The 144,179-nt window shown below is 37.5% G+C and overlaps 4 protein-coding genes and 1 long non-coding RNA gene across 9 annotated transcripts; 4 read left to right on the top strand and 1 right to left on the bottom strand.

Moving 5' to 3' along the window:
• Nucleotides 1-12,482: 12,482 nt before the first annotated feature.
• Nucleotides 12,483-25,055, top strand: LOC105036836 (uncharacterized). 2 transcript variants are annotated; one of them, XM_010912567.4, is made up of 3 exons: nt 12,483-12,671; nt 13,566-13,855; nt 24,392-25,055. In XM_010912567.4, the coding sequence occupies exons 1-3, from the start codon at nt 12,543-12,545 to the stop codon at nt 24,924-24,926; spliced, it is 954 nt and encodes a 317-aa protein (XP_010910869.1). In that variant the 5' UTR covers nt 12,483-12,542; the 3' UTR covers nt 24,927-25,055. The 2 variants fall into 2 exon arrangements, with proteins under 2 accessions (XP_010910869.1, XP_073104359.1); XM_073248258.1 differs by having other exon boundaries at nt 12,526-12,671; nt 13,555-13,855.
• Nucleotides 25,056-47,909: 22,854 nt separating this feature from the next.
• On the top strand, nt 47,910-50,834 carry LOC105036846 (patellin-3). Of its 2 annotated transcripts, none has more exons than XM_010912576.4 (4): nt 47,910-49,200; nt 49,770-49,894; nt 49,995-50,136; nt 50,248-50,834. In XM_010912576.4, the coding sequence occupies exons 1-4, from the start codon at nt 48,001-48,003 to the stop codon at nt 50,509-50,511; spliced, it is 1,731 nt and encodes a 576-aa protein (XP_010910878.1). In that variant the 5' UTR covers nt 47,910-48,000; the 3' UTR covers nt 50,512-50,834. The 2 variants fall into 2 exon arrangements, with proteins under 2 accessions (XP_010910878.1, XP_010910883.1); XM_010912581.4 differs by having other exon boundaries at nt 47,911-49,200; nt 50,251-50,834.
• A 22,590-nt stretch (nt 50,835-73,424) lies between these two features.
• Nucleotides 73,425-78,757, bottom strand: LOC105036865 (uncharacterized). 3 transcript variants are annotated; one of them, XR_012136543.1, is made up of 4 exons: nt 77,986-78,757; nt 75,785-76,028; nt 74,619-74,840; nt 73,425-74,279 (listed from the first exon to the last, which is right to left on the bottom strand). It is a non-coding gene; the product is annotated as an uncharacterized lncRNA (long non-coding RNA). The 3 variants fall into 3 exon arrangements; XR_003799736.2 differs by lacking the exon at nt 73,425-74,279 and having other exon boundaries at nt 74,497-74,840; nt 75,713-76,028; XR_002163959.3 differs by lacking the exon at nt 73,425-74,279 and having other exon boundaries at nt 74,497-74,840; nt 77,986-78,752.
• Nucleotides 78,758-96,551: 17,794 nt separating this feature from the next.
• Nucleotides 96,552-106,377, top strand: LOC105036876 (putative 1-phosphatidylinositol-3-phosphate 5-kinase FAB1D). Its single transcript, XM_010912601.4, is given in 17 exon segments — nt 96,552-96,729; nt 98,178-98,513; nt 98,606-98,639; nt 99,061-99,819; nt 99,921-100,065; nt 100,157-100,501; nt 101,594-102,541; nt 102,637-102,971; nt 103,070-103,196; nt 103,320-103,487; nt 103,684-103,981; nt 103,984-104,343; nt 104,346-104,366; nt 104,369-105,249; nt 105,340-105,371; nt 105,373-105,598; nt 105,693-106,377. Coding segments are annotated over 16 exon segments (5,304 nt in total). The 5' UTR covers nt 96,552-96,729; nt 98,178-98,239; the 3' UTR covers nt 106,044-106,377.
• Nucleotides 106,378-129,735: 23,358 nt separating this feature from the next.
• LOC105037906 (putative pentatricopeptide repeat-containing protein At3g47840) lies at nt 129,736-132,395 on the top strand. The gene has a single exon (XM_010913540.4). It carries the CDS (start codon nt 129,819-129,821, stop codon nt 132,381-132,383), a length of 2,565 nt encoding a protein of 854 aa, XP_010911842.3. The 5' UTR covers nt 129,736-129,818; the 3' UTR covers nt 132,384-132,395.
• The last annotated feature ends 11,784 nt before the right edge of the window (nt 132,396-144,179 follow it).

Genomic DNA, 144,179 nt, shown 5'->3' with positions numbered 1-144,179 from the left:
GCACTAGCATGGAAGAGGGAGGCAACGGAGGGTGTAGTGGTGAGATTTAGGCTTTAGGACTTTTTGGGGAAGGAGAAGAGAAAAAAGATGAAGCAGGCCGAGGGATCACGTGTGGAAGGGTCTTGATCACATGTCGAGGTTTTAAGTTTTAACCAACACATGTATCATAGAATAGATGAAAAATTAAAAATTTAAATGGGTCGCTCAAATTTTACCATGAGCGTACAGTCCAAATATTTTAAATAAAAATTATAAATAGATTAAACAAGTTGAACAAATTGAGAAATTTAAAATCAAACCCGATCTGTTTAACAAATGGGTTAAACAGGTCGATTCGTTTACGACCTGAACTCATTTAAACCAAACCTAAACCTATTTAAGATAGATCGAATGTGGGTTGGATTGACAGATCGGGTCATATTTTGCCACCCTTAACCTCACCCTCGGCACCACGGTTGTTCTACGCCCACCCTCAACTCTGCATGCCCCCAACCCTCACCCTCGACGTCCCTCGCGGCCAGTGGCTCCTCCATGCCACACCCCCCAACCCCAGTCCCTTCGCAGCTTCTTCATGTCGCCACCATCGCCCCCCAACCTCCGACACCCATGGCTCTTCAGCGTTCATCTCCTTGTGATGGTCCACGGAGGAAGAGAAGGTTTTTTGAAAAAAAATAATTTAATTATGATGTGAAATAATCATTGTTGTTTTGGATCTCCCCATCTAAGGTCGGCCATTGAGGTGGGGATGGCCGAGACAAAGACTGCTACTGGAGCTCCATCCAAGTACTTGCAAGAAGTTCTCATCGGGGTGTTCTCCGATAAAGATCCTTCGATGTTCAAGTTAGGAGATGGAGAACGATGAGAGGAGAGAGTAGGGAATTGAGAGATTACTTTGAAGGTTCCAGAGTCTCTTTATTTATAAGGGAGGAGTTGGAGTTATATCCATCTCGAAGTCCTGATAATTTTCTGGATGCGTCGCGTAGATTGATTCGGATGAGATACTTTCTTTTAACCGGAGACTCGATTGTGAAGAAATTCTATTCTACCTGGACCTTCTCAATTTAGAAGAGGGAGAGACAGATCTGTTGGTGGAGAATATAGCTCAGCCACGAACAAGCTATGATAGATCATCTAAATCCGAGGTCATGGAGATCGGAGTGTATGTTGATCTCAGATGATCTGAAATAGATCGGCCGAGGACCGGCCGAGACGATCTGAAATAGATCGTCTGAGATCGAGGAGCCGAAAACCACTACTAATGAGGGTACGTCTGGCAATCTTCATCTCTATCATATATCCGTATTTGAGAGGCGTCCATCTCCCATAGCTCGGCCATTGTCAAAGATGTTGCAATCGAGGCCGAGATACAGATCTATAATAATTCTAATATTTGAAATATTTATCGTATCAGTTGTGAATATTTTATCAAACTAAAATTTAAATAATTTATGTTTAATCTATCAGTCAAAAATAAATAAAAAAATTAAAACATACTTTGAAGTATCATATCAAAATCTTTCCAAAAATGATACCATCAGTGGGGAGATATCTGTCACTCTGCCCCATCCTTTCTTTATCAACGATTGTTGACCGGTAACTAATAATTGTTGTATGGAGCCCTCGGTTGAGAATGACGTGTGAACCAACTCATAGGCTGGAAAGAATCGGAATTAATTCAAACACATTTCCAGAGCCTGAGGCACCTAATTGGCAGTAAATTTCTGGTAAAACAGACTCACTTTGGGGTTAAAAAAGGAAAAAAAGAAGGAATTCAACTCAACGATCATGCTTCATTGCAGCAAGTGTGCCTGAATGAATGACCAAGGTTGACAGCAAAGATGTTCTCTGTATTAGCTCAAGGAACAGACCCTACGTGCAATCTAGTTTAACTAAAAGACATTTTGTGAAGTTTGGAAAGCTTAAGAAATTGAAAGAAACGTGTTAAACAAAGTCACAGTGCAGATTATATATTTGAAGAATGATAAGATTGTGGGGGCAACACTATTTTAGCATGACCCAATGGGTCCAAAAAAAAGAACAAAAAAAAAAAACATGGAGCTCTTGCTATGCACTGTACTATACAGTGTACAGTGTGCACCATCCATTGCATGATGGATGGTTACGAAGAAGAATGATTATGTGATGTACGCCGCACACGATCGCATCATATCGTATGGTGCATTACGGATACCATAAAAAATTCACATTTCAAAAAAAGTTAAAAATAATAAATATTTTAAAATAAAATAAAAATATTTATTATTGTCTCTGAAGATCGATCTGGCTCAAGCTGCTGAGCTGGAGCCAGTAAAGTAGAGACATGGGTGGCAATTCAGGAAGTTGGGAAGCAAGCTGGGAATCTCAATGGAACTGTTGATGGCTAGATCTTCATCTTCTCTTTGGGATCCGACGTGTATTACCCATCACTTTGTTGTTATTCAAGTTTGAATGGAAATATTTTATATAAACAAAGGCATAAAAATCAAGCCCATGGTTTTTCTCTTGTGCTTGCTCGGGGGCTGCAGAAATTCTGCAACCTCAAAGACCTTTGGCTACAAACCCTGTCAATTCCCTAAACAGAGAAGACTGGGCCCCTTGTTATGGTTATCTTTGTGAGGCAATTCATGTTTTGAATGTGTACATAATAAATGCACAAAAGTAAACAAGAATAGAAGAGAACTTTTTTATGACTTGGTAATTAGCCTGAGATAAAAGGGAGAGGAGCTTAATTTGCTATCAGCTTGCGTTTCGAACTAGCATCATTACTGCTTAACCATATCTTGTAAACTCCTTCAGATATGACATCTCTGACAATGCAAACAAGATTTAAAGAAATAATCAATCGCTTCTAGTGCAGCTCTTATCTCGCGTCACCTAAGAAGTTTCTAAACCAACTACCCTGGACACAACAACACCAAGGCTCGAAGTTAGAAACTCCTCCATTTTGGAGGGCTGAAAATGCTTCACCATATCCTTGACATGTGAGGATCCTTACATGCTAGTGTTTAGTCTCACATTAATTATGCACTAAGTAGATATTGAATATTTATGCATGATTAAGGAACCTAAATAACACATTTTGGCTAACATAGTTGAGAAAAATCTTAGTTTGTATTTGTTACAAAGTGAGCTACACTAATTTGTGTTTTGTAGGTCACCTACAACTTACATAGGTACGAGTGATGCATGGTGATGCAAACTAAATTTCTGCTCATAATATCAAGTTTCATTTCCTACTAAAATAATAGAATTTTTAAAAATTATGCACTAATTCAGATGATCGTAAACAGAGCCTCTTACCTGAGAATTTATGATTACATATTTCGGTGCACCTAACTGCTTTTGCTAGCAGTTAATGTTACTAGCATGACTTCATCGCATATTTGATGAAATAATCAATTAATAAAATTTCCAAACTTTATTTTGAAATGAAGAAATATGACTTCAAGTCCTCAATTCAAAGTAATTAGTGCGCCTATTTTTTTTTTGGCAATTTTTTTATTAGAAGCCGGACACTCTTTTTTAAATTTCTCTTTGGACATATACATTTAGAGGATGCTAATTGTATTCAAGTGCATATCTTGTGACACATACAAAATTTCAAGCAAACTATTGGTTGTTCATCAAGGCCATAAAACATGGATGAGCTATCAAATAGTGGTTTAGAGTGCTTCAAGTTTGTTTTTATGTCGCCATTCAGATCGAAGCATGCAGAACCCTCAAATCTTATGAGGCTTTAGTCAACAGTCATAGTGACTTGCTACTCTAACAAGTAACAACACTTGTTTGTCTTACCATGTCAATTAGTCGAGATTAAGAAAGAACAAGCCGTGAGACCTCCTATGTTCCAAAACACCGTACTTGTATCAGTTTCATCCAATATGAGGATCTGAACATGCTTGGCCTGCCAAGAAATATGCCAATAGACTTAATTCATACCCATCCAAAGCTTGGATAATGACTCGTTTTTCTTAATAATATGGTACTTATTTGTATCAGTATCCAACTTAAACCTTTTTCAGTCCAGAACGCTTGTTGTTTAACTTTGTTGAGATCAGTAACAGTTTTACAATTGAGATTACAAATTTACGATACCACACTTGCACAGTCGTTGACCATGGTGATGGTACGTTTATATCACTCTTCTTTTCATATAATTCGCTTGCAGTGTGCTACCCAATGTAATATCTTTTTGGTCAAGTCAAATACTTAGATGCATATATCAATGTTATAATCTAATGGACAACCCTCTATTTACAATTCTAATCATAATTCCTACTGATCAACACTCTTGTGCCCAGTCCATCCAATTGGTGCATGTTTAATACACCCAAAATTCAACCTTAAGATTCTGCATGCAGTCCTATTTAAATACTCAATCTGTTTTATGATTTTGAGACTAAGAAACATTAAAGGGAGGAGGAGCTAGAAAAGCATGCCGACTTCAATAAATATCCGAAGGTCTGCATGCATAGAGTCTGCAAAGAAGGGGAAATATGCATGGGCACGTGGTTATTTTTTTGCGAGGGGAACGTCATCATCGGGATCAAAAGTAAACGTTGGGGTGCTTTTAAATACGTAATGCCATATCCAATTAATTGGTGGCACGTGGACATTCCGTAGTCTGCTTCACGTGTGACGACTACGGCACTTGTTCGTGCTCCTGGGCATTTTAATTAAGAGATGGGATGTACAAAAATAAATGATGATGTGCGAAAAAACGTGAGCTGCACAGGAATAAATGATGATGGGTTATATGCATTGACTGGTTCTCTGGACTCGGCCAACTCGGCGATGGCCCAGAAATTTTTTTCTTCTGCGGTTGGGATGGGTAATCTTTTCCAACCTTATGAGGTGTCTCGATCATGGTTTTTATTTTGCAGAAGCAAAATTTATGATTTTGATAAAGAATAAACTAGATTGCACTGCACGCGAATAAATCTTCATTTAAAACTGGTTAAATTTAGATTATATGATGGAAGTCTCACGTTGATGACCTAAATTATCAAATATGATTTACTAAAAGCGCATGAAGATCCTGATCTATGTGTCAAACAATCAAAAAATAAATAATTTAAATAACATTAATTATATAATCAGGGATCTCTAAACAGTCTAAAAATAGTAGAGAATATCCAATTAATGATTCTGATAGAGGATATGAAATCCTTATTATTAGATCTTCAAACGCAGTTTTATACATATATATATATATATATATATATATATATATATATAGTCGTTTTACAATCAAATTGGGGGACCACCATCTTGACTTTGCTGAAGCCTGATACCATTCTCCAAAAGGAAGGCCACCCTGCAACCTCCTTTTCATCGTTAAATTTGGACCAAGAAGTAGTCATGATGTTATGCAACCGCGCTGCATAAAAATTTCCATGTAAGTTCCCACTTCGTCTGCCGTCCAAAATAATCCGCATTTCTTGTGTCGTAAGTCCTCATGATAAATCAATACAAAGTCCTACGATTGGAACGTCTGTAGAAATATTTTGGCACGAAAGTTTCTCTCCCTTTCATGAACGCTACTACTCGAGCACCATATGATAAAGCACTCAACTTGCAAGTGATGTCTTTTTGGACGATTGGCATGAAAATTTCCAAGCAATTTTGTGGTGCATTTGAAAGCATCCATCATTGCTTGATACCTTTTCTGTGGATGTCTTCAAGCCCACTACAAATTGCCCAAGGGATTCTTCCTTGTAGCTTTCTTGAATGGGGGACAGGCAATACCATCAATGTCTCAGTGGAATTTTTGAAGAGCTGAACAAATTATTGTTGCAGTCATAGCTACAAAGAAGCCAATCGCACGGCTGAGGCTTAGATTTTGAATGATGACATCTCTATTTATCCTATAATGATAGGGCCTGGTCTGGTTACCAGTAGAAGTGACAAATAGATCAGATCAGATAAGATATGAATTGGATCAGGTGGATGATAGACCAAAAATCTATCAATCTAAATTTATTATGTTTATTAAATAGATCAAAAATATATATCCAAATCTGGCTATTTTATTGAATAGGTAATATAACTTGATCAATGACGGATTGAAATGAGTTAAACAGATTAGACCGTTAAGCATTGCCATCCTAGTTATCAGCGTACCCTCAGCCAACATGATCTTTTAATTTAATTAAAAAATCAACATATTTGATGTCATGCATAAACAAATAAAATGGAAGATAAGATGGCTTAATAGTAGCAATTACAAAAATAAAAATAAAGCAGAAAAACAAAGAACCACCCTTAGAAAATATGATCAGCATCCCCAGAACATCATGCTTTGAGGTGTGCAAAATCAAGGCTGCAAGTGTATCATTCGAGCTTTAGCATTGGTGAACAATTCTAGAAATGGTTCGATTGGATTCTAACCAGGGGTACTATTTGTTGGGACTCTGTTTTCTTGGTAAATATGTGATTGGGTTGTGCTGAAGTGGAGTAGTGAAGGATCTATGAATCCAAATTCAAACTCATTTAGGGGTTCAAATCTATATTGCAGCACAATCCTGTCCAACCACAAATCATTCCAGATCTAAATCAGAATCAAGATTTACAATCTCAAAGCCGGACTCCATGCTCGTACTATATCAGTAGCATATTGGTATATTCGATACTAGATCGATTGGCATACCAACCCTTGGTATACCCGCATACTGAGTCCCGGTTCAGTCTTAGTACAATATGTGGTGATATGCACCACTATAGTTAAATCTTCAATATAATTACAGGTTGGAGCTAGGTATGTGAAGATCCATATCTTTTCCAACACCTACTGTGTTTGGATTGGGTATAGATTATATACAAGTCCAGATATCAAGTGGCTATCCCACGATCATAATTCCAATCCATTTCATAGCTACTAGAAATTCATTGACTTAGCTTAAAAGTATGATCGATCAATTTAAAAGAGACGGAGAGAGGCCTGTGCGAACCTGAGATCCAAATGAGCCCGGTTAAGTTGAAGCCCGACGGCCGAGGCTAACATGCAAGTGGCTCAGGGGGAGGCTTCTAGCATGGTTGAAGAAAAAATATCCATTGCAATAGTGATATCACATCAAATCTATAACAAATTAATAAAAATCTATATATTTTATCGATTGTCATATATTTTATCGATTTTCGTAGATAATACCTCATACTATTTCTCTGTATTTGATCCATTTCCGACTATTGATTGATTTGTTATAATAATGATGTGGTATCACCGTTCCAACGTAAATTTACTCATGGTTGAGTGGGTGAAGAGGAGAACCGATGGTGGCCTTCCCGATGCTGGGAGGAGGTAGCTGAAGGAGGAGATTTGAAACAGAGTCCAGGACACCATGCTCTCACCATGGAAGGAGGAACTTGGAATCACGACCGGCCCTGGGGCGGGTCAAAGCGGGCGACTGCCCCAGGCCCCTTTTTTTTTTTCGTCTGGGTAAACTAAACGTCTCTTCCTCTCCCGAGTTCCAGCACCCCAACGGCTTTTTTGGATAAACCAAACATCTTCTCCCTCTCACAACCTGTAGCTCCTCTCCCCCACCTCCTCCTCCGTCTCCGATCTTTTCATCCTATTCTGCTATCCATCGGTGATTCTTCCTTATTTTGGACGTCAAAAATCAGATCAAAATCCGTCAAAAAGTCAAGTAAATCTCTTCAATCCTCCTCTTTCAATCTGCTATGAATTTTAAACTTGATTTTTTGTCGATTTATTGTCAGAAAAATTCTTGAAATCCTAGTTCAACAAGTTCTCCTGTTTTTTCATTTTTTTTATCTTTCCGGCACCGTTAGGCTGCCGCCGGTCACCGGAGCTTGTGGTTGTCGTCGTCCGATCGTCGAAGGCTTTAGTTGTGGGCGGTGTTGGCCGGGGAGAAGGATCTCCCTTGTGGGTTGTGGCCTTGCCTCAGGAACAGGGATGAGTTCTCTGTTTCGTTAAAAAAAAAAAAATAGAGAGAAAGAGTCCTTGTTTTACCGTGGAAAAAGAAGGGGAAAAAAAAACTATTCGACCACTGTTGGCTGAATTGGATTTTTTGATGCTTTATATATAAATTTTTTTATTTCTCTTTTTAGATCCTTGAATATGTTGTACTCTCAGCTTCTCTTGTTCTCAGCTCATTGAGTCTTCCAGATGAACTTTTTCTCTGACCATTCTCTATACATATATAACAAATTTAAAATTAAAAAAAAAATCACTGGAGCCTGTGGTTGTCGTCATACGATCGTCGGAGACCGCTCCTTTAGTTGTGGACGGTGTTGGTCGGAGAGGAGGATCTCCCTTACGACCTTACCTCAGGAATGAGGGATGAGTCCTCTATTCCGTTAAAAAAAAAAAAAAAAGAAAGGATCCCTTATTTTACCATGGAAGAAAAAGAAAAAAAAAAGAGAAAAGAAAAAATGATCCACAGTTCACACAATAAAAAAAAAAGAAAAAAAATGATCCACACTGTTCTATTAAAAAAAAGAGAGGATGAGTCCTCTGTTTTACTATGGAAGAAGAAGAAGAAAAAAAAAGATGGTCCACAGTCCACACAATAAAAAAAAAATGGTTCACATAATATAATTACATGAATTTGTTAATTATAATCCAATTGGTTTAGGTATATGAAATTTGGTCCGTCTATGTGAGAGTCTCAATCAATAGGTCAGTATTCTTGCATATGATGGAATATATTTAATTTTGTACATCTAGGACTTGCTTTTTTAAATAAATATAATTATGGTCTTTATATCCATCTTATTTTTTTAGATAGCTTGTGGTTTCACTTCATTTTCTTATTATTTTTACTATATCTTATTCTTAAATTAATTGATTAATTGTCATGTTTTATTTTTCAAGTTTAAATTTTTATTACAATTACAGTAGCTTTTGCTCAAATTTTGTTCCATCAACAAAGCCTTCAAGCAAGTTCTATTATTCTATCAAAAAACTTTAAATCAGGTTCTATTGTTCTAAACTTTAAATTTGTTGATTACTAATTTTAGCTAATATTTATTATTTTATTTATCAAAATGATACCTAGAAAATATCCTTCGGGTCATGAAAAACTTAAGAAAAAAAGAAAACAAGAACAATTAACTCAATCATTAAAAGAAGGTCTTGATAAATTTATTATAAATAAAAAAAGTGATATAGTTGAGAATTCAAATAATATTGCTAGTGAATTTATCAATAAAAATACAAATATTACTTATGAATTAAATAATGATAATAATATTATTAATAATGATAATACTAATAGCACAGATGATCTCATTAGTGGTGATAAAAATTTAATGAATGAAAAATCAAGTGAATCAAATACTTTTGACATTTATGATCCTAGGATATGGGATAGTCTTGATATAAATTCTAAAGATTTATTAATTAAAAATGGTCCTAAAAGAGATATTAATATAAAGTTCCCTCTTGATCAATATAATAGACATTTTTCTTTAATACATTATGATCGAACTTTACCAAATGGAGAGCAACATGATCGAAAATGGTTAGTATATTCAAAAGAGTTAGACAAATTATTTTGTTTTTGTTGTAAGCTATTTAAATCAAATGTTAATAGTAGTAGAAGTCAATTAGCAAGTGATGGCTTTAGAGATTGGAAACACCTTAGTGAAAGACTTAAAGCTCATGAAACTAGTAATGATCACATTCATAATATGACCACTTGGATTGATTTACAGAATAGATTTAAAAAAAATCAAACAATCGATAAACATATTCAAGAGCAAATTAATAAAGAGAAAGAACATTGAAAAAAAGTACTATTAAGAATAGTAGCTACTGTTAAATTTCTTGCTCAAAGTTCTCTGGCTTTTCGTGAAACGAATGAAAAAATTTATCAAAATAATAATGGTAATTTTTTATGATTAATTGAAATGATTGTTGTTTTTGATCCAATTATGCAAGAACATCTTAGACGTATTCAAAATAATGAAATTCAATATCATTATCTTAGTCATAAAATTCAAGATGAGTTAGTAATTGCATTAGCATCTAATATAAAAAATTTAATAATTAAAAGAATTAAAGAAGCAAAATATTATTCCATTATACTTGATTGTACTCCAGATGCAAGTCATCAAGAACAAATGTCTTTGATCATACGATGTGTGAATATTTCAAAAAGACCAATAACAATAGAAGAATACTTTTTAGAATTTTTAAAAGTAGATAATACATCAGGTTTAGGCCTTTTTAATGAATTACAATCTATTATAGAAACTCTTGATTTAAACATTGATGATATAAGAGGACAAGGATACGACAATGGATCTAATATGAAAGAAAAAAATCAGGGAGTACAAAAAAGATTATTAGAAATAAATTCTAGAGCATTTTATACACCATGTGCTTGTCATAGTCTTAACTTAACACTTTGTGATATGGCTTCATCTTGTAGTAAAGCTAAAACTTTTTTTGGTATAATACAACGTATATATAATGCATTTGGTAGTTCTACAAAGAGATGAAAAATTTTACTTGATAATGTACCTAATTTAACATTAAAGCCATTGTCACAAACACGTTGGGAAAGTCGCATTGAGAGCGTCAAAGCAATAAGATTTCAAACTCCACAAATAAGAGAAGCTTTATATCAATTAGCTGAAATTTGTGAGGATTCAAAAACAAAGAGTGAAACTGAATTTTTAGCAACACATGAGCTTGAAAATTTTGAATTTTTATTAGGAATGATTATTTGGTATGATATACTATTTACTGTTAATTTAGTTAGCAAAAATTTACAATCTAAGGATATGCGTATAGATGTTGCCATTGATCAATTAAAAGAATTAGTTTCATTTTTTGAAAGATATAGAGAGACTGGCTTTACTTCTGTCATGATTTCAGCTAAGGAAATTACAAATGAGATGGGAATTGATCCTATATTTCGTATAAAACATCAAGTAAAAAGAAAAAAATAATTTGATGAAAATATTAATGTAGATATTGAACAATGATCAGAAGAATCATTTAGAGTTAATTATTTTTTATATTTAGTAGATCAAGCTATCTTTTCATTGAAACATAGGTTTGAACAATTTCAATTATATGAAAATAATTTTGGATTTTTGTTTGATTTTAAAACATTAATTTCATTGGATGAAGAAAGTTTGAAAAAATTTTGTCTTAATCTTCAAAATATTTTAACAAATGGTAATCATTATGATCTTGATGGGATTGATTTATTTTCAGAATTAAAAGTTCTAAAAGCAATTATGCCAAAAGAAAACAATACTGCTATAGATATACTTAATTATATTAATGAAATGAATTGTTATCCAAATACATCAATTGCATATAGAATATTATTGACCATACCTGTCACTGTTGCCTCTGCTGAAAAAAGTTTTTCAAAATTAAAATTATTAAAATCATATTTATGATCAACAATGTTACAAGAAAGATTAAATGGTTTAGCTATGCTATCTATTGAAGAAGAATTATTGTCAAATATTGATTACAAAGAAATTATAAAAAATTTTGCATTACAAAATGTACGTAGATTAATTTTTTAATAATAATTAATATTTAAAATATATTAATTTTTAATAATTTTTTTTTTATTTGGTCCAAGGCCTAAAAAATATCAGGACCGGCCCTGCTTGGAATATGGGAAGGAATGGCACAACGGGATTTAGGGAAGGTTTTGTTTCAACTTTGGAAGGAAACCAATAATATTGATATGAGCCATCCACTAAAAAAGTTGATTAAAATACGTAAATAAGATGTGGATGTAATAAAATATTTTCTATGAACATAACGCGTTTCTGTTTTCGATCTTTAAACTTGGGCTTGCTTGGAACCAGGCTCGTGTCAACCGGCCCATACGAACATTTTTTTTTTTTTTTTAAAAGAAAAAAATCTTGAGTCTATAGTTTCATGGATTTAAACACTTGATCGTTGTTTTTGCAATATAAAATCAATTTTTTTTAAAAAAAAATGATACATGTTCAGGAAACTCTCAACAAATTTGCCCATTATATATAATATTCATTAAAAATATATCGAGCATATTAAATTTATGCACCGTTGGTCTCCTCCACAAATCTAAGAGCAAAACTGTCAAAAAAATAGAAACTCCTAAATATTTATTGATCTGCAAAGAAATAAATTCACTTTTTCTTGGAAACTATTGGCAAGAATTATTCACTGGTGCTGCCTATGTTAAGATTCAGAATGGTCCTCGCGTGATAATTTTGAAGTGCTACGCTCAGAAAAAATAATTTTGAACTACAGCTAGAGAGCCTGTCTCCAGCTGTCCATATCGATGGATCCCACCATTCCGATGGTTAATCCAGAGCCAGCTCTTTAAGATCACCAACTGTCGTACTAGACCTCCAAATTTCAAAAACTAAAGGCGGAGGGAATCCGACTCGGGAACATCAAAAATCTAAATGGGAGGCCTAGATTTGTCGATGCGATCATCGTGGATTCGTCGTTTTCCATCCTTGCCCCCAATCCCCTCCTCATCCCAAAAGATCCCCGAGACCTCCTCCTCTCTCTCTCTCTCTCTCTCTGTGCTGACACGCCTCCGCTTCCACCAATGGCCGCCGCGTCCGCCATCCCCCTCCCGTTCTCTCCTCGGACTGCTCTCCGACAGCGCCTCGACGCTCCCGCCGTCGCCTCTCCGGATCGCCCGGTCCACCCCCTCTCTAAATACCCCTCCCCCTCCGTAAGCAAAGCCTACACGATTCCTTTCATAAAAGTCGCTTCTTTGCTGTGTGTTCTATGTTATTTTGGTTTCTGAATCCTTTGTTTCTTAACAAGTTCTGATTTTTCCGTCACTTTTTTTGTCGTATGATATGTCCATATGCTTAGTTTTTCTCCTCCATTCTTTTGTGAACTGCTTTTGCTATCGCTCCTGGTTACAGAGTTTAGATTTTTCGCCTTATTGTAAGCGTAATTTTGTTTATTTACTTCGGTTCTAGTTCATGGTTCTTTTGTTGAGCTCGTCTTGTTGACAACACTGCCGTGTGCTATGCCCCGAAGACTCTTTTCAATGGAATTATAAACATATATTTGGCCTTTGTTGTAGTTATTCTGTAGTTTGCCTGCAGGGCTTTTATGAGTTCTCTTTGTTGGCAAATGATGGCCTTTTGCAGCCGTTGTTTCTTATGGATGGTACATCATTATGCACTAATATATACGGTTGGTTATAATTGTTAATTAGGGGGGAGAAAATGTAGGACACATAAACAAGAAGGAACTCTTTATGTTTAATTTATTTGCTTTATGCTTGTGGTAACAATCTTGTATGAAATGGAAGAATACGAAATATTTTTTGGTTAGGCGTCTTATCATTGCCAACCGAGAACCATAAGCAAGCTTGACTTATGAATTTTGATTCTAAAGGTGAAAACTTTATTTCTATTACTTTTGCTATCAGACTACTAACTTTGCTCTACAAGGATAGGTTAGGGTAATTTTGTGAACATGGGATGATGGGAGCACAATGGCTTTTCTATGACTGTGGGACTTTCCTCTGATGTGTATATAAATGATCTATTAGATAAATTATTATAAAAATTATGCATCTTCTGACTGTAACATTTCAGTTCCTGTCCAGAGGAAATGCCGCTTGTATGGCCACAGAATAGTGTATCCTAGGCGAAATGTTGTTGGCAGGGAAATGATCAGCCAAGTAAAGTTAAAGGATGATGTTGATGATGAAACATGTGAACTAGTTAATGGTGTTGAGCTTATTATAGGGGAGGACGAGGACAGCGTTCATGCATATTTGTTGAAGGCAGTCAAGAACAACAATGGAACTGGTGTGCTGCTTTTGTCTGATGTCATGGGTTTTGAAGACCCATTGACACGAGACTTTGCCTATCGAGTTGCCTGCATTGGTTACAAGTATGTTTTAATGGCTAGCTGATTCGTTTATTCTATTTGTCTTAATCTTTCTTTTCTTTCACATTCTTGTCTCAGCATTTTACAACTGCCATGACAATATACATACTGCATTAATTTCAAATGGCTGCATCAAATATCTTGTTCTTCAATAGTAAATCTGCACAGTGATTCAATCCTGAAAACTCTTTTTTTTTTTCCCTTTTCTTTATACATCACCTTTCTGGAAAGTTATGATTGTTGTTATTGTAATATGGGAAGGATGGAATGATGGTAAAAATATCCAAATCAAAGGTAGTGTAGACAGCACTAACAAACTGCAAAAGACCAACCTAACATAAAAGGCCAAACCTGGTGATGGTCTCTGGTGTGCTCTGGAATCAGAATCTGTCATCTTCAACCCTTTTTTAACCATTCCTAAATATCAATCAAGAATAGCAGAGCAATTCATTCATTTTATGTAGAGGACTTCTATAGAAACCTTTAATTTTTTCTCTTTCAAGTTAAAATACCAGGCTGCATTGCTTATCATTATAGTCTTATGCTCCCTTTCGTTCTGCTATGAAGCAAGATGTTAGCTTTAGTGCTGAATTGCGCTGTGATGATGTGCTTGTTTCTGTGTTTGTGCTTTCGTAGTACTGAGAAGGGAAGGACAAGAGAAAGTAGAGAAAAGGTTTTTTGCTATGAATTGCTTGCTTTCATTGATTTACTGATTGTGCATATAAATAGCCAATACAAGAGAATTCTAGACAGTGCATTCAATCTAGCTTCTCAACTAATACAGTGGCTTTTTGACTTCTAGCCTCACGGTAATTAATAGCTAATAATCTGGAATTTTCTAGCTAACAATAAATGCACAAGTGAGCTGTAAATAATTGTGTGCATTAACTGAGAAGAGGACCATCTTTCAACACTCCTCCTTGGGACTCTTCTCAATCATTCCAAACATTTTCCTTAGCTGCTCAAATCTGCCTTTGGGTAGTGCCTTGGTGAAAATGTCAGCCTTTGATTATCTCCCTTGCAATAAACAAGCTTGACTTCACCTTCACTTTCGGCTTCTCTGATAAAATGGAATTGGACTTTAATGTGCTTAGTCTTCCTATGAAAAACTGGATTTTTGGCTATGGCAATTGCTGATTTGTTGTCACTAAATATAGTGGTGGCTTCTCCTTGAGGTTTACCTAGGTCAGCCATGATCTTCCTTAGCTAAATTGCTTGATTAACTGTTGAACATGCTGCAATATACTCTGCTTCTGCACTGGATTGAGCAATGGTTTCTTGCTTTTGTGATAGCCATGAAAATGCTCCATTTCCAAGTGTAAATGTATGTCCAGAAGTGCTCTTCATGTCATCTAGGAAACCTGCCCAATCATTGTTTGTGTACCCCACCAATTGTGAGTTTTTAGTGGACTGAAACCAAATTCCGTGCTTTGTTGTTCCCTTGACATATCTTAGGAGTCTCTTAGCTGCTGCAAAATGTTGTTGACTAGGATTTGCATGAACCTCGAGAGGAAACTAGCTGCAAACATCAGGTCTGGTCTGGTTGCTGTAAGGTACAATAAGCTCCCAATCAAGCTTCTGTACTCTTTCTCATCAGCCTTCTTGCTGCTATCATCCTTGCATAGCTTCTCATTTGCTTGAAGAGGAGTAGATGTAGGATTTCAATGCTCCATCTTGAACTTTTTCAGTAATCCTTCTGCATACTTTTTCTGGCAAATGAAAATTCCATCAGGTCCTTGTTGCACTTCCATCCCAAGGAAGTAATTCATGAGTCCAAGATCTGTCATTTCAAAGTTCTGCATCATATTCTTCTTGAAAGTTGAGATGAGAGTAGGATTGTTCCCTGCGATGATCAAATCATCCACATATAGCAATAGAATCAGAACATCTCCATTCTCATGCCTCTTCACATAAAGTGTATGCTCACTTAGACTTTTTTCAAAGCCTTCTTGAGTAGAGTAATCATCAATCCTGCTATACCAGGCCCTTGAAGCCTGTTTGAGGCCATACAAGGCCTTTTAGAGTTTGAGAACTTTGTGCTCCTGCCCTTCCACCACAAAGCTAGGTGGTTGCTTAATATAAATCTCCTCCTGGAGAACACCATTAAAGAATGCAGGCTTCACATCCATTTGATAAACTTTCCATTCCTTAGAAGTTGCTAAGGCAAGAATGGCACGAATTGTATTATGTCTTGAAACTGGAGCAAATGTTTCATTGGAATCAACTCCAAACAATTGTGTATCCCTTGGCAACAAGTCTAGCCTCATGCTTTAGGATGGAACCATCTGGATTGAACTTTGTCTTGAAAATCCATTTCACCTCAATGGCTTTCCTTTGGGCTGGTTTATCAACAAGTTTCCAAGACTGGTTTTTCTCAATCATTTTGATTTCTTTCTTCATTGCAGCTCTTCATTCTGGAAATTGTGCAGCAACTTCATAGCTTGTAGGTTCAACTATCGCCAAATGACATGACTCACATAATTTCGGATCAAGCTGAACCTGTGGAAGACTTCCATATAAATCTGAAATGTTTCTTTCCTCCTTGGACTTGTAGCATTCTGTGAATCTAGAGATGATCCACTTTGTAGTTGAGAGGAAGATGGTGATCTTAGGTCTTGTGAGGGAGTGTAAGGTGTACCAGCCTGATTGTCATCATCTTCTAGAAGTGAGACTTGCTGTGTGCTGCCTTGTTGCTGCTGAAAATTAGGAACAACTACTTCCTTTCTCTCTTCTTTTTGGTTCTCTCAATTTCATGTTGCATCTTCATCAAATTTCACATCTCTGCTAACTTCAACCTTCTCAGTCACAAGGTTATATATTCTGTAACCTTGAGACTGAGAACTATAGCCAACAAAGATGCCTTTCTCTGCCTTTGCATCCAGCTTGCTTCTCTTCTCCTTGGGGACATGCATATAGCATATACACCCAAAAATTTTTAGATGTCTAACTGAAGCTTTGTAACTTAACCAGGCTTCAATAGGAGTTTTGTCCCAAACAGCCTTGGTCAACAGCAGTGTATACAGCTTCTGCCCAGAACTTCCTTGGGAGCCCTTTCTCTTCTAGCATGCATTTTGCCATTTCCACTATGGTTCTGTTCTTTCTCTCTGAAACACCATTCTATTCAGGTTTGTATCCAATAGTAAGCTGGTGATTGATCCCTTTATCTTCACAAAATTTGTCAAACTGTGATGAGGTGTACTCTTTTCCTTTATCACTCCTGATGGCTTTCGATGAACAACCGCATTGCTTCTCCACAAGGTTCTTTCACTTACTGAAGATGGTGAAAATCTATGATCTTTCTTTCATAAAGTACATCCAGGTCATCCTTGTGAGATCATCAATAAATCGAATGAAATACTTACTACCATCAAGTGAAGGAGTCTTCATAGGATCACATACATTAGTTTGTACTAGCTGTAATTTTTCAGAAGCTCTCTAGTCCCCATCCTTGAAAATGGAAGCCTATGCATCTTGCTTAGTTGACAAGCTCCACAAAGGTCCTTACTTCCATGCAAGGCTGGTAGGTCTTTTACTAGCTGCTTCTTGAACAATAATTGGAGGGCTTCTTCATTGCTATGCCCCATCTTTTGTGCCATAATCAGTAGGTCTCCTCACTTTGAGCTCTATGAGCATTGTAAGTTGAATATGACCACTGCACTGGAAAGCTTTTGTCTTTCATTTGAACACTAGCAATCTCCTTCTTTGATGGATCAAAAATTCTGCATATTCTATCCTCAAAGTAGACTGTGTAGCCATTCTGCATCATTTGTGGGACACTCAACAGATTTTAATTTAATTATGGTACATATGGAACATCCCTTATGTACTTAGTGCCCTTTTTAGTTTCTATGGCAATGGTTCCCTTGTCTCTTGACTGGACAACCGCACCATTGCCCATTTTAACTGGAATTTTTACAGAACTGTCTGGATTAGTGAGGCAGTGAGAGTTTTTGGTCATGTGATTAGTGCAGCCACTATCAATCAACCACACATCATCTTTAAAAGTGTGTGCAGCCTGACAAGCATAAAATAGGTGGTCTTCATTCTCATGACATTCTGAAACTTGAGCTCGGGCTTGCTGATTTTGTTTGTGCCTACAATCTCTCTCAACATGCCCAAACTTCTTGCAATAATTACACTGAGGCTTCCCCTTGAACAAGCAGTCTTTCTCTAGGTAATTAGTCCTTTTGCATATCCCCCATGGAGGATATTTTCCCTTTTTCTCACCCTCCTTGGAAGTAGGACTAGGTTTCTCTGATTCTTTGAAGGAACCAGATTTATAGCCACATTTACCACCTTGTTTCTTTCCATTTTTGTTACATTTGTTTTTGTGGCTGGTCTGGAATGCTCCTTCAAAGGAACCTTCAGACCTTCTCTTAATTCTCTCTTCATGAATTTTCAAGGAACCAATTAATTCAACAACAGTCAACTTAGACAAATCTTTGGTGTTTTCAATCACATCAACAGCAGTATCAAATTTTTCTGTCAGACTATTCAAGATGTTAGATACAATTCTTTCTTTTGGAGTTATTTCACCATAAATTTTCATTTGATTCACAATTTCTGGACTAAAATCTTTGATGCTTTCACCAGATTTCATTTTCAGATTTTGAAACTCCCTTCTCAAGGTTTGGAGTTTGATGGCACATACCTTGGTGCTTCCTTGAAATTCAGTGCAGAGGATATCCTATGCCTCCTTTGCTATTGCTGCAGTCACGATCCTTGGGAAGATGGCACCAGTGACAGATGTTTGTAAGAGTTGCAAGGCACACTAATCCTTAATAGTCTTCTTCTTCTCCTCCTGTGATGTGCTCCCAGTTTCAGCCTTGCTGTCTGGTGTGGCTGGAGTGCTGGTTGTGGCTTCAAAGTTATTCTTCTTGACTCCTTTCTCTACAACATCCCACAAATCTCGGGACATGAGGATAGTCCTCATCTTTATACTCCAAAAATCATAATTTTCCCCATTGAAAATGGGAATGGTTTGCTGGTTGGAGACATGGGTAGACATGATGATGAGTTTTCTGGAGGATATAAAGCTGATTGTTATGGCAGAAGTTTATGCTTCTAGAACTTGTGCAGGATATGTGCAAATTGTGCTGATATTGAGCCTCTTAGATATACTGAAGCTCTGATACCATTTGTTAGCTTTAGTGCTAAATTGTGCTGTGATGATGTGCTTGTTTCTGTGTGTGTGCTTTCGTAGTGCTAAGAAGGGACGGAAAGGAGAAAAGATTTTTTGCTGTGAATTGCTTGCTTTCATTGATTTACTGATTGTGCATGTAAATAGCCAATACAAGAGAATTCTAGACGGTGCATTCAATCTAGCTTCTCAACTAACACAGTGACTTTTTGACTTCTAGCCTCACAGTAATTAACAGCTAATAATCTGAAATTTTCTAGCTAACAATAGATGCACAAGTGAGCTGTAAATAATTGTGTGCATTAACTGAGGAGAGGACCATCTTTTAACACAAAAAAAACAAGTCTCCTCTTCTTTGTCTTTTTTGTACAAAGTTTACATGATGGGCCAAACTCTACTCTGTTTTTGGAGCTTGTTATATGTCCTCTATTTACATGGACTGCCAGCCAGGACCTAGAATTTTCATGGCTTCCAAATTTGATCATAAAGAAATCATATCTTTCTTCAATACATCATTGTTACCACTTGCTTCTTCATTATATAACCCTAAGGGACCTAAACTTAATCTATTCAGAACTTGTTTAATTAACCTATTCATCATTGTGAATCCATAATTAAGACTAAAAAATAGTAATCGATATTATTTATCACTATTCTCACTTCAGTCCAATTACTTGGTCTAAGAGACCTTGATTTGTGCAGCTCATCTAACATATCCAAGCAAAAAGTACTCTTAAGTCTCATGTTATATCCCCTGGAAAGCCAGGTGAGTATTCATATCTCACAATAAATTTCGGACAAAATACATCTTAAAAGCTTATATACATCCTTCTAAAAATTTAAAAACTAGAGTAACAGATAAACAACTAAAACCAACTCCCTCCTTAAGCCTCAAAAAAGTTGAACATGTTATAAAGTGGCTTTCGAATGCATGAATCACCGTTTTTCCATTCCATCAGCTCAATCCTCCAGTCATGCTGCATCATTTCATCTTATCATATCTCTTAAAAATCTCTCTACACAGACCTCCCTCTTATTTCATCTTTAAAAACTCTAAAGTTGCATTCCCAACAAGATCAATTCAGATCACTCTATCCCCTTGAATTGTAAGCCCTTCTCCCTTTGCTTTGCATAGCCCTTTTTTATTTTAACCTTGTTGCACAAGAACCAGCAAAGTATTTCATTGAAATTAAAGATGATAAATCAGGAGTCTGTTTTCATTAAATGCAATGTGATCTGAGCAAGTGGAGGAATGTACTACTTGGCATTTTTTTAATGGTTCTTTCTATTTTTCTCAATTAACTCTTCAATTACTTTCTTTCCTAACTTCTCACCAGAATGTGTCTCGCATGGCAGCATTCAATTATTGTGTCCTTATGCTTCATTATCCTATGAAGGGGCTCTAAGTTAACAATTATGACTCATCATCCATAAACACTAGCATACAAAACTTGGCTGAAGAGCTAAAAACTTAATTTTAAATGAGAATAGCTAGCAAGTGTTCCAAAGTCTCATCTGCAATGAATTTCTAAGATTTAACTCTCTCTCTCTCTCTCTCTCTCTGTGATGGGGATTTTGGGCAACGATTTAATTTTTTAGTTTATGCTGGGAATGGACTTCACAATTCCGAATAGATTCGATTTCCAAAATGAGCAAAATGCTATTCCAGCAGACTGATCCTCTATCTGGAAGTTACATGACACTGCTTTACTTATTTTTGATGACTTAGTCCAACCTCAGTACTTTATAAAATACATTGTCAATCATACATCCTGTAAGTTCAACCCCATCCCAAACCTATTTTCCTATAGATGTCAATTGAACTGCTTTTTCATAAGAACTTTTGATTCTGACTTCAACTCGAGACACCAGGATGAAATGAGATTTCCATTAGCATAACATGAGGGATTTAAAAATATGAGTATCATCAACATATTAAAAATGATCTCTTGGTTTATATCATACAACATCCAAGCTATAGTCAGAACTTGATATTTTCCATAAGGTTATAAACTGATCTCTTATAATTTAAAAGTCATCATGCAAAATGTCAAAGGAACCACCCCTTCTAGAGGAAATGAGGAAAGACTGCAAGATGCCAAACAGCCATGAATGAAGCCTTAGCAAGCAAAAGAGAATTGGATAAGCTAAACTTCTACAACTTTCGTGGAGGCAAAGGAATGCTGACTGGTAAATACACAATGTAATTTATGTGAGATGTAGATGCTAACTTGATTTGTATATTGTAGTCATGTGTTTCGTGCTGTTGTACTGAGGAAGACCACATTGACTTATTTTATGTATATTTTTTGAGTTATTGCGTGATGCATTCTATTGTTTTACTTGACCCTTACACTCATTTCTTGGTTTCTCACACATAGAACCTTACCATTTGCTTTATTTCATATCACCCATCATTATTCATAATTACAAACTTGACACAAATAACCCTCAATCTATTCCCTGGTGATGCACTACAAGACATAGCTGGCAGGTCCTGTGATCAGTTGGACTGTACCAAACCTTGTAGGAGCTAATGGATTCACAGCTAGAGATCCAAAAATTCAATAATTGATTTATCAAGGTTTTTGGTCAAAATTCTGTTGAAGTTTCCATTGGAGATAATATTAGTTTTTTGCTTAATTTTCGGATTTTGTAGTCGAGTATTTCTAGTACATGTCCTTTTTTTTTTTTTTGGGTCCAGTTTTTTATTTTAGTTGCATTTGTAAGTCTCATCAGTTTAAGGTGGCTTGGGTTTTAGTTTGCACTAGGTTGTTTTGGTTGACAAAATAAAAATTTTAGCGGAGTTTTCTTCCACTTCTCCTCTTGTTGTTCCTTTAGCTTCCTCTCTTAGTAGCACATGGGTGAAGCTTGCATCACCTGGTAACCCCTTTTATTTTTGGTGGTGGGGTGGAGCTATTGTAATCATATGACTAGTTTAACTTTTAGTAGACCAGCTGCTTAGTGGACACTACCATGTTCTCAATGCATGGGAACTTGTAGTACACTCACTTGACCTCTCTTTAGTAATCATGGACCAGAATCTTCAGTGATCCCCGTTCGTCACTGTCACCTCTTGTCCTCAAATCTCACTAGCACCACCACTATGAAGATGGGTTTTGCCCTCAAAAGCACCTCCAATTAGTATCTTGGGAGCTCATCAAGTGGGATGATGCCACAAGAAGTGGTAGAGGTGGTTGGGTAGGTTAGAGAGGATAAGGGGTTAGTTGGAGAAGAGGTCTTGTTGAGGATGGTAGTAACTTTAAGTTGTGGCATGGGTAGTGGTAAAGGGCTTAGAGGCTGATAACCTATTTGAGAAAGGTGGTAGCATTACCATTGCATGGACATGTACACAAGAATTGGATTTGAACACATATCCATGTGTGTCCGACTCAGCAAGAGAGAGAGGAGATATAGAGATACATAGAATAAATCATAAATTTAACTAAATGGCACATATCTATATTTTTATATGTTGTTTAAACATTAAGAATATAACGAAAATAGTATTTTGCAAATTTATTTCAATAGCTGCATCCTTGGCCAGTCAGTAAAGAGAATGAATATTCACTTTTGATGTGAAAATGGAGGGTCATTGTTGGAAGATTCTAACTCCACCATTATTTAAAAGTGAGAACCATAGAACTTCATAAGTATCCAAGTATCAGATATAAATCTGATCTAGATATGTATTGAACATGAATTTTTCGGAGCTGGACGCAAGTGTCCATATAACATAGGTTGGCATAAGCATCAAGACCTAGCGACCAATGTGGTTGTCGAAAGAGGTGTGGATGTTACTGTCCAAGGGGTGGATAGTGCAGCCGCCATGATTAAGAGGGAGCCAAAGGAGAGATTCATGGCCTAGGCTAAGGACTAGGAGGTTGTAAGAGACATGGTAAGAGAGAGGATGCTTGTGATGGCATAGAGGTCAAGGTTGGCCATGTGGCCAAGGGCAAAGGAGGAGGTGTGAAAGAGGAGGGCATCAAAGATAGGAGTAAGGAAGGGAGGAGACATCATGGTGGTGGTGGTGGAGGAGAAGGTGGACAGGTTTGGTTGTATGATTATGGTGGTGGTAATAGGGAAGGTGGGAAGGAAGGAGAAAAGGGAGATAAAGGTGAGGAAAGAAGGAAGACGAGACAATGATAATCGGAAGGCAATGATAGAGTTGAAGGTGAAGACGAAACTAGTGATGAGAGTGCAAGGAGTTAGCACTGAGGGAGGCATTGTAGAAGGTTGTGGGAGAGGATGACATCATAGAGTAAAGGCAAGGCTAGTGTAGATCTAGTCTATGGTAGCAAGAGTTCGATGGGTTACCCAAGAGAAAGGAAGAAAAGAAAAAGGAGGAAGAAATGGTTGGGATACAAAGGAGTGAACTTAGTTACTTAAGTAAAACTAAGGTTAAAATTGTCTTTTACTATCTTGAGTTATTTAATTATGGAGTTAAGTTCTACTGAGGCTGCTAAAAAAGGGGCCTACTAAGAATTGATTAAGGATTACTTGTTTGGGGTTGCAAATATGAATAATAGTGGGTGCTATACATAATTAGAGCGAAAAAAAATAAAGTGTCATAAGCAAAGGGCCGCCTATTTTTCAGTTAAGTAGGACATACTAGTTTCCTCTTGCAGTAGTATTGATCATCATGTTGTGATTCACATATAACCAAACGTTGTCCATCTGTTAACCTATATTCTTGGCATTATACTTTCCATTTTTATGTCATTTAATTTTGATTTTTAATGGGATATTCAATTATCTTGACAATGTGATCGGGCAGATTAATACACTGAAACTGATCTTCCCTTTGTTTACCATAATAATCTTGTCAAGCCTCTAAACCCTCCCCCCCCCCCAACAATATTTGCAAACATTTGATTTGAAAAATTTTGCACTAGCTTTCAGGTTCTAACAGCAATCTTTTGGTTGTGACATGCCATGAGTTTGAAGGAAAGTGGTGTCCCTTATCCATGTATTATATGCATAACATGCACACCTGCATTGAATGGTCATATTAGCATGAGAATTATGGTTTATCACCAATTTATATCATGTTCCATAACTCCATTACCCCTCTTTAAAGAATTATTGCAATTTGCAACATTTGATTTTCTCCGTCTGTTTTTTAAGTTTTATGATCAAGATCTGCAGGCTTTGCCTCCCTGATCTTATCTTTAAATAGATTTTTTTTTTTCAGTAAATTTTATAGTCTGGCCTTTTATAGATGTAACAACAAAGTACGTGCATTGTCATTACCATATATAGCATAAACCGTTGCAGTGTTTTGGCACATCTCATCATGAGTTTTGACAGGCCTAACTAGTTTTTTTTATGAGTTTATGTCTGTATATTTTCTGGAAAAAAAGAAAAAAGAGATTAATATCTGTATATGATACTTCCAGTGTTCTCATCCCTGACTTGTTTCGTGGCAATCCATGGAAGAAAGACCAGCCCATAACAGATTTTCAGCATTGGTTATCTAGACAATCACCAAAAAGGGTGGCAAAAGACATTTCCTTGTCTGCGAAGTGGATGACAGATGAATTTGTGGCAGCTGGGATATCAAAGAAGCTGGGCATCATTGGTTTCTGTTTTGGTGGTGGACATTTGGTTGAGACACTGGCTCGTGATGAGCAGGCATATTTTGGTACTGGTGTCTGCTTCTATGGTACAAATATCAACCCATCCTTAAGTAGCAGCATTAAAGTTCCAGTCTTGTTTATTTGTGGGGATAATGACCCACTTTGCCCCATAAGTAGCCAACAGGAAATGGAGAAGAACACGAGAGGCTCAAAGTTAAAAATTTATTCTGGCAGAGGGCATGGTTTCGCCCATCGACCAAACTCCGAAGAAGAAGATGAAGATGCAGAGGCTGCATTTGCTATCATGCGCAATTGGTTGCACGACAACTTGCTTGTAAGAAAGGATCATTCATAAGGGACAACCATGTTTTTATATTTTATGTGTAGTTTTCTAGGTCTCTAAGCTGTCAAAGCACACAGTTGTCTTGTTCAATGACGAGCTAGAATGTTGAGTTGGAAAGTGACTGGTGCACTTTCTCTTGGAGATTCCTGCTTATTTTTCCTGTAGTTAGTCTGTGTTTTGTGCATGCATATTAGCAGAAATTAATCGGACATCAAATCCTGTTTAGTTGGCCATCTTAATACATGCATGCTAACATAAGTCCAATTTTGTTGTTCCTTTTTGGCAAATTCCAGATTCTTTTTGTGACATCTTATTTACTCTGCCTCCTTGGTGAATCAGAAAAACATGAAATGCATATGCTTGTTCATTAGGTTCATTGACCAGTCCATGTAACTTAGATTTTTCAAGTTCCTATATATGAGGTGGTTTGTACCTGTTCTTGGTCTATTGTTTTGAAGGCAGTTTGGAGCTGGCAATTGATTAGACTTTTAATGATGTTTAGTCTCTCTATATAAAGGGATATTTACAACTGTTAACATTCTTAAGGATTCTTTCTCTGTTATGTTCTGAAGAGAGATTAGTTGTCAGTTTCCAGGCTTGAATGTCCTTTATTATACTTGCATGGAAAGATTTTTCTTGGCAAGCTATATGCTTGGATATTGAGACCATTAATTTTCTACCCAAAAAACATTACTTCAACTGGCTTAGAACATCATATGCATGGGATGTGGTAACCATCAATCTCCTTGGACCTTGCAAGGTTTCTGATATCATTAGTTATTTTTGTTAACAGATGGTATTTTCAGTAAAATGTGGATGTAGAAAACAGAGGAGAAAATTATTTTAGGTCTTACCATATGTAAATCAAACGAAGATCCTGTGGATTTCGTAGATGTCTACTTTTTCCTGGAATGTTTTAAAATGTTATTTTAAAGGAAACCTGTCTATGTTTCAAAAAAAAAGAGGGGGGCTTTAAACTATCTAAATGTCAGTCAAAATCATAAGTGTAATCAGATCTTGGTCATCCTTTTTCTTAAAAATTATGAAATGTTAGTTGCTAGGATACAGTAATGATGGCATCATGTTGAGCATAATTCGTCTAAAACATGACGGCCACATGAATTGTTAAAAATTAACGTCTTAAGATGATCAATTTATGGAGCGTGCAGATTATGCATAGGTGAACCATCAGCTTCGGTCTTTTTAGGGAAAGAGATAATAGCTTATTTATATACAAGACAAAAAAGATTCTAAAACTTATTTGTTTAGTTGTACTTATGGATATCAGAATAAAAATTATTGACTCCATGTAAATATAACTGCAGTCATAATCTTATTCAAAAGGTTGGATAAGTGTTTATCCATCATTCCAGTCTTAAACAACACGACTCCATGATATTTCCACGGCTGTGAAAATTGTCTTACATGTTTGTAAGAATTTTAGGTCATGTCTCTCTCCTTCTCTCCACAAACTATTTGAAGAGGTATGGCAGATCTTGTTCAATAAATTTTACATAAGTTCCAAGCCACAAGTATATTTCTCTTCAACTGAAAGTCCAATGATTCCCTATATGAATTTGATCTATCTCTTCCTAAATACAATTAATTCACTTGCATGAAAATAGAATTAGACACAAGCATGTGATTTCTTTAATACAAACATCAAAAAATTTGATACTGAACTTTCTTTTTATTTCACCATGGTGTGTGACTACAACTTTTCATAAAGTCTGCTACTTGATTGGCTTCTCTCAAGTCTCAATACTCTCTTCCAGATTTTCATAACATGGCTGTTAAAGGGGAAAGGAGATTCTTTTATTCCATGCTTGACCCTAGAATTTTTGCATTGATTATAACTAGCCGACATAATCTCAGAGAGGATCTACATATAGACTAACCTAATATTTCAACTACATTAATGAACAAAGACGAGGAAACACAAAACCTTGCAGGCAAACAAATGACTGGCACTGGTGAGGACTCTTTTCTGGAAAAAAAAAAAATATATCAGGAAATTCTTTCAGTGCCATTGGCCAACCTGCCAGCTTTGCAGCTACTCACCAACTTTTAACAAATAAAACACAAGCACACTTTTTTCTCTAGAATAGGAATCATCTACTGCCTTAAAGTCTAACAGGTAGTAGATAGAATGGAGACAATGGACAGATGGATTGATGCATACTATGAGTTAGGGGAGGGACTTAGACCTGGGCCTACAAAAAAATGGGATTGCAGTACAAAAGGTTTTCGTGGGGTTCACATCTCTTGTCGTGGAGCTGATGCCTTGTATCATTGGGTGCTTATTAAACCTCTAATGTACCTATAGGTTGGTCTATGAAATTAGTTTGTTTTATGAGGTAGTTTATACTTTGGAGTATACAAAAATAAAAGGGGAAGATTATGGGATTAATATGTTGAGTTGTGTATAAAGCCAACTTGGGACAGCTGGAGATTGCTTCCAAATGTTAGCTTCCATCACCAACACTATCATTCTCCAAGTCTATTTCTTTTAAGCCCAACACTTAATCATTGCTCTCCCTCTTTACAGCTATATTCATGGAAACATCATAGATAAGATAATGTCACACATACCTACCCTGAGATGAACTATGCCAGCAATTAAATAGCTAGCTGGTGTATCCTACTTACCTAAGCGAATAATTTGGGATATTTTTTTAGGAAAAACAAGGCCATCATAACAAAATATTTAAGCCTTTTTTCCTTTTTATCTGAGTGAAATCTTTGACCCATTATATAGGAACTCCAAGGGCCTTGCTGATAATTTTGATATTCATTTATATTTTATAGAGCCATTTCCTGATATTAAATAATTGTTGGATGAAGAGAAATGCTTATAGAGCCACATATTTGTTCCATGGAGCATGACATGTGCAGAGGCCCATCTGCCACCTACAAGGTGTGGAAGGGTGTTGTCATTGTTGGGGGATGGAATCCTCACAGATTAAATATTAGTTAGTAATTTCTCAAATTTTGATTGTTATGAAATCTATCTATTTCTAAGCAAATTGGTCAAGGCCAAAAAAACTGATAATTTAGGATATATATTGGTATTTTTAAGAGGAAATGAAATATAATTCATCACCAAATGCAAGCTTCATTGATTTAGTATAAGCCATCTAAAGTCTCCAAGCTTAGAACATGCCGCAATTGATCATGGTTAGCACTACTAGTATAAAAGAAAAATCACTAATATCTTTATTTTATGTGGTTAAGAAATCTTATCATAATGATTTCATTGATGCATGAAATTTTCATCTATATCAAGTTTAGTTACATCCTGTCTAAAATCCTCATGGCAGAGATGCGTACAAAATCAGAACAAACGCAAGCAAATAGATATAGAAAACACCACTCAGAAGGGAAATTCAGAAGTGGCATATGGGAACCATATGAGCATCATATAATGCTCATATGATCATTATTAAGATTAAAAACTTTTTTTTTGGTACAAACATCTATTTTTATTCAAAGAAAACAATAAGACTTCCTTTTATATGATGAAGACATGGTTGAACGATATTGCCACAAAAGTGCGCACTATACAACCATCTAATCATTGTCCTTGCTGGTTACTTCAAAATTATTAATTTTTTCATTGAACAATATTATGAAGAATTATACTTATTGCCTCTTAGAGAAGACAAGAAATTGTCATTTTCGATTATCTAAATTAAAATAAAATTAAAATAAATTCTGATGGGCTGGCCCATGAACAGGAAGTGTAGACCCATTAAGATGCTTGGAATATTTGTTGGGTCCCAGGTTTGGTGGAATCACGGACAGTGGAACCCACTCCTTCAATTATTCTTATCATTTTTCTCCCCTAGGTTTCATAGGATGCCACGAGCTAACGGAATCCCCGATTCCGTTATCTCGGCGTCATCGACGCCTGCCAGCGAGCCGACTTGTTCGCTTCGCTGTCGCGCTCCCTTTGTCGGCTTCCGGAGACCGGTGATCGCGTGGCGCGACCGGGAAGGCCGGTATCCCGTTCCCCACCACGTGGCAGCTTTAAGTGAAGCGGTAACAAGATCCAGTTGGGTGGCAGGCGCCGTTTGGGAGGACAAAAGGACATTCGTTTTCTTGTTTTGGACTTTCTGATACGATCTTAGGGCGTATGTAACGGATCCATGGGCTTGTCTTTTAGTGTAAGAATGGTATTTTTTTTCTTTTCTTTTTTTTTTTTTTGGTAAGCGTGATGCTATTTGGGGAACGGCCTTTTGGGTGTGGTTTGGATTGCATCGCATAATTTTTCAAGCACTCCAAATTCTATCTCCCATCCATCTATATAAATTTTATAACGGTTATTATACAATTTACTGACATATATCATTTTAAAAAAATCATCCTTTCACATGGATAACCCGTTTCAGACTCTTTTTGTATGCATTTTGCAACAGTACATGCGAGAGCAAAAAATTAAATTCACTATCTTCAGATCAGAGCCCATATCAGTATCATTCTATTAAAATAACTATATATAATTTGATATAGTAAAAAATAATATATAAAATATCGATATGATATAAGATGATGAATATATATGAGATTGGTACAATATGATACCATCCATATCAGATGATACGGACAATACGGTAAACCATGGTGGAGAGCACTTTCTTTCTTGGATGTACTAAGACTAATATGATGAAATTTGCTTGCAAGCTTTTGGACATCTAAATATCCTTAAATAAGTGGTTCCTCATCAAGCATTGAAGACTAATCTTGATATCCATCCACACTGAAAAACTAATTTATTCAACTATCAAAAATTTGGGGTGGGGGGGGAAGGGGACACCATTTGAACTGTGAATCTTAAAACTATCATAAGCAAATATGCAGGATAAAGAGTCGTAGCGTGTGGCCAATCAAGATGATTTCTATGAATTTTAAGTGGGCTTCAGCTAGGCGAACGGAATAATCCAACTTCTTAAGCAGTATGATCATGATGAAGGTAGGATTCAAGCTTTCTCTCTAGTGTAATTATCAAGTAATTTATGAGGAGGCTTTGGTACTTTCAAATTTCATATAAACTGACTTGCCTATATATACTTATGCTATAACTGTCTTGCTTTTGATGTGAACTTCAAAGTGATTATCGGGCGATTTCATTCTGGGATGAAGTTTTTTATTTTAGCTTTGTTGTGAAGTATTCTGTGCCATTTGCAATTGATATTCAATAGTTCGATAATTTTATTTATTATATTATAAAAAATTAATATATTAATGATGGCTATTAGTGACAACAAAGATGTGGTCGCTAATAATTCTATTTATCGATAACTTATTATGATAAAAATCAAATCTATCGTAATAAGTGTAAAGACTTATTAGCAATGGTAATTTTTGTTATTAGCGACGAAAAACCGTCGCTATTAATTTAATTATTATTAGTGACGGTGTTAGCGATGCAATTTAGCCATTGCTAATAATTTATCCTAAAATTTTCTCCTGAATTTGCAACGGGCTCAGTTCTATTGGCCACTGCCTCCCCTTTCTTCTTCCGCCTCTGGTCTCTCTTCTCCCCCATCGCACTGTCAGAGCCCCCGACCTCCTCCCTCCAGCCCCCATGCTGCCATCCCCACCTCGGATCCGGCATCCCCGTGCTAGATCGACTGTTTCTGAGACCCCATCCTTGAGCCTCCTTCTTCCCTGGCGTTGCCGGCAGCATCCCAGAGCCAACATCCTGCTGCCCCAGCTTCCCCCCTTCTTCCCGGCTTCTCTTCTTCTTTTCCCACCATCGTGCCCCGTCGAATTGGCCTTCCCCTTGTCAAATCGACCATGCCCTGCCTTCTCCTTCTTCTCTCGCCTCCCCCCTTCTTCTCCAGTAGCACCGTCGAAGCACCGCATCGCCAGACCCACGTCCCAGTCGGATTGAGCAGTCTTCTCCCTGCTTGGTGAGTATTAGCGATGGCAACGGAGCCATCACCACACACCATTTTCTCCTCTTTAGATTTTTAATATTTACATTTAGATTTATCAGATTTATTTAAATTAATAATATTTGAACTTAATTTGTGCATGAAAAGCACATTCTCAATCACCGACAAGATTTGGACATGCCCCACTACCGTACAAAATCTAGCATCCAATGGTGCTCTCGGAAGGTGGAACCATTTCGGAGAGCTCTCCGATGAGAGTAGCTCCACTGCTTCGACGGCATAGATTCGAGGCCAGGCCACTGTCAGACTAACTCTGGCTTGCTCATCTACTCTGACGGCGGTCGGAGCAGCTTGACGAGTTCTCTGATGACCAATATGCTTTCAACGAGGAATATTTGCCCCTCACAAATGATATGGGCTGGTTTGATTCAATTCAAACTGGGCTCGAGCCTTATATTCTAAAAGCTTCTAGGCTCTAGGTCCAACCCAAAGCCTGAAAAAATTTTTCGGACCGAGCTCAAGGAGGGGTGTGGCCCGATCCAGCTCAATCTATTTTCAGTCCTATTTGCAATGCTGCTCGGTATTTTGGAACCTCCAGGATGAAATTTGTCTGGATGCCATGCTGGTGTGCTAGCGCAGCCTAGTTGTCTGGCATGCCCCAAATCCGCATACACAGGACACATGTCTCGACCATCTCCATTTGCAATGCTGCTCTGTACTTTGGAACCCATTAATTTAAAAATTTTAAAAATATTGTATTGCATATAACATAGATCTATCTTTTGATTAATGTATATATTCTACGGCATCTATATAGTTATATATTTTTATACAGATGGGAGAATTATGTACATTAATCAATTCATTGTCCAGTATAGATAGTTTAAAAATATAATTAATTTTATAGATCATTACAGTAATCAAATGATATGATGAGGATTCGAGAAAAATTTTAGATATTATTTTTCTTTAGTTCTCCTCACACATCTTATGCTATATAGGGGAGAACTAAGGAGAGATGCTGTCGAAATTTTTTTTAGCCCCTATTACATGTTATTTGATTACTGTACTGACCTATAGAATTAATGCAATTTCTGAATGGGATAGAATTTTCTATACCTATTAGTTGATGGTAGGATGTAATTATTACATAAGACATTTGAAGTGATAAAATAATCATTTAGCTGTTGTCTTGCATTTGTATATGCAGAATCCTTAGATAGTGCGTTATGGACTATAGTTGGATGGATCATAGAGTAATCGACAAGATAATTTCTACTGAATACAAAGAGGGTGTAGAGTACTTTTGTGATTATACTTTTGGGAATGTGACACTCTTACATCAAAGGTGGCTCGTTGCCCTTATAAAAGATGTAGTAATAGAGAAATACTTGATAGGGATACAATGACTGTCCATTTATATAAGAGTAGATTTATGTCCTACTACAAGCATTGGTACCTATATGGAGAGATATGGAAGACAGTTGCAAGGGTTAGAAATGAGCAGGACAGGGACATAGATAGAATGATAGATATGGTTATGGATGCTGTTGGTCTTGAATTTTTGAAATATGGAGGACGATCCAGAAGTTGTCAACGATGATTTCTATCATATACTAAGAGATGCTGATGAACCACTGTGGTCGGAATGTAAAATACATACTGTATTATCAACTGTGTTAAAGTTATTAAACTTGAAGGCCGAGTTTAATATGACGGTCAACTGTTATGATAGAATGATAGCAATCATAAAAAAAATACTATCGAAGGATAAGAAACTTATTGAAAATTTCTATGCTTCAAAGAAAATGATAAAAGGGTTGGACATGAGATACGAGACGGTAGATGTATGCCGTAATGACTACATATTTTTCTATAACGAGGACTAACTGAAGAGCTCATGTGATGTATGCCGTGAAAGCTGATTTAAGTCAAGACAAAAGGATAGGAATCAAAAGGACATACTATACAAGGTTCTTCGATATCTTCCCTTCACTCTTAGGCTTCATAGGCTCTACTTGTCCAAGAATACTGCCGGACAGATGAGATGACATAAAGAAGAGATTTGCAAGTACTCTAATATGATGACTCATCCATCGGACAGTGAGGCATAGAAAAAATTTGATGCTTGTTATCTTTTATTTACTTAGAAATCATGCAATATCAGACTGGATCTATCTACCGATGGATTTACACCATTCAGTTATACAATGGCACCTTATTCATATTGGCCAGTCTTTATTACTCCATAATATACCTAAGAAGCTAAGCCATTAGGTTATAGGTCATCAAAATACGTAACATATTATAATAGCTATAATGTAAATGGCTTTAAATTTTACACCCAGTAATAAAGATATCATAAGAGTACAATAAACAGTGGTGTGTGTATAAAGGGCAATTGGTAAGAAGAAGCAGAGAGTGATTATTACAGAATCCTCAAAGAAGTGATCAAGTTGATCTATGGCACAGGTTTATTGAAATCAAATATGAATCAAAAGCATATGTTAACGATCCCTTTGTGCTAGCTCAACAAGCTATTCAAGTGTATTATACTCTTTTTTCATTAAGAGATAGAGGAGAAAAAGATTGGTGGGCTGTATGTAAAATTAAATCTTGAGCCATTCATTACGAGCTTAAAGAAGAAGAAGAGCCCCATTTATTAAAATACTTTCAGAAGGATGAAATATTAGGTATTCATCAGCCTTTAATACATACAAAGTTAGATGCTCTAGGAATTCTTTACATGATGGACAACATGAGGTAGATCATATTGAGTTTATTTTAAAGGGCAATCCTATCCAAGAAGGTGGAGAAGAGGAAGAAGAGAAAGAAGTGAAAGATAAGGAGGAAGAGGAAGAATCAAAAAAAAAATATGATGGGTACCAAATATCTGAAGAGGCTGATGAGTAGTCAACCCCAGGAGAAGACTGGCATGCAGTAAGAGTCGACCTCAGGGCTGGGGGTGTCGACTCCTGAATAATCAAAGTCGTCCCTAGGACAAATGGAGCAATTTTTGTCTTTGTGGTGTGCTTGTTTTATTTATTTTTTCATACTTGTATTGTATTATTTCAATTATTATATTATTTGCCATGATTGTATAATTAATTCGTAAATCTATTTATTTTTATTTTCAAAGATTATAGGATGACTACTTCTAGAGGATAGAGCCATGCTAACCGAGGAGAGAGCTCTAGAGGATGGAGCTCTAGAGGAGATAGCTCTCGTGTGGCCAGTTTATATGGTTCTGCGGCACCCATACCATAAGGTAAACTCTAACACTTTATAAATTCTCCATTAAGTTATTTTATCCTTTATTATCTAATATAATATTTTTTATGATCTTTTGCTACTCTCAGGTTCGGACGATATAGGGTCACCATTGATCCCATAGTCATATAGAGTAGCGGCCAGCTCTCAGCCTCAGTGTCGTGGTAGAGAACCCGCCTGGCTCGCGGCACCTCCGACTCGATCAGAGGGTAAAGAGCTCATGCACATTCAGAGCCGCTCGTAAATACTAGATCTTCGAGAAATACATTCAAAAAATTTTATCCATTTTAGAATCAATATTTATTGTTCAAAATTAATTTTACAGGACATTTAGGGAGCCTGGGGTGTCTCATGTTGTTATCGAGATCATTCGATGATTGGTGTTAGGGCTGGTGAACAAGTTCTTCAATTGATCGTTGGGGGCTTATGATGCTGCATGGGAGATGTTTGTGGTAAGTCAAAGATATTTAATTTTTAAATTCATGGTACGTTAGCATATTTATATTTTATTTATTAATATATGTCATTTTTTATTTGCAGTCATACTACTGATTCGAGACTCCTAAGGATGAGGAGGCCGACCGTCGGACCTTCGAAGAGGTTGCCATATGTAGGCTCCGGGATGGATTGTACCACCTCAGGCAGGCCACTATTGAGTTCTCTAGTTCTGAGTCACCATCGGACTGAAATTCTTTCATAGATCATTCAATGCAGACGGATGTATGAGAGGCCCCTTATGACCAGTGGAGTAGTAAGGAATACTTCGGTAGATAGCAAAGGATCTTATAGAATCAGACCATCTAGCAAGATCCGATCAAGCACATCGACGGCTCCATTGGCACATATGTTATAGCAGATAGATTAGTAAAAATTTTAAACGTATATTAATCTCATATTTAGTTGATCATATGTTTGCTTTTATTAACTTGATTTCATTATTTATTGTAGACACGACAGATAGGTCATGTACCATGGCAGCTGCAGCTGTGGGAGGCCACACATCAATCTAAAAAGACTGGCGATTACTTACATTCTAGGTTTAGACAGATCACGATAAAATAAAAAATTATGTATTAAATTTTTATACATATTGATATGTATAATAGCACTAATAAATTTTTAAACTGTGTAGACAACTTACGCGGAATACATCGTAGCACGATACGGTGAGGGCCTATCCTTTCAGCCTCTCCTTGATCTTAAGGGATGGCTCAGGGCTACCAGAGGGGTTAGTAGCAGTCAGATCATAGGGTTCGGACATAGCTTCGACCTTCGACAGCTCGTTGGTCTTCGACGTCCTTCTCTCAGGCTTCGACAACCCAGACGTGAGGTGATGCACATGTCGTGGAGGTCATGCAGAGATTTTTTTGCCAGCGATCTCAGAGCTTCCGAGATGCCGTCCGTGATATGGTTGTTGGCATTCTCTGAGATCCATATCTACACGATCAGTTGAGCTCATTGTTACAGCCATCACAGTAGGTAAGTCAAGCAGTATTAATAAATTTTTTTACTTGTTCTAAATTTTTATATTTAGAAACTTCACATAGTTTGGCTTGAGTCAGAGGAAGGGAATCTAGGGGTCAAAAGTCAATCTACCTATCTGATGGATGGGATGGAGGTGTAAATACGTTCGTATCATCAAATAGGATATATAAAAATAATTTATTTGAGAATCAGAGAAGTATATCGAAATATATCCCTCCATGCTGATTTAGACTTGAGGCGGGAGGAAGAGGTATTCAGGGGGTCAAAATTCAATCTAACTATCTCATAGATGAATCAGAGACGACTAAGCTTCATATTATCAAATAAAATATATAAGAACAATCTATTCGAGAATTAGAGAAGTATATCGAAATATATCCCTCTATGCCGGTTTGAGCTTTAAGTGGGAGGGAGGGAATATCCAGAGGGTCAAAATTCAACTTAACTATCCGATGAAGTACTAGTTGGAGATGTCTATAGCTCTGCATCATCAAATGAAATATGTAGAAATAATCCGTTCGAGAATCAGAATAGTATATCAAAATATATCTCTCCATAAATATTTATGCTTGAGGCGCATCAATTACAATAGTTTTACAGTTTCAATTAATTTAGTTCTAAAGTTATTAATAATATTTTATTTTTCTTCATTACAGGATACTAGGACATCTGATTCTCATCCACCTACTACTGTAAAGAACGTACAGGAGTAGGAGTAGGAGCAGGAGGAGGAGGACGATCTTTGTTGATTTTTTTTTTTAAAGTTTGGATGTAATGTATTTGATATTTAAGCAGTGTTATTTGTATAATTTAATTTTAATATAATATATAATATTAATTTTTTTATTTATGATGGTGATAGTTATTTATTAGTTAGTGTAATATCCATAAATATATGTTGCTTGTTAATTTAAATATAATAGATTTTAGTAAATATAATTACTTGTTAATTAAATTATAATAGATTTTAATCAATATAATTGCTAAAAATATCTTTTTAAAAAATATATATAATTATTAGCAATGGCTTATTAGAGATAGAATGCCATCACTATTATTATTTTTTTAAATTTTTAATTTTAAATTTAAAAAATATTATAAGCAATGGGAAGCCGTTGCTAATTGCCGTCGCTACTATCCTTATTAGCGATGGTAGTGGTGTCATCACTAATATACAATTTTAATGTCGAGCTTTTTTTCGATCGCTTTTTAGCGACGGCGATGCATCGCTAATAGCATTAGCGATGGCATTCCCATTATTAGCGACTGCATTTTACCGTCGCTAATAATCAATTTTCTTGTAGTGTTAAAATAAGATTGTGAGGAGGATATATATTTAGTCCTACATCGATTATTCATTAAAAAAAATCTTGGGTATTCATACAGATCTAAAGAATTAAAATAATACCTTCTAGTTAGTCTTTTTTGATGAAATTCTAGATTATGAGAAATAGTATCAAAGCCGATCTAATCCATAATCTATGTGGACTAGGAGATACTGCAACATAAGTTCATTAGGGCTAGCCACGGGCTGATCATGGTGTTTGTGAATGGAAGCATAAATTTGAATCTTTTTGCTAGCAAGGACGTCAGAGATTAAATAGAGAGAGTATGTGAGGATCCGCATAAATATGTATTTAGTCCCATATCGATTATTTGTTGAGAAGATCTTGAATATTTTTAGAGGATCAAGAAATTCAAATAATATTTTCTGACTAGTCTTTTTAGATGAGATCATGGATTATGACCAAAATCATATAGTTGTTTCTTTCTTGGGATCAGAACAAGATCAACTAGCATAAGTAATAAATTTCATTGCGATAATGCCTCGAGAATCAATGGCTTCCTCGAGTCTTACTTGATGCGAATAAAAATCAAGTTCCAAAAGAAGAACGTTTAAATGAATTTTCACAAAAAGTTACTTAATTATTGACTTTTCAGAAAAATGTTGGACCGTTTTTTCTTGGAAAACAATACAGATTAAGAGATGTACCAATAATTTTGCCCCCAAGCTCTAAATACAAGATAGAAATTGCATATTTATTGAACACCCAATACCATCCTGATGCACATTTGTTTAGACTACCGCCTGGCTAACACTTAGCCTAGGTTATCCAATTCACTTATTTAGACTATTATCCAGGGATCTCTAACATGTGTCATTTTGCACAAAAGAAAAGGACAATTAGGTGGTTTATTGCAGAATTGATAATTAAGCAGATGTTTCATGCGAAATTCACTGTTTTAATAATGTCTTTTCATTTTTAAAATTATTTTCCACCACACCCCCTTAGTCTCCCTTGACAAAGGGTCGTGGTTGCTACCTCAAATGAATAAAATCCAAATTTGAATTGGAATATTGTAGGGGCACAGATTAGATCCCATTCTTCCGATATGAGGAGGTGAGGGTGCTCAAGCTCTCCTTGACAAAAAGGGTTGCAATTGCCAGGAGGTTCGGCCACTTACATTTTTACCTATGTCTGCTAATGAACTAAGTTGTTTGCTTGAACTCAATAATTGGCTTCTTTGAGCTTGGTTTGGACAGGAAAGAAGCCATACCTAGACTTCTTTAAAGCTTCACTTATGAATGGGCCAGAATGAACACCTAGGACTTGCAAAAGCTATTAGAGCTTAGTTTTACTTGGTTTTGAGTTCAGTAAGAACAAAAAACTTGACTCAAACTTGATTGTCCCTTCATATAACAAGCAGAGCGAGAGCAACCTACCACTCAGCTCTACTTGGCTTTCTTCCAATCCTACTCCCCCGGTCTTGAAGCACACTTTTAGAAGAACAGGAGTGTTAGATCAATTACACAAACGAGATTTCCATGTGCACATCCTTGCCACGAGTCTCAATAATTGATTTGACCATAGTAATTGAGAAGTACAAATCAATAAGATGCTTTATCCCTTGAGAACAGGTTGTATCTTTTGCGTGAAAGACTTATTCACTTTCTTTCTATCAATGCCAACAATTGGACCGCACAATAACTACTTCAAAATATACAGACGAAGAAAGAAAGAGGGTGAAGCGCTTTGAGATCTATATAATACATGATTCAATAATTTATATCATGAGAGAAGATGAATCACTCATTTATACAAAAAATACAACTTGAGCCTTTATCCCTCGGCATCATCCCCTCCCCTAATTGCTTCGCCGTGGCCTCCATCTTTGGCCCCATAAATAAATTGCACCCCTAGCCCACAGTATCATGAATCAATGCTCTCATTCTTCATCTTCTTCTGCTGCTCTAGTAATTTTGTTAGCAACATTCTCAGTCATGTTAGCTCAGCTGCTGATGTGATTATCAGGAATTTGGCATTCCGATTTCAATGTCATTACCAAATAAACTTATGCCATTATGCCTCTTCACATGTCAAAATTTAGAGCATGAAATATCCTAAAATTAAGCTCCCCTTAGGCACATTTTGAATATCTATGGGATCTGTTGCGGCCAATCTCTGGTGAGATGGTCGGCAGTGAGTCAAGTTGTTGTGCTTGAGTGGTGAGCGGCAGGAGACTTGCAAAATAAATTCTCTTATCGGAAGTTGTCTGGCGAGGAACCTTCTGATGCTTAAGTTAGCCAGAAAATGATACAATCGAAAGTCAAAAGTGAGAGTCCAAAAATTTATCTTTAAAAAGCTTAGCTTATCTGGTCCTCCATAACTGACCACTTATATAAAGCAAGCAAAGCCGTTACTGTATAACTCCCACCTCTGAGCATTCGAATATGAGAGTTATGATATTTGATGGGCGGTTACCTCATTAACTGTCATTAAGACCGAGTAATGAGCCGCTCGTGGGCAATTATTATGCTCCACATTCGCTTGTAGTTACTGCTCGTGCTGAATAACCATTGTTTGATTCCCAGATATACGAGATTTAGATAGTCGGTATAGCACCGAGTAGGTCATCGGTTAAATACCAATCATATATCGAATTGTTAGTCGGTTAGTCGTCGATTGTGTTGAGCTAAGTCGGTTAAATACCGACTTGATCAAGTTCCGTCAATCTAAGTCGGCTCAACTCATAGTATAGCACTTAGTCAGTTGAATTCATAACCAAGTCAATACGGAGATGAGAGAGTGAGATAGTCATCATGCACTTAATTGGTGAGAGGTGAGGAGAAGAGATAGTCGGCTAGATGATGAAGATCTACCTCAAGAGTGTCCAACCTCTTCATTCTCTTCTTCTTAATATGAAATTATGTCATAAAAGGTGGTCCAATTGAAAGTAGAAAACTCTGTGAGCTCATAGCAGCCAATGCCTTAAGCTCGCCGTAAACGCTACAACTCCTCTCTCCTCTACTTTTTGTTGAGATTCTATAGAATTATCAAAAAAAAAAAAAAAACCGATATGCAACAATATATTTGGGAATTAAAATTAATACAGTGACAAATGGAGCTCTTCCGAAGATGAGCTCTTCCGATAGTGGTGCCAACTAAATGAGATAAGACTATACCTATTAACTACTTACCATCAACAAATATTCACAAGGTATCTAAAACTTCCATAGGTTGTAGTGTATATCAAAGATGGAGGGGTAAAAGAAAGCATCCAACATGTTATTCTTCTAAAAAATATAGCACGTTAATCATCATCAATTTTCATGATGAAGCCCGTAATGGAGACACTATATATATACCTAGATTTTGTGGACTATTTGCATATGTGGGTCCGACAGCACCTAAGTGAACATGGAGGATTTTTGCCACATTAACGTTGGTCCACTGCGAAACATTATACTTGCCATATTTTGCAACCGAGCAATGTTGATAAGTCTATCAAAAGTAAATGCCTTAAAAGCTGCGATCATCTCCATATATGGCCAAGACCGAGATGGAGGAAGATCCCAGGCTTATGTTGGTCAAGATGCAAAATAGAAAAATTTGACAAGAAACCAGATTTTCCAAGATCTCAACCACTATATGATAGATTCGACAACGGTAGATTGAAAAGTTACCATATCAGTGACTACCTCGTCACCAGGTTTCAATAATATTATTATTTTATTATAACTAAAGCCCACCGAAATTATTGTTTACGATTGTCACTATTTCAATAATCATTATACGCCCTACAATGTATGATTTCAAATTTCTTGGTATCAAATAATGATTGTTGTAAGGGTCGTTAGTGGGACATTCTAACATATAATAATATAATAATGCTGATGTTATTTTCAAACTATTTCTCCTGTATTTTTTTCAAGTGGTACAAATTCTTTTTGAAAAATTCTAATAATAATTGAAATTTTAAAAAAATATTTTGTTTAGAGAAACAATATGAATGTAAGAAAAAGAAAGGATCATTGTTTGTGCTATGGTAGACTATTTAGGAGTAAAAAACCTGTTATAATCTTTCTTGGCTTTCTTGTATTACATATTGGTAGAAAATTGAGGTCTCAATAGAAATTTTAAAAATATAATATATGAAAAAGAAAAATTAGAAACATCAGAGGGTGCAAACTAATTGAAATGATAAGAAATTTAAAAAATCTAATATATTCAAAAGAAAAATAAGAAACATCAGAGAGCACAAACTAATTGAAATGATAAAAATTATAGGTATAGGCTAATGATAATTTGAATTTGAATTCTATCCTCATTCTATTACTGTCTGAACTTTATCACTATCTTATTTATAAAAATATATTTTTTAAAAAAATAATGAATGAAGATAGATAAATTATTTCTTAGACAAGCATCATCTGTATCAGACATGAGCTGCAAGAAAAAAAAATTTTATAAAAAAAAATTTATCGTTATTATTGATCGGCAAATTCGAAATGAGGTGAAGTAATTGGAGGCCCATCTGTTCTTCCTCGATATCTAAACTTTCTTTTATAATTTTATTATGGTGTCTATTTTTTAATTTATTTTTTATTTTTTTAGATTATATTTATGTCACGCATCCGATCCGAGATTGTGAATCGAGGGTCATGGCAACCGCCGCATACTCATAGGAAACTCTTCCCATAAGTATGCAAGACATCTTATCACGATATCAATACTTCACAGCGGAACAATTAGTCAATAATTTAAATCAAAAATATAATAATCTAAATTTCAACTTTAATATCTCAATACAGTCAACAAAGTTTCATAGGCCTTACATCAAATTTAATAAGACCTTCAACCTAAAATAAAAATATGAAGATTCTGCTTCTAATCACTCTTCCATTCATATCTTGTATCATCTTAATTTCTTAACATCTATAAAAATAGTAAAATAGGAGGTAATGAGCTAGACAGCCCAATAAGCAATGATTACTTTCAACAGATTTTATCAGGTATTTAAATAAATAATTATTTATAAAAAATAAGTATATAGAGTTCATCAATTCGAAATCAATTTCGATTATGCAACATAGTTCATGCCAAATTCATTTCTTTTTCGAAAATTCGAGTTTCTTTCGAGATTTCAATTTCTTTCATTCTTAAGTTCTTTTCATCAACCATGAACTATGACCATTTTTTTTCTGTGGCAGGGTCATAACATCGCGTATATTTTTGCGGTGAGCTACGAATTATCTGACCGCAAAATCCTTCGAAACCGCTGGTCTCTCTGACGATTTATCGCTGGCCTCTCTGGCGACATAAATCCTTAGGATAAATCTATTGCCAACGTATATGCCCCCATTAGCGGAGTCTTTTACATAGTCAGGTTGTCAATTCATATTGTTCTTATATCAGAATTCTTCATAAATTATATTTTATATTTTAATTTTGATAAGAAAATATATAATCATGTAGTATCGAAATCAATCAATATAATGCATCATGAAATTAATATGTTCAATCATGCTTCATCATAACATTTCAAATAAGATATTTTAATAACAAAATATCATTCATCTAATTCATGCATCGTTTCACAAATTATATCAGAAAAATATATTATAATTTATTGATAAATCTAGAAAAAATGAAACATTACTTACCTCGAATGCATTCCAATAAATCCACATAATTCTATAATTTTTTTTTCAAAATTCTTCAGTTCATAAATCATATCACAATATCCGATTATCAGGTGTCAATGATACCTATATGAGATCAAATTTAATAATAAGAAAGAATGCGAATACCATATTTTAACGATTTAGATTGGGTCTGATCATCTAATTTCATCTAATCGAAATCTAATTAGACATAAACGATCCAAAAGTTGACTATCAGATCAAATCGGATTCGAAGTGATAGGACCGAGGTTTCTTCATTGATTTCATAAAATCAAGTAGAGAGAGAAAATCAGAGGAGAGAGAATTCATGAGGTACAATTCGAATTGATCAGGTGACACAATCCAACATTACGATTGGTCCAATATCTCGATTGATGAAATCAACATGATCTAATTAAGTATGGCTAGATCGAGATCATGGATGATCAAATCTAATGATTCATAGTCTAATTAAGGTGCTGGCATACTACCTGACAACCATGGATCAGGATGCTTTCACTAGAATCATTCAAACTCATCAAAATAAATTTTTTTTCTTGATAAATTTTTAAAAAATAAACTTCTAGAAAGATACAATTCTAGAGAGAGAAATTCACGAAGATGAATATGTACTAATCGGATGATACGGTTCAACAAATTCGATTGATCAGATCAAGATAAATTAATCAAATTATGCTGAAATTATCACATAGATAATTCAATAGAATCATGGGTGATAAAATCTAAAGATATTTGATCTGATCAAGATGAGTGTCAGTACACTGTCCGACAATCATGGATCAGGATTCTTCATCAGATCAGAAATATTAAAAAAAAATTTTATTTATAAATCGATCAAGAGATAGAAATAATTTTAGAGAGAAAAATTCTAGCAAAAAAAAATTTAGAGAGAAATTCATCTTGGACTCTTCAGACGATATGATTCAATAAATCCGATCGATCAGATCAAATCATACTGAAATTATCACGTGGATAATTCAATAAAATCATAGAAAATAAAATCTATAAATATCTGATCTGATTAAAGTGGGTGCCGGTGTACTGTCCGACGATCACAGGTCAAAAATCCATCACTAGGATTATTTAAATTCATTATCATTCTTTTCAAAATTCTAAAAATCTTAGGAGAAAGAAATAACCTAGAGAGAAAAAATAGAGAGAGAAAGAGAAAGTAGAGAGAGAAAGAGAAAGTAGAGAGAAGAAAAGTGGGAGAGAGAGAAAGCAGAGAGAGAAAGTCTCTCTCCTTCTTCTTCTTTTTTTTTTTTTTCTTTTTCTTTTTTTTTTTTCTTTCTTCTTCTTCCCGTGGCTTGCCTTGGGCCGAAACAGGGGATCTCACAATCCCCTGTTGGCTGGCCGACCGACGACGCAGCCGACATAGGGGCAGCAATCAGCATGAGGAGGGTGATCTGACGGCAAGAGGAAGGCCAAGTCGGTGGCCAGCGGCGACAACCGGTACCCACATATTCAAAAGGGACCGAATCTCTTTCTCAAAAAAATCCGGTGACTCTGGTTGCCGGCGAGCATGCACACTGGCACGGAAAGGAAAGGGGAGAAGAGAGGAAGGAAGAGGAGGTTTACCTTCGATGCCAGCGAAACTTTTCTGACGAGAAATCTCGATAGGTACAGGGACGGTCTTCCACAGTGGCTTTCCAGTGATTGCTGCCGACGGACTTCAGATTCTCTGATGAGAGGAAGAGAGGAGGGATCTCCTCCTTAAATAGAGTCGGAGGGGGCCTCTTTCTGACTTAGATTGGGAGACGGTGAGAGGATAGAAGAAGCCTTCTTTTTTTTTTTTTTTTTTTTTTGTTTGTTTCTATATTGGGCTGGGTTGAAGGCCCAATGAAATGAATGGATCATGATAATTTATATTAAAAGTGTAATGGTCTGTATGTGTTAATAATAAAAAAATAAATAAATCATATACGTCAATGGCAGAGAGAAACGGCCTTCGTGCGCACGCCTCGTCCATCAGCACCCGTCGAAACAAACGGTGAGCGTGCTCACCGCTCACCGCACCGCCGTCATTCCGCGCACTCCAAGTAAGCGCCAAACAGTGGGCGGAAAATAGCATGACCAAGTTTTGTCGAGCACGAAACCACGCCCGCATCCGCACCGTTCCAGTGAAGCCAGGTATCATTTCTTTATAAGGAAATATGAGCAAAATGCCCCTAAGATTTTCGATTTGATTTGATTGTGTTCACATCGATTTGATTTGATCGAGAATCTTCCTCCTCTTCTTCTTATCCATTCTCGAGATGTCGTCAAGACTCACCTCTCGACTTATTAGTTTGAGATCACTCAGAGTTTTTAATTGATTTCAATTAAACAAATTTTTGATTAGTCAGAGGTAATAATTTTTTTTTTAACTATTGCGGATCACTTATTTCTATTTGGAAAGTCTCTATCATATAATTTTAAATTTTAAAATCAAAAAATAACATAAAATTTTTTTTTAAAATTTTTTACGTGTATACTCTCCTAAACATTTAAATTTATATGAATATCTTTCAAAATTAATATTTATATATATTTTTTATAAAATATTTATTTTACATGTATATCCTTTTTTTTTCTTATTTTTTGCATATGTATCCATACATTTAACGTCATTAAAAAATTAATGATTTAAAATTTAAATGACTAAAATATCTTTATGGTAGATGTGCAAAAAAAAAATTTATAAGGATATATACATAAATATAATTTTATGAGAATATTCATACAAATTTGAATGTTTAGAAAGATATATACGTAAAAAAATTTAATTTAATTTTTATCTATTTCATTTAGATAAATTTAGATCCTCTTACTCGTAATGTAGTAACATATTACATAATATAACAATACAATGACGATATTATATAATATTTTATGTATTACAATACTATATTATATTTTATTTTTATATAAGATGGGATGATTATGTCCATCCTATAACAACATGATATACTTTATATACTTCACAAAGATATTTTTGATAAAAAATTTTAAAATAAAATAGAATAAAATTATAAATTTTTATTGTTATATAATGTCCAAATCCACAACTATATCCACTCTATGCAAATATACAAGCTATTCATCTAATATCAGATTTAGATACTTTTTTTAAAAGCATATTATTATACATTAGAAGAAGTATAGATGGTTATGATCTGTTTATTTTTTAGATAAAATAATTTTAATCTATCATTTGATGAAAAGATTATTTTACCTATGTAAATTAATAAATTAAGTAAATTTATTATTTTAGTTGTATATGTTAATTTTTCTCTATTAGAATAAGAAAAAAATTAACAAACCAAGAGAGGTATATTCATGTTAAGAGTTTTTTGCGTGTATATCCTTCTAAATATTCAAATTTATATGAATACCCTGATAAAATTACTATTTACATATATATCTTTATATTTTTTTTGCATATTTATTCATAAGGGTATTTTAGTTATTGTAATATTAAATCGTTAATTTTTAACGGTATTAGATGATATGGGTACATATGTAAAAAAAAATATTTTATGAGGATATACATGCAGATATCAATTTTAAAAGGATATTTATGCAAATTTGAATATTTGAGAGGGTATACATATAATTTTTTTTTTTTGATTTTTTTGAAAATTCGACAAAATTGTAGATAGGGGAGAGATTGCTTTCTCCTATCCATTCAATAGAGATATAGATTTATGCTATGTGGCGTATTACAAATTTAAACTTATAAAAATATATAAAATAATTATAGTAAAAAAAATAGAGAAAGAAATGAATGATGAGGATAAGGCAATTTTACACTAATTATTATAGAATTAATAATAAGATTAATAATAAGGTAACTTTTGATGGATTTAAAGTTTAACATGATTATTTGTTTAACTTATGCTAGTTATCATTTTGTTAACCCTTATTGTCAAGGAGCTTTTACATGGAAGAGTATTTTGGCCTTATTATTAGCTAAAAAGAGAAGTGGTATGATGGATTCTTTAAATGATACATAATTATGATCTTGGGGTCACCACACTGGTAGTTGGTAGAGAATGAACAATAGCATGTTTTGTTGTTGATCGGGTAACTTATAATGGCACTGCAGTCCGGTCATTATTAGACTTTTACCTGGAGCAACAGGTCATCATTTTGTACAAGTACTTGAAAATTATTAGGTATTAGAACCATTTATTATCTGAATGCTAATCAAGGAGAGGAGGGGAAATGGTTTCTTGAATCACAATGTATTTCCTGCTATTTTCTTATAGCAGCACCTAACTTGGATGATAAAGAGTAACTATGAATTAGAAAATGCTTAACAATATTATTGTTTAAGAAAAAAATAACTAAGAAATTAGTTAGAGAGGAGGTTGAGCTCTTTAAATTTGATTGATTAGCCTCTTAATAAATATGCAGGACATAAAAGATACATAACTATGAGTTATATTGCGAATGTAGATAAATAATAAAAAATAAATATTAAAAAAATATTTATGGATCAGAATGGATAAACAAACTATCTTAGTGCCAAATGTCTACAAATTGTAAATTCGTATAGAATAACGCAGATAACTTTATTATAATCAATTTAATATTTTTTTAAAATAATTTATATTTTTTTAATATATATTTTGATATATATATTTTTATAATATTTTTATAAATATTATAATTATATATATATATATATTTATTTATAAATTATTTTATTTTTTCATATCTTTGGTGTTAATTAATCTATAAAAAAAATCTATTCAAAAATTGAAACAACTAGTATGTGGATAATGATAGACATACAAAACATTTGCGAAGTGCACACATAATTTTAAATATTTATAAAAATATATATAATTTTAAATTATATATTAATTAAATTAAAAAAATATATATAATGTTTCCTTCTGGCATGGGCCGAGGTCAGAAGGATATCCCTGTATTAACAGGAATTGAAATTACAATGAATGAAAATTAAAATAAAATAATAATATTTTTTATTAGAATAAAAATAAAATAAAATTTAAATATTAAAAAAATAAAAATTAAATTTTAAAAGATCAAGATATTTTCGTTGCTCATGTATGGATATAATTTCTCTCGATAAAATTGATGGAATGGGAGTCTGTCGTCGTTCCAAAATCTGTCCCGACCAAACATTACTTTAGCGGTTATTTAATTAAGCATCTAATAATAAGAACTAAACAGTTTCTACCAAAAAAATAAACAGTTTCTACCAAAAAAAAGAAACAGATGTTTTACCTAAAAATAAAAATATAGCGGGTCCCCACAAGTGCAGGACAGTGCTGGCTCGGACTCTGACAGACTGGAGTTCTCCTTGCCCACCTTTCTCTCTCTACATTTCTCTCTCTATATAACCCTCTCTCTATCTCTATCTCTATCTCTTCCTTCGCCCCACTAACCCCCAAAACCGTAGTCTATACTCCCTCTCTCTCCACCCCTAATTATTACCCAGTCGACGTCGACCATGGCCGAAGAGACGTCAACCAAGGTACCCGAACCGGCCCCCGCAACGGAGGCCGTCGCCGTCGAAACGGTGGCGGTGGCGGTCGCGACCGAAGCACCCCCGCCACCTGCTCCCGTGGCGGAGGACCCTAAGAAGCCGCCGGCGGAGGAAGCGCCTCCAGCCCCCGGGGCGGAGGAGAAGAAGCCCGAGGGCGAGAAGGCCGCCGTCCCCGAGTCCGGCTCCTTCAAGGAGGAGAGCAACGTCGTCGGCGACCTTCAGGACCCCGAGAAGAAGGCCCTCGATGAGATTAAGCAGCTCGTCCAGGCCGCCCTCGCCAACAACGAATTCACCCCTCCCCCGCCGCCGCCGCCACCTCCGGCCGCCCCCGCCCCGGCGGAGGAGCCCAAGGCCGAGGAGCCCGCCGCCCCACCAGCGAAGTCGGAGCCGGAGGAGCCCCCGAAGCCAGCGGAGCCGGAGGAGCCTCCGAAGCCAGCGGTGGCTGAGGAGCCCGCGGCATCGGCCAAGGTCGAGACACCACCTCCGCCGCCGCCGGCGGAGGAAAAGGCGGTGGTGGTGGAGGAGGACGGGGCCAAGACGGTGGAGGCCATCGAGGAGACCGTCGTCCCCGTTGTCCCCCCGGCCACGGAGGAGGTGACTCCGGCCGCCGAGCCAGAAAAGGAGGCCCCCGCTGAAGCGGCGGCGGCGGCTCCGGAGGAGGAGGTTTTCATCTGGGGCGTCCCCCTCGTCGGCGACGAGAAGAGCGACACCATCCTGCTGAAGTTCCTCCGCGCGCGGGACTTCAAGGCGAAGGACGCCATGACCATGATCAAGAACGCCGTGATCTGGAGGAAGCAGTTCGGCATCGATGCCCTCCTCGAGGAGGACCTGGGCCTCCCGGAGTTGGAGAAGGTGGTCTTCATGCACGGCTACGACAAGGAGGGCCACCCCGTGTGCTATAACGTCTATGGGGAGTTCCAAAACAAGGAGCTTTATGACAAGGCCTTCGGCGACGAGGAGAAGCGGCAGAGGTTCCTCAAGTGGAGGATCCAGTACCTGGAGAAGGGGATCAGGAGCCAATTGGACTTCACTCCGGGAGGGATTTCCTCCATGGTCCAGGTGACCGATCTGAGGAACTCGCCGAAGCTGGGGAAGCACCGCCAGGCCACGAAGCAGGCCCTCACCATGCTCCAAGACAACTATCCTGAATTCATTGCCAAGAAGGTATTTTTTTTTTTATAAAGATCTCATCTTTTCTCTGTTAATTCCTTGAGTTTAATTTATGGATTCAGACTTTAGGCTGAATTGATGTTTGTTTCGAAAAAGTTTGCGTCTTGATTGTTTGCTCTGTTTTATGTAGAGATAGATTGAGTTGGATTTTTATCTAAACCAACAAAGCATGATATTTGTTTTGATAAAGCTGGATTCATTCTTTTGCCCTTTCCCAATTCGTTTGCTTTAGGATTGGGTGAAATAATATTGAGTCTATGATAGAAGGAAAGTGTTACAGATTAATTGTCTCTAGTTCCCTTGTTTTTTTTTTTTCCTTTTCTGATAGCTGAATTTGATGTTGTTGAATCAAGTTAATTTATCTAAAAGAATTTGAATTTATTTGTTTTGGTATCTTTGGATTAATGAATTTGATAGATTCTTATTTCTTTCTGGAAAGTTTATTCATCCAAGTTAGCGGTCTTCATTATTCTTACTTTTTAACCTTTGCTTTCGGAGTGGATGAAACTGAGTTGTGTTAATACAAAAGGGAAAGTAGTAATAACATGGGTGCAACTTGCTAGGTGTTCATCAATGTTCCATGGTGGTACTTGGCTTTCAATAGGATGATCAGTCCCTTCTTCACACAGAGGACCAAGAGCAAGTTTGTCTTCGCAGGACCATCTAAATCAGCAGAGACCCTCTTCAAGTTTGTAAAGATTTCTACAGTTTCTTCTACTACATTATGTTCTTTTTTCGAATTATGTGATAAAATTTGTCATGATGTTTTTGTTCTTTCTTTGCTACAGATACATTGCACCTGAGCAGGTCCCAGTTCAATATGGAGGTCTAAGCAAGGACAACGACCCTGATTTCACCACCTCTGATGCTGTTGCTGAAGTCACTATCAAGCCTTCATTCAAGCAAACAGTTGAAATTCCAGTTACTGAGGTCCGACACCTTCATTCTTCCCTCAAGACTTACAATATCAATCTCACCTAATTTGGTAGCCTTACAATTTCACAACTTAATGCATTTGTTTGGATTTGAATGCTAACTTAGCAGCCATGCCTTGTGGTCTGGGAGCTCCGAGTCTTAGGATGGGAGGTGAGCTATGGAGCTGAGTTTGTCCCAAATGCAGAGGATGGGTATACAGTGATTGTCCAGAAGACAAGGAAGTTGGCTGCCACTGAAGAGCCTGTGGTGAAGGCCTCCTTCAAGGTCAGTGAGCCCGGCAAGGTGGTTCTTATTGTCGACAACCCTACTTCCAAGAAGAAGAAGCTCCTTTACAGATCGAAGGCCAAGAGCTCTACTGGATCTATATGAGGAGCTGCCTGCTTGCCTGATGAACTCAATGGAACATAATAAGAGAAAGAATTAGGGGGTATTGCTTTTACTTCAGAGGGTTAAAAGGTGTTCTTTCTTATCTGTTATTTTTATTGGTTTGTTTATTCTGGTTAAATTATATTTGTTTAATTAAGTGAGTTGGTGTTGTTGGTTTGTGATATAGCTTAAGAGACATGGTTTTTTGAGGGAGAAAGGTGTGAAGAGGAGTCATGCTGCCTATTTATATCACACTGTAAATTCTGTTGTACATTGGCCTCTGTTGAATACTTGAATCTCTGTCATATGGGTTGCATTGTTGGTAACTTTTCTTCATAGAAAGCATCTCCTTCTCTATTTCTTCCTTACTTTTTTGTATTTACTTTTTCCTTTTTCTGTACCCTTTGCTTCTTTCGGTTTGTTGGTTTTAGTGAAAAGATTTAATAGTTCATCACTCTGCAGATTCTATCGTACATTGGCCTGTGTCAGACTATTTGTCATAGGGAGCATCTCCCTCTTTGTTTCTTTCTAATTTTCTATGCCTTTGCTTGTCTTTCCTTTTTGTGTTCCCTTAATAGCCTATGCTGGTTGTGGTGGAGAAGAAATTTATTACTTACTGGTTTCCTTCAATCATATGGTCTGCCATCTTATGGTAAGCAAATTGTTCCCATCATTCTCTCCAGTCTCTGTTTCATTTCCATGTCATGGACTGGTAGAAACATAGCTGAAGTGATGTAGGCTTTCTGACTCTCGTTGTCTGATAAATCTAGGCTTTCTTTCTTTGTTACAATAAATAATGTCTGCCAAAGATAAGAAGCAATGCAATTGAGGGGGACAAAGAAAGACAAGGGTATATCTGCCAGGGTGATGACTGCCATGAAGGGGTCGATGGATCCTATGTTAGTGGTGCAGAGGGTATGCATGTGAGTAATGATGGACTTGAACAAAGCATGGGAATCCTCTTTATTCTGATGAGAGCATCAGTCTTTTTTTTTTTTTTGCTGAATAAACAAATATTTTTTCTTTATTATGTTTCAACTCCAAATATCTTTTGCAGCATGACTCCAACAAAGGGTTTGTCAGGGAGAAATTATATCCTACTCCGCATGCATCAATATTGCTGTGTATTATGTCAATCATCTTGTCTTCTTTTTGTGATGAAGCTTAAAGGAAGAAGACCAGATGATTGGCATGATGCACGGCCCACGGTGCATGTGGTGTACAATAAAATTTTGTTTCTCTTTGTCAGCCATGTGCTTTCTTTGAATGACCTTAAAGAATGTATTTAATTTACACGGCTCAATCCTTCTTTTGCCCGCAAAGCAATTGTCTCTCTATCTGATGTCGAGCTTTTTCTCATTGTCAATCACGTTACTGACTCTATCCCCCCTCCTTCTTCCTCATTGGTGGCTACACTATCAGATTTTGCTTGAAAAAAAAAAAAAAAAAAAAAAAAAAAAAACGAATCAAGCATGTTTTATGTTGTCATAAATTTTAAAAAAATAAAAATAAAATTTTTATTTTTATTTTTTTTTTAAAAAAAAGTGAGAATGATGCCAAATGCAGCTGTAGCTTCAGAGTTTATATTCGAGCCAAATCCAGCATGTATCAATTAGGATCTAATTGTCTGTCGATCCACCAAACCTGCTTGCAAGCTGCAATCCAATTCTCATAGAGCAGATTGATTTCAGTGACAAGTAAACCTACATTTGAACAAATGGATTACGGATAGGCTATTCATTTATGCCTACGTAAGCTATCCTGGTATCAAATATAAATGCACAGCTAGCTCTGGGGCCAATGCATTTACTCTTAACCTTGTGGTCTCTGAACAGCACAAGGCATGTTTTCTCCTTGTCTTCAGGTCAGACCTAGAGGAGCAGACCAATCTTGTCTTTATTGGATACAAGCATAAGGCTGAAGGCAGCTGATTGGAATTTTTCCTCATTCATTTCTTTGGTGATAAGGCATTAGTCTTTTTCACATCCAGCAGCTCATCTTCCACCTATGTTCTCCTTTATGTATCCAGCTGAAAAGAACAAATACCTTTAGAAAAAATCATCCAAACTTCCGTAACAAGCTTGCAATCAAAAATATTTCAGATAATTTATCAAGTGGCAATCTGTAATAAATATATTTTCCTTGTAACATAAGATGGTCTAGCATCGATCGTAGTTAATTTCTTGGTCCAAATCGAGGTAATCTGAGAAATCATTATAATGCAAAAGAACCACTTATTTAACTGAAAAAAATCTAATTCCAAGCTTCGAACAAAGTTTAGTTTATAATTATGGATAAGATTGATATTAATCTTGGAATTGGACAGCCTTTCACGGAAGATATAAGACTCATTTAGTTTATTCATGAGTCATAATTTCTTAGTGAGGTTACTTTTCTCTAGAAAAGGATTATTCTAAACTTTGTGCTCTATTAGCTCAAATGTTCACGTCAGTAGCAGTAGCTTGGAGTAGTATTTTAGTCTTTTGGGTGAGCCTGCTCCTTTGATACGCAATTGGCAGCAGTATGCGTTAGAAGAGTGAAACGCGCCCACCTTGTCTTTTGAAGGGGCCCTTCCTCTGGACACAAGAGAGTACATATCCTTTCATCCATTTGTGTCCAAAGCCAAGCCTTTCAACTCTCTTAAAATTAAAATATCTTGCAGTGTTAAAGATATTAAAGAAAGAAGACTCTTGGTCACCTGGCAATTGGATGCTTATTTACTAAAAAGACAATTATGGTGGGATTATATTTGCCCCCATTGGCATGGTTTTTGGTCACAAGTTTAATTCCTTTGTCTTCTATCCAATCAAATCCACACTTACCAACCTTGAAGTTTCAAATGGTAACCATGGTTCACTCTTGATTCCTCACAAGAAGTTGCTACTCCAAAACAGTGAGTTGTCTACTCTAATTCTCCATGTAATATTGAATAGGGAATGAAAAAAAAGGGATTAAAAATGGTTCATGTGAATGCCCTCTTAGTTTAACATTTTGTGATAACTCCTGTTAATTGCCAAGGCAACCAACTAGCTGGCTGAATAATGAGTTCAAATATTTAAGGATGATGGGGGAAAAGATACAAGGGCTGCATATTTTCAGGTCATAGCATTGTGTTTGTGGAAGAGAAGAATCTATAAGAACAGCAGAGTTGAGAATAAAACTAACAAGGTTCAAGTTTAGTTGGCCATCTGAAGTAGCTTGATCTTACAAGCTAATCCAGTTATTACTGATTGCTTTATTTCAGGCGTGGAGTTGAGCTATCTAGTTAATGGATCTACATATAAGATACTAGATAAAAGCAACATGTAGGGCTTTGACATGGATTTGATTTATGATTCTGATTAAACCTTTTTTTTTTCAGAAAATTTTTGGTGGGCTTCAATTTTCAAAGATCAGCCAATTAAGATTCATTCTAGGTCAAGTCTATAGCTATCCATGATTTTATTTAAAACATCTAAATTAGCATAAGTGTTTACTCATCACATGGTTCTTAATGTCCTTCTCAAGGGATTAACCTTAAGATACATGGAGGTCTCACACTAAATCCCCTAGCATGTCTTTCATTCCCATCTATTTTGTGAAAGGTGAATTGTTATAGTTTATTATTAAAAGAATTCATTACAGGACTAGTCTGCATCCCATACCATGATTTTTTTCTCCCTAATGTTCTTACCATGATTGTTAGGCTGGCAATAGCTCAATATATTTTTTATAACAAGATTGAAATCTTCTTCTTGGAATGAAGCAAAGAGGAAAAGTAGGCATCCATACACGAGAGAGAGAGAGAGAGAGAGAGAGAGATCAAATAAAGATTTATTGAAATATTAATACAGTAACACCTATGTACATTGTCCTTGAGCTGATCACGGCAATGGCAATATAAAACTTGCCAAACCTGTGTATCAAGAAATATGTGCTTCTGATTGGCTTTTTACAGCATTCTTTTTCTTTTAAAGCAACACAAAATATAGCCTAGTAGTTGCATCCACTTCCATTTGTAAAAAGACTCTGGTTTCAAGCCTTCGGTATTTCCCAAGTTTCAGACTCTGACAACTCTAATTGGTGACCCTCACCCTGTTGTTCTGAAGGAGGAAAAAAAAAAATCTCATGGCTAGAGTCTTCTCTTTGTGGTCATGGATCATCCAATTGACCAACACCTCTTGATTGAGTTAGATTCCATGAGTAATAGTTATCTTTACTGTTTAAATTATATTCCAAGTGTTTAACTCCATTCATTATTTTTTTCCATCACCATCGATCATACCGAAGACCAATATATAACTCTATCACCTTGCTTGCGAGCAAAGGCAATGTGATGCATATTGCCTCTGATATGTGAGTAGATCACAAATTAAAATTATACATATATACATACACACACACATATATTATGTATGTATGTATGTATGTATATGTATACGCACGTGTGTGCACGTGCGCATGTAGATACATACATACATACATATATCATGGTGGATAAATGGAAAAATTTGGGCCATAGGCATGTGATGAGTCCAAAAAGGCATTAGAGAAGCAAGATTTTTGCACAAATTATGCAAGGCTCATCCCTCTAAATTTGGTTCCAAGTCAAAAAGGCATGTGCCACTCTTCATCTCTACTTTCCAAAACCCTACCTGCCCAATTCCCATCATCTCTTCACTTGGCCTCAGAAAGTCTCAGCATCCTGACCATCCCCTGTAGGAATGAGCAAACGACAACCTATCTCTCCACAAGCCAAAGTACAAACTTGGAAATATATATATATATATATATATATATATATATATATAGGTATCAAATAAGGTGGTGCCCATGACCCGGGACTAGTCTCATTGGTGGCAAGTTGATGTCATTATAAACCCAACAATCCAGAAACATAGAAAAATAAAAGTATAAGAAGAAGAACAGTATACATGGATGACAAATAGAATCAAGAAGAATAGTTGTTTGAAAGGAGAATCAATAAGAAATAGCACACGTGGATTTATATATGTAAAGAAGGCAGGCAGAGAAATGGGTGAGAGATGTTGGAAACCCTGTCACGGAATGGAAAAATTATTTAAATCTTTAATAACAGGTGGGTGTAATCTGTAAGCTAACTCCTTTTCTCTTCTTTTGTCTTCCTCCTTGATGTCACACATATATGCCAAACAAGGTTGAAGGTAGCTTTCAAGCATAGCAAAACCGAAGCACGTCGCCGGTTTTTTTCTTGACTTCAGGTGGAGATGCCCTGGTTTCAAGCCTAAAGGTTCCAAGGGTTGGAGATGCCCTTCCTGTATTACTTTTGTTTGGTGTCATTTACCTAATCTTAGATTCCAAACTCTTTTTCTGCATGATGTGACTGTTTAGACTATGTCATCTTACAGCTTTGGGTTCTCACTTCTTGGAGGTTTTTTTTTATTTTTTTGGGTTGGTGGGGGGAGGGGGCAAGGGAGGATAAGATAGGTAAAAATTTGTTGAGTTCGTCACCATGAACATTGGTCTTTTTTCAGGAAATGACTGCTAGATTTTGATGCTTGTGAAGCATTTTGCTATTCCAAAGGATGTGATATAATTGTTTTACCTTAATAGAATAGAAAAGAATCGTTGTGCATGTAGAGGAACATCAAAAGGAACACAAGTCCTGAGGAATTAAAGAAGCATCCCAAGAAGCATTAGCAAACAACTAGCTGTAGTTTGTATGTCTATCTATTGGTGCAATAATTTTCCTCATTGGAATAGAAGTAATGGCATCATTACAATTGTTGATAGATGTGATCCTATGTAGGAAGTCGAATTGGCCTCGAATTCACATCCTTAAACTGTGGTACTAGGTATAATTACTCGGTTCAAGCTTCTAGCCAAGCATGTCCTCCAATTAAATTTTGTAAATTTTAAGAGGCCGAAGTGTTACCCTTCCCACTTTAGGTTACAATTAATAGACTTCAAAACTTATCTTCTTACAATCTCAATGCTAACATTTTACGAGACGGCTTGCAGCTTGAAAATGGTGCATTCCCTATTGGGACTAGTTGCTGCAGCACCATGATCCAAGACCCTAGAATCAAAAGCACAAAAAGTACTTAGATTGTTAACTTCAATTTAAAAAGCCAAATTGTGACACATATCATCCTATTAGAAATGAAGATGTAATGTGCCGTATAAGCTAAGCTATTATCGCCATCGCCATCACCATTGTTGTTTTCCAAGAGTAGGTCCATTATTTGCTTGTTAAGTTTCGATAGCCCTTATCTGCCTTCCTAATCTCATTCATTAAATAGACTTATATGTCATTGTATAACAAATTAAAGTCAGTAGACCATGTGAATTGACCAACCTGATTTGCTTCTAGGCAGAGCTCAGCTGCATTATCTCCGACAATAATACCCTTCTACCGATGTCGTGGCCGTTTCCAATTGGCCGGTGAAGGCATGATTGTGAACTTAGGGCCTAACACATCAGCACGGTAGTTTAGTCCTCGTCACATATCCAAGCAGGCTGTTTCCAATCTGACCCAACGCTGTTGTCATTATGAGGCTTAAAATTTGACTTTGTTGGGTCTTAATCTAAGTCTGAGTGAACTAAGGACATTTAGGAAACCCAATTACCTCATTCCTTAGCACAGTCAAACTGGCCTGTTTTGATTCCATCACTGCCAATGAGATCCTTCTCTGAAGCCCAGCCTACTCTCAAGCCCATAACAATCGCTACTCCCAATGGGAACATGCCACTGGGCCAGGCCTAATCCAAGACCAGTCAACACCTTACTACGGCTGCAATTTGGGGCAGGTTAAACCAAATATGATTCCACCTGATCTGTTCTTTGGAACAGATTGGGCTCGTATATTTCTCAGCTAGATGGGATTTGGGGCTGTAATTTTGCAAGCATTAGACCTGCAAATGGGTCAGGTCAAGTAGGTCAACATGATCCTATACACCTTTCCACTGCCCTCTAGCTTAACGCCAAACCATCCAGCTTCAGGTCGACTCGTCATAGAGTCCCACCACATAGATTTGGACGGGAAGCATCAGACTATTTATTAACCAGCCGAAATTTAATCAGAAACAAGATGGAAACAACCAAACAACTTACAAAAGCAACATATCTTCCTCAGATCAGAACATCTGGGGTTCCTTAAGAAATTTTCTAAATAAGGCTAGACACGAACACGAACATCAATACCTAGGTCAGGCTCAATAAATCTTGTTGGGTCAGGACATCCTGGTGATTCGAAAGGAGAAGAAGAATTGAAAGTTGGAAAGAAAATGAATCTCTTCCCTAAAACTATCTTTGGCAATACTGGAAGGAGTATTTAAAGAAAATAGCTTCAAATACACCAGCTACAATTTTACTGCCAATAATTAATTTGGTCCAGAGGTGAGGAATAACCAGTTACATCTAAAGATGCAGTCAATACAGCTAAAACCACACCTATAACCTAAATTAATTCTATTCTACCTAGGTCTATGAATTTCTCTATCAATTCCATTACCTTCTCCTTATCCATGAGGTTCCAACATTTGATCTTTATTGACTTAAGAAGAGTTGCGAAGCCAACCATCCTCTTTCTTGCCATCTTTGGGAAAAAAAGAGGTTCCGAAAATCATCTCAAGTTTCCTTAGCATAGATCTCTGGTGTATTGAGTCTCTTTGCAATATACTTACATCCACATAAACAACCTCAATCAAAGGTTCTTTCTATGCATTTGATCCCTCCAATACACAGTCTTCTATTTTGTTATCTGGCTGATGGGAATCATCAAGTAGGTTGGCAAGATCAATTCAAGAAAGACAGCCTGCTAATGCAAATTCTCCCTGATTGACTCGATCAACAAGTAGTTATCGGATTTTGGAGTCGACAAGATCGAAGTAGTAGGTTTCCAGCCTAGCAGTTTATGGAAAAGATGGGAAAGTTTGAGGAGAGGAATAAGGAGAAGAGAGGGGACCTTAGGGCCCAGTCTGAGCTAGTTTGTGGCCCTTGGGTTGGGTTTAGGTCTAGGAACTCATCCATTTGAAGAATCAGGCCCAGTCTGAAACATATATTTTCCTACTCCAATCCAACCTCAACCACATTCAACCCAGACAAATCCCATGATTTTGAAATCAATACTTCCTTCGTCACTGACTTCTTTGCCATGTTTGGGCTCGTAGGATGAGTATTTTGGTTATTTATTTACAAGTTGAATGCTGAATTAAGGTTCAACGACTATTTATTTATACAAAAATGCACCGATTCACTTTTTTGGATTTTCTCCTCCTATTAGCCATATTGTTTCTCTTCCTTTGAAAATATTGTATGTTTCCTTTTATCTTGGTAATAAACCCAAAAACTAGCCTCGACCCAACCCACACCAAATTTACTGATTAGGTATTAAGCCATCGTGCTTAACTTGGTACAGCTCAAGTGACTCGATGAGTCGAAAAAATTTTCATGAACCTAACCCTATAGTAAATAAGTTCGAGTCATCAGCCAGGGTAAAAGAAAAAAAAAAATCAGGTCAAGTTCAAGTCATGCTTGTCTTGATGGCGAATCAACTTTGCTTGCAAATCTAGCAAACACCAACCCTAATTAATGTTTTAGCTCGACTTGGTCAAAGATTGGAATACTTCACTCAACCAAACTCTTTACAAAATTCGCCCTGGGTTATATTCATCTGAGAAATTATGGAATTGAATGGGTCTATTTGGGCTATGTTGGTCGTATTCTAAAGTTCAAGTGGGATGGGTTAGACTGAGTTCAGAAATGGGATTGGGTATTGGTTACCTCTTGGAGGTTCTTGGATGCCCTTATCCTACAAGACCAACTAATTATGTTGGTCATGAGTGGCCACTGTCAAGTCCATTGTCCAAGAACTCCTAAAGTCACCCATTCTATCCCTGTGCATTTCAATAGAGGATGCTTTACCTAATTAATTAAAAAAATATATTTACAAAAATAATTTAATTTTTAATTTATTTATTAAAATAATACAAACAAATAAAATGTCATTCAAGATGACATTTTTTGATGTCCACATTACCACCCTATTCCACCTATTTTCCACGTGGATGAAAAAAAAATAAAATCACCAAATCAAATGGCGTTTTAAAAAACTCATTTTATTTGATGATTTTAATTTTTTTCAAAAAAAAAAATAAAAAAAATAAAAATTATAATTTTAAATTTATAAAAAAATAAAAATTATAATTTTGATTAAAATAAAAATTATCATTTCAAATTAGTATCCCCATTTCAAATTATCTTTTTAAAAAAATATCTGAAAAAAATTGGTGTAAAAAAATACCATAAAAAAGAATTAAAAAAAATAAAAATTATAATTCTAAATTTTAAGAAAATAAAAATTCTAATTTTAATTCAAATAAAAATCATCATTTCAAATTACAATCTCTTTTTTAAATTAATTTTTTTTAAAAAATATCATAAAAGAAGAAAAAAAATAAGAAAAAATAAAAATTATAATTTTGAATGAATTTTAAAAAAATAAAAATTTTAATTTTAATTCAAATAAAAAATATTATTTTAAATTATTTTCTCCATTTAAAATTAATTTTTTAAAAAAATATCTCAAAAAAATCTTAAAAAATTAAAAAATAAAAAAATATCATAAAAAAAGAAAAATGATAAAAAATAAAAATTATAATTTTAAATTTAAAAAATAAAAATTTTAATTTTAATTAAAATAAAAAACATCATTTCAAATTACTTTCTCCATTTCAAATTAATTTTTTTAAAAAAATATATCAAAAAAATAAAAAATTAAAAAGTGCCTTAAAAAAGTAAAAAATTGAAAAAAAATAAAAATTATAATTTTAAATTTAAAAAAATAAAATTTTTAATTTTAATTAAAATAAAAAATATCATTTCAAATTACTTTCCCCATTTCAAATTAATTTTTTAAAAAATATTCCAAACAAAGAAGAAAAAAATAAAAATTATAATTTTAAATTTTGAAAAATAAAAAATCAAATTTTAATTCTTTTAAAAAAATATTCCAAAAAATCTTAAAAAATTAAAAAAATAAAAAATACCATAAAAAAGAAAAATGAAAAGAAATGAGAAAAAAATAAAAATTTAATTTTGAATTTAAAAAAATAAAAATTTTAATTTTAATTCAATAAAAATATCATTTTAAATTACTTTCTTCATTTCAAATTAATTAATTTTTTTCTCCATACTGCACCGTACGTAGCTGTTCGTGCCCGTACTAGATTGAGATGTACCAGTGCGGTCTGATTCATCTCATATATCGATTTAACTTTGATGGTTCCCCACTGACTTATCTGATTTAACTTATTTTTAGATATTTTAAAAAATATAATTAAATAATTTGATATATTATTATTATTTACGTTATAATTTTTTCTCTCCTAATGTTTTGAGACACATTAGAGCATGTGTATCCATATCCACAAAGTATAATATCCGATCATTTGAAATTAAATAATATAAAATAAAATTAATAATTAATAATATTAAATAGAATAAAAATGTCAAGTATATAAAAAATAGTAAATAAAAGTTTCAAAAATACTAAGTACAAATCTAAAAAAGACTAAGTCTATAAGGATGTCGTGGTGCCCGTGGTCGCTTGGACCTTCTCAAGAAGGTCCTCAATGGCTGCTCTTGCTCCTGCTGTGATGGCTCCTCCTCTATATCAGTGGAGGAGGTCTGCTGGTCATGCTGCTCAGGAATAATTGATACTGTCGAATCATCTACAGATTGAGCGACCCGCTCAACTCTCTCATCTGGATATACGGATGGGCCTGAAAAGAAAGTATCATACTCATGTGGCCAACTGGTACCCGATGATATCATCTGGGGATGTAGGAAGAAGAAGGCACTGCCATCTGTGGATAAAAGGCGGTGGCATCTGTGCAGCATCTAGTGATGACATCTGGGAATATGCGGTGATGGCATATATGGAATATATGGTGACGGCGTATATCTCAAATCTGATGTATTGACTGCTCCATACCCAGACGCACAGCTATATGGATCAACACCAATCGCCACCAATGTTTCGAAACTTGTTCTCTCTATCTCACGCAGTATCCGAAATCCATTCGTCTCATCAGTCGTAGATAAAGCACGACGAGCGTCCAACACAAGATCCGACATTGAATCAGTCTACAAAATAAAAATAAAACAGTCAATATACTATAAAATATAAAATAAAAATATAACACATAACATAAACAATTTTCATAGTCTTACCAAAGACGCACAGCAGAACTCTCGCTCTCGTATCCGAAAACTGCATACCGAGACTATTCAATGACTCGCACTGTAATGCTAAAAAATCAAGCCATGTAGTCCTTGATATATGAACGGCCTCTCAAATAGGATCACCATGAACAATATGATCTTGACGTGCATCTCAAATATCGATGTACTCTGTATGTCTGATACGCCAGTCAATACTGCTCTCCCTCGTCGATCAATATGATGAAGTTCTTGGTTGGTATCAAACTGCTCTGGGATGCCCTGAATCTAACCAAACTACTGTAGGACATGAATGGAAAGATGCCACTCTACCAAACAAAAAAATAAGTGACATCCTAGCAGTCCATATGTTATGTCCAACTGTACACATTTACGGCAATCTAGCCAATATTTCATCTGTATATGGCTCCCACAAAAACTGATAGTTAAAATAAAAAAAATTAGTAAGCTAAAATTTTAATAGATTATGAATACTATAAAATATATTTATAAAAAAATCAAATTTATCCGTTTATATGTATCAACTAATTATAATTTTTATTTTTTTATTTTTTTCTCATTTTTCCTTCTTTTATGATTTTTTAAAAAAATTAATTTAAAAAGGATTGTAACTTGAAATGATGATTTTTATTCGAATTAAAATTAAAATTTTTATTTTTTTTAAATTTAAAATTATAATTTTTATTTTTTTAATTTTTTATGATATTTTTTATTTTTTTATACCAATTTTTTTAGATATTTTTTGAAAAGATAATTTGAAATGATGATTTTTATTTTAATCAAAATTATAATTTTTATTCTTTTATAACTTTAAAATTATAATTATAATTTTTTTTCTATTTTTTTCTTTTTTTTGGGAAAAAATAAAATGACCAAATTGAATGGTGTTTTAAAAAATGCCATTTGATTTGGCGACTTTATTTTTTTTCGTCGTCTACGTAAAAAATAGAGAAAAAAAGTGGGTGAGTGGCCATCATAAAATGCCATTCAAAATGTATTTTATCCTGTTTATCAATTTGATAAATAAATTAAAAATTAGATTATTTTTATAAATATTTTTTTTTAAAATTAATTAGGTAAAGCACTCTTTCAATAGAACTTTCCGGCACCCGAATTTGCATGCATCACATCATGTAGGACAACTAACAACCATCAAAGCTGTGATCTGTAACATTAATGCTTGCCCTTGTTATAAGCTAACATGGCCATTAATGTTGTGAGGCCACATCTTCGAGCATCTACATCCTTTCTTTCCATTAGCCGGTCTTTTTTGAATGCATCTTTCTACTAATCTATTGTTGCAGCCAACTTCCTTCGCTGTCACTAAAAATAAACACCTGCAAGATAGCATTCATACAGATCGAATTTATATCCGATGGAGATCCTCCGATGCCTAAGTCAGAGAGAGAAGTTGGTGAATAAGAATTGAATGTAAGAAGAATAGCAAAGTTTTGGCCAAAGTTGGCTTACCAGTCCTGTTTCCCTTATCCCCTTTTATAGATAAGATTCTCGTAACCGTCGGATGTGGTCCCATATTTTATGGCGCTAAATCATCATGCCATAATCGCTTAGTGAATCATTAATTCTCACTGATTGCACCGTGATATGCAGTCGATAACCGCTCGTGACGGTTATGGTATGTCTGAGTTGACTAGCCGGTCATATATTGGTAGAATCTTAAGCGACCGTCGGCTATTAGTTCTGTTATGCCGACGGTCAAGTCGCCTGTTGTGGTCAGTAGTCGGTAGTTGAATATTAGTCGATCGACCGAACTTAATCGACCACCGACAATAGATCAGCGCATTAGTTCGATCGATCAATGAAGAATCGAAACTGTCTGTTCGGCTGATGCATAGTCGGAGTCATGGAGACCAAAGTCGGGGTCGGTCGGTCGGCTATTGTCGAGTTGAAATCGAGAGTCGATTGGCTTGAGTCAGAGTTTAGTCGGTTGTTGTAAAGTTGGAGTCATCCGTTGTAGAGTCGGAGTCGGGGGTTGGTTGATTTGAGTTGGAGTTCGATTGACTTACCCTAATAATTGCCCCCCACTCCCAAGTCCAAGGTGAGCCGATGTGTATATTGTCACGTGGTTTGTCACGTTGGATGAAGAGAATTATTTCTTATCATATCGAGCTTCGATTCTGCAGCTACTTACTCTGGGATACGGACGATCGCTGCTTTGTCGTTTTGGCAAGCACAGAGTCGTCTCTAAACTGCTATATTGATATGACGATTCAGTATCAGTCGTCAATGTCAGACGTCATTTCGAAAAATTGATTCGGCATCGGATGATATGATTCTAACAAGTAGATTTTTGCCATGTGTCCGAATGTTGTTGGGTCATGATCGTTCATGCAGATGAGGGTGACGTGGCTTAATCTGGTGCAGATGCGTCGAGCCGTCGGATCGATGGTTGGTTCAGATGTTGCCATGTGTCTGCTTCTGACATGATCTCGATTTGGTTGCTTCAATCCTGATTGTTGAGCGATCTTATATATATAGGGCCACTCTCAACCAAACTTCTACTTTTCATTTTATCTTTTCTGGTGCTGAGACTGTGCGAGAAGATCACCCTAGTGTCTAAGGACTGTTCTTTCATCTTTTTCAAGTGTTGCTGTCTTTTCTTGAGTTCTTCCTCTAGTCTTTGTTTCCTTGATGGCTAGGACTTTTTCTTCTCAGGATGGTCGGTCGGAGAGTCCGTTGGACGAATTCCAATCAGGTCTGAAGGTGGAGGCTTCTTCACTTTCAGAGTCGAATATTGAGCGGCGATATTCATCAGCATACTGCCAAGAAAAGGGGAGCATCCGAAACTGAACTTTTTCAACAGAAGAAGAATTGGGCAGCTGCTTCATTTGCACCAAGGGAATCCGACTTATCATCGGCATTAGTTCCTAAGCCAAGGATGCTAATGACAGTGGATGAAAATCTGAAGCCCCTCTGTTCTCGTATGAGTGGATTGAGCTATTGCCAGGTGAGACCCTCTTTGTTCCTATACGAGTGGGTCAAGCTGTTGATGTGGTTGGCCAAATAACGAGGTGGAAAGCCGTATCTAGATCTTAACTTGAGTAGTATCGTCCCTTCAAGGTTGGTAGACAGGGTCACTGAAGAAGAAGCCGCATCGACTCAAGATGGAATATCAACAGTGCTTGATCGGTGTATTTTGCTTTTCTTATTTTTTGTAATCAAATCTGTAAACCGATTTCGGTCCAACTTTGTAATTTCTTTTTGACAATGAATAGAAGAATTTTTTTTCAAGTCCAAATGTTTGTCTTGCTTGTGTGCAATGTTGAATTTGCCATGTAAAGCAGCTACCGAACATTGATCGATGGTTCGAGTGTTTGGTAGGACTTGTAGAATCATCCGTTAATTGTAGCGTTGACGTACTTGATTGGAGTTAGGATAACGATGGTAAGTTGAATATCTCATACCCGACGCTTGGTCGGTTTGTATGTCTGATTATCTGATAATCGATGGCAAGCCGAATATTCTTCGACTGGCCGTAGCCAAGTTGTATAGTTCCAATCGATCTTGGTCATATTGATATAGCATTCTACTTAGTTAAGACTAAGTCGGCATAATCGACTTTTACAGTGAAAAGTTGAAATATGTTTGGCACCGAGGCATAGTCGATAGTTTGGCTTTTTCAATGAAAGCTGAAATATAGTCGGTAGTCAATATCTTGGCTTTTACAGTGTCAGCCAAAATATAGTCGATGTCGAGATAAAGTCGGTCTTCTGGCTTTTACAGAGAAAGCCAAATATATTCTGTACTAAGATGAAGTCGATCCTCTGACTTTTACCGACTCTTTTTTTTGAAAGTTGCCCTCCAGATTTGATCATCGAGAGATCATATTGATCACCCCTGCAGTCGGTGATTATTTTAGCTTCTCTAGTTTGCGGCTGAGGTCGTCAATCAGCAGGTGGTTAAGTCGGTGGATCTCTCCGAAACTTCTCAAGGTAGCTCGTCGAATCAGGACCTCTATCTTGTCCCTGAGTTGAATGCACTGTTCGGTATTGTGACCGTGACCATGATAATGATGGAACCGATAGTACTTCTTTCGATCGTGGCTCCTTGGTGGCACTTTCATCGGTGGGGGTGTCGTAGGTATTTTGCTCCTTCGATCTTCATGAGGATCTACCACGGAGAGCAGAGAGAGGAGTGTAGGAGTCATACCTATCGTAGTTCGGCTTCGACTCCATCGTCGAGGCAAAGCTCGTTCATCGATAGGTGGCCAACTTGATTCGACCGGAGCTCCTTCCTTCTTCTATTTCTTCTTCTTCTGACCTTTGCCTTCCGTTTGGCATCGGTCAGAAGCTCTTTCATCTGCGCGCATATATTTGTATGCATGCTCCAGAAGTTCGGTATAAGTCCGGGAGAGAGTCTTGTCCAAAGAATACATGAATCGAGATCCTCTCAGACCTTTTTTTATGATCGAGATAGTCATGTTTTCATTGAGGTCTTTGACCTCAAGCGTGGCACATTAAAATGAGCCACGAAATCCTGAAGTATTTCAATCTCTCTTTGCTTAATCGAGAAGAGACTATCAGAAGTTCATGGCGGCCTTCAGCTGGTGCTGAAGTGAGCCACGAAAGAATGTTCTAGCTGTCTGAAAGAATATATGCTTTCTGACTGAAGCCCGAAGTATCAGGCTCGAGCAGCTTTTCGAAGAGTTATCGGGAAGCCGATGCATGAGAGGACGTCGGTGGCTCTCTGAATCGTCATGAGAGCCTTGTAGCTCTCCAGGTGATCGATCAGATCGGTGAATCTGTTGTATGGATCCACCCGAGGCATCTTGAACCGAGATGGGATTGGTTGGTTCAAGACGTGCTGAAAAAGTGGCTGGATGGTGTGGAAGTCGTAGTCGTTGGAGGACTTCTGACCTTTCACTTGAAGCTGAGCGAGTTGGCGATTGATCTCTTAAAATTTATGTTCATAATCATCGAATCACCGTTGGAAAACTCTGGGGGTAGAACCACCCGATGAGTTTGAAGGAGACAGAGTGCATTCGCGGTCGTTTCCCCTCCTAATACTATTGAGCTGGGAAGGAGAGAAGAAATGCCGGGAACGATGAGTAGCACGTCGAAAGTGCCGAGAATGTCGTTATTTATCTCGATGAGGAAGCCGAGACAGTCGCTCCGGAGAAGGAGATGGTGATTGCCATGGATGATGGCGGCTGTGCCTGGACGGCACCGATTGTGCCACCGGTTGCTCCGTGGGTGGCTGTTGCTATTGGAGGCTTTTGACTGCCTCCATAAGGACATTCATCTGCTGCACAAGTACAGCGATCTGGACATCCGTGGTGATCACAGGACGTGAGGAACTAGGCTCTGCTACTGGAGAAAGGGGAGAAACCTCTTGCCGATGGAAAGAGTGTCTCACCGATCCGATTGCAGTAGAAGCTGGGCTCTGATTTTCGCCATAGTGAATACATCTCTTCCCCTACTTGGCTCGCCAATCTGTTGCGGCCAACTCCCGTCATCTCTTGTCGGAAATGAATACCTGCAAGACAGTGTCACATAGACTGGATTTGTGTCCGACGAGACCCTCCAATGCTTAAGTCATAGAGAGAAGTTTGTGAACAGGAGTTGAATGTAAGAAGAGTAGTAAAGTTTTGGCCCAAAGTTGGCTTACCAGTCCTGTTTCTCTTATCCCTTTTATAGATGAGGTTCTCGTAACCATCGGATATGGTCCCGTGTTTTATGGCGCTAAATCATCGGGCCATAATCACGTAGTGAACCATTAATTCCTATTGATTGCACCGTGATATGCGGTCGGTAACCATTCGTGACGGTTATAGTATGTCTGAGTTGACTAGCCGGCCATATGTCGATAGAATCTGGGAGCGACCGTTGGCTATTAGTTCTGTTATGCCGACGGTCAAATCGTCTGTCATTGATCGGTAGTCGAATATTAGTCAATCAATCGAACTTAATCGGCGAGTCGACAATAGGTCGACGCAATTAGTTCGATCGGTCAATGAAGAATCGGAACTGTCTATTAGGCCGATGCATAGTCGGAGTTATGGAAACCAAAGTCGAGGTCGATCGATTGGCTATTGTCGAGTCAAAATCAGGAGTCGATTGGCTTGAGTCGGAATTTAGTCGGTTGTTGTAAAGTCGGAGTCGTCCGTCATAGGAGTCGGAGATCGGTTGATTTGAATCGGAGTTCGATTGACTTACCTCAACACCTATCATTATTTTGCCTTGCTGCATCCTCCACTGCTATCATGTTGTAATCTAGGGTTCAGGTTGTATCTTTTATGCAAAAGATTGGCTCACCTTTTTTCACGATATCAATCATTAGATTGCGCATAGCCACTTTGAGATCCATGCCGATGGATAGAGGAAAGAGGTGAAGTGATTTAAGATTTGTGCAATAACCGATCCAACAGTGGACTCTGCAAAAAAAGATCACTTATTCTTTCATGTGAAAGATACGGCCTCCTTAAAACATACGAGTCTGATTCTTACATTGTTGGTGTCTACTGCTTTCTGGTTTTAATAAACCATCCAGTGGCTCCTTTTCTAAACTCAAAACTTTGGTTCAGGATTGCTAGATTCGCAGATCAGAATCTAGATAAGAACTGCTTTATAGCTTTTTTTTATGATTTACTTTTTCAAAAGCTAGGATGGAAAAGAATCTAGATAAAAGCAAAGTAAGGGATCAAACTCAAGTTAGTGGACATCGGTATCCAATGTCCAATCACTACACCACCTCAATCAATTAGATCCTCATCTATACATTACCTTTTGGTTCATGATTCAGAGTTAAATTATGATTCAGCATCAATTTGATCAAGATGTATCTGATTAAATAAAGTAGTTCTCAGAGATTGTCCACATCCCATGTGACTTGATTGTCACTTGCTCCTACTTATGGTCGAAGACTCCATCTTGAGCCCTCCAATTTTAAGCATCAGTTGTGAGTTGGATCTATTATGGTAATACATAGAACAAAAGGATTTGGATTGAGACATATTCATTGGTGCTAATCAATCATATCTATGCAAAAGTCTTCTATGTCCAGTAGCCAAGCCTTCTCTTCTCTCCAACCATGAACTTGATGGTGGAGTATCCTAAGGTTTTTGAAGTCTTGAGAAGAAGGAAATGTACATCCAAAATATATAAACTCTTTTATACAAGTCTCACCTATGGACTCCAATTGTTTTATAATTGTATGCTAGGCTTAAATCAGGCTTGGAGACCACCATCTTTTCCAACAAGTCTAGTTTAGTTAGCCATACTTCATAACTCAGCTCTACAATCTTTGTTCTATACAGCGTGAGCTATTGCTAAACCACATAAATTCTAATATTGACAATAAATTTTGTCGAAGTAACTTGAAATAGAAGTTTAAATCTTTCTAGTTTGAGATTGAATCAGAGGAGTTCAATATTTGATCACTAGCTATTCTTACAGTACGAGACAATTGATGATCCAATAGAGCAAAGATAACATAAATATATACTTGCACTTGCCGTTGAAGCACTGATCATCCTATAATACACTAACAACTAGATAGAGATTTTGTGAGATTCACTATCAAATCTAAACTAACTAGGATTCTATTTTTAGTTAGTCATTAGTTTTAATGCCTTTAGGATTCTATTTCTAGTATTATTCTATTTAATTATTTTTTTCTAAAGTTTGTTAGAGTTTGCATTCTAGTGGATTTGATTGTTAAGTTAAGATAGGAGTCAAACTTCCACCCATATGATCTCTATATAAAGGGACCATAGGGATCTCCTATGAGATGTGGAAGAGGGTGGAAAAATCATATAGAAGATTGCAGTAGGAAGAGAGAGGATTAGAGGTATCCTCTTTAGTAAGCAGAGAAGGAGCTTTCTCGTATGGCTCGATTTTTTTAATAAAATTTTTTTCTCTTCTAAATTCATTTTTTCCAACATTCTTCTCCTCCTTTTGTTTTAGTGTTTCTTTCGAATCTTAGGCCTACACATGTGATTTACTTTGGATAGCATGTTATTCTATATAGTATCAAAGCTAAGATTTTGATATTGGTAGCCTGTGTGTTTGCCGTTCTATATGGTATTAGATCTAAAAACTTCGAGAGTGGTTGAGCAGTTTGTGGTTTTAATTAGATTTATTCAAAGCATGATTTTTTTTTGGAGCAACAATTTGATTGTTGGTGGTTCCGTGTTCATAGCTTAGTGTGACTAAGAGCTTTTAGCAATTCATTTTACAGTAGTAAAGCATATGGACTCTTATTTGATGATTCAAGAGATGAATCATCACAGCATATGCTAATACCTTCTATATCAATAGATTCATGTATATGATATCTGATCTCACCAATATCATAGATGGCTGCTTTTACTATTATTACTTATCTTTGTAAGCTAAACAATATCTATTATCCACATTGAAAGACTTTTGTCAGGTTTTATTTGAAAGGCCAAGATTTTTGAGATATTTTGGATAAGTCAGAAATAATACCAACAGACGAGATTACGAGAAGAAAGTAAAATCTGAAATCTAGAAGATAATGTGGATTATTCAAAATTCAGTTGATAAAAAAAATATATTCATATTTAGGATGTAAAGGAATCGAAGGAAGTATGAGATGTTCTTATGTTTGTTTGCTCAAATTCTAGCAATGTGAGAAATCATAAACAAAAATTATCTGAAGAGTGGATTTTGGTTTTAGATTTTTTAAAAATTTAAAAGAATAACAAAATTGGTTTAAAAATAAAATCTGAAGTAGGGAAGCTTGATTAGTTTGAGGTCATATCAATTTCTGAAAACTCAGAGCATGACAAAGTTGATCAACTTGAAGATAAATTAAGTGCAGAAGAAAATCTAGAGCAAGGTGAGCTTGATCAAGTGGATATTGTATCAAATTCAAAAAAAATAGTGATTGAAGGACCAACTAATTCTTAAATTGCTTAAAAAAAGTCAGAGGATGTTACAATTGCTCCGATTATGAAGATCCATATTAAGAAATCAAAGCATGTGGAAGAGACTTGTGTTGAAGCTATCCAAGATCTAGATGTTTCATGTAAAGATTTAGTTAGCCATCAAGATGAAAAGCTGGCTAATTTTGAAAAAGTTTTAGAGTTCAAGCAATAAGAAGCTATGCTTGGTAGAGATGATTTTTGTTTCCTTAGTATTCAATAAGATTTTTGGTACATTAGTAATTTGAAGCTACTCCAAATTTGAGCAATTGGAAAACTCTATACATGAGGAGTTGATTCTATGTTCAGAAGAAAGTAATTATATTCAGATACTTGATGCTTCTCAAGTGAAGGTATATGGATATTACCAATATTTTATGCTAATTTTATGGATGTGCAGTAATTGTTGGTGCTTCTCTGGCAAGCAATAAATATAAGTAGCAACTTATGTTTGTTGGGATAATCCAAGTACTCCAAGGAATCATGGCATCATGATCGTAGAGTCAAAGTCAAGAGAACGCAAGATAATGTCGATTTCGATATATACATCGAAGAGGACGAGCCAGTGAAAAAATTATTGTTTGAATCAATAAAAAGTTCGTTATTTGATTATTGGTTCAATAAATTATTGTATGGCACTGTCACTGCAGCGACAATGGCAATGACTATGATGACATTATATGATATCAATAATTCGGCATGGTCAATATAAACTTTGCAATGAAAAGAAATGTTAAGATTCATTGGTAAGTTCAAATTTAACTAAGATTTCATTTTTAGTTGGTCATCAATTTTAATATTTTAATATTTTATTTGTAGTATTATTCTATTTAATTATTTTTTTTAAAAATTATTAGAATTTGTATTCCAGTGAATTTTGGTTTAAGTTACCATAGGAGTCAAACTCCTATCCATATGATCTCTATTTAAAGTGATCATTAGTGCCTCTTTTAGAGTGTAGAAGATGGTGGAGAAAACATATGGGAGAGTTTGATGGGAAGAAAGAGAGTTAGAGGTGTCATCATTGATAAAGTGAAATTTTTTTATGTGGCTTGATTTTTTTAAAAAAAATTCTCCTTTCAAATTTATTTTTTTTAATATTTATTTTTTTTATATTTATTTTAATTTTGAGCCAGTATGTTTTTACTTGAATAACATGTCATTCTACAAACTAACTTGGTCCAATCAATTTCAATTTAAAGCAGATTCGGATTATATATTGAATGTGATTGTATAAATCGTTGAGTTATTGTGCTGCATGATTATTAGTAATAGTAATTCTTTTAATTTTTGTATAATTATGTTATGTATTTAGCTTGATATGTATAATGTCATTAACGTTCACTTGTGGTAAACTAAGATCCATTGATGGAAATCTAGATGGAGGTAAGGAAGAGTCCACCGTCATCATGAGGGGAGTGAGGGAGGGGAAAGGCAAACTCCCAGTTGCCTTCCTTTGACTAATGAGAATTCGTTTGGTGATCATCTCCACCGTCCGCGCCATGCTTACTGGGTCTGATGGTGACCCTGATGCCCGGAATTCATGCCGAGTCCGGCTCTATTATTGGCGTTGAGAGCCGCCAGCATCCCCAGATTAGCCTCGGAGATTCCCCGCCCAAGATGCTGCGGCGCCGCGCCCCGGCGGCACGGCCTCCTTGGAACTCGATCCCGGCTGCGACGTTGATCCTGGACACGAAGAAGAGCGTCGGCGGCGGCGGGTATCCCCGTCCGGTACTGCCTTTGGCCTGCTGCTGCCGGGAACGTCTACAATGCAAGGACGTTTCCTCAAATAGGCATCGGCAATGCGTGAAACCAAAATAGGGGCTACTACGAAGGCGAGGAATATCGGCTAACCGCTGAGTAACCCACGGTCACCCGCAGCTCACCCCCTGCCAACCTTCGTGAAATTGGACGCAAACAACCTTTGAAGCATCCCCGCAGGGCGTCGGTATTTTTTTTTTAAAGGTATAAATACCGGAAAAAGTACCTTCACTGGAACCAAAGAACACTCATTTAAGAGGTGGTTTAGGGTTTAACGCACTATCGTGCCAATTGTTGCTGGGATGCTTCAAGTCCCCTTCACCCCCAAAAGATGCCTGGGGCTCTCGCGCCATGCTAAGAAACCTCCAGTTTATATGTTGTAGGCGATGTGGGACTAAAAACCAAGACCGACTTCAAATGAGTGCACCATGTCCACCGGGAAGAACGGTGTGGGCAGGAGCAGGGTTCCCTGGTCCAGCTTGTTGCCGTTATGATCATCATCAAAGCTAAGGTGCGATAGTAAGTTTGAAAGAGGGCTCTTCTTGCTCCTGTCCTCTACTTTCCTTAGTCTCCCACTCTTCATGTTCTCTCTTTTTTTCTCACACTGAAAAATGGGTTGTGAAGGGTTGATGGTTGCTGGTGGCTTGGAGACTTGCATAAGAAATGTGCGTGCTCGCATTAAAAGAGTAGGATTAGGATATATTGGCCATACAAGCTTTTGATAAGTTCACAGCTTCACCTGATGAATTCGAACACCAACTAGGCAGGAAGGTTATCCGGGCCGGGCCACACACAAAACAACACCCAGCCCAAAAAAGTTACTATTTCCTAGCGGACTCGCATTACCCAGCAAATTAGACTCTGGTACTTTGAGTTCACTTCCTAGTGGGCAACGTTTAGTTGAGTACACGATTATAGTATTATTAATAACTCAAACAGGATGAACTGTCCCTGCTCAAATGAGATGTATAGGTCATGTCCTTTTTGAGAAGATACCCACATATCAAACTAGGATTGAATTGAAGGCCATTCAATGAAGACCTGAGATAAGCTGCTAGTTCAATAGATTTAGATTTGCTCTCTTAAGCTGCAGCCTCGATCGACTGCGAGGAAATGTGACAACTGGGAATTATACAGCATATGAAATGAGTTTTATGTGAATCCCAAGCTCAGAATATGCACTGATAACCTCGGTTTTGTTGGACCAATAGAAATCAAAAGAAAACGAGGCTGCAAAAAATGCTGCATTAACTAGCCTGTTAACCAGTTAATGTGTTACAGTGCTGCCAAAACAAATTTTTTTTAAAAAAAAAAAGGGCCCAGCTAAAGGCAGGAAGCCTGATTTCTTCTCCAGTTGATGAAGCAGCTGCATTCGTCAAACAGCACAAGCAATATATTCTTCTACAAGATTCTTCTCTCATATTTTTTTTTTCTTGGCAATCTTGTTGGACACATCCATGATATGTTGGCATGATAAGCCCGAATAGCTCCATTTATCCAGACTTATCTTGCATCCAAAGAGGGCCTTAGTAAATGTTGAGATCGAGTTTTATAGACTAGTTTTGTCACTTGTATCACATGATAGTTTTTAAAATGTCATATAGATGTTTAACAATATACTAAAGCCATCTACTGCTTTTATAACAAATGCGATGAAGCAGGAGGAAGAAAAACATTCTAATCAGAAGTATGTGATGAGCTGCATGTTAGCCCCATGGAACTTTTTTTGAAAAACCACATAGCATTAGCAAGTTAAAAGATAAAAATCAAAAAAAGGCATGCCTGTTATCTAGTTTCCAGCCTTCACTCAACCTAGTACGAAAGCTTGATAACACTGCTGAGTCATTACAAGTATTTCTTTCTGATAGCCAATCTTCCCCAAGCTGAACATTAGCATCCCTATACAGTAGTCAAGTCATTGACATTAACAACAATGGATGCTTTTGTTAACATATGTGAAAGCATAAGTATATGTGTGTAGATTGACTCGCTGGAATAACATAATTAAGTAAATAAAAAATCAAAGAACTTCTAATTATATTGAGTAAATAAAAAGTCAAGCTGAAAATTAACATCCCTATCCATTAGCCAAGTCATTGATATTAACAACAATGGATGCTTATATGCACATATGTGAAATCATAAATAATGTGTAAATTGAATCATTGGAAATAACACAAACTAAGTCAATAAAAAGTCAAAGAACTTCTTTTGTTGTCTGGAAAATTGAGGATATACCTCCTTAAGCTAAGAACCTCATAATTTTTCTGCAGATAATCAGCATATTTTGTGAGAACATCCTGGGCATAATCTTTACCCATTGTTACTATTGCAGCTGCATCGAGTCAATTCTTAAAAGGACCATGCTTTCTAAAGAGTTTCAGGGCTGTCTTGTGACCAAAGCTGAGGCCAAGTGCTGAATTCCAGGAACACCATCAGCTTCATCTCCCATAAAATACCCTAAATATAGAAAGCTTTAGTCAGAAGCAAGTTGCATCCAAAATGATATGTTACATAAATTTACATTTTATCATGTAGCATGTGGTAATATATTATTCCAGAATTGCTCACATAGCTCAAAAGAATTTTCGTCCCACCATATTAGAGTAATGCCATTATAATAGCACCAGGATGCATTTTACAAGAAGAGATAGGTTGATCAGAGTCTGTTGCCATGTGCATAAATACATTACTAAGTTAAAAGCCTAAATGTATCATAATTCATTCTGACAAATTACTATTCCACGACTAGTACTGTAAAAACTAAAAATATTTAAGTATTGATATTCATGAAAATTGAACCCCTTTTAACTGTATAGCTAAGATCAAATGCTGAAAATGAAAAAGCTGCTCATCAGTGACTGGCATGTTAAAATCTGGTAAAAGCCTATGTACCACATGATAAATAAAGTAGTCACCTGTAGATGGATATATTAAACATTTTGCTTATCTACAATTGCAGCCATCATAACCCTACATCATTCTACTTTATCAGGAAAAGTTTAATGACAATTGATTTCTGTATTTATTCATAATTATGAGGATAATGTAATTCATCACCAAGAATGATGCTCCTTGACTGGAAGGTTAACCAAAGAACTAGTAAGTCAAAAACATTATATTATCATGTGCAACCATAACTTATATTCAAATGCCTTGTTTGTTAAGCTTGATAAGAAGAGTTCGATGTATTTTATTATTTTCACACGTAGAAAGTCTCCATGAGCTGAATAGCAGGTGATAGGAGATGTAAGCTTCACAGCATTTAGTTATCAATAATCATTACAAAAACAATGGAAACATTTTATGTTCTTTAAGATGGAGAACATTACATCTTAAAGTGATACCATCAATAACCTGGAGCATTTGGAGAAGAATGGCATAACAGGACGCAACACGAATACCTTATACTCATGAAGGCCCAAATCAGAGCTCGGGTCATACTTATACCGGGCAAGGTAATGCCTTAATGTGTAAAAGACCAACAACCAAACTCAAGCATGGCATGACCATTTGCACATCTTCACATATCAGGTGGTTGAAATCTTTTTCTGGATAGCCAAGGACAACTCGAAACCCTTTTTGCAAAACCTGGTCTGGAAGCATTGCTACAACATTATCTGCCTCATGGCCATTTACTTTAATAACCTGCATCACTTAATATTTTAATCATTGCCTGGAAGGGAAAGAATAGTTGCACATATCAATAACTAAAAATCTAATACTTTTTTATGGTGCATGACTTCACAATTATTAGATTATCAGGTAGAGAACTTGTACTTTGCTATTCCTCAAAAAACTTTTTATTTGTATATATATCACAAAAAAGCATCGTGCTGAATGAACAACTAAGTACATTTGCATGATCCCAATGATGGCACCAAACAATTTGTAGTTGCATTTTTCCTACTCTCTAGGAGAAGCAATAACAATTCCATTACTGAAAGAATTTAACATAACATTTTAAAAAAGAGGTTCACACATATCATGAATTTCTGATATGGCAAAGCTTTTTGCTAAGGTAAATTGGTACTTACACCAAGTGTTGCACTGATACGTTGGATCAATATTAGAACAGCAAGCATTATGGATTTTTTTGATAGAATACAGATTGTCTTTCAAGCTCCAAGCATGAGAGAAGAGAATTATGTTTCCATTCATGACATAAAGCTTGTGTACCTCTTCATTTTGCAATTATATTATTATTAACCAATAAATGTACTTACCTTGTTTTGCTTCATAGAGAGTAAAGATAATATCAATTATGCCTATCAATGGCTGAAACAAGAAGCCCTTATCCCACTCATGTGGTGTTGGTATTCATGATTGATTCACGTGATAGCTACACCCATTGCCACTACCAATGCTCAATTCTTACTCACAGAAATTCATTCATGCCATCTTAGATCGTGTTGCACAGATTCTTGCCCTTTTGACACATCAGTTACTCTCCTTACAGAAGCCTCCTTGTGTCTTATTGGCAAGTCATCATACCATCCAATTCAGTTAGTTGCACCTTTATTATCAATGGTATAACGCCTGAGCTTAGTCAACTTTAATGATGTTCTTCCTAGTTTTACCAAATATCTACTTTGTCATTCTCATGTGTCATGCTTGACATGTTTCACATTTTCGATCCTTAAAACATTGCAGATATTCCTGCTGTCTAGGACATATTATCCATGTCTCAAAGTCAGCCTGCGATCACAAAAACCCTAAAAACACCTTGGCTCTTCTTCCATCTAGCCATAATTTTCCATTAAATATGTTTTTGATAAGCCCTTCATTGTTTTATGTAATATAATACTTACGTCTGAGCATCTCCTAGTCATCAAGTTTGACTGTACCTTCATGTTTGGTTATGCTTACATTAAATTTTTCATGTGCTTAAATTTATTTCCTAAAAACTCATTTAACATAAGGTTGTCAGTGCTTTGGGAACACGTAGTGGAAGCCAAACATGATTAAATTTAAAACCATCTTGTCTCACCACATATATGTCTAGTGCTTGTTTAAATACCTATTAAAATCAAACTAAACACACCCTTTATGCATATTTTGCCTTTCTTCAACCCCCAACTCATTAGTCTCATGGCATTCGAACACATGCATCTCTGATTTAACTAAAACAATTTGGAGACTCACTCCATTCTTTCAGAATCTTTCTTACAGTCGTTTGAGCAAGGGAATAGGTTCCTTGCTCAATTATCTCTATGAAAGATAAACTGGTTATAAAAGATCATTGTACTTATTACAAGATTTAATTTCATGACAAGTAGTGTAAGTTTTACACCAATCGACTTCTTTATTTTAAAAGAACAGAAAATGGGGATCCAAGCATTTAGTTAATCGCAAGATGTTATTTACATATGTTGGGTCATGTTGGGTAACTTGCTCCCCTAGTGCAATTATACTACTACTTAACATTCAATGAGAATGATCAAGTTACTCATCGAAACCACAAAATATGCAATCATCAGCATAGCACCTATTAACAATTTTTCTTCTTTTTTTTTTTTTCACCAGCATTGTATTGAATGAGTTTTATAATGAGAAAACAAAAGTTGGATTACGCAATAGAAAATGATTTTTCCCCCTTACTCACCGGCATGTTGCACTTTCGAAGAACATCCATCACTTGCGGCTCAGCAGAACTCAGACCACCATCAAAACCATTCCGACAACGGTGCGAGGTGCCAAAAATTACCTGAAAGCACTCCTCCTGTGAGCTTTCTTGAAGGCAGCAGCTTCCTTCTGCACTCACTCCCTTCTTCCCCATGTCTAACACCAATAAAGTAGCAATCTTTATGGAAAATTAGGTTCTCGAGCTATCATTCTGGGCGTTCCGATGAATAATTTAGATAAGATTGGCGAGCTTAGGTCAATGACGGGATCGCGGAGGCTGACTTGTGGAAGAAAAGTGCGAGCCAGCGAACGAAGGAGCGCAGGCTGGGCTCGGCTTCCTCGCAGCAGACGGGGTTCACGTCCAAGCAGAAGACCATGGGCTTGCCCTTGACGTGTTTGCGGAAATTTCCCAACAGTGCCGCGACCCCTTCGGCGTGCACGAGGGGCGGCACATGCGTTCGCTACGACCGCCATTGGAGAGAGTACGTCCCCGTTTTGCTCCAATTCCCGGCTCCTCGCAGCCGTCGGCATAAGACTACGCTGTTGATCGTTTCTTCGGGTGGTTGGTGCCATTGGATGCCATGGGCTCGGTCAAGCCAATGGTTGGACCCAGTCAATTGGCGGCGAGGGCACCAAGGTTGGCTTTTGATCCATAATAGAGGTTCGTTCAGCTACGCATTGGAGGTCGGTTTGTCTATTGTGATAATTCGACTCTTTGGACCACACCAGAAATCACTGTGATTGCCCCCCGAAGGGGCCGTGATGTCTCAGGGAAAGCGTGGATGGTGTAAAATGGCATTATGAGAAATTCTTTATGCACCGCCTCTTCCCATTGGTCTACTTAGTCATGCTTTTCAATACATACGGTATGATCTTCTATTTTCAAAAAATCATAATATATTTCAAAATATCATAACAGGCCACGAAATATCATAATAAAAAAAAAATATTTTTATTATTCAAAATTTTAAATCAAAAAATAAATCTACAATCATTTATTAGACGTATTTAATGAATATATATAAAAGCGTGGTTACATGAATATATATATATATATATATATATATATATATATATATATTATTGAAAATAGTATTATGTTTAGAAAAGAATTGCTGATTATGCTATAAAAGAAGGTTGTTTGCATTATAATAAGCAGAGATCCGGGGCTTTTTTTGATTGGCCACATAATTTGCTAACATATAGTAAATTTATTAATTTTTTTGTAAAATCTATAGTTGATAATCTAGACTTTTGTTAACAATTTGTATGCACGTACTTACATCATCCTGTTTTTGCATAGATGCCTCTCCTATTAGATTTTTACCTAAAGATATCAATAAATAACTATCTTGAGTATTATTTGACATTATTGCTCTTCTATGGCAATACTGTTGAAACAATTAAACTTGATTTATATTAAAAATATTATATTTTTATATATTTTCATTATATTAATATAAAAGATAATAAAATATTTTATATTAAAGCATTATTCATTAACATAATCACCCAAAATTCTAACAAAAGATGTATTTAATTTTCAAAGGGTAAATATGTAAAAAGGCATACAAGAGTACAATATAATAAAAAAATCCTTTTAATAGAATAGGTCCAAACTCAAAGGTATAGGTTATACATGACATCTTCCCTGACCAGTCATAATATATATATATATATAATATATATATATATAAAAAAAAAAAAATATATATATATATATATATATATATATAATAATCATTCTTAATCTAAGTTGAATCTTTTCTTGGTCTACAGAAAAAATTTTATATCACCGGCATATTTTTCTCCGAAAGTTGCATTTAAATTTAGCCAAAAGGTCAAGAAAGGTATTTTTTCTAGAAAGCTAATGCTCAAAAATACGATATATGAGAAAGTGATTTTTATATATTTGGTTAGTTGAAAATATGGTATGAAAAATATATTTTATGGAATGACTTATGTTTAGTTGAGCATCTAATTTTTTAAAAAAATTATATAAAATATTTATTAAGTCTTTGAAAAAGAACTACAAAGAAAAGTATTGTATATATAATTTTAGAATTATATATTTGGAGCATCTGGAGGTTTTGAAGATCCAACATAAGAAGGACTAGAAAATATTTTTAATAATTTTTTTAAATATTTTAATCTAAAAATTTAAAAATATTATTAAATATTTAAAAAAATAGCTATTAAAATACTTATTAGCTTGAATTTTTTAAAGTTCTAACGGTTTTATACGACTTCTGTATATTGTAGTAGTTTTAATAGTTATTAATATATTTTTATTGATATACCATAACTTTTTATATTATACAAATTTTAATAATATTTTAATAATTTAAAATCAACTACTAAAAATAGCTGTTAAGAAGATCATAATAACTTAAAGATATTTTTAAAAGAATATATTACAATTTCTGACCTGTGGAAAAGTGATCTTTCCATATCTCACATGGATTTTTCATTCATATGAAATATGGGCAATTATTATTTTCATAGAAAAATTACTTTTCCATCTCTCTTATTTAAAATCTCCAACCAAGTATAATTTTTTTAAAATCTTTTCATGGATCACACATTTCTCGCTCTCCATGCAAACCAAACAAATTCCTAATTTCTCTTCATTCTATAGATCAGCTCATCCAGCCAAAACGGATATTGCTTGTGCGGCTTGATTACCGTGACACCGTGGCCCTTTGCCGTAAGCTAAGGCTAGATTTACTAAAAGGTAAGGGAGGGGGGGCGGAGAGAGAGAAGGATCCATTGTATATTGCAATGATTCACTTAGATGGTCAAGCTTTGCCCGCGTCATTGGTCAAGAGACTAAATATTCAACAAAAATTCACACCCTTCTCTATGGGAACCGTTTTTTTTTTTTTTTTTGCATCCACTGGAATAGTGATTTCCCCCTGCAGCGTGGGTTTGTGGAGTTACATGTACACTTGCTGTACATATATATACAGATGGAACATTCGTACATGTCTAATATGAATACAATCAAAAAAATTAGAAAAAAAATATCCCGAACCGCCGTAAGCATAGCAGTAGCATCGGCCTAGAAAACCCTTCTGGGTGCTCAACAACAAATATGGCCGTACAATTAATAGTTTTGTTCATCTTTTGGCAGATGTGCCCAATGTCCATGAACATGCACTCCTCCATCATTCTCAAAATATCTTTCAGGAGTGGGTACATCGTAGTTGCTCCCCTATGCATTACTCCAGGCCACTACAGTGCCAAAGTCCCCCTCAATGAGTAAGTAGCTCTCGATCTCTATCCAGTATACACTGCAATAAAATAATTTTTTTATAATAAAATTATTTATAATAAAAATATTTTTATCATCAATAAAATTATATATAACGATAAAAATATTTATCATAAATAATTTATTATTTATAATAAAAATAATTTTTCACTGTAAATAATTGCGTATCAGCAACAGAAAAAAAATTTCAATTGTAAATACTTATTATTTATGATGAATATTTTCATCATAAATAATATATCATTTATTTTAATTATAAATTTTTAAATATTAATGATACAAATATTTTCATCGTAAATAATAAAGTATTTATGACGAAAAAATTTTTTTCGTCATCAATAAGTTTATTTGTAATGCAAATATTATCATCGTCAATATTTGAAAAAAATAAAAAATTTAAAAATTACTGATTATTTATGATGAAAATATTTTCATCATCAACATTTAAAAAAATTAAAAATTAAAAAAAATTAAAAATTACTTATTATTTACGATAAAAAATTTTCATCGTAAATAATCAAGTATTTCGACGAAAAAAATTTTCATCGTCAATACCTAATTATTTACGATGAAAATATTTTCATCATCAATATTTAAAAATTAAAAATTAAAAAAAATAAAAATTACTTATTATTTGTGATGAAAATTTTTCATTGTAAATAATTAAGTATTTATGTTAAACAAAATTTACGTCATAAATACTTAATTATTTATGATAAAAATATTTTCATCGTCAATATTTAAAAAATAAAAAATTTAAAAAAATTATAAAATTTAAATTTTTGATTTATATAAGGCAATTGCATCTATTTTTTGTAGCAGCTGTATACATCTTTTGTCCTTTTACATAGTAAAGAAGCAAATGTGAGTTATGATGTAGATCGAACTTTTTGTATCGAAAAATCATATGAAAGTGGGTAATATTCATGAAGTAGAATGAATAGATCCTTTTAAATGAAACGAGCTATACATTTATTTGCGACATAAAATTTATCTATTCATCACTATCACTGTTACTAATGATATCAATAAATCTTTTTGATGGAGTGTCTGCCTTAAGTTGTATGAAAGGAGCCTCTTTTCATGTATAAACCATATAGTTAAGCAGCACATTCTAGTATGGCTTCTATGATCTCAAAAGATACTATGCATCCCACATCGATCGATGCTCAAATGTATCTCTGTAGAAGTTCCAATCATAAGAAGAAAAATAATATGAGCACTAATCTTCATAGCGATGCAAAGCATAAATATGAGTTTGTGCTTTATAATACAACTTGCACTACCCGCAGATCTGCTTTGACTCTGGTTAATTACTCTTTGATGCTCACATAAATCCTCTTGAATTTCTCAAGCTTGATCCTCACATGCAATATACGAGCTTCTGAACCTCTAACTTCTTGTCCCTACCCTATTCTTCAAATCTCAATCTTCATGGATTTCTCTCGCAATCTTAAAATTACCACGATATTCTCATACTCCGACTTCCAGAACGAGACTCCAAAAAGAAGACGAGCTTCTTAGAGTTTGAAGACCTCAAAGCTATCGATCTTTCATAGTGTCCATTGCATTACGAAAGCCAAAAAACTATTTTTATAACAATTATTAACAATATAAATTGAACTTTTCATCGTAATTACATTTTTTATGTAATTTTTTTGAGAAAAAAGTTTTTTGAAGAAAAAATCATTAATTAACTATTTATACAAAAATTTTTGATTAATAAAAAATTAATTTTTCCAATAAAATTATTTTTTAAAAAAATTTAGATCAAAAATTTTTTAAATTAAAAAAAAATAATTTTATTTTTTATCATGAATATTTTTTTAATGTCATTTTTTTGTTAAATTTTTTGGATGAAAAATTTTTTAGTGAAAAAAATCTAAAATTAATTTTTTTTATAAAATTGTTATTGAGAAGATTTTTTGAGACTAAAAAAATTTTATTGAGAAGATTTTTTTTTATAAAATTATTATTGAGAAGATTTTTTTTAATTATTAACGATGTAAACCGAATTTTCATCGTAAATAGTCTTTAAATTTTTTTAAAAAAAATTATTTGCAATGTAAATTTATTTTTCATCTGCAATCATATTTTAAAAATATTATTTTAATCAATTTTTATGAAGAAAAAATTTGTTAATGAAAAAAATTTTAATTAGTGATGAAAAAAATTTTCATCCATAAAACCATTTTAAAAATAATTTTTTTATTTTTTTGAAAAAAAATATTAGAGGAAAAAAAATTTAGGGCAGTATTTGTTAGCGACGGAAATCATATTTCCATCGCTAATACCCTTATTAACAATGTATATTTTTATTTTCATCATCAATAATTTATTTCATGAATTTTTTGAGTGAATTTTTTTTAGAAGAAAAATTTTTTTAGTGAAAAATTTTTGACGGATATTATTGACGATGAAAATTAGTTTTTCATCACGAATAAGCGTATTAGCGATGAAAATTTTTATCATTAATAATTATTCATTTATTATAGGTCAAGTCGACGTCACTTTTCTTTTCGTGAAACCCTCTCCCTCTCCTTCTTCGAGCTCTCCCCCCTCTCTTCCCACTGGCGATCGTGTCTCCATCACCGTCCAGTGTGGGATTCCACCATCACAGGGATCCACCATCGCGGGATTCTACCATGGGCTTCCACCATCATCGGCTTCCACTATTGCTTTCATCGGATTCTCCACCATCACCATTGCCATCCGCCGGAGATAAGGGTGCTTCCCTCTCCCTCTCTTTAATATTTACAGAATTTTGACCGTCGGAGGGGAAGAGAATGAAGGGAGGAGTGCAGAGGGGGACCAACAGAGGGGGTGCGGGTGGGTGAGGGCGACAGTGCCGCGGCAGTGGGGGTTGTGGGGGTTGGAGAGGGCGGCAGCGCCGTGGGGGTTGGGTGAGGCGGCGGCACTGCGAGAGCGGGGGTCGCGGGGGGTCGGTGAGGGCGGCGGTGTCACGGGAGTGTGGGTTGTGGGGGATGGGTTAGGGCAATGGGGGGTGGGTGACGGCAGCGGTGCCGCAAAAGCGGGGTCACAGGAATCGAGTTCGGACTGCGGGTGGTGGGTGACAGTGGCGACACCATGGGAGCGAGGGTTGCAAGGGTCGAGTCCGGATGGTGCAGGATGGGTGACGGCGCAGGATGGGTGACGGCGCCAGCACCGCGGGAGCGGGGGTCTCGGGGATCGAGTGCGGGAGACAGGGGGGTGGGTGACAACGACGATGCTGCGGGGGGTGGATCAAGCCGCGGGGGTGGGTCAGGCCGTGGGTGGATGATGTTTAGAGAAAAAATAATTTTTAGAGAAAATTATTTAGGATAAAATATATTTTAAAAAAAATAATTGTTAGAGAAAAAATATTTAGGAAAAATAATATTTAGGAAAAAAATATTTTTAGGTAAAAAATATTTTAGAACAAAAAATTATTTATTATATATATAAAAGTTAAAATGTAGATTGGATCAGGGTCGGGAGAGAGGGGTGTTAATCGACCCGAATCCAATCGGGTCGGCTCTAGGCCGGGCCAAATGTCTATCCGAGCCCAGCTCGATGGCCAAACGGTCCTATTTTTTGGGCTAAAGCTCGGCCTGAATGGTTTGGGACCAAGTCTGAAGCCCGATCCAATGGACCTCCTAGCGGCCCTACCTACTTCCAGCCTTATCTGCGGGACTGCCTTCATGGTGCTGTTTTTGATGAATTTGGAAGATGAGGGAGAGGAAGCGAAGGATATTCGATGAAGGATTGAGTTTTGTGTTATTATTTTGTATTAATATTATTTTATATGCTCAACTACTTATAATTTATTTTATATTTATTACATAAATATTTTAGTGTTACTGCTGAAATTTATAATTTTTTTATTATTCCACTAGCACAATACATATTGCTTTTGTTTATTACAATTTAATTATTTTGTGTGCTGTTTTATATACTTTTATTTATTATAATTAAATATAATTTTTTTTTATTTTAGAGAAAACTCTACTGAAATTTTTGATGAAAAAATTTCAATGCAGAGTTACTCATTTTTGATAAATTAGAAATCCATCTCTAAATGTATGTTCAGAGATGGTAGTTAAATTATATTGAGCCGTAGATTTTCGTTCAAGAGTCGATCTTGATCGAAATTGACTTTTGGATATCTCGTATTTAGATTTTTTTTAAAAAATAATAATCTTATTATTGTTAATAGTTGATATTTTGTTTCATTATGTAGTAGTCAGCAGTTATTTGTTCACTGTTCTCTGGGTATATGATGGATAGGATGCGTAGGTATCATATTCACGTCGTATACTTGAAGAACCATAGAAAGATGCTGCTGAAATTTTTACAATAATGGAACAAAATATTGAATAATAACAATAATAAGATTTTTATTTTTCTGAAAAGAATAGGACCACGTCTGTTAGTAATGATTTGAAATGGATAGGATCATGCATTTTTGCTTCATTAAATTGGTAGAAGGAGATTTCTGTGTTACTGTTCAGTTTGTATTCTTTAATACATGCTATTTTGTATAAAATAATCCATGTCTAGATCTGGATCGAAATTTGATCCAAAATTTGAGTCGGGATTTGGTCTGAAATCCGGATCGAAATTTGGTCTGAAATTCGATCGGGATCCGGTTCGTATGAATACCACTGAAAATTTTTTTGTTGTTAATGATTTTCATGTTTGTTGTTAGATGGATATCAACAAAAGTTGGATGAATACCAGAGATTTTTTTTTGTCTGAATATCGAAAAAGTATTCGAAATTTTATTGAGTTTGCATGGCATAAGACTGATAGTGATAGTTGGATAAAGTGTCCATGCAAGAGATGTGTCAATATGGTATATCATCACATAACACTTGTTGAGGAGCATCTGCTACGTTATGGTATGGATAAGAAGTATACTTGCTAGATATGGCATGGGGAGGATGATCCGAATGAAGTTGTGCACGATGAAGATGATACTGAAGATAATAGTGATGCTACTAAATCTGTCGAATATGATGATATAGGAGAACTATTGGATGATTTACATCAGGGTATTTGTTCAAATATACGCATGAGTACATGTACATTTGAAGGCAATTCTGATCGTGAACACAATATCCGACTTGAGATAGAAGGGACTTCTGAACAGTTTGCAAAGCTTGTAAGGGATGCACGAGAGCCACTCTATCCAAATTATGTAAAGTTCTCTAAATTAGAGTTTTTGATAAAATTGCTTCATATTAAAATTGTGAACCGATGGAGTCAGAAGTCATTTGACCAAAATTTATGATTGATTAAAGCAGTTCTTTTCGATGGAGAGAGACTTCCAAAATCATATTCTAAAGCAAAAATATACATACAAAAATTGAGACTTGACTATATTCCTATATATGCTTACAAAAATGACTGTATATTATTTTATAAAGATAACGAATAGATAACTGAATGTCCGAAATGCGGTGAGCCTAGATACAAAATCGATAACAAAAATGAAAGGAAGATACCTCAAAAGGTTTTGAGATATTTTTCATTGATTTCAAGACTTCAAAAATTGTATATATCTACAAAGACAGTTGAAGAAATGAGATGGCATCATGAGCAGTGAGTTCTGAAGGAGAACATACTTAGCCATCTGACCAACTCCGTAGTGTGGAAAGACTTCGATACAAAGCATCCACACTTTGCAAGTGACCCGCGCAATATCTGGCTTGGTCTAGTGATGGATGGATTTAATTTTTTTAGTAATTTGAGTACTTCCTACAGTATGTGGTCTGTGATGCTAGTTGTATATAATGTGTTACTTTGAAAGTGCATGAAAAATCTATTTATTTTTATGTTACTGTTGATTCTGGATCCGAAAGTACCAGGTAATGAAATTGATGTATATTTATAACCGTTAATCGATGATCTGAAAGAGCTATAAGAAAATGGAGTACAGACATGATTCTATGAGTTGAAAAAATTTTAAGTTGCATGCTTCAATTTTATGGACCATAAATGATTTTTCTGCATATGAAAACTTATCTGGATGGAGTACCAAAGGATATCTGACATGTTCAATATACAATAAAGATGCACCCTCTTTACATTTAAAGCATTGATGGAAAATATGCTTCATGGGTCATCGACAGTTTCTACCTGTTAATTACTTTTGGAGGACCCATTACAACCAATATTTTGATGGTAAGTTCGACCGATGTCCACCATCTAAGGAGTTAAGTGGAGCAGAAGTTTTAGAACAACTTGAAGTCATTGGAAACATCTAATTTGAAAAAATATTGGATACTCGTAAGCGGAAGCGTACTGAAGCTGAGCTGAATTGGACGAAGCGAAGTATTTTTTTCGAACTACTGTATTGGAAGAAGTTGCTGCTTCATCATAATCTGGATATAATGCACATTGAGAAAAATATTTATGATAATATCATCGATACAGTATTGAACATCCCAGGAAAAACAAAAGATAGTATAAAAGCTTGCCTTGATTTGCAGAAAATAAAAATCCAGCTGAAGTTGCATTTAGTTTGTCGAGGTGATAAATTTTCTATGCCACCTGTATGTTATTCATTGTTTGACGAGGAAAAAAAGAGTTTCTGTGGATGGTTTAAAATCGTAAAATTTTCTGATACTTACGCTTCAAATGTATCGCGGTGTGTTGGCAACAACGATGGTAATATCTTTGACATGAAAAATTATGACTCCCATGTGATGATGCAACACTTGCTTCCTATGGTCATGTGTGACTATTTGGGTGGTGATGTTTCAAGTATATTGATTGAGTTGGGAGTGTTCTTTCGAGAACTATATTGTCGAAAATTGAAGATTAATTTATTTGAGAAGTTTGAAAAGGATATCATGCTCATTCTTTGTAAGTTAGAAAAGAAATTTTCACCATCATTTTTTGATGTTATGGTGCATCTGACTATTCATCTTCTAAAGAAAGCTCTTTTGATTGGACCGATATATTATCGGTGGATGTATCCTATTGAAAGATAAAGAAATTATACGTACTTTATCATATTAGTTATAAGATATAAATATATTTTTAAAATTTAAATTTATTTTTATTTACAAATTTTTGTGTATCCTAAAAAAAGTATATGCGCAATAAAGCACGGCTTGAAGGGTCTATAGTGGAAGCATACGTAGCTATGAAGTGTGTCACGTTCTGCTCGATGTATCTTGACAATATCGAAACAAGATTCAATTGTACAGATCGTAACACAGACCGTGAATGGGGTAACAATGAACCGACACTGTCCATATTTAAATAAATAGTTCGATTCATTGGTGGAAGGAGATATGAATTTATGGATGTGAATGAGCTATCCAAGACACACTTCTATATTCTAAATAATTGTTAAAAAATTAAAAATTTTATTGAGTAAGTACTATCTTAGCATACTGTTTAATGTTCTAAGTAATTTTTTTATGTCGATATAAAATTAAAAATCATGATTTGTTGTAGTAAACATAAAAGTATACTATCTAAAAAAAATAATACGGATGTTGATGATCGATATAAGAGCAAATTTATAAAATAGTTTGGAGACCTTGTAAGTTGCACTAGTAATACGTTATTTTTAATAATTATAAAAATAATTATTTGAACTAACATAATTTTTTATGTTATGGTGTAGATGAAATATAAGTATTTTAATAAAGAAGAGGGTGTGACCGATGAGTTGTACGATTTAGCATGTAGTCCCGATCGAAGGATTAACCACTATGCATCCTGTATTATTGGAGGAATAAAATTTTACACAAGGAAATTTGAGATGCAATGATGGACACAGAATAGTAGGATTGCTACGATAGGATATGAAGGAGAATAAGAGATTGAATATTATGGTGTACTGATAGATATCATAAAATTGAAGTATGGATCCAGTAATTCTGTATTCTTGTTTCAGTGTGAATTATGGGATATTAGCAATAAAAAGATCGGTATTCATATCGATCCATATTTTATCAGTGTAAACTTTGCACGAACATGGTACCAGAATGAGCCGTATATATTAACAACTTAAGTGAAACAAGTAATATATTTGAAAAATCTAAAATATCGAGGTAATTGGCATGTCATTCAAAGAATAACATCTAGAGGCATATATGACATACCAACCCGATTAGAGATAGATAAAAATTTAGATTTAGATGAAGAGGAAGCTTTTTAAGAGGAAGAATAAATATTAGTCGAGCTTTTTATTGATGAAGAACTTATAACAGCTCTTTTGAATAGGACTGATCTACTGTCTAATGAAGTTGAAGCTGATTTTGTAATTAATCTTGATGAGTCGAGGACGATGATCAGCTCATAAATGATGATGAGATAAAAGACGATACATTAGTCGATTATTGTGATTCGGAGGAGGACCTACACATCGAGGAAGATACGGATATTGATGAGTAGATTTATATTCTTTGTTAAATTTTTTCTTGCAATAATGGTATGCGATATAATTTTATTTATTAGAATATAATTTATTTTTTACTATTATTATTTAATATTATATTTATTTATATATCAAGAATTGCAGGTATGGCATCAGGAGACAGACGATGATGTTCGCGTTCGCAGCCTATCCCTGAGGCTGAGGCACCTTCATCCATTTCTACTGCAGCACCAGCAAAGTCACCAGAGGATCCTGCACTGGCAAGTTTCAATGAGGTAGGTCCGAGTGAGGCAGATCCGAGTGATATTATTATATTTTTTATATAATAAAATTTAATTTTTTTATTTGGATGGCTATCATACTAATGATTTATTTATTGTTGTTTCAAATCAGTCTCCATCTGTTGTGAGGCAAAGGTGAGGTCCATTGAAGAACCTTGCTCTAGAGCATTGGAGACATGAGCATCCGAGACAGTATTTTCGTATTGAGATACCATCTGACTACACCAGACCCATTAGGGGATGGTGCGAGTCATAGTAGACCAAGCTGGGCATCATATGCCATCGTTATGCCCCCGTAATGCTTTTTGATTGGCGTCACATTATACGAGCTCAGAGAAAAGTTTTCTACGCTCAGTTACAGATAAAATAAATTATATCATGAATATTTAATTAGCACAATATTCTTTTAATATTTATTATTGACGGGATGTATTTGATATTGTTGATTTTAAGAAGGATTGCGTGCGGTGAGCTGTGAATGCTCATTTATGCTTGCATTTTAAAGAGTATCGTCACCGCATTCATCAGCACTGGTACCATGTGATGCAGGACTATGAGGTGGAGGCAGCGCGGCAACAGCCGTATGACAGCATCACTATGGATGATTGGGCTCTCATATGCCAGTATTATGAGGATTCGACATATCAGGTTACACATCCAAACTTTTTTTTTAAATTTAATGATTGAATTATTTATTCTTAAATTCAATTTATTACCTACTAATTTGACTGCTAACTGTACAGAGACGATGTGCCCAGAACACCACGAATCGGATGAGACAGATCGTGTCGCATTGTGAAGGTTCGAGATCGTTCGCTCGTTATATGAAATAGATGGTAAGTAATTTCTAATTATCATATTTTAACTCTCTAACTATTTAAAAAAATTTTAATTAATTATTCTCAAATTGTAGAGAGATGCAAAGAGTGACAAGCTTCCTGATAGGATCGATATCTACCAGCAGACCCACCAGTAACGATCAAGGGAGTGGACGATGGAGAGCTGGAGCTTTTTGTAAATTTTTTTAATTATTTTTTATTCATAATTTAATTTTTAGTATAAAATTAAAATAACTATAACTTTAATTTTTAGAATCGTATGATAGGTATCAGATCCCAGCCTACTCCTGAGGGCTCAACCGCATCCACAGATGATGAAATCTGTGATCAGGTGCTTGGTATAAGATCCAATTATATTAGAGGTTTAGGGCATGGGATCAATGCTCCCTCATTCTCACGCTCGTCTAGGGCTGACATCCATACTGTCCGTGATGCTTGGCTAACAGAGATGTAGAGACAGACTACTGAGGATCGACAGCAGACTGAACAGTAAGCTGAGTTGGTTGCATGCATCGATGAGTATCAACTGCTTCAAATCCAGATGATGGAGTGGATAGTACAGATGAAGCAGATGATGCAGCTGATGAGGCAGCAGCAGGCCGGTCCGAGCTCTTCTGAGCGCTCTTCTTTTCCAGCTCGTTTCTCTTCTGCAGATGCCAACACTTGACGGCCTGTTTATGTTATTTTTTATTTTTATTTTAGATATCTTATAATTTTAATTTAATATAATAAAATATAAAATTTATTTGTATATTTGTTGTGTAAATTTTTTATTTTTATTTTATAGATTATAAATAAAAAATATTATAAATATAAATTAAAAATATATATTTATAAATTATTTTAAAAAAATTATATGTAAATTTTTAGCGATGGAATTATTTCTGACGAAATTTTGGTCGCCAAAAAACCTATTAGCGATGAACATAATTGGTCGTAAATAATTTTTTAATAAATTTAAAAATATTAAAATTTTATATTAAATTATTAGCAATGAAAATAGTTTTGTCGCAAATAATTGCTAATTTATTAGCGATGAAAATTTTCTTCGATAATTATCATATTTGCGATAAAACTTTTATATCACTAATATTTTTTTTATAAATATGAATTTTATAAAATTTTTTAATTAAATTAATAGCGACGAAAGTATTTCATCGTAAATAATTTTTTAAATTATTTTTTTATTAGCAACATACTAATTCATCGTAAATTATTTTTTTTATGATGAAAATTTTTTATCGCAAATAATTTTCAAAAAAAAAATTTAATGATGAAATTTTTGATCGGTAATATTGATTATTGGCGATGAAATTTTTTTTTCCATCGTAAAAAATTATCAACGCCATTATTATTTGCAATGAAATATCAGCGATGATAATTTTATCATTAATAACTATTACCGACGAAAATCTAGTAATAGCAATGAATTTTTTGCATTACTAATATTCTGTTCTGTTGTAGTGATAAGAAATATCTAGATTGCTCATAACTCAAACTTAAGGATGGTGATATCAAAATGATGGCTCCTTTCTACCACCACAAGTCCAGAGTTTGGGTATTGAATTACAAATCCCCATCAAAGTTGATTTTGAAGAAACTAGAAGATGGAGGCTGTTAGGTGATGAACACCTGTCACATCACTACTAGAATGAATAGAGAGTCCCAGGTGCTTCGAGTCATTGAGATCAAACCATCGAACATTAATGGGTGAGCAATCTTCGCGGCCTTAGATAAAATAAATTTTTTGCATCGCTAATACTCTGTTCTGTTGTAGTGATAAAAAATATCTAAATTGCTCATAACTCAAAACTTGGGATGGTGATATCAAAATGATGGCTCCCTTCTACCACCACAAATGTAGAGTTTGGATATTGAATTACAAATCCTCATCAAAGTTGATCTTGACAAAACTAGAAGATGGAAACTGTTACATGATGAACACATGTCAAGTCACTACTATAATAAATAGAGAGTCTCAGATGCCTCGAGTCATCGAGATCAAACCATCGGACATTAACGGGCAAGCAATCTTAGCGGCCTGAGATAAAGATATCTCTAGGATAAATCTAGTTGGCGATCACCTCAAAGATATCACTATTTCAGGCTACCTAGATATAACAAGTAATATAAACCGGTTAGATATCTATCAATCTAGGGATCTCAGTCTCCATATTCTGCTGTAGTGTCTCAAGAAAATCCTAAGTTGGCTGCTCGGAGCGGTTAATCACTAGATAGAAACCGGACATTTTTTGTATAAATTCATGCACTCTCTCCGTCTCAAGCACCAAAAAGGTTCAATCGCGTAACTGGTTTCACAGTAAACAAATGCCAATTTTGGAAGCGGAGGACTCGCTGTGTTGCACGCAAACCTATAACACTCCTAACGTGGGAGGCTACGTGGCATCTCTGTTTCAATTATACATCATCCTTCATGCAGGATTGTTCGACCAACTTTGCATGATTGTTTGCAATAATTGGTGTTATAGCTTAAGCTGATGTTGCCAAGCAAAATCAAACTGGAAGATCAAAATGATGTCAATCCGTGTCAATAACCAACAAGCATGGATTTTGTGTTAAATTATAGTCGGCAAGGTTATATCATTATGATTATGGTTCATGATTATGGTTCATGTCTTTATGTATGAATTGGCAAGGAAAATGGAGGTTATAATCCCAAGTGGCAAGGGATAGGAGAGTTGTGGAATCAGTTTGATGATGACACTTATCAAAATCACAAAGCTGGGATCGCATGGTAGCATTATTATTGATGCCCAATTTAATGTTCTACGTATGTTGCAAGTTATCCATGATATATAGATAATGTCGTAGCCAACTTGAGTGATCAAAATGTAGCATCCATAATAAATTCTATTATATATTGGACAGTGATAGATCATGTCGCCCTTCTAAAATGGTCATTGGTATCATTGGCACACATTTACTCCTTTGATATGGATACACTAAACCTTGGGGCTATGGCGTGCAAGTGAATAACAATTTGCAAGCGATATGTACAACACAAATGCTCTTATAGGTCCCACTTATTAGCGGCCAGGTGTATGGCACACGAAAAATATAGATTAAGCACAACCTGTCACGTTAATTATCCAGTCTAAAGATAGAACAATTATTTTTATATTCAAAACATAAAACTTGATTGTTTTGTCATGATAAGTTTGAAATGATAATAATATGTATACTCATGCTTTTAACATTGGAAAATGATTTGACTATGGTTTTTATCTCAAGTTTTCTATCCATTTCTTTGGATCCAGCATAAAAACACAATATTTCTCTTTAATTATATTATCTTTAAACCCTAGAAAAATTATATTGTAAGACAAGTTGCACTAAATTTGTGGCAGATATGCCGAATCCATAGCTGGATATCACCTTAAAATTTAAATCAACCTTCCCTGAGACGGAGGAGACTATAATAATTTCTCTTACATTGTATCGGACCGCGGCGACCGTTATTAAAGAAAGTACGCGTAAACTGTGGGTCCACCTACAATCCAACGGCCCAGAAAAAATGTTTTGGTCAAGATCTCGCCCTCCTTGCCACGAAAAAGAACCGGAACGTGGACGTCAAGAATCTGACGGTCGAGATCGAGCGAAAAAGGGAATCCACGACAACGAGAAATCTTCCCCTGTCCTCCGCGTAGCCGTGGATTCGGGATTTGTTTAGATGCTGAAAGTTAAATGAGCCTATTTGTATTGCACCCAGTCGTGCACCCGGTCGTCTATAGCTTTTTTTCTTTGAAAAAAAATAGGAAAGGAAATTAGGTGAAGAATAACGGCCGCTGCGTTGGTGGTCTTGTCTCCGTCTGGTATTTCCTCTCGAGCCAAACGTCATCCATTCGGTGATCTGGGGTCAGTTGTCAACGATCGAATGGATGGGAAATCATCTTACTTCTTTTCTAAATCACTCACCGTTGACGAGGAGTCACGTGGATAACCTGTGATGTAAGCACGTACGTGTATAACTGACTGATACTATTTTCTTTTCCTACTTTTTTTTACTGGTTATTACAACGTGAAAATGAATGAAAAGGTCTGCCTAAAAAAATGAATAAGAAATTCTTATGTGAGGAACTTCCAGATGTTTTAAGAATCATCTATTTACTCATAATTAATCAAAGATTCATATGTTGCATGAAACTATATATACGAAAATAATTTTTTTAGATTTGATAAGATTAAAAAAATTATATATAAATAATAAAATAATATTCATTCAAATTCTTAGAATCACTTCATATTCTTAACTATCTATATAAATAGATTTTAATTATAAAAATATAATAATATTATATATTAATAATATAATTTAATATGAAAAGATATTTTTTTAGATGGCACAACAAAATTTATTTGAAAAGCTGAATTGACAACATTCTAATACTCTTTCATAGAATATTATTTTATATATATATATAAATATATATGATGAAAATCATTTCACTACGATTCTATCTATTCATTTTTTTTTATTACTTTTAACATTTTCATCAATATTGTAAGTCCATCATGCGCTTTATTTGGATATACTATGACACTTAGTAACGATGTATCACCTTTTGCTACTTAGGTAAGAGATCTAGATTTTGATTTTTATTAAAGTCATTTGGATGAGAATAAAGATAAAAATATGGAGATTAGCCCCTCCGAGGCTTGGTTAGGTAGGAAACTAATAAATTCAAACTTATCACGTATGCTTTTGTCCAAAATTTGGTTGGAAATTTCTAACCATGCTTCTTCGTATATGGATATTATGATCTTGCTTGACTTGTCTAACTTTCTAATAGCATGAGTAAATTTCTAATTGATCCAACCACATAGTTATGGATCACTTAATTTTTAAGTATGTTCAATAAGTCATTAAAAACATACCAAATACCTTAAACTTCGAAGCCACCTCATTCAAACTATGTATATATCTATCTTCATGATCTAAATCGAGTCTAAATTTTAACTACGTTCAGCAAATGATCATACCAACCAAGGGATCGAAGTTCATAATACAGGTCAAAGCCGAACAAAACAAGAGTTAGGTTGGATGTCTAAGTTGAGGTCAGGATCTTTTATGGTTTAGAATTAAGGTTGTACAAAGAAGATCCAATTTCTCAATTACAACTATTTTTATATTATATAGCAACTATCATTTATGCTGTATAGATTATACTCAAATACAATATGATCGCTATCCAATGATTGTGATCGAATGAACTCCTCATAATGTCATTTGATACACTGTTTTATGTATTGTCTGAAATCTACTTGATTACGAGATAGTTGTGAACAAATGCCACATATAAAATTGCATAATAAGTTGTTTTGTTAATTGCATCAACCCAACTTAATCATAGATATTGCGATTGCATGATATGGATGGCCATGATTGAAATATCAGATATCTTTGATTTAGCCCTTCGGACTAAAAAGAGGATCCAAATCCTCACATCAACTTTTAGCAACCCTACTCTAAACAGAAGTTCCTGTTTCATGTTGCAACGGCCGTTTGCTTTCACCTTCAAAAAGTCCAAAAAAAGTAAAGAAAAGAAAAGAAAAAAAAAACAAAAAACAGCCATACGTCCGGTCTCCTCTCGTACAAAAATACGCGTAGTCTGTTACAGTCAAAGTACTTCCATTCTTGCTTCCCCCGCTTCCAAAGTATTCTACTACGTAAGAAAACGAAAAAAATGGAAAGTCGTGTCACTGCTGGTGGGCTCCACTCGGCGAGAAGCTTTCTACCCTCTGCCCCCTTCCTTTGTCTACCATTGTCTCTCTATTTCTTTGAAGAAGAATTCGGGGCTTGGGATCGAGCGCGGGGGTTCTTCTATATTCCTTTCCTTGGGAGAAGATTTCAGGGATCGACAAGGATAGATTGGAAGAAGGGGTTTATAATTGCGGTTGTCGGTAGATATTCTATCTCGATTTCTCCGAACGGGTAAGCGATTCTCTTTCCTTAATTGCTCCTCTTATATTCGATTTTTCTCGATTTTTTTTTTCTCTATGCATAAATCCTCGAAGGGTTTGGGAAACGGGGAGATCGATCTGTGGGTTTGAGGGAGGTGGAATTGTTTTTTTTTGGATTAATTTGGTTTTTCGTTGGTTTTGGGCAGATTGTGGGATTTAGGGTCTATCGAGAGGTGAGGTGGGAGCTGGTACCCGAATCTGGGATTTTTGTTTCTTTTTTTTGGAAAAAAAATGGTGGAGTTTATTATTTGTTGGTTTCTGATTAGTTTCGGGATCGAGGTTTAACAAAGGGCGGGTCTTGGGTGTTTAATTCCCAGAATGTTTGAAAATTCTGCTTGGTTTTCTTAGTTTTAGGATCTGTTGTACTGGTGCTTAGATATTTTTTTTCTTAATACATAAATGTTCTAGTTATCTGTTTTAGTTTTAGCAGGTCTCTTCTTTGTCTTTCCTTCATTGTTGGATTATTCTTAAATTTTTGCATCATGGTTTTGATTCTGGATGAGGTGGATAGTTTGGTTTTCGGTTTCTCGAGTTGTATGGATGCGTGAAGTTCGTCTATTTTCCTATAATGCTATTTAATTACACTTAATTTGCTCTGATTTATTATGTTGTATTTTTTTATTTATTTTAAAAATTTGATTTGGGTGATGAATATTTGAAATGTTAAGAATTGGCTTCCTATCCTTTAGGAAGTCCTGAGTTTGGTTAAATTGAGATTTCTCTTCCGGACATGGGTTGGTCGTCGAGGCTGTTATTTTTGTATAGTTATTTATTGATGTTGTAGTTTTGCATAACGTTTTTGAGTCTTAAAGATTCCATTCACGATTTGTGGTAATTCTGGATTTTCGATTTGATTTCTAAGCCCTAATTGTGCTTCATTGCATGGCATTTATAATTACATAATTTATATCTTTTACTGCTGATTTTGTGAGTTCTCGTTGTTGTTAGTTATCATTGTCAGTTTCTTGCATTAGCTATGGTTCCAGATTCTCTGAGGTTGCATTTTGGCGTTCACCATTCTTTAGTTCTAGTTTGAATTTTTTTACACGTGGGTGCTTTTTAAATTGGTTTTCACTATTATTAGAATAATTTAATAATTTTTGATTGCGTTCATAGCCACTTTTGTTGTAGCTTATTATTTTCAGTCTCACATTACCACTGGTGCGGTATGGATTTTTTTGACATTGGCGTCCCCTGTTTTCCACCTTCCAATTCTTCCCTGGAAGTTTCACGTTTCCCTCATTCTAATTATGTTTTTTGCAGCTTTTCATGTACCTTGAAGGCTAATGTGGTCTTTGTAGTTCCTTTGGATCTTGTCAAGATTTTTTTTTTTCTAATGGTTTATTGTTAAGGTTGCAATTGCTTTACTGCACTGAAGTGTGGCATTCGGTGGATGGTAATCGATTCTCTTATTTTCAGGATATTGGATGTAGTGGGAGAAACTGGAACGTGATGTTTTTATCAAGTTCCATTGGGAACTTATGAATACAATGTGTCATGCATGTGGCTCAGAAAAGACACCTCTGGATAGTGGATATTACTGTAAAATTTGCCATCATCCCATCTGTCAGGAGTGTGAGAAAAGGGATAGTTCTTCAGCCCTGGATGATGAATACCCAGTGGGGCACTGTAAATCCTGTCTGGAGAAGTATGGGAAAGAGTCTTTAAGAATGGATGGTTTGAGTCCTTACTTCACTCCTCTGATTAGTCCCGCACCCTCTCTGTCAAGCTATGGGAGTTGTGTTTCAAGCCTTGGTAAGTGACTTTTTTAATCTATTTTTACCTTTTAGATGTTGTTTGATTTAGCCTCTTGTAAGGCATATGGTGTTAATTTTTTCTATTCTCAGGTGATTTCCCTGCTGATTTGAGTTCACAAAAGAGGTATGTACAATAGTTCAATCTGCATTTTGTTCGGTGAAAACTATGTAGTCTTATTTCTTGTCACACTACATTGTGCAAGTATGACATGGATCTAAGGTTAATTTTAGGCACTTAATTTGAGATTAACTAACCATCAGCAGCCCTTTTGGTACCTGAGAAATTCTTTGAAGATCCCATTCGTTTCTTAGAATGTGTGGCAAAGCATCCAACAGCAATTTCTTTCCTTTGTAAATTCATCTACTTACATTCTTTGGCCTAGTAATTCTTATATACTTGACTTTCTGTTGCTTTTATAATGAAAGCTACTAACGATGACAAGATCAACTATTGTGGATCCAATAATTGTACTTTTATTGTTTTATTTGTTGGAACATGTATTGATGGTTGACATGTGGCCATTTTTTGAGTTATCATTTGGCAGGGAGAATGGAGTTGAGTCTCTGGATACTGGTCAAAAGCATCCAGACCTACGATTTACTGAACACTTAGAAAATCATAGAAACAGAAATTCATTCAAAGATATAGATATTCAGTCTTCTCCTGCTAAGGTCAATGCAGATGGACTGGAAGTTTCCATTTCAACAGAAGGAAAAATTTCATCCCTTATGTTAGCATCAGTGGGCCATGTAGATGGCAGTGGCGAGAAATATGGACTTTATAATGGCATGTCAGGTGATGTTCAATCCACGAGAGTTGGCGATGATTCAGATGGGACAGAGAATGCCTTTGACAGCAGTAGTCCAGCATTCTTATCCAATTTCGAAAAAGATCCTCTCATCTGGACACCACCTGAACCGGAAGACATGGAAGATGACATTGATAGTGTCGCTAATTTTGATGACGATGATGACTATGGTGATGGTACAAAATGGGGTCAACCAAGTTCGTTAAGCAGTCTTGATGAAGAAAATGGGAGTGCTTACAGTTTTAAAGAAGAGCGGCAAAAGGCAATGTTGGAAGCAATGAATGGACAATTTAAAATTCTTGCAAGTCGGCTTTTGGCCTCTGAGGGCCTCAACTTTTCTGGAAGAGAGGGTGGTGAGAGTTGGCTCGACATTGTGGCATCATTATCATGGGAAGCCGCGCTTCTTATCAAGCCTGATGCTAGCGAGGGAAGGGCAATGGATCCTGGGTCATATGTGAAGGTGAAATGTATCGCATCTGGTACTCGCAATCAAAGGTACAGGCTGTAGTAGTTCATAGGTTATGTTATTTTTCTCATATCTGTTTTAGATTAAGGCTAAAAAGCTTTTCTCTCAACCGTGGAAATTTTCTTTGCAGTCAAGTGATCAAAGGCTTAGTTTTCAAGAAGAATGCGGCACATAAACGCATGCCAACCAAGTTCAGAAATCCTAGACTTCTTCTCCTTCAGGGAGCCCTAGGTCATTCAGCGGTTGGTTTGTCATCATTTGATTCAATGGAAAAGGTAGGCCTAAGAAAGTTCTTTGGTGAATGTCTTGATGATGGTGCTTAGAGATTCTGAGCTCTTTTCTTCCTTTTTTTTCTTTTGGTATCAGGAAAAGAATCATTTAAAGTCTATAATTGAGATGATAGAAACATGTCAGCCAAATGTAGTGCTGGTCGAGAAAACTGTTTCACGTGACATACAAGAATCCCTTCTTGCAAAAGGAATCACACTGGTGTTTGATATGAAGCTTCCGCGCTTGATAAGAATTGCACGATGTACTGCTTCTCCCATCATTTGTTCTGCTGACATTCTGATGAAACTGAAGCTGAAGCAATGTGAGTCTTTCCATATTGAAAGATTTGTGGAGGAGCATAACATCTGTGGTGAAGGTGGAAAGAGGCCGTCCAAAACTTTAATGTTTTTTGAGGGTTTTCCAAAACCTTTGGGTTGTACGGTGAGTTTAGTTATTCCATTTTGTGTCCCATATTAGGAAACATGACACCAGTCTTTCTTCACTAGTCATATTTGTTGGCTGAATATCTTGTGCCTGGACAATGAATGAAGATGATTGGATCTTTGGCCTTAACCAGGGTCCAGTGAAAATCCTCATGCTGTAATGCTGTTTATCACTTTGTGTAAATGATATAACACGACTAAGTAAAGAGGTGCTATTTAGCTGATGGCATATTGAAAGTTGTTGAAAAAAGGGTTTACTTTCCTTTGTTCCTTCATAATATGCCAATTTGAAATCCACTTGAGTTGGATCCACCCTGAGAGAGGTGGGCAGATCTGATTTATGCCTTAAAGCCTGATTTTTTTTCCCTTCATGTATAAAGCATGATTTTGTTTGATAACAAATAACAACCATCAAAATCAATTGGAAAGAGACTGCTATTTTCACTATTGGAATAATGTTTAATGACTCCCTAGTGTCCGTTATGTTGGCATTCATTATCACAATGCAATCTCAAAACTTGTCTTATTCATTGCTCTTTGTTTACCAGCACCATTCCTCTTAGCTCTGGCAGACATAAACTAGTACGCAATGTTGTTACTTGCAGAAACCTCAGCAGTAGGATTTTAGAATTTCAGATATCACAAGTCTTTTCTTCTTTCTCCATAGTATTTGAACCACCCTACAGGAATCTGAGTGAGTATAGTTGCATATGGAACCATTTCTTTGAGTTTTCCGCTATTGGAGGCCATGGTGAAACCGAAGAGAAGCCAACTAGTTGGTATTAGCTTTATTAGGATACTCTAATTCTTGCATCTGAAGTTTTCTAAGCATGCCTATGTGCTTATGCTTTTGATTTGTATCCTATTTCTGCTTGGTGCTTTTGATTTATATATGTTTTTCATTTCATCACCAACCCTTTTATCTATTGCTGACTTAGAGAAATACTTTCAAGGATGTATTACATAGAAACATAGAATTTCTGCTCCTCTTAGTGAAGATTTCATCTCAAAACCAGAGGAACACCCTCTTTGTTTCTTTTTCCTTCTCTCTCCAGGTAACAAAGACATGATCAATTGTTTCTTTTTTCAGATATTGCTGAAAGGAGCACATAGTGATGAACTGAAGAAGGTTAAGCGTGTGGTGTATTACACAGTCTTTGCAGCATACCACTTGATTCTTGAAACTTCATTCTTTGCAGATCAAAGGTTATTTTTCTCCGGCAAAAATTTTGTAAGGGAAGGTTCTGGTTCTTTTAAAGATAAAGCAGTGCTCTTAGCTAGTTGTGATGCTTCACCTTATTCAGATATTTCTAGTATTGAATGTTCCACTTCTAGCATCACTCCAGTGCATGCACTAGATATTCCAATTTCTGATGGACGATTACAAAAATATGCTCATGAGCAAATGGCATCGATATCTGATCTGGGTGCTGAAAGGTCTTCTTTGTCACCTCAATTAAATCCTGCTGTTAGTTCGCTTGGTGATAGTGTTGATCACAGAGATTTGTTTTGTGATAAACTACACGGTAGCAGATTCCTCCGATATGATTCATCAGCATTGCTTAAACGTGGGCAGGTTCTATCATCTTTCTCGGTTTCTTCTAAGAAATATTTAGGCAAAAGCTTCCAATCTCACACTTCTGAGTCTGATTCATCGTTCTCTGGCTTCAATGAGAAGATGCTTGATCTCCCTATCTTTTCATCTTTGGAGATGCTTGATCGTGATAAAGAAGCAACTGCTACTATTCATCAGGAAAAGCCTGATGATAGAAACATCAATAATGCAAAGCCTGGGCTAGTCTCAGATATCTCTGAGCCTATTGAGCGTTGCACTTGTGATGTCAGTGACCAAGTTGAAATGCAAAACAAGGATGATATTCAGAGCGTATTAGATCCTCAAAGTATATTGGTTTTGCTGTCCACCCAGTGTATCACAAAACAAGCTGTTTGTGAGGAGAACCATCTTTCTCGTATAAACTATTATGGAAATTTTGACGTATCACTTGGACGATTTCTGCAAGATGTTTTACTCAACAAGGTTATTTATTTTATGTCAGTACTTGTTAAAAATCTTTGGGAAATTATTCAATTTAGTCATAGTTGGCACTGACGAGATCTTTGCAATTGTGGCAGAAACATTGTTGCTCTTCATGTGGTGAACCACCAGAGTCGCACGTATACCGTTACACCCACCAGAATGGAACTCTTACTGTTCTTGTCAGGCAACTTCGTCCAGAGTCACGTCTGTCTGGTGAAGGTGAAGGAAAGATTTGGATGTGGACTAGATGTTTAAGATGTGCGCGTCAAGGTGGGATTCCAAAATCGACACGAAGGGTTGTAATGTCGACTGCAGCGCGTGGTCTCTCATTTGGGAAGTTCTTAGAGCTCAGCTTTTCAAGCCACTCCTCAGCCAGTAGGTTATCAAAGTGTGGACATTCATTGCATAGGGACTGCCTTCGATTTTTTGGGTATGCGCATAGCATTGGAACTTTCATTTTGCAAAATTGTTTATTGTTTCCATGTTTTTGATTATCAAACTTGTTGACTCATGCTGATTAACACACAGATTAGGCTCCAAAGTTGCCATGTTCAGATATTCATCAGTCGAAATCTATACTGCATGTAAGCCACCACCAGTCATAGAGTTCCATAATCCCCACGGACAAGAGTGGTTTAAGAGAGAAATGCAAAATGTATGTTATTATCATACGGCAATCATTATTTCTGTTTTCTATCCAGCATTGCTGCTTTTATGATATACATTTATATTTTTTTTATTTATTTTTGCAAGTGATCTTTTAATTTGTCTTTTTAAGGTTCTTGCTAGAGCACATCTGTTTTTCTCCGAGGTTGCAAAGATGCTGCAAACATTGAAGCTTAAACATCTTATTCCAATCTCGAAACAGTATATGGATATATCAGGGTCAGTCGAAGAATTTTCTGAAGTGGAAGAGATGCTGATTCAAGAAAAAACTGAGTTTGAGGTCATTTTTACTACTTTTTAGACAGTTTTTGGTTTTCAAACATGATTTTGTTTTCCTATTTTTTCAGAAAACCTTATTGATCTTATTTATTCCATATCATTATATTATTTTCTGAAATTGTTCAAAAATTCTCACCAATTATATTAACATCGTAATCCTTTCTTTTGATTGTTCTTTTTGGCTATCAATCATGCAGGCTTCTTTGCTAAAAGCTATTAATCATAGCGAGCAGCTGGGAATGACTGTGCATGAGGTTTTTGGTTTAAATTGGCTAAACCAGGAGCTTCTCCTTCTGCTGTATGTTTGGGACCATCGTTTGCATCACCTTCTACAGCATAAACAAGTACAACAAAAGAAGGATGGCAGTACATGCAATGTATTTGTCGAAAGAAATATGCTAGAAGATGGTGAAAAGATTTTGGGAGCTCCAAGTCAGATTCTTATGGATGTTAATGAATCCTCTTCTTCTAGTGGTAACTGTCATGCTCAAGATATACAACTGAGCTGCAAATTGAGTCAGTTGATGACTCTGGCGACACAAGCAGCAGAGCCCAAAATTTTCTTGATGCAGGGTTTTCTGAAATTGGAAGTTCAGCTGAGCAGATTTCAGATAGATCAACAGTTGAGGAGCATTCAGCATATTTTCTTGACCAAGATTATGGTAGCAAACCAGGTGATGTATCTACTCCTACTGGACGTGGTGAGAATGGCCAAGAAGCACAAATTCCTATTTCTGATGACATGCTGGTAGACCACTCTATCCAGGTTGCAAGAGAACGAAACCTTGAAAGGGTTCCTGACCTGGAGCTAAAAATTGATGAGACAACTAATAACCGTGAAATGTCTACGATGTCCATGTCAAGGACCATCCAAGAATGTCTCGGAGTTCTCCAATTCCAAATTAGAAGACCCAAACAACTGGATATGGGCTCCTTTTTCTGAATTGCGAAGGGCATACAAAAGGGATCTTCATGGTGGTTCATTGCAAAAGTTTGAATTTGTCAATACTTACACTCCTGTCCACCTGTCTCCAATGCGTCAGCCATCTGCCTCAGAAATGGGCTTGTTGCACTTCATGGTTGGTCCAGGTGGCAATGTTTTGTCGGTCTCAGAAGATGAGATATCAAGCATAATAGCTTGTGCGCTAGCCATATCTCAGGATCGACATGGGTTGTTGGATAGCATGGCTGAAAAAGAAGCAGGGGAGAGCAAAGGAGAGACTGATAAAACAATAGTAAAGTCTAACAGCCTGCTATCTAATGGTTCTATAGCTTCTTCTGTTTGGTCATCTACTGGATGTGCAGACTATGAAGGAATCCAATCATCGCAGAGTGGTTCGTCAATTTCATCAGAGGAGCCGTCCACCCCTTATTCTGATGGTTCATCTTCTGTGGATCGCCTGCTAGCTTCAGATGATCTGCATCCCGAAATTCCTGTCGGATATGGAAAAGTTGCTGGAAAGACTAAATACTCGGTAGTGTGCATATATGCAAAACAATTCTATGCTCTCAGGAAGAAATGGTGCCCATCAGAACTTGCCTACATATCTTCCATAAGTCGTTGTAAGAAGTGGGATGCTCAAGGAGGGAAGAGTAAAGCCTTTTTTGCAAAGTCAATGGATGACAGGTTCATCATAAAACAAATTAAGAAGACAGAGCTTGATTCCTTCTTGAAGTTTGGCCCTGATTACTTTAAGCACATTTCTCATTCTATAGAATCGGGAAGCCAAACATGTCTTGCTAAAATTGTTGGAATATACCAGGTCTGCTGTTAGATAACTATGTTCTTGGTGTCTTTTTAACTGCACATTTTTATGTGTTCACCATCTCTTATTGAGTTTTTTAAACTGCAGGTTAGACAATACAAAAGTGGTAAGAGGTTAAGATGATTTAATGGTGATGGAAAATCTTCTGTTTGGACATAGTTTTTCACGCATATATGATCTCAAAGGAGCTGTCTTTTCCCGATATGTTCCAGATACAAATGACCATGGAAAGGTTCTTTTGGATCAAAACTTCATTGAAGATATGCGTGTTTCACCTATTTATATTGGTGGGAGAACCAAACATCTTCTCCAACGGGCCATTTGGAATGATACAGCTTTTCTTACTGTAAGTGTTTGGTGTCTCCCCTTTTCCCTTCAACACCATTGCAATAGGATTTTAGCAATTTGAGTTTTAACCTATATTGTTATATTTTTTGCAGTCGATCAATGTAATGGATTACTCCTTACTTGTTGGAGTGGACAAACAGCGGCATGAGCTTGTATTTGGCATTATAGATTACTTGAGGCAGTACACATGGGACAAACAACTTGAGACATGGGTGAAGTCTTCTTTGGTTGTTCCTAAAAATTCATTGCCAACTGTGATTTCCCCAAAGGAGTACAAGAAAAGGTTTAGGAAGTTTATGACCAAATACTTCATGGCGGTCCCGGATACTTGGAGTTCCGAACGATGTTCAGATCCCTGCAAATTTTGTATTGCTGACAGTAGCAATTCATTTAACGTACACAGCAAAAAGCTGCCAGAACAGCCAATTGAGGCTTGTGCATGAGCTCCATTTCTCTGAAGTTGGAGATTACAGTTTCCTGAAATCTGCTTAATGTTAAACCAATATTAAGTTTTTTCTTGCCTGTTCTCTGTTTTTCTCGTTTTGCGAGGACTTTGTATAAATATTCCTCACTTATTAGGTCCTCCCAATATTTGCAATTTTTTGGCAAATTTCTGGGGTTGGTGGGTCTGTGACGTTATTTGTATTTTCATGTATCTGTGATCATTTTTTAATCAATTCACAGTGATTGTAAAGAAATTAGAAAAGATGGCCTGTTATATTTATGTTCCTTGGAAATATATACAGTGGAATAATGCTAAAAAATTCGTTTCAGTTATGTTCCTTGGAAGTATTGACAGTAGTTCTGAAATAGCTCTTTATATGCTTTCAACAAGTAGGGGTGGTACTAGTTCTGTGTCTGCCATGCAGCTCATGCTCCTGTAGAAATGCAGTTTGACGGTTTGAACCTATCAACCATTTCGGGTCAGTGCTTGTTATGCCAGTTTTGTCGCTAAAGTTCAAGCCGTGCACGGTTGTAAGATGTACTACTTTTCAGATGGTAGATCTTCTATCACAAGGAACTGAAAGCCCTTTTCTTTTGTTTTAATTTATTCGAAATATTCTTTGTTGTTCATTCACATTTGTACAATGTTGTAAAGATGTCAAGGTCTTTCAGTTTTGCTCATTTCAATTGGTAGTTGGCCATGTGCATGCAGACTTGCTAAACTATGATGTCTGTTATTACTTAATCTTTCTAAACGTATGAAGGGGACTTGTCCGCCCATTGTTGTGCTTGCCGTATTCAGGTTGTGTGACAAAAGATCCTTTGTTGCATAACTGTCCATAGAATTTATTTATTTGTCAAGATGATTTGCTAAAATTTGGTACTTTCTTCACAAGTCATAAATTTGCAACTTTGAGTTGCTGTTGATTACTGATTAATCTTTATCTTTTGGATCATATAATTGACTCTGTGAGGTTACAACAATGACATGCAGGGTATTCTGGTGATGTATCAAGCTTTCTGCACAGTTAAGTAAAAAAAACTTAAATTAAAACTTCTCTATCCCTTCCTCTCTTTTTTCGTTTTTCCTTTTTAACTATTTTTTTAATAAGAATAGCAACTGTTATTGCACTATAAATTTTACTGAAAGGCATGGTCGAAATAAATCAAACTGCAGGTACGAGGTGTATAAGTTATGCCTTCTGGGTGCTTTCTAGAAATTTTCACACATGCTATGCTGCTAGTTTATAGTTTGCAGGGAGATGCCTTGCTGTTGATGCATGTGACACTAAGTTCCTTGTTGGAGTGTGCTTGGGATTCAATTTTTCAATTCAGCTTGGCTTTAGGGTTTTTTTAATTGGTTTTGAAGCTTGCTGCTATCATGGGTGTTTGGTGCTGCTTTTATTATTTTTCCAGTCCAGCTGGTAATGTTTTCTTGGATGTTATGTTACTTTCGGCATATCTGCTTGTTTTTGCTGCCACCTATTGGTTGTTCTGCGTAATACCTAGGAGATCCCTTTTTGATGACTGATAAAATTAAAAAGAAAGAAAAAGAGTGTATTTTTGAACAAATTGAAATAACAATTAAAACTATAACATTATGTCATTTTCCTGTATGTATTTCTATTTTTGCTTCACATTTTCATCATTCTGTTTCAGTGATCTCTCTGCCCTTTTTTCTTCTCTTGAGCAATCCAGAGATTTAAACAGCATCTTTTGTAGGGAATATCTCTAGTTCCCTAACTGAATTCTGGAATGCCAAAGATAAAGAAAATATTCTCTGCTGCAGGTGTTGCCAGCTGGAAGAGCATAATGGGTGTGCGGATCAAACTAAAACCTCTCTTTGATTCACCGGCAAGGTTCTGACAGGAAATGGTAACATCTAGAATTCCCTACTTGCATACCCAACAAAAAAACCATGGAACCCTCAATTTCCTCAAGAATTTATTGAATTATAGATGTTAACAAAATTAGCAAGAACTTCATATCAATAGCACTTCACGAAGTATTTGTTAGTAGAGGGTTCATCACACGTGCATGTATGTTTTGGATATACACTAGTGTTCATTTGTCAAATTATAGATATTAATAAAATTAGCAAGAAATAGAGCAGAGCATTTTATGAAACATTTTTTTTTTAGAGAGTTCATTGTATACGAATGTATGCTTCGAATGTACACTAGTGTTCATTTACTCTTGTACGTGGTCTATAGCCCTTGTTAGATGCTCATAATAATAATGGATGCTTATTTTGAGTTAGATTTATGCTAAAAAAAAAAACACACGATAAAGCAAATACTGGCTGACAATTTTTCAAGAAAAAGGTTTGAGAAAAAACCCAAAGGAATATGAAGATTCTCAAAAATATACAAAGGGATGGTAACTTCTAAACTAGCTAAATGATACGCATATAAAAGAAGTATGTTAATAACAGTGTCTCATCCTTGTCCATTCTTTCTTTCTGATCGGCAAATTAGACTTAGTGGATTGTTAAGTGTATATTTTCTGGAACCGTAACAAGAAATAAAACCATATTGAGTTGCAAATTTTCCATTACAAACATAAACTGAAGATTCCTTATACAGACAAGTGCATATTCTACCTAGAGGATGGAAGCCTAGAATTTAAGTATACCTATGCCATCTTTATATAACTTGCTCAAGTATTTCCTTCTTCCTTGCTAGAGTTCAAGTGCCACTTGACCATCTTACTGCTGCTTTTCCTGGTGGTGCTGTTCTCTTGCTCCGACCTTGGATGTATGATCCTTTTACTTATAACTAACAGACCTTTTCACATGTATTTGGAGTTGATTTGATTCAGTGTAAGCATGAATTGAAAAGAAAACAAGGAGTTTGCTGACTGCTCGAAGAAGTAAAGAGGAGATCACCGTGTCTTCTCTTCGTTTCACAAGAGACCGAACTAAGAACAATATTTTCATGAGTGAAATCCCCTCTTACTGCACTAGTAGCCCTTTATATAGGCTCTATAGTAATACTCCCAATCAAAGTTAACAAAGTACCTTTTAACAAGTAAATAAACAAAATATGCCTCAAATTAAAGAAGTCCTATTCCTATTCAAAGTTGAAGGAACTCAAATAAATAGAGAAAAGGAAAAAACTAATTCAAATAGTGAAATCCAACTTCCTAGTTGAACTACTTGACTGGGCACTGCCGGCCCTCTATATAGCCTCTATATTTATACGCTAGTCAAAGCAAACAAAGTACCTTCTAACAAGTAAATAAACAAAATGTACGTCCATTTAAAGAAGTCCTATTCCTGTTCGAAGTTGAAGGAACTCAAACAACTAGAGAAAAGGAAAAAAACTAATTCAAATAGTGAAAACCAACTTCCTAGTTGAACTACTGGACTGGGCACTAGCAACCCTTTATATAGCCTCTATATGTATACTCCTAGTCAAAGTTAACAAAGTACTTTTAACAAGTAAATAAACAAAATATACTGTTGGGGGATACCCACCCACCACCGACCGACTGTCGGAGGGCCCGACCGACTGGCGGCCCGACCGACTAACCAACGGCCCAACGGACGACTCCGACTGGCCGATCGTCGGTCGGGCGACTGGCCGACGGACGCCATCAGCGGCTAACTACGGCCATTCAACGGTCCATTCCCGACCGGGGGTATGTCGGGCGTATCAATCCCGACCGACTAAACCCAGAGGTCTGGTAGCCGACCCACATGAAGCTCGCCGACCGACGGAGGAGTCCGACGCCACTCTGCTGGCCACCGACTCCACCAACCACCGTACGGTCGCCAGACGTTGTCAGCTCTGACACGGACATGCGGCACGGCTGCCTGGAGGCATTGTCCCGCACAGGGCATAGTCAACCCTGGTGATTGGACAGCCGCATGGCGATGTGACATATTCATGGCGACTCTGACAGTCTACAGTGAGTTGACAGTTCCTCACTTGTCTGCGCCATTGATGACGGCGCCATACCGTGCTCCACTATATATATCGGGGAAGGCAACAGTGCAAGGGATCGGATCCGCTCCGTCTCTCCCAAAAACTCAGGCTTGCTCCACTCTCCCTCTCTCTCTCTCTAAGAGCTTTCTGTCTGCATTTCACTGTTGCCCAGTCACCTCTCTGACTTGACCGTCGGAGGGTCCCCGCCGGAGCCGCCTCCGATCAGTGGACTTCTCGTTTTTGCAGGTGCGCGAGCACGCTTCCCGGCGGTCCGACGACGAGGCGATTGGCCGCAACAGATTGGCGCGCCAGGAAGGGGTACAGCATGACAAAGACAAGAGCTCAACGATCGAGGGTGACAGGGTCGGCGAGGCGCTCTTTCCGGCGGGAAGAAGCCTCCCCGCCACCGTCACCGGCGGACCCCAGCGCTCCACGTCCGGCGGTGACCACGGAGGCCCAGATCGCGGCCATCGTACAGCAGATGACCGTACTGACTGACGCGGTCAGAAGCCTCCAGCAGCAACCGGCGGCCCGACCTATGCCCTCCAAGAGCAGCCACCGACGAATGCGCCGATCCCCGTCACCCCCGATCGAGCGCCCTCTACAGCGCTCGCACGGGGAAGAGGGGGAACGACCCCGGCGCGACGACCGACGGTCCCGGCAGCCCTCTCCTTCCTTGCTGGAACGTGCGAGGAAAGAGAAGCGGCCGCGCACACCGTCGGCCTCCCTCTCAGAATCCTCTGGAGACTCCACTCCTGGGGTCTCCCAGCATCGACGAGCGGACGACTACGAGCGGCGGTTCGAGGAAATCGACCGCCGACTCGCCCAAATGCAGATGGACGGCCAGAAGTCTTCGAATGACGTCGACTTCCAGACCGCCCAACCTCTCTCCCGACTGGTCCTCGACGAGCCGATTCCCAGTCGGTTCAAGATGCCGCATGTGGAGCCATACGACGGCTCCACCGACCCAGTCGACCACTTCGAGAGCTACAAAGCTCTCATGACAATCCAAGGGGCAACCGACGCTCTTCTCTGCATCGGCTTCCCCGCCACACTCCGCAAAGTTGCCAGGGCTTGGTACTCCGGTCACCGATCGGGTAGCATTCACTCCTTCGTGGCCCACTTCAGCACCAGTAGGAAGCCGCCGCGGACGTCGGACAGTCTGTTCTCCCTCAAACAGGGGGAGGACGAAACGCTCCGACACTTCGTGGCGCGATTCAACGCGGCCACGCTCGAGGTCCGGAACCTCAACGAAGACATGGCTGTCTCAGCCATGAAGCGGGGGCTAAGGGCGTCCAGATTCACCTATTCCCTCGACAAGACCCTCCCCCGGACTTACGCCGAACTACTGGAGCGCGCATACAAGTATATGCGCGCGGACGAAGGAGCGTCCGACCGACGCTTGGCCGAGCCTAGAGGCCCGAAGGAGAAGCGGAGAAAAGGTCGGGAGCCCGCCGAACCAGGCAGGCCCCCGACCGATGGTCGGCTTTCTCCACCCCGACGGATCCAAAGGTCGCCCCGGCTACGGACTCCGAGGCCGGCGCGCTCCAGGTACGATTCTTATACTCCTCTCTCTGCTCCCCGTGCGCAGATTTTGATGGAGATCGAGGGAGAGGAATACCTGCGACGGCCTCCGCCTCTGAAGGCAAAGGGCCTCGACCGTCGGAAGTACTGTCGGTTCCATCGGAGCCACGGCCACGACACCGAGCGGTGCATCCAGTTGAAGGATGAGATCGAAAATCTCATCCGCCGGGGTTACCTCGGCAAATTCCGGAAGGGTCCGCCGACCCAACCGACTGCCGATCGACGCCCCCAACCGACTGAAGAGGCGCCGACTAACCAGCCGACGGCGGGGGTCATCAACATGATCTCCAAGCGGCAAGGCCCGGGGACGTCCGCAGGAGGGGAGCCGACGAAAAGACCACGCCCGGACAACACAATCACCTTCACGGAGGGAGACGTCCGAGACATTCAAACTCCCCACGACGATGCTGTTGTTGTGTCGGCGACAATAGCCAACTATGATGTAAAACGAATTTTTGTTGATAATGGAAGTTCAACGAATGTTTTGTTTTACTCGACCTTCTCCCGAATGCGACTGTCAACTGAACGGCTTAGGAGGGTCCCTGTGCCCCTGACCGGCTTTGCCGGAGATACCGTCACAACAGAAGGAGAAATCACTCTGCCCGTGACGGTCGGTACCGAACCACGGCAAAGCACGGTCTCCCTCACTTTCGCGGTCGTCCGAGTTCCTTCGGCCTACAACGCCATACTTGGACGACCCGGACTGAACGCCCTCAAGACGATCGTCTCGACATACCATCTCCTCGTTCGGTTCCCGACTAAAAATGGGGTCGGGGAGATGCGCGGGGATCAGCAGCTCGCCCGACGGTGCTTCCAGATCTCCGCTCAAAGTGACGAGACGAAGGGCTCCTTGACAATCGACAGGATGGACCAGCGGGAGGAGGAAGAACGGGGTTCGCCAGCCGAACAGCTGGTGGCAATCCCGATTGCAGAAGATCCTGATCGGAGAGTTTGGGTCGGGTCCCAATTGCCCGACCCCGAACGACGACGACTAGCGGAGCTTCTGACGGCCAATGCCGACGTATTTGCTTGGTCGGCAGCAGATATGTCGGGCATTCCTCCGGAAACAATAACTCACCGACTCAACATTGACCCGACGGTAAAGCCGGTGAGACAGAAGAAAAGGTCCTTCGCCCCAGAAAGGCAGAAGGCCATCGACGAAGAAGTGGATAAGCTGCTCGAAGCAGGCTTCATCCGAGAGACCACGTATCCCGATTGGCTCGCCAATGTTGTCATGGTCAAAAAAACCAACGGAAAGTGGAGGATCTGCATCGACTACACCGACCTCAACCGAGCCTGCCCGAAGGACAGCTTCCCACTTTCGAAGATCGATCAGCTGGTGGATGCGACGTCCGGGTTCCGACTGCTCAGCTTCATGGACGCTTTTGCCGGATACAACCAGATCCGGATGGCGCCTGAAGACGAGGAGCACACCGCGTTCGTGACTCCCAAGGGCCTCTACTGTTACAGAATGATGCCCTTCGGACTGAAGAACGCCGGCGCCACCTACCAGCGACTCGTCAATAAGGTCTTCAAAGACCAAATTGGCCGCAACATGGAAGTGTACGTGGACGACATGCTGGTGAAGAGCACGCAGATCCCGGACCATGTTCGGGATCTCGAGGAGACCTTCCGCACCCTTCGACGGCATCGAATGAAGCTCAACCCGACTAAATGTGCCTTCGGGGTGACCTCGGGGAAGTTCCTCGGGTTCCTCGTTTCTAAGAGAGGGATCGAGGCTAACCCTGAGAAAATAAAGGCAATCCTCGACATGCGTCATCCGAACACCAAGAAGGAGGTCCAACAGCTGAACGGAAGAATCGTCGCTCTTAGCCGATTCATCTCCCGGTCGGCTGAAAGGTGCCTCCCGTTCTTCAAGACCCTGCGACAGGCGAACGGCTTCTCTTGGTCGGATGAGTGCGAACAGGCCTTCGAAGACCTGAAAAGGTACTTGGCTTCCCCGCCGCTGCTCGTAAAGCCGCAGGTCGGGGAGACCTTGTACCTCTATTTGGCCACGTCTCTCGAGGCGATTAGTTCGGTGCTCGTTCGGAAAAACGAGTGCCGAACCCATCAGCCCATCTACTACACCAGCAAAGTGCTCCATGACGCCGAAGCCAGATACTCGGAGATGGAAAAGATGATCTTCGCCTTGACCGTCTCCGCGCAACGACTTCGACCCTACTTCCAGGCCCACGCCATAGTGGTGCTCACCAACCAGCCCCTGAGGGCGATACTGCGCCGACCCGACACATCCGGACGACTCGCGAAGTGGACGATGAAGCTTAGCGAGTTCGACATCCAATACCGACCAAGGCCTGCCCTGAAAGCTCAGGTCTTGGCCGACTTCGTCGCCGAATGCCCGACTACCGACCCAGGGTCGGTAACTGAAGACCCAGGATGAGAAACGGTCTCTGAGCCAGACCCGACCTCCACCTGGGTACTCCACATCGACGGAGCCTCGAACGCACAAGGAAGCGGGGCCGGGCTCCTGCTCACGAATTCGGAGGGGGTGGTCACCGAATACGCCCTCCGGTTCGACTTCAAGGCCTCCAACAATCAAGCCGAATACGAGGCACTTCTCGCTGGCTTGAGGATGGCGAAGGAGCTGGGCATCGACAGTCTCCGTGCTTTCTCCGACTCTCAGCTGATCGTGGGGCAGGTCAAGGGAGAATTCGAGGCGCGAGATCCGACCATGATCAAGTACCTTCAGAAAGTGAAGGACCTCGTGGCACGCCTCGGGTATTTCGAAATCTCCCACATCCCCAGGTCGGAGAATGCTCGTGCCGACGCTCTCTCCAGATTGGCAACGTCGGCCTACGACTCTTTGGGTCGGACGTTCGTCGAAAATCTCCAGCAGCCGAGCATCGATCGGGTCGAAGGAGTGCAGCAGCTAACGTCCGAACCAAGTTGGATGGATCCGATCGTCCGGTACCTGACCGACGGGATCAGCCCCGAAGATCCCGCGGAGGCCAAACGGCTCCGATGGACGGCCTCCCAGTATGTGATCGTGGACGGTCGACTCTACAAAAGGTCGTTTTCCCTCCCTTTGCTCAGGTGCTTGGGGCCGACCGACGCCGACTATGCTCTCCGAGAGGTCCACGAGGGAATTTGCGGGAACCACTTGGGGGGCAAGTCCCTGGCCTTCAAGGTTCTACGACAAGGCTACTACTGACCGACCATGAAGAAGGATGCGGCGGAGTTGGTCCGGAGATGCGAGCCGTGCCAAAAGTATGCCAATATCCAGCACCAATCGGCCAGCCAAATCGCTCCCATCGTCGCTCCGTGGCCCTTCGCCCAGTGGGGAGTCGATATACTCGGCCCATTCCCACCAGCGTCGGGCCAAAGAAAGTTCATCGTCGTCGCCATCGACTACTTCACGAAGTGGGTCGAGGCCGAGCCTTTGGCACAGATTATCGAGCGGAAGATGGAGGACTTCATCCAGAAATCCATCATCTTCAGGTTCGGGTTGCCGCACACCATCGTTACCGACAATGGTCGGCAATTCGACAACAAAGACTTCGAGGACTTCTGCGCCAGATTCCACATCCGGCATCGACTAACTTCAGTCGGGCACCCGCAGTCCAACGGTGAGGTTGAGGTAACCAACCGAACCTTGCTCCATGGACTCAAGACCCGACTAAATGAAGCCAAAGGTCTCTGGGTCGACGAACTGGGCTCCGTTCTATGGGCCTACCGAACGACCCCCCGCGTCCCGACCGGGGAGTCGCCGTTCAGCCTGGCCTATGGGACGGAGGCGATGATCCCACTCGAGATCGGACTGCCATCTTCAAGAGTCGAGCAGTATCAAGAGCCGGACAACTCCGAGAGTCGGAGGGCCGACCTAGACCTCCTCCCCGAACTACGGGACGAGGCTCAAATTCGAATGGCTTCATACCGACAAAGGGTCGCCCGGTACTACAACGCCAAGGTCAAACCAAAGCTTTTCAGGCCCGGTGACCTGGTCTTGAGAAAGGCGGAAGTCTCGAAACCCTTGGAACAGGGGAAGCTGGCTCCGAATTGGGAAGGACCCTACAAGGTCGCAGACACTTTCGGGCCGAGGGCCTATCGGCTGGAGACCCTCGAGGGGAAGCCCATTCCTCGGACTTGGAATGCCGACAACTTGAAGCTGTATTACCAGTGAATTTTGTAATTCAAAAGTCGGAATACAAGTTCAGTTTTAAATTTCGGAGCCCTGACCCTTCGACGTTCAACGATCCATCGGCCCCTTGCCAGGACCGATGCACTTACGGGAGTCGGTACTCCTTCGACGTTCAATGATCCATCGGCCCCTTGCCAGGACCGATGCACCTACGGGAGTCGGTACTCCTTCGACGTTCAACGATCCATCGGCCCCTTGCCAGGACCGATGCACCTACGGGAGTCGGTACTCCTTCGACGTTCAACGATCCATCGGCCCCTTGCCAGGACCGACGCACCTACGGGGGTCGTCAGCCCGTCTACGGCCGAACTTTCGGGCAGATCCATCGGCCGACAGACCGATCGGGCCCCGGCCAAAGAAAGGCTTAAAGCCCACGCGATTGTTGTCGCGACTTTCGACCAGGCTACGGCCGGTCGAGGTATATTCGGCTTACCACCGTTTATTACACGACGCGACCTTAGTCGCATCCACGGCTTGCCGACCGATTCACGGTCGGCTGAACGACATTCGGCTTGCTACCGTATGTCGGACGACACAGAACCCGATGCAAGAGCTTGGGGATCCGACTTACTATCGCTCCCCCGACACTGCGCGGACGATGTTCGACTAAACGCATCTACGGAAGTCCGACTACCGAACCTTTACCAGGTTCGGTCGGCTCCCGACTTAACAGATGCGCCCGACTGGCGACTTCAACTATTGGAAGCCGACCTAAAGTCGGGACACAAGCTACTTCGGAGCTGTGCGAGTCGGTTAAGTCCTACCGACTTACCCGAGTTGGCGACTTCTCTAAGTTGGTGACTAGGGTTCGACATTGCAGCGATAAGAGACATTTCAAACAAAAGAACAAGAAAAGAAAATTTCATTCATTGATCAAAGGAAATTACAAAGTCGGGCCGAAGCCCGATTACATGTATTTTCAAAAAGAAACAAAAAGGGAAGACAGTCGGCTGGACCGATCATTCGTCCTGGTCGATCTCTTCGACCGACGGAGGATCGGGAAGGATCGGCGTCTCGACCGTGAGCGGCGCTGGGTCAACGGCAGAAGGGTGTCCTTCAGTCGGCAAGGGAGCTTCGGTCGGCACCTGCTCCGGGACGGCATCCTCCGCTGGGATGACGCCTCCCGACAGCTGGTCAGCTTCCTCTTCGGCTCCTTCCTCTTCGACGAGTAGCGGGACGACTCGGCTGACGTCCACCTCCGGGTACAAGGCATGGACGGCGTCCCGACCGTCCTCGAACCCGACCCGGTAGGAGGCGAAGCCCGACTCGAGCATCTCCTCCTTGTACCGGTCGGAGGCCCAGAAGTCCTCCACCGCACGATCGGCCGACTCCCTCGCCGACCGTGCCTCGTCCTCGGTGCGGGCCAGCTCCTCCCTCGCCGACTCCGCCTCGGCCCTAGCAATTTCGGCGTCGATCTGGGCGATGGACAACTCCTCTTCGGCTTCCGCGAGCTTCCCCAGGCTGACCCGAAGTTGCTCGCGTTCCCCTTGGAGTTCGGAGGTGGCACCGTCCGTTCGCGTCGAAGACGACGCACGGCCCGACGTTTGTGCTTGGCCTCCTTCTTGGCCGACTTCAGTTCGGCCATAAGCCGGGAGACCTCGTCCGTCAACTTGGCCTCCTGGTCGGCCGACTCCTGCAGTTGGTCGACTAGCCTCGCCCTTTCGGCCTCGGCCGCCGCCGACCTTTCTTTAAAGGCTGCCCGAACGTCGCCGAACCTTCGGTATCCGGCCTCCAATTCGGACATGGTGAAGATCAGCTGCCGACGGAAAAAAGCTTCGTCAGAATTATGTGACAAACAAAAATTCTTCTAAGGGAAAAAGTGACGCGAAGCTTACCTCCACCATTGTCGGGTAGAACCGCGACAACATCTCGGTCACCTGCCGAGACCGCAACGACTGCACGTCGGTAGGGAGGAGGATCCCCTGGCACAACCTCCTCGCAAGGTTGTGGTCGGCCAAGGCCGACGCACCCTCGGGGTAGTATGCGCTGGGGGGCATCGATCTTTCCTCCTCCGAGGGCTCCATCGGGGCTTTCCCCCGATCAGCTGCCCCGACCGATGGGGCTGGCAGCGATGGGACGCTGGAGTTCGACCCGGCGCCCCCGTTGCGCCAGCAGATGCCTCCGGACGATGTTCGGCTTCCCGAATGTCATCCGGCTCCACCCGCGGCGGCGAAGCCGCCGACACTCCTTCGGCCACTTCCTCGGTCGGCCTCTCTTCGACTTGGACAGTCGGAGCCGCGAGGGCTATGATCGGCTCCGACTCTTCGGTCGCCGACGCTTCGACGGTCGGCGGGGCTGGGGTTGGTCTCTTGGAAGGACGCGAAGGGCCGGCCCCCGATGCTGGCCTCTTCCTCGCGGCGCAAACTGCCGAATCTCGGCATCGGTCGGCCTCATCCTCGGCGGTGTCCCTGCAAAACCGACCAGTGTCAAAGGCCGGACCAAAGCTACCCTAAATCCGAACAAAAAGAAAAGCTGGGGGATCGGGCGATACCTATTCGGGGGACCAGACTCAGGCCGGCATCATAGAGAGCTTGTTCGGTAACAAGCTCCCTCTGCTTCGGGACCGACATGTCTTTGAGCCGGTGGAAGTCCTCCCGGTCGTCCGCATCAACCCGATTGTTGTCGTTGGCCTCAGTTCGGGGCACACCCCAACGGGAAGGAAAGCCCCAAGGAGAAGAGGAGGAAACGAAGAAGAACTGGTTCTTCCATCCATGGATGGACGATGGAAGACCAGTTATGAAAGCAAGACCCTTCCGGGGGTTGAAGAGCCACCACCCTTGGGCCTTAGGGTGGGGTCGGAGCACGAAAAATGCCCGGAAGAGGGAAACGCGAGGGTTGGTCGGCAAAAGCTGACACAACAACGCGAAAGAGATTATTAGACGAACAGAGTTCGGCGCCAGCTGCGCCGGACAGAGTCCGTAGTAATCAAGCAGATTCCGGATGAACTCCAGAATCGGGAGCCGAAGACCCGCGCGAAGGTCCTCGACATAAAGCGCCAGATCGTCGGGCGGAGGGTTGTTAACCCGACCGCCGGCCCCTGGAGCATAGAGCCGAAAGTGCTCCTGGACGCGATACTGCTCCCGAAGCCGATCGACGTTCGGCCCCGAAAGCGAGGAGGCCTCATCTTCCGGAGCCGATCGGGAGTCGCCGGTCGGGTCCCCCGACTGACCTCCCTGGGTCGGTTTCCTGGTCATTGCACAGGAACTGAAAGAGAAAGAGGAGAAGAAAAGGAAGAAGAAGGAGGAGAAGGACCACGAACCAGACGGATCCTCCGAACGTGAAGAAGAGCTCTGCCCATGACGACTGAAAAATCGCCCGGACAGAGTTTCCCCAGCAGAGTAGCAAGCGTGGCCGTGGGTCCGGGGGGTCCTATATATATAGGGCCGACTGACGGCTGAGATGCTTCCGCGCCGACCGAAGGCATGCGGATGCGCGACGCGTGGCGCCCGCCGATTGGCGGAGGGTTCGGCGCGCCTCGCCCCAGGACGACCGCGCCGCCCATATTAAATGCCGGAGGGGACGCCGGCCAACCACCCTGACACGCGGCGCGCGGGGGTTGGCTCCGCAGTCGGCCGCCCGCGCCGGTCCGCGTTCCCGATGGGACGCCTCACCCGCGATCGGCGCCGAATATCCGATCGTCTGACGCCGTATCGTCCGACGTCCGATCTTATGATACCGACGTAACGTCTGACGACGACAAGACGCGGCGTCTGACACCTGACGCCGACACGACTTCTGACATCGACTAGACATCCGGATCACTTGGGATTCGTGAGGTGTCTGACAACGGATCAGCCGGCGGTACGGTCGGATCTGCACATGCGACAAATCCACTCCCAGTCGTCCGGGCTTGCTACCCGAATGAAGGCATCGGCCAGCTCTCCACCCGACTTAGGAGTGGAGGGGGGCAACTGTTGGGGGATACCCACCGACCGACCCACCGACTGTCGGAGGGCCCGACCGGCTGGCGGCCCGACCGACTAACCAACGGCCCAACGGACGACTCCGACTGGCCGATCGTCGGTCGGGCGACTGGCCGACGGACGCCATCAGCGGCTAACTACGGCCATTCAACGGTCCATTCCCGACCGGGGGTATGTCGGGCGTATCAATCCCGACCGACTAAACCCAGAGGTCTGGTAGCCGACCCACATGAAGCTCGCCGACCGATGGAGGAGTCCGACGCCACTCTGCTGGCCACCGACCTAGGGTCGGCCGACTCCACCAACCACCGTACGGTCGCCAGACGTTGTCAGCTCTGACACGGACATGCGGCACGGCTGCCTGGAGGCATTGTCCCGCACAGGGCATAGTCAACCCTGGTGATTGGACAGCCGCATGGCGATGTGACATATTCACGGCGACTCTGACAGTCTACAGTGAGTTGACAGTTCCTCACTTGTCTGCGCCATTGATGACGGCCCCATACCGTGCTCCACTATATATACCGGGGAAGGCAACAGTGCAAGGGATCGGATCCGCTCCGTCTCTCCCAAAAACTCAGGCTTGCTCCACTCTCCCTCTCTCTCTCTAAGAGCTCTCTGTCTGCATTTCACTGTTGCCCAGTCACCTCTCTGACTTGACCGTCGGAGGGTCCCCGCCGGAGCCGCCTCCGGTCAGTGGACTTCTCGTTTTTGCAGGTGCGCGAGCACGCTTCCCGGCGGTCCGACGACGAGGCGATTGGCCGCAACATACCTCAAATTAAAGAAGTCCTATTCCTGTTCGAAGTTGAAGGAACTCAAACAATAGAGGAAAGGAAAAAAACTAATTTACATAGTGAAATCCAACTTGCTAGTTGAACTACTTCACTGGGCACTAGCAGCCCTTTATATAGCCTCTGTATGTATACTCCTAGTCAAAATTAACAAAGTACCTTTTAACAAGTAAAATTAAACAACATATCCCTCAAATTAAAGAAGCCCTATTCCTGTTTGAAGTTGAAGGAACTCAAACAAATAGAGAAGGAGAAAAACTAATTCAAATAGTGAAATCCAACTTCCTAGTTGAACTACTTGACTGGGCACTAGCAGCCCTTTATATAGCCTCTGTATTTATGCTCCTAGTCAAAGTTAACGAAGTACCTTTTAACAAGTAAATAAACAAAACATACCTCAAATTAAAGAAGTCCTATTCCTGTTCGAAGCTGAAGGAACTCAAACAAATGGAGAAAAGGAAAAAAAAAAAAAACTAATTCAAATAGTGAAATCCAACTTCCTAGTTGAACTACTTGACTGGGCTTCAGCTGATCCCAATCTCTAGAACTTGTCGACAAGCCGTTGTACATAACGATTATATGAATCACAATATAGATGTTATCCTGAGAGTTGAGTTTAAAACTAAGATCTTACCCTCTGGTTTCTCTGCTTCTATTACTCAAAAAGATACTCCCACAATTTCATTTGCCAGATCTTGTAAATACACTTTAATTGATTAATGTTGCATTGCCGTATCTCATTAATTAATAGATGCTTCCTAAGTATCTAAAGTTTTACAATTGCATTGCCTCGGTAAGTTTTACTTTTGATATGACAACTATATTAAGCATATCCTTGTACAGAATCTTTTGGAAGTCTCCTGTTTCTAAGATACTAGTTGCACTTCACAGTTGGTCTAGGTGGCAATGATTGTCAGTTTTGGAGGATGAGATATCAAGCATGATAGCTTGTGCACTGAGCCATATCTGAGTTTCAGTATGGTTTATTAGATAACAAGGCTGAAAAGGAAGCAGGGAAGAGCAAAGGAGAGACGAATAAAAACAATACTAGAGTCTAACAACCTGCTATCTGATGGTTCGATGGGTTCATCTGTTTGTTCATCTACTGGATCTTTAGACTATGAAGGAATCCACTCATCGTAGAGTGGTTTGTCACCTTTGTCTGAGTTGTCCACCCCTTGCTCTGATGGTTCATCATCTGTGTATTGCCTGTTAGCTTCAGAAGATCTGCATCCTGAAATTCCTGTCAGATTTGGTACAGTTGCTTGAATTCGGTAATGCGCATATATGCAAAACAATTCTATGCTTTCAGAAAGAAATAATGCCCCTCAGAACTTGCATATCTTCCCTAAGCCACCGTAAGAAGTGGGATGCTTAATGAGGGAAGACTAAAGCCATTGTTTGCAAACTCGATGGATGACAGGTTCATCATAAAACAAATAAAGGAGGCAAGAGCTTGATTCCTTTTTAGATTTTGCCCCTGATTACTTTAAGCACATTTCTATCACTCCACAGAGTCAGGAAGCCAAACATGCCTTGATATAATCATGGGAATATATCAGGTCTGCTATTAGATAACTACGTCCTTTATGTTTTTCTAACTGCCATATTTTTACATGTTCACCATCTCATTTGGTGTATGTTTTCACTATCTTATTTAAAGTTATCAAACTGCAACTTGGACGATGCAAAAGTGGCAAAGAGGTTAAACTTGATGGTTATGGAAAATTGTCTCTTTGGACAGTGTCTAATTCGCATATGATCTCAAAGGAGCTGTCTTTTTCTTTTAATCTCAATTCTTTTCCTGATATGTTCCAGATGCAACCATGAAAAAGTTCTTTTATTACAAAACTTTGGTGAGGACATGCATGTGGTGGGGCAACTAAACATACATCTTTTCTTACTACAAGTATCAGTGTTTCTCACCCCCCCCTCTCCCCCACACCCACCAAAAAGCACCATTGCAGTTAGATGTCAAGAATTGGAGTCTTAACCTATATTGTCATATTTTGCAGTTAATCAATGTCATGGATTATTTCTTGCTTGTTGGAGTGGACAAACTGCGGCAGGAGCTTGTCCTTGGCATGATAATTTACTTAAGAGTCGTGGTGAAGTCTTCTCTGGTTGTTCCTAAAAATTCACTGCCAACTATGATTTCCTCAAAAGAGTATGAGAAAAAGGTTTAGGAAGTTTATGACCAATACAGTGGTTTAATACGGTGGAAAGCTGCCAGAATAGCTGATTGTGTCATGTGCATGAGCTCCATCTGTTCGGAGATTACAGTTTCTTGAAATCTATTTGACGTCCACTCCTTTCCCTCAAAAGAGAGGAAAACAAAAAAAAAAAGGAATATTTTTGATGTTAAACTAATATCTAGTTTTTTTTTCATGTTTTCTGTTTCTTGATATGCGGGTATATATTTATTTCTTGCATATTAGTCCTCACAATATTTGCAACTTTTTAAGCAAAGTGCTGGGGCAAGTGGGTCCATGATGTATTGTGTATTTCATATATTTATGATCATCTTTTTCAATTGATTCAGTAATTCTGAAAATAATCAGAAAAAAGGGTCATATTTAGGTTCCTTAGAAATATATACAGCGGGATAATACTAAAAATTTATTTTCAGGTATCCATATGTCCTTTTTACAGTTTTTGAAATAGCTTTGTACTAGTGCATGACCCGGGTGATGCATGGGTACAATTTTTTTTCTTTTTTAACTATTTTAAAGTGTAATATAGAAATGTAATGAATTATAATAATTAGAAAGTTTTTATAGCGAAATTTGTGTTGCATATTAAGCAGCTAATTTTAATGATGGTCGAGTAGAAACTTGGATTATTAAATCCGACGTTACTAATACTAGCTTTGTGCAATATACAAAGTATGATTTTCTTATTTTTTTCAATTGCTCTTAAAATATTATAAATTAATATAGAAAATTATAATAAATAGAATGTTTTCAATAGCAATTTTTTTTTGCGTATTATACAATGAACTTTAATGATCGTTGAGTACACATTTCCATCAAATATCTAAATTGATATGGTAATATCAGTTTAGATAAGCACACCACTTATATATTTTAGCTAAATAATATTTTCAAGTATAAATTATAACAATTCTATAATAATCATTGATACTTAATATTATTAAGAGTAAGATACTTAAGAACAATAAGACATTATTAATATGGATGTCCATGTTTTCGAATGAAAAGCTCAATCATTTCATGCTACTAAATTTAGTCGATCTCATTCATATATTTTTTTCTCTTGTAGTACATTTTCCTTGTATAGATGTGACAACGATAATTTATTTTCTAACTTATGAATCTTTGAATCTATGAATATTTTCAGCATGTTACTAAAATTTGTTGATCTTCATATAGATATGGGTTATTTCAAATCTAGAACTTTTTTTCGAGTAAAGTGCATGCTTCAAAGTTAGCTGTTTAAGCTAACTTATATTTAATATTAGAAGGCTTATAAATCAAAAAAGATTTTTTGCGTGTATATCCTCCTAAACATTCAAATTTACATGAATATTTTTCAAAATTGATATTTGTATGTATACCTCATAAAATACTTATTTTGTATGTATATTTTTTTTATTTTTTTTTATATATGTATCCACATCATTTAACGTCGTTAAAAAATTAATGGTTTAAAATTTAAATAACTAAAATATCTTTATGGGTAGACGTGCAAAAAAAAATTTATAAGGATATATATACAAATAGCAATTTTATGAGGATATTTATGTAAATTTGAATATTTAGAAGGATATACACATAAAAAATTATAATTTAATTTTTATCTATTTTATCTAGATGGATTCAAACTCTCTTACTCTACAATATGGTAACATATTACATAATATAACCATACGATGATAATATTATATAATATTTTATATATTAGAATACTATATTATATTTTATTTTTATGCAAGATGGGAAGATTATGTCCATCTTATAACAACATGAAATACTTTATATACTTCACAAAGATATTTTTAATAAAAAATTTTAAAAAAATATAATAAGATTATAAATTTTTATTATTACATAATATCTAAATCTATAACTATGTCCATTCGATACAAATGTATAAGTTATTTATCTAATATTAGGTTTAGATACTCTTCTTAGAAGCATATTATTATATATTAGAAAAAATATGGATGGTTACGATCTGTTTATTTTCTACATAAAATAAGTTTGATCTATTATTTGATAAAAAGATCATGTTATCTATATAAATTAATAAATTAAGTAAATTTATTATTTTAATTATATATGTTAATTTTTCTCTATTAGAATAAGAAAAGAATTAACAAACTAAGAGAGGTGTATTTATATTAAGAATTTTTTGTATGTATACCCTTTCAAATATTCAAATTTATATGAATACTCTCATAAAATTGCTATTTGCATATATATATTCTTATAATTTTTTTTTGCATATCTATTCATAAGCATATTTTAGTCATTTTAATTTTAAACTGTTAAGTTTCAAAGATGTTAGATGATATGGATATACATGCAAAAAAAAAAGATATTTTATGAGAGTATATATGCAGATATCAATTTTAAAAGGGTATTTATGAAAATTTAAACATTTGGGAGGATATACATATAAAAAATTCAATCAAAAAATATAATAAAATATAATATAAAAAGCTATACTATTCATATACTACAAACTTGTTAGAATATTAGCCTTGTGCGATGGATATGGTATCATCTTCTCTTTTTCTCTGACAATTCTTAAAATGTAATGTGACAATAGAGTAAATTATAATAAATAAAATATTTCAACAGCTAAATTTTTGCTACATATAACTAATGAATTTTAATGATGGATAAGCAGAATTGCCCATTAAATATCTAAGCTAATGTAGTAATATTAATTTAGATAAATATAACACTTATTCATTTTAGTTAGATAATAAAATCAAGTATCAATTACTCTTATATAAATTGTATAAGTATAATAGGTAGTTATATAATTGATATATAATATTGATAATATTGAAATTTGAGATTTGAAGCATGCACATGTGTTTCTAAACTTAATTTTCTAAATATCACAGTGGAGAATAAGATTAAAATAATTTTAATCTGAATTTTGCATGCATAAAAATATAAAAGTACATGGATCTATTTCATATGCTGAAATTTAAATTGTGATCAAAGCACATACATTTTTTGTAATTTCTTTTTTCAAATCTGGATTTGGAAGAGACGAGGCTCTCTGTTAGCTGCATAAGTGTTCGATCTCTATGAGTATCCACTCAGGATCAACCTGGAACAACCCTCTAAGATCTAAATTTTGATTCTTCAAAATTTAGCCTGCTGAATCTGAACGAAGTTTGGATCGCGATCAATGTTTGATTTTTCTCCTTGATCCTTATTTTTTCTTCCTCTCTAACCTTTCTCCTTGCCTTGTAGTGCTACAAGAGATCAACAACCAGCAGATGAAGGACTGTCCAATGCCTTGGGCGTGTGCAAAACTTGGGATGTGCATCCCAAGTAGTATGGCGTGGGGACGCCTAAGGAGAAGAGAAAAAGGGAGGAAGAGAGGGCGTGGGAGGTTCTCTTGGGGTGGAGAGGGGCTGGCTTAGATGATCTTAGGATCTTAGAAGAGGTTTTCTTTTATAGGCATAAAGATTGAATCCTGTTCAATCATATAATATAAGTCCTACTTGCATTAGGATTCCTATTAACTTAAATTATCCAACTTACATTAGAAAACCCATTACATGCCAACTATTGGAGCCCTTGCACTCATAATTAGATACCTTATTTTACACCCAAGAGACACCCCATATGAGAACTAAAAGCCCTCTAATCAATAGACATGCCCAAATTGAACAATTTAAAGTGGCGCCCCATAATAACTATCAAGGAGATTCATAAGGGACTTGCACTCTTAATTTATGTGATTCATAATCTTTGACACCAAACAATTGGAATCTCATGAATCTAATTTATGTAGGTAATCAGTAGATAATTAAGTTAGAATTAACTTATCAAATAAGTAATCCTAACTGAAAGAGGAATTGGGTCCAACCATATGCTAGCAAGGTTACCATGAACACAATAGATTTTTCTAAACCTAATTGACACTTCATAAGCTCAATTACTAATTTCAGGCATTATTCTTTTGTTGTGTGACCTCATAGGTTCAATTATATCTGGTAGTGAGATATACAATGATCTATATCATTGTATCATTGAAACTCTTTTCAATGGGTCGAAACAATTTCACTCTAACTCAATCAAAGATTGTTGATCCAAAACAACCTTAGTGAGCTCTCACAATCCATCAGTGACACCTAGCAGTATATAGTGACAACTCAGTAGAACTGAAATGAATCTCTAGGTATAGTTAACGTGTGATTTAGTCCCTCTATCGTGAGTCCCGACTAGATGACAAGTCATAGATAAATCATAAACCTCAACATCGGTCATATGATAGATTCGATTTGGTCAAGTCCAAATGTGATGTCTATGAAATTTTTTTCTATCAATCATTCTACTGTGGCCACAGATTCATGGATTTAACTTCTCAAATCCTATAGGACTACTCTTCTCTATCAAGATTGATAGATTTTATCTTGATGCGTATCCTACTCCTACAGTGGACCAACTATCGCTAATATCCACTATAAGGATTCATTGAGACTCATATTTATGTGTCAATCAAACTCCAGTAGCCTCACTATGAGCAGTAGTACCATCTCAAGTCAAAGGACCAGTCACACAATTACAGCATCGAGACAATCACTGATGATTGAATAGAAATCCAAGTGATCTCTCGTATGATTACGCTCAGTGCGAGTTATTCTCTAATAACCACCCGCACTCATCGTTCCATGTCTTTACACAGTAGATTAGAGACCCATCTATTTCGAAGGAAGCGATTTGTGCGTCAGTCTATCCGGATCTGTCACCGTCCTCATAATGATCCTATGATTGAGAGTCTTTAGGAATTAAATACATGTCTCTAATTTTCAACACCTCGAGAGTATGTATCGAAACTAATTTCATGGATGATTCAAGGGCACATTACATTTGAATGAAAAAGAATTTATCTTTTTATTAATCATATCAATATATTAAGTACAAAATTGTGCTCTAGATTAATTACAATGTGTCAGCCATATTGGCTTCTAGGACATACATCTAACAGATAATAGTATGATACTCCATTATATATCACTTATATTAACTTATAATCAAGAGAACATATAATATAATACTCAGATATAATACATATCCATTAGTAACTGATCATTATAGACTTATCTTCCTCTTGTATCTTCTATGACAGCAAATAACAATAGTTATTTACTACAAAATATATTATTTATCAATGTAATCCTTAAAATTATTTTCATGATGACAATTAGCATGGTAATATTTTTTTGTTCATCTTTCACTTGATATTTCTTATTCATCTTTCACCTAATGAACATATTATTTCTCAAACTATACATTTTTTTAGGAGAAAATTGATTCAAAAATTAAAATTTAAAAAATCTTAGTTAAAAAATGATGCAAATGAAAATAATGATTTTTATTGGCATCAAAACTAACTATTATAACATTAAATAATTTGTTATGAAGATTCATTTATTGGAAACAAGAAATTTAATTTTCAAGAGGGAAGGTAGATCTTATAAACTTATTAAGAGCAAAATATTTTGATAAATAACTTTAGTCATTTTAGATATATATGATAGACTATCCAAAATAAAGAATCATATCAAATAAGAGTCTTACTTATTATCTAAAATAAAAAACTTATTAATGATATTGTTTAATAGTCCAAAATAAAAAAAAATGTATTAAAGAGGAGCCTTACTTATTATCTAAATTTAAGAACTATATTGATAATATTACCGATATTAGTATCTAGTTGGCAAATGGAGAGCTCAACATAAACTAAGATTCTATTTTAGCTATATATAATAGATAATAGATGAACTTTAATAAATAGAGATAGTATCATTTTTGTATCTTTGTCATACTTCATGTTCGGTTGAAGATATGCTATTTAAATAGATCGAACCTAATAATAATTTTAATTTAGAACTTATTTGCCAATTTCATTACTGGAGTATAAACCATATATAATTATATTGTATTACTTTTCAGACAAAGATCTTATATCACTAACCATATTTAAGCTTGAACCATCTCATTAATGGTTTTAATATTCTTCTATAATAACAAGATATGATAATTATGTTTATGCACACACTTTTAATATTTACAAACAATATAATGGTGGATTATCAATAGTTTTCTATCCATTTCTTTGAAGGTTGTTTGATCCATCACAATATTTCTTGTAAATTAAAATATCCCTAAATATTATAAAATTGAATATTATTGAATAAGTTGCTTTCTACTTTTAGTTGATATACCTGGTCTATAGTTGGATCACCTCAAAATTAATCGTCTCCAAAATTAGGAGTTGGGTTAATACCAATCAAATACTTAATATAAGAAGAACTACATTTTTTTTGTAGATTCAAAGATTTTTTTATAAATTTTTTTGATTTTATAATGAAATATATAATTTTGTCACCTCACAGTTAAGATTTAGTGGCACAAGTCCTAGAGAAATCCTTCCAATTAGAAGTTACATTATTTACATTGGTAGATCAAAGAATAAAAATTTTAATATCTTTTAATTTATTGGATTGGGTGTAGGAGTGAAAGTGATATGAATAATATCCGTCCGGATCTATTTTCGTATTCGAATCAATTCGAATATAAATAGAAATTTGATGATCGGACTAATATCAATAATCGTATTCATATTAGTTAAAGAAAAATGAATATGGATATGGATATAGATAGATAACTATTTGATTTATATCCGAATATCCGAATCTACCTATAATCCTATATAATTTGGTATAGTGCTTATTAATTTTAAAAAAATATATCATCATATAAATATACTATTAATTTGATTTATCATTTATTTAATAATATTTTAGGTTATATAATTATAAAATTTAATTATCTAATTTATATTTATAACTATATCCATATTTTCAGTATCTGAATTGTATCCATGTTTATTTGAATCAAATATAAATATAAATTTTTTATTTATATCTATATTTATATATTTGACATAAAACAAATAAAGATATGGATACGTATCTGATCCGTATGTGATCCATAATGGGCTTTAAAATTTAGGTGACGTATCAGCCATCAATTCCATGAACCCAACGGTCGGAAAGACGGTTGGCGGATAAAACAATCCTCCAAAGCTGAAATCCGTGGTCCACTCCGGATAAGCTTTCCTCTCTCCCTCTCCATGGTGTAGTGTTTTTTATACCCCTCACACTTGCCCAATGGCCATCTCTTCTGTCCTCGGCCACCCATCACCATGTTCTCCCTCCAATTCTCCTCTTGCGAAGGCACACCAGTCAACCATTTTAGCAAACGGAAGGCGGGGCCTGGAAGAAGCAATGATTTCTTTGGAAAATTATTCCCTGAAGGGAAAGAAACTCGAGGATCTTCAAGCTTACTACCATTCTCTTATCTCTCTCTGCATATCCCACAAGTCCCTCCGCCAAGGCAACCGCCTGCGAGCCCACATGGCTCGCATCGGATACAAGCCTGGCGTCTTCTTAGATAACCAGTTCATCAACCTGTATGCAAAATGTGAGCAGGTTGACATGGCTCGGGAGCTGTTCGATCAAATGCCTGAAAGGAATGTTGTTTCTTGGAATGCTCTGATTTCTGGCTACTGCTTGAATGGATGCTTCATTGACGCTTTCGCGCTCTTCGAAACCATGATAACTGTAGGACCAAGGCCTAATCACTTAACTTACATGAGTGCTCTGCGAGCTTTGGTTGGTTTGAGAAGTTTGGAGCTTGCGAAACAGATTCACTCTCAGCTACTAAAGACAGCTCTTTTCCATCGAACTGAAGTCGGGAATGCGTTGATCAACACGTACTCAGAATTTGGAAGACCGGAAGATGCTGAAGCAGTGTATGAGAGCATGGTCGAGCGAGACGAAGTCTCATGGAATTCTCTGATTGCAGTGCATGTTCAAAACAGGCATGCCGAGCGAGCAATGGCTGTGTTTGTGGACATGCTGAAGGAAGGCCAAACACCCAATGAGTTCACCTTTGGAAGTCTGCTAGGAACAACAGATGTAGCTATCATCGAGGAACTCCATGCACAGGTTACCAAGAGGGGACTGGGGAGCAATGTTTTCACTGGGACTGCGCTGTTGGATGCCTATGCCAGGTGTGGGAACCCGCGAGCAGCATGGCTGGTCTTTGATTCGATAACCGAACGGAATGTTATTGCTTGGAACTCCATTATTGATGCATGCTTTGGAAAAAACATGGTTCATGAAGGTCTCGAGCTTTTTCTTCAAATGAGTGAGCAGGGCACAGCACCGGATGATTATACCATCTCCATCCTGCTGAAGGCGACCATAACTCATTTTTCAATCTTTGTAGGGAAGCAGCTTCATGGGCTTGCAATCAAGGGGGGTTTGCAGACAGATACCTTGATTGGAAACAGCCTCATCACAATGTATGCCAAACTTGAAGGTGTTGCTGAATCCTGGAGCGTGTTCAAAGATATTTCAGAACCTGATCTCATTTCTTGGAACTCCATGATTCAATCTTACATGCAGAATGAGAAATTCGAACAAGCCCTGACACTTTTCGCAGAAATGAGGCATTCCGAGATCGAGCCGGATGAGTTCAGCTTTGTCGGTGCCTTGGCTGCTTGTGGATCACTGGCTTGGCACAGAAATGGAAAAGAAGTTCACTGCGAACTACTCAAGAGAGGCCTTGTTCCAGATGCCTTTGTAGGAAGTGCTCTTATTGATATGTATGCTAAATCTATGGCTGTATACGATGCTAGGAAGGTATTTGATGCGATCAGAAATAAAGACCTGATCACCTGGAACACAATGGTTGCAGGGTTTGCTCAGAGTGGCTATCTGGATGAAGTTATGAAACTACTCTCCTTAATGAGAGAAGAGAATTTAGAACCTGATGGTTTCACCTTTGCGAGTGTTCTTGCAGCATGTGCAAATGCAACAGCAATACAACAAGGAAGACAAGTGCACACTCTAATCTTGAAATCAGAAATTAATATGGACACAGCTGTAGCCAATGCCCTGATAACCATGTACAGTAGGGCAGGAAGCATAAAGGAAGCAGAACAAGTTTTCTCAAAACTCGATGATAAGAACATAGTATCATGGACAGCAATGATTGGAGGTTTTGTGCAGGGTGGCTATTTGAAAGAGGCTCTTGCAATGTTTGACCAAATGGAGAATACTGGGGTGAAACCAAATAGCAAAACTTTTGTCGCATTGTTGACAGCTTGCAGCTATGCAGGGATGAGCAGTGAAGCTGGGAAGTATTTTAAGTTGATGGAGGCAAGATATAAAATCAGACCTGGTTTTGACCATTATGCTTGCATGGTGGACATCCTAGGAAGAGCAGGGAGACTAAATGAAGCGGAAGATTTAATAAAACAAATGCCTTTTGAGCCAGATGCACTTGTGTGGAGGATGCTGCTGAGTGCTTGCAGGATACATGGCGATTTAGATAGAGGGAAAAGGTCCATGGAACGGATACTGGCTATAGAACCTGGTGATTCTGCAGCTTATGTGTTACTTTCGAACTTATATGCTGCCTTAGGGCACTGGGATGGTGTGGTGGAAGTCAGACAATTGATGAGAAAACATGGGGTGAAAAAAGAGCCAGGGAAGAGTTGGATCGAGCTACACAATACAATCCATGAGTTCATGGCGGGAGATCGGTTGCATCCACAAGCAGATCAAATATACTTGAATTTGAGAGGGTTGTTCAAACAAATGAAAGATGAAGGATATGCTCCAGGTATAGAATGTATTGGTGGCATAGGAAAATATAGAAGATAAATAATATTTGATTGCCATATGGAGTGCAGCAACAGAAGATTTTTCATAGTGTTAAACGGCAGTTGCTTCCTAAGTATCTCAGAAACAGGATGCTTTCACAAGAATCTGTACAAGGAGTTGTTCTCATCAAAGGAGAACTTGCCGAGGCAATGCAATTATAGAAGCATGATACTTGGGAAGCATCCAATCATGCAACATCAGTTATAAGAGTTTATCTATAAGACATAACAGATAAATTTTGATTGTTGTGAGTAATAGTAGAGAAAAATCAGGGAGGGTCTTATTTTTCAACTTAAGTGACTGAAAGAGGGAGGAGACACAAAATACCATCATCATTTCGAGTCATCTAATGAACTCCAGACAGATGGTAAAAAACTTTGTTAGTGAAAAGGTGATCAAACTTCAGTGGTCAGAGAAAGGAAACAGCATCGCTTTATCAAACAAGTGAAAAGGGAAGACAAAAAAAGAGGTCAAAAAGGAGGGACAGAGAAGTTCTAATTGAACTTTCCTTTTGACTTTATCCTGCAGAGTGCAGAAGACCATTTATGTCACGATCATCTAGTTTTTGTAGCCTACAAAAGTTGGTGAGCACTATATCATGACAAACCTCGCAAACAAGGTCAGTTAAATAACCCAAAGACTAAATATTAATCAGTATTCAACAGAATCAAATTTACAGATAGGTAACTTGTGAAGAACTGACCAAAATTTTACCCATTTTTATCAACAAGTAAATAAATATTATGGAAGGTCACACAGCAAAGAACATGTGGACATCATGTGTGAGAAGAATGGCTCTTGGTGCCACATCCAAATCGTTGAGCTTAATTTCTGGATTTACATGTGTGATGTGCAGGATATTGGGAGTAGCCGGCATGGCTGTGCTAGATGAAATGGGATGGTCCTGCGTTATTTGGGCCACCATGTTTGGAAGTTTCTGTGCTTGTTAATGGTAAAGCATTTCCAGCTAAAAGAAAATGATGGTAGAATTATTTAACTTGCTAAGGTCCTGTTTGGACTCCTGAATGCTTAATCCATGGATTGCAGTAAAGGCCTTGAGGAACTAAGTATGATAATGGTAAATCATAAAGGATCAGATACTAAACAGGTTGGCTAAATCGTTTTCAGTGGGATTAGATTGTTTTGGAAATTTCTCAATTCCTTATACAAACTGGCTAGCCGATCTTTTCCATTGTTCTTCTTTGTCTCTGATCGGAATAAGATTTTTAATTTCCCTGTTAAATCAAAAGATAATTCCCCTATCCAAATAAGCCCTAAGTTTCTCCGTTAATATCAGAATGGAGGATCAAACTCTTGAGGCACAGAAAGACTAGTGAAATGGTCAAGTCCTCTTGGTTCCAATTGACTGCAGTTACCTAGTTCCTGCATGTAAATGATCTTGTTTAATTTTATTTTTCTGAAGTATCTCACCAAAGTGTACTCCTATGGTGGCTAATTCCTGTGAATTGGATTTCACTTTAATGAACTCATCTTGAAAGACCCAAATTTTGTAGGCCACTAGTAGAAACATTAGTAGGGATGAATATAGTGGTGTATATTTTATTTTGCATGTATCATTTATTCCCATCTCAACAAAGCATTAAATGGGTTCTCTATCTCTCTCTCTCTCTCTCTCTCTCTCTCTCTCTCTTCCATCCTTGTTCCTTGGTCCCTCACCATGATGTCCAATTGCTTCCTTTTCTCTTGTTTATTAAACCACGGCAATTCAAGCTCTGACCTCCCTGATTGTAAGCATAATCTAAACCCAAAATCTTGGTTTAGCACGGTTTTGGGCTTCTTCCTGAAAAATGGTGGGACTGTCAGCTGTCCTATATGGTTGGTCCATGCATTCAATTCTTTGTTCAGGTTGGTGCAAAATCTAACCAAACTGAAATCTGACTCATTCATATGTCTACTTCTTAGCCATTACTTGAGAGCCAATAAATCCTAATCTTTAAATTTTTAAACTTTTGTTTTCTAAACTCATTACATTCACTCTTCTTTTACCGGGAGTTTGGTAGCATGTAATCTCGATAGAATTACATACAATTTTGTAATAGTAATCGATTACACTGTTTGTTTCGTTATTTTCACAGATAATGTTGCATTACATGTAATAAAATATTATCTCAAAAAGAGATAATCTGATTGTCTAGAGAGAGGTGGCTATGTGATTATATGTAATCTTACAATCCTGCAATCTTGCAACAAGATAATTTCAGGATCAAAATACCCGCATCAAAATAAATCAAAATAAATTATGAATAGTCCCAATTAGTGAAAATAGAAAAGAAAACACAATGGGTGATGTCATGAAAAATAGTTGGTCTTAAAATTAAGTTATTTTTTGAAAAATAGACAATAATCAATAAGTAAGATGGAGGTATTGTAGAAAAATTAGCTTATATTTTATGTAATCTAAATTGTATATCAAATACTGTAATGTAGGATTCTCTGTAATTTTTCAACAACATTACTGCATATACCAAATATTGCAATATAAGATTCCTATAATTTTATCAGGTAATCATATTTCTTTGTAATCATATTACATGACAATATTACCTATGTAATGCACCAAAAGCCATCTTAAAGATGTAAGTTATTGCAGTTTTCATAGCAGCAAACTGTGATCTCAGCTATTAGAATTTTCACATGTTATCGCATATCTTAGTTTGTAATTATGTCTGATTATTTGCAAAATGACATCGCTTTGTTTCGCAATGGAGAATGGAGAAGGTTTTGCTGGCTTTGAGTTTGTCTACAGATGAGGCTACCTTGCTATCACCACATCAGAGGGAGCAAGGAGACGGAAGAAGAAAGGTAGGGGAAACTCCAGCCGCTCATCAGACACGCATCACATATTCTTCAAAGGTCTCAATTAATGCAAGACTCTATGCAGGCAGAATGTTTGACTATTTAACGGTGTCTGTTCATTATTGATACAACTTGGAACTACCCTGGCAGACCGGCCAATCAAAACTCGTCATAAAGCCTCCGACCACCGACCTCAGAGGCATATAGAAAATCCTCGAGAGTTCGTATGGTTGGGTAATCTCAGATTATAGGTAATCTGATAATTTTTAAAAATTATTTATTTTAAAAATTATTATGAAAAAAATAATTTTTATTATATTTGATTGATGAAAAAATTACTTCGAAAAATGATACTGAAAAAAATTACTACATTTGATTGGAGTTGAAGATAAATCTATATAAAAATATGATCAAATATACAAATATATTCTTCAACATAAAATAATTTTTTAATACTAAGATAGTATTGTTATCTCCAATTAATTTTTATGTAATGACTATAATTATATAGCCCTTTACATAATAACATCTTCATCTTAATTTTTTTTATAAAAGTTCTTTATTGAATGAATTTAGAAAGACATCTAAACAAATTCAATAATTACATATGCAGTCTTATTGGAGGTATTTTTGTCAAGTATGGATTACTGCTACTTAAGAATTTATCAAATATCAATCTTCATAGTATTTATTTTATCTTCTCTTCCGAAAAATAAGCATGGGCCTTCCAACTTTTTTACTATCTCTTTCTTCCCTTTTTCATACCAAATATGATAATCTGACATGAAAATTATTTTTCCACGCCAGATTACATCCAACCAAACGGGCCCTCACTTTCAAACTCTCTCTCCAATTGGCTGGGTCATGGTTGTAAATAATTTTTATAATTATGTGGAGCATGATGTGTAGACGAAATGCTTGTACATAATTTTAACGACATGCGGTTGGTTATTGTTGCAGCCTATCTCCAGTGAAATAGTCGGTCGGAGCCGAGCTGTTGCACCTGAACGGTGAACGATAGGAACCTGTAAAAAAAGTTCACTTATTGAAAGTTATCCGACGGAGGACCCTCCGATGCTTAAGTTAGCGGAGAAAAAAAATAGCCAGAGGCCAAAATTGAGAGCGAAAGCTTATCTTAAGAAAGCTTACCAGATCTCCCATTACTTACTGATATTTATAGGGTAGGTGATGCAGTTACCGTGTAACCCTCATCCCTAAATGTTCAAAATATGGAGTTATGGTATTTAGTAGGTGGTTATTTCATTAATTGCCATTAAGGTCGAGTATTAGGCCTCTCATGGGTGACAATTATACTACACATTTGTGTGTAGTTATACCCATATCAAATAACCATCATCGATTCAGATAGTCAATATAGAATCAAGGAAGTAGTTAGCTAGATGCCAAATATCATTAGCTAGTCATAGATTGCATGTCGAATTAAGTCGGTTAGGCGCTGACTTGATTATGTCCATCGCTCTTAATCGAACGAATGTTGATTAGGTCCAGGCTCGTTGATCTAAGTTGGGCTAAATCATAGCAACTTAGCTGGTACAGAGATGAGAAAAAATCAATAGTAGCACACTTGGTGGTTGGGAGGCGAGGAAGAAGGCTAGTCGGCTAAGTGACGAGGATCTACCATAACACTTGCTCTCTAACTCCTGAGTCTGATTATTCAACCTTAATCGCGTGAAGGAGTTAAATTGTCATGCAAATTCGAGTTGTTTTATCTGATAGTTTTTCATTTAATGCTGCACCGAAAGCCGTATGTCGCCATCCTGTTGTTTCAAGATATGAGTCGTTGCTTTATCATTTTGTAAAACGTACAATGGCTCTGTCACATCACAGATCATGCGGCAATGAATGCCGCGAATCACTCAAGGCAATCTTCCATAATGATTGCGGAAGATCGGATGGCTAAATAATAATTTGCTGAGCAACCCGAATCGTCCATGTGTCAATCGTCCATTAGCTGACTTGTGATCACACGGATCTAGTTGATTTGGCACGATCTCAATGGTGGTGCATTGAAAAATAGGAATGATGATTGGCTGAGATTTTTGCCAGTGTCAAAATCTCCAAGGACATCACAGTTCCCTGCATCAATCATGACTGTCGAAGGAGTCTATAAATAGGGGTCATCTCCCCTCTAGCCTTTCTTCCGATTCCAGTGCCCTTGTTCCCCAGTCCCTGAACCTTCATCTTTCAGTAGAGTTTAGGATCCTTGGGTGGTTTAGGCTCCATCACCGTCGAACATCTCCTTCCTCATCGGTCTTCATCATCGATCCTTCATCATCGTCGTTCTTCATTTTGTCGGTTCTTCCTGAAGGTTAAACCTCTTTCTCCCCTTTCTTTGGGTTTCTGTCCTTTTTTATTTTTGTCTTAACTTTATAAGAGATCGGAGATGAAAATATGGTGGAGACCAAAGTTCTTAGACTCTAATTATACGAAGGGAGACTAAGGAAGTTCCTCAGAATGATCCTGGAGATGCAATCCTGGAGATGCATCTTCTGGGCAGGATCATTCTGATCCTGAAGAGTCGGATGAACAGTCGGTTCCTGAGAATCTTTTCGAGTCTCTTGTTGAGAGGTCCGAATTGTCAGAGGTCGATATTGAATGGCTAAAGTATCATTATCATATCCCTAGTCGGCATCGGCTGATGGCACCCAGCGAAGAAGGTTGGATTGTTCATCCTCCTAACGGCTACATTGCCGTCTATGAGGAGTTCCTCCGTTCGGAACTTTGATTCTCTTTTCATCCTTTTTCGTCAATATTTTTGACTTGTATGATGTAGTTCTTGCCCAACTCACCTCTAATTTCTCAGGATTTTATCTTCTTTGTCATCTTCTTCGTCATCTTCTTCGATTTGACCCATGAATTTCACTCTTTCGGACTCTTTTTATGTTGAAGAGACATCCTCAAGAATGAAGGTGGTTGTTCTTCGATCCCTGTCTAAACATTAGTTTATCATCGGGCTTTCCTCTTCCATCTATGGATGAAAGAATAAGTTTTTCTTTATAGTTGCCGACCACCCCTGGGGTTTTAATTGGCTCTGACCACTCATAGTCTTTCGCCGAACAAAAATGACGTGGTCTTGGAAGAAGATTGAAAACTATACGATCGACTATTCGGCATCCAGATTCCCCCACAGCGGGAGCTTCTCATGAAGCAATCATTGTACGATGTTGGGATAAGCCCGACTAGCCACTTGGGTAGTTTTCTTTCGTAGATCCTTGTAGTTCTATTCTCTTTCTTGTAGACTAACTCATTTTTTGTTATTGTTTTGTAGGCATGAGGGTCTTGGCCGAATCCCTTTGTCGTGCTGTTAGGAAGAAGTCAAGATCCAAGCTTGGCAGACCTTCTCGACTGTCGAAGAAACCAAGAGAAAGATCCCCTCCTTAGGTGCCGAGGAGTACACAGCCACCATCGCGGCGCCGACCACCACCGGAGCAACCTTCGCTACCGCCTCTTGTCGAAGTAGTCCCTACCGATGAAGACGTCATCGTCATCGAGGCCCTGACAGGCCAACTAGCACGGTCCAAGCCCTGCCTGCCCAAGCCAGAATGGATAGCGATCGAGTACCTGATCGGGGGGATGCTGACAAGGGGAAGGCTCCGATGCCCCTAGCCTTCACCACCGACTATGGTACAGATTCTTCTTCTAGGGAGGCCACTATCACTCTTGGGATGCACATCAAGACCATCGACCAAGCAATCCAAGATCGTCGACTCACTGAAGAGTTGATAAAGATGGTGATGCTGTCTATCGACTGGGAAGTTAGAAAGGCCTGCCCAGTCGTGGAGATTCTCTCGGCTCCTACGCTTCATTATTGTGATAAGTCTTTGACCATTCTTCTTCAGAATTGAATCAACAATTCTTTTTCTGAATAGTTATTGTTCGAACAAATGACTTAACCAACTTTTTGATTTTTTTCTTTTGCAGTTGGCACATGATACAATGATTGTGTATGAGGAGTTGATCGCCTTTGTGTGACTCAACTCCTAACTTGAAGACAAGATCTAGACTGCAAATGCTCGGGCCGAAGTCACCGAGGAATTTTTCTACGTTGTCGAGGAGCGAGAGAAGAAATATCAAGAGAAGATCACTCTGCTGGAGGCCGAGTTGGTGTCATTGCAGACCCAGCAGAAGGTCAAGGAGGAGTTCAAAAAAATGAGAGCCGACTATCAGAAGGAAATGGAGTTGGTAGAATCTGCCCTCAACGAGGAAAGGATCAAACGATAGAAAGTCGAAAAGTCTATCCAAGAGCTGAAGGACAAACTATCGATAGCAGAACTCGAGCCCAGGATGCAGCTTCTCGAGCTCGGATCAAATTTTGAGAGTCCAAGGAGTATGAGGATGAGCTCGCCGAAGGCTCTGCGGATGCATACCAAATCGGATTTGAGGATTGCAAGAAGGCCATTAGCCGACTGCAGCCCCAGTTGGATCTGAGCGGGTTGCGATCGGATAATCTTTCAGACGAGAGAGATTCAAAGTGTGATGGGGAGGCGGACGCCATAGAAGACCATCCTCCACCTTTTTAGGCTCTTTTTGTTTTTTCTGCCTTGTACTTTTTATTTTTCTCATCTTTGTAATGAACTCCTTTTCCAATGAAATGATCTTCTTTTGCTTTTTCGGCTTGTTTAATTCCGACTTGAATGTTTGCACATTTTTTCCTTCTTTACTTATTTCTATAAACATGACTAAATAGTCGGCAAGACTCAATAAGATAGTCCGTATGAAGCTGCAAACTCACAATCGAATAGTTCACAACCGAGTAGATAGACATAAAAAATTTCTAAATCACATAGTCGATTTTTGTAGATGAACTTTATCAGATTCAAGTCATAGATCAATTCATCGTAAATTGCTCCATTGAATCGAAACTTAGTCGATTAGAGAGAATTTTTCTAATTTATTTCGGATTAATCGATCCTTAGTCAATCGGGTGCAAGCCGACTAACTAATTTTTATCCGTTTTGGCTTGCATGCATACCATAGCTTATATGATTAGGCCCTTAGGCTGTAGCTGATACACTTACAGTAGCTGGACCCTACAGCTTATTATTTTATTCTTCTATCAATCGGGTGTCAGCTGAATAACATTTCGTCAGGTACTAGCCGATGGTGCAATTGTTTGGTCAGATGTCAAACGATCAAGTTGTTTGATAATTATCAAGTATTTAAACTATATTTGAACTATTCGACACAAATCATAGAAAAAAACCTTTAATTTATAAGGTGTTCTTACTGGTAGTACATCCATAGATTTTCGACATTTCAGGTTCAAAAAATTTTTGTGCCATCTAAATTCTCAATTTTATACGCCTCTGATCGTGAACTGTCAAAATTTTATAGGAACCCTCCCAATTTGGAGATAATTTTTCTTGCTCGATCGGTTTGGAAACTTCGACTCTTCTAAGGACTAAATCTTCCACTCGAAAAATTTTGGATTTGCCCCAAAAATTATGATACTAGACTATCCTTTGTTGATAGGATGCCATCCTTAGTTGAGCTTATCTCCGAGTTTCGTCGAGCAAGTTCAAATCACCCCATCACTTGTCTGATTTGATCAGTTTGTCGTAATGCTCCATTCGAGTTGAAGGTAGATCGATTTCTATCAGGATTATGGCTTCTATCTTGAATGTCAATTTGAAAAGAATCTCTCCGATCGAAATCCGAAGAGTTGTTCGATAAGACCATAAGACACTGTAGAGTTTGTTGGCCCAATTTCTTTTAGTCTGGCCGATTCTTGTCTTTAGGTCTTATAGTATTGTCCTATTGGTCACCTCAGCTTCTCCATTAGATTATGGGTGTCTAACTGAAGTGATTTTATGGATGATATGATACTTCGCACAAAACTCTTCAAACTTAACATTGTTGAGTTGTTGGCCGTTGTCAGTGATAATTATTCGGGATAGACCAAATCGGCAGATGATAGATTTTCATAGAAAATTGGTAGTTTTTTATTTTGTTATTTGTGCCAGTAGTTCAGCCTCTACCCACTTGATGAAGTAGTCGATGGCTACGATGATGAACCTTCTTTGCCCACTGATAGGTGAAAAAAGATCGAGTATATCAACTCCCCATTGATCAAATGGCCAAGGTACTGAAATGATTGTAAGATGACTTGATGGAAGTCTCTGAAATTGGCAAACCTTTGATACTGATCGCACTTCTGCACTAAGTTGGCAGCATCTTTTTGTATGGTCAGCCAATAATATTCGTATCGGAGAATTTTGTAGAATAGCGATTTGTCTCCCAAGCGATTGCCACAAATGCCTTTGTATACCTTCCGAAGAGTATAGTCAGCTTCAGAAGGTTGAAGACACTTGAGCAAAAGCAAAGACGTCGATCTTTGATAAAGCTGATCGTTGATGATTATATACTGAGCTGTCAATCTTTTCATTCGACGTGCCTCAGACAAATCACCTGACAAGATTCCATTAGTCAAAAATTCGACTAACAGGTCAATCCAGCTCGGTTCATGATCGATTTGGACTTGGTGCACTCCTTCTTCGGAGTCGATGCTTGAATTTTCAAGATGCTCGATGAAGATCCTTTCCAACTCACCGTAGTCAGATGTAGCGAGTCGGGACAAAGAATCAGCTCAGGCATCTTTTAAGTGGGGGATGTGAAAAATCTCAAAATAATTGAAATTTGCTTGCAGAGATCTAAGTTTCTAGAGATACTTGAGAAGAACATGATCTTGGGCTTCATACTCTCCTCGAGATTGTCTGACGATCAGTTGCGAGTCGGTAAAAATCTTTAGGCATTTTACATCGAGATCTTTAGTTATCTTCAATCTGACTATTAGAGCTTCATACTGAGCTTGATTGTTCGAAGCTTTGAAATCAAATCGAAGTGAATACTCAGTCACCATTCCATTAATGTTAGTTAAAATGAGATCCATGCTGCATCCTTGGCGTTTGAAGCTCCATCCACATGTAGAATCCATGCTGGCTCCGAAGTCTCTTAGTGGGGTTGATCCTTGACTTGACTATTATCGATTGGCATACATTCGACAATAAAATCAGCAAGTATTTGAGCTTTCGTCAAGGATCGAAAAATATAAGAAAGATCGAACTTACTAAGTTCGATCACCCATTTGCCATTCTCTCTAAAGTATCTGACCGTTGAAGTAGAGTTCTCAAGAGAAGATCGGTCATAATTTTTATTGAGTGTGTTTGAAAATAAGGTCGTAGTCGCCGAATAGTCATAATGATTGTGAAGACTAACTTTTCGATTTGAGAGTATCTTATTTTGGCCCTGTGTAGCACCCGACTTATATAGTAGATGGATTTTTGTACTTTATTTTCTTCTCAGATCAGAACTAAGCTGACAGCTTTAGAAGTCTAGCCAAATACATAAATAGTTCATCATCGATATTTGACTTTTTCAGAAATGGAGGAGAGTTTACGTATTGCTTCAAATCGTTGAAAGTCTTCTGCCACTCTTCCGTCCAAGTGAAGTTTTTCATCTGCCTGAGGATTTTGAAGAGGAGAGCCATCGTTCTGTAGATTTGGAGATGAATCACTTAATGCAATGCATCCTGCAAACTTTTGAATATCTCGTCAAGAAGTCGGAGGTTTCATGTCAAGAATGGTCTTGATCTTCCCAAGGTTGGCCTCGATGCCTCACCTTATCACCGTGAAATCAAGAAACTTTTTCGAAGTGAAAGTGTTAGTTTTATCTGATGTCTCCTCAAGGCATTGAAAGCTTCTATCAGTCGTCGATATGGAGAGAAGCTTCATTGCTCTTTATGAGCATATTGTCAACGTAGACCTCCATGGTACGATCGATCTAGTTTTTGAAAACTTTGTTGACCAGCTTTTGATATGTAGCCCTGATATTTTTTAGATCGAAATGCATGATTTTGTAATAGTACAAGCCTTTGTCAGTAATAAATGCCATCTTCTCCTCATCTTCAGATGCTATCCAAATTTTGATTGTAGTCAGAAAAGACATCCATAAAATTGAGTAGCTGATGGCCTGACATAGTGTCTATTAGTTGATCAATTCAAGAAAGTGGAAAGCTGTCCTTAGGATAAGATTTATTCAAATCGGTGTAGTTGATGCATATCCGTCATTTGTCATTAGCTTTCTTAACCATCACGATGTTCACGAGCCAATCTAGATAGGTTGCCTCACAAATAAAGTCGGCTACCAGTAATTTGTCGACTTCTTCGTCGATAGTCTTCTATCGCTCGGGTGCGAAACTTCTTTTCTTTTGTCTCATCGACTTGTGCTTGACGTCGATATTTAGTCGGTAGACAATCACATCAGGAGGGATGTCTGCATGTCTGAGGCAGACCAGACGAAGACATCCAAATTCTTCCTCAGAAAGATGATAAATTTCTCCCACAGTTCGTCGCTTAATGAAGATCCGACCTGGATGGTTTTAGTCGGATCTTCGATGTTAAGGGGTATCGAGATGAGTTGTTCTGCGGGTTTTTCTTGACTTTCTTCTTCTCCTGGTCCAGTCCGTCAATGAGAAGAGCTTCAGTTAGTTTCTTTTCTTTGATTATAGTTAAGTAACATTATCGGACCAACTGTTGATCTCCCCTCATTTCACCAGTCCCATTTCTCATCGGAAAGCGCATGAGTAAGTGGTATGTTGAGACAATTGCTCAGAGCATATTTAGTTTGAGTCATCCCAAAATAATATTACAGGCAGAAGGGACTCGGATCACGAGAAAGTTGAGTCGCACGGTCGATTGCCGAGATGGTTGCCCAACAGTAACAGAAAGTTCCATCTCCTCTTCTACCTTGATCGAGTCGTCAGTGAACCCAATTAAAGGTATGTTGACTGATTTTAGTTTGTTAGTAAAAAGTCGCATTTTGGAGAAAGCATCGTAGTGAAGGAACCAAATCTAGGGTTTCAGGGTTAGATCTTGAAACTTTTTCAAGATCAGGCAGCGGAAGACTAAAATAAATCAAAATTTATCTTATAAAACTAGAGAATCCCAAGATCTAAGATCT

This window comes from Elaeis guineensis, chromosome 1 (assembly GCF_000442705.2).
Source record: "Elaeis guineensis isolate ETL-2024a chromosome 1, EG11, whole genome shotgun sequence".
Classification (NCBI taxonomy): Eukaryota; Viridiplantae; Streptophyta; class Magnoliopsida; order Arecales; family Arecaceae; genus Elaeis; species Elaeis guineensis.
The sequence above is the reverse complement of the archived record's forward strand: the minus strand, read 5'-3'. Positions and strand labels throughout refer to the sequence as shown.

What these genes read in the sequence shown, in the direction of transcription:
- LOC105036836 (XM_010912567.4), top strand. Translation starts at nt 12,543, where the DNA reads ATGGCCGCCGCGTCCGCCATCCCCCTCCCGTTCTCTCCTCGGACTGCT. An exon ending in CTAAATACCCCTCCCCCTCC is followed by an intron (nt 12,672 to 13,565) that starts GTAAGCAAAGCC and finishes GTTCCTGTCCAG; the next exon opens with AGGAAATGCCGCTTGTATGG. An exon ending in GTTGCCTGCATTGGTTACAA is followed by an intron (nt 13,856 to 24,391) that starts GTATGTTTTAAT and finishes TGATACTTCCAG; the next exon opens with TGTTCTCATCCCTGACTTGT.
- LOC105036846 (XM_010912576.4), top strand. Translation starts at nt 48,001, where the DNA reads ATGGCCGAAGAGACGTCAACCAAGGTACCCGAACCGGCCCCCGCAACG. An exon ending in CTGAATTCATTGCCAAGAAG is followed by an intron (nt 49,201 to 49,769) that starts GTATTTTTTTTT and finishes GCAACTTGCTAG; the next exon opens with GTGTTCATCAATGTTCCATG. An exon ending in TTGAAATTCCAGTTACTGAG is followed by an intron (nt 50,137 to 50,247) that starts GTCCGACACCTT and finishes ATGCTAACTTAG; the next exon opens with CAGCCATGCCTTGTGGTCTG.
- LOC105037906 (XM_010913540.4), top strand. Translation starts at nt 129,819, where the DNA reads ATGGCCATCTCTTCTGTCCTCGGCCACCCATCACCATGTTCTCCCTCC.